Source organism: Zingiber officinale, chromosome 2A, assembly GCF_018446385.1.
Source record: "Zingiber officinale cultivar Zhangliang chromosome 2A, Zo_v1.1, whole genome shotgun sequence".
Lineage (NCBI taxonomy): Eukaryota > Viridiplantae > Streptophyta > Magnoliopsida > Zingiberales > Zingiberaceae > Zingiber > Zingiber officinale.
Genome location: NC_055988.1, coordinates 130,450,840 through 130,595,018, shown reverse-complemented (window position 1 = coordinate 130,595,018; position 144,179 = coordinate 130,450,840). Strand labels below are relative to the sequence as shown.

General features: G+C 36.0%; 5 protein-coding genes and 1 non-coding gene across 9 annotated transcripts in view; 3 read left to right on the top strand and 3 right to left on the bottom strand.

The window, feature by feature from the left end:
* Nucleotides 1-47,928: 47,928 nt before the first annotated feature.
* LOC122042325 (selenium-binding protein 1-like) lies at nucleotides 47,929-54,999 on the bottom strand. The gene is made up of 7 exons (XM_042602370.1): nucleotides 54,764-54,999; nucleotides 52,490-52,685; nucleotides 51,395-51,622; nucleotides 49,108-49,339; nucleotides 48,924-49,031; nucleotides 48,563-48,835; nucleotides 47,929-48,380 (listed from the first exon to the last, which is right to left on the bottom strand). Exons 1-7 carry the CDS (start codon nucleotides 54,906-54,908, stop codon nucleotides 48,096-48,098), a joined length of 1,467 nt encoding a protein of 488 aa, XP_042458304.1. The 5' UTR covers nucleotides 54,909-54,999; the 3' UTR covers nucleotides 47,929-48,095.
* A 2,410-nt stretch (nucleotides 55,000-57,409) lies between these two features.
* On the bottom strand, nucleotides 57,410-61,369 carry LOC122042324 (DNA replication complex GINS protein PSF3-like). 4 transcript variants are annotated; one of them, XM_042602369.1, is made up of 7 exons: nucleotides 60,782-61,369; nucleotides 60,568-60,655; nucleotides 60,412-60,483; nucleotides 60,228-60,328; nucleotides 59,127-59,219; nucleotides 57,935-58,074; nucleotides 57,410-57,845 (listed from the first exon to the last, which is right to left on the bottom strand). In XM_042602369.1, the coding sequence occupies exons 2-7, from the start codon at nucleotides 60,610-60,612 to the stop codon at nucleotides 57,715-57,717; spliced, it is 582 nt and encodes a 193-aa protein (XP_042458303.1). In that variant the 5' UTR covers nucleotides 60,613-60,655; nucleotides 60,782-61,369; the 3' UTR covers nucleotides 57,410-57,714. The 4 variants fall into 4 exon arrangements, with proteins under 4 accessions (XP_042458303.1, XP_042458301.1, XP_042458300.1 ...); XM_042602367.1 differs by having other exon boundaries at nucleotides 60,568-60,652; XM_042602366.1 differs by having other exon boundaries at nucleotides 60,568-61,063; nucleotides 61,142-61,369.
* Nucleotides 61,370-62,626: 1,257 nt separating this feature from the next.
* LOC122042323 (probable UDP-N-acetylglucosamine--peptide N-acetylglucosaminyltransferase SEC) lies at nucleotides 62,627-103,903 on the top strand. The gene is made up of 28 exons (XM_042602365.1): nucleotides 62,627-63,066; nucleotides 63,255-63,400; nucleotides 63,558-63,656; nucleotides 63,801-63,851; nucleotides 67,816-67,932; nucleotides 68,006-68,062; nucleotides 81,049-81,168; nucleotides 84,960-85,022; nucleotides 85,106-85,184; nucleotides 86,383-86,492; nucleotides 86,589-86,642; nucleotides 86,728-86,795; nucleotides 86,871-86,973; nucleotides 87,123-87,325; nucleotides 87,403-87,499; nucleotides 89,481-89,552; nucleotides 89,629-89,705; nucleotides 89,793-89,909; nucleotides 90,324-90,408; nucleotides 90,490-90,657; nucleotides 92,824-92,934; nucleotides 93,035-93,121; nucleotides 93,207-93,334; nucleotides 93,501-93,583; nucleotides 102,395-102,500; nucleotides 102,587-102,733; nucleotides 102,816-102,936; nucleotides 103,478-103,903. Exons 1-28 carry the CDS (start codon nucleotides 62,859-62,861, stop codon nucleotides 103,589-103,591), a joined length of 2,991 nt encoding a protein of 996 aa, XP_042458299.1. The 5' UTR covers nucleotides 62,627-62,858; the 3' UTR covers nucleotides 103,592-103,903.
* A 1,338-nt stretch (nucleotides 103,904-105,241) lies between these two features.
* Nucleotides 105,242-105,797, bottom strand: LOC122040022 (putative lipid-transfer protein DIR1). The gene has a single exon (XM_042599408.1). It carries the CDS (start codon nucleotides 105,726-105,728, stop codon nucleotides 105,420-105,422), a length of 309 nt encoding a protein of 102 aa, XP_042455342.1. The 5' UTR covers nucleotides 105,729-105,797; the 3' UTR covers nucleotides 105,242-105,419.
* Nucleotides 105,798-137,630: 31,833 nt separating this feature from the next.
* LOC122044696 lies at nucleotides 137,631-137,738 on the top strand. Its single transcript, XR_006129716.1, has one exon. It is a non-coding gene; the product is annotated as a small nucleolar RNA R71 (small nucleolar RNA).
* A 5,270-nt stretch (nucleotides 137,739-143,008) lies between these two features.
* Nucleotides 143,009-144,179, top strand: part of LOC122043998 — a 1,483-nt gene continuing 312 nt past the window's right edge. The window contains exons 1-2 of the mRNA XM_042604547.1: nucleotides 143,009-143,971; nucleotides 144,048-144,179. The exon at nucleotides 144,048-144,179 is cut by the window's right edge and continues 312 nt beyond it. Coding sequence (XP_042460481.1) covers nucleotides 143,009-143,971; nucleotides 144,048-144,179 — 1,095 coding nt within the window. The remainder of the gene's footprint in view (nucleotides 143,972-144,047) is intronic.

Here is a 144,179-nt window from a genome sequence, read left to right as displayed (position 1 = left end):
ATGGTCTTTACATATATTTGATGTATTTCTAAATTTCATAGAGTGGTGATAGCCAACAATACTATGATGGAAGTTATTCTTGATATCAAAGAATATGTATCAAAGTAATTAAATCTTCTCGTTATCGATAACCTTTAATTATCAATCTAGCCTTGTACTTATCAATCGTGCCATCTGATTTCCTTTCTTCTTGACCCTTAATGTCCAAGGTTTGAAAGATTTGAACTACGCCCACCGTTGTATGTTCTAAAGATTTGAAAGAATCTAGTCTCCGGATCGCTTCTCTGTAAGCATGAGTTTCAAATTGTGTTTGAGTTAGAGAAGAAAAAATCGTACTTATCAATCTAGCATGAGTTTCAAAGGTTGGCGTAGTACAACCTTGGACATTAAGGGTCAAGGGAAAGTAGTGCTGAAGATGACCTCTGATAAGGATTGATAATTATCAATCTAACCTTTAACTTTTTTTTTCACCCCTAGGGCGAAGCGCAGACGGTGGGCGCATGGTATCTCTGGCGTAATGGCCAGAGGTCGATTCTCAGGAACTGACGACCTGGGGTTTACCCCGCCATGCGCCTATGGCCTATGTACCTGCATGAACCTCCCTCCATATCCGTGAGGCAGGCACTAGGGGGGTCGCTAAGGTAGCGGATCTACCTTTTTTTTTAGAACATACAACACCTTGTTCAAAGTCAACTCCTTATCAGAGGTCATCTTCAGCACTACTTTCCCTTGACCCTTAATGTCCAAGGTTGCTGAATTGCCCATGAACAGCTTATCCCCATCTTTGATTTCTTCAAAGTTGTGGAGTAGTTCCTTGTTGCAGCACCGTATCGATCCACCATTATCGTGGGTTGGACCTATCGGGTTCACTTCAAAGACCATGACACAGAGATCCATGTTTGGTTCCTCATTCAGGTTGGTCTCCTGCTTCTTTTTTGATTTTTTATACTCTGAAGTTTTGTGACCAACTCGATTACAGTTGTAGTATTTTCCAGAGAATTTTTTCTTGAAACTGTTTCCTCTGGATGCCATCTTAGAAGATTTGGGATTCTTTTGTTTTGAGTTGTGACCGTGCTCGATCATGTTGGCTTTTACAGTAGCCTAAGAGAACAGTTTCCTCTCTAAACTCTTGTTGTCTTCCTCAATTTGAATTCTTACAATGAGTTTTTCGATATTCATCTCCTTCCGCTTATGCTTAAGGTAATTGAAGTCATTCCAGCCAGAAGGCAACGTCTCCATGATCGCTACCACCTGAAAGGTTTCATTCAACGTCACGCCTTCTGAGTGAATCTCTTGCAAGATCACCTGAAGCTCTTGTACTTAGTTGATCACTGACTTAGAGTCAACCATCTTATAGTCTAGGAAGCGACCAACAATGAACTTTTTAGCCCCAGCATCCTTCGATTTGTATTTCTTGTCTAAGGACTCCCACGGCTCCTTTGCCGTTTTCTTCTCACATTACACAATGTATAGTGAGCAGCAAGACTGTTGAAAATGTAGTTTTGACATACGAACTCAAACTCATTCCATTTTTCGACTGTAGTGATGGTTTTCACATCATTTACACCCTCAGCAAACTTGGGAGATTCCTTAGTCAAGATCCGTGCCAGGTTCAGCGTGGTGAGGTGGAAGAACATCTTCTGTTGCCACTGTTTGAAGTTTAACCCAGTGAACTTCTTTGGCTTTTCCCCATGATTAATTGGAACATTTCCAATCGGAGCGGAGGAGGTCAACACATGTTAAATTTGTTGCATCTCAACATCTTCTGTCATCATCTCAATTAAACGAATCTGTTTTAAAATTGCTGGATTTTTATCCACAATTTGCCGGAGGTACAATACTTCTTTATCTATCAAGATGACTTGAGCTGATAATCTCAAGTTGTTGGTCCCCAATGTCGTTTGGAGCTACCCAAGTCTGTACCGGAGAGGGAATTTATCGAGACATTGAGTCGCCAAGTTGTCGAGTCGACGAGTGCACCAAGTGTTGAATCAAGGAAGTTGATGCCGAAGGCTCGAGACAGACGTCGAACAAACTCGGACACTGAGTCCGAGTTGCATGAGGAGTGTCACCTGAGGAACAAAGACACTGAGTCCTGTAGCGAGACAGTCTCCTTAAAACAAATTCGTCCCCTCCAGTTGTGCTAAGAGGTCACACTTGGACGTCTGATTTCCAGGATAAAACGGTAAGACCACGACACAACCTAAGACAGGTTGACGTGGCGAACTGAGCATATACATGAACGCTATCACAGATATGTTCCAAACAAAAATTGCTCGGCAGAAAGATGAGGAAGAACTGAGGGGATTCTCATGATGGAAGTTTCTCTTTCTTCTCGCTCTTTGTTCATGCTTGCTTGCTTGCTTTGTGCTTCTCTTCTTCTCTCTTCGCGTTGAGATCAAGGCCTTCTTATACAGTAATGCTCAACCACATGAGCAACCACCATTCAAGGCAAGTGGCACTTTCTGAGCATGTCAAGTGGTCTTTATGCACATCAAGTGCACATGGCGTTCATGCAAAGCAACAGCAAGGTTTGCTTTACACGCAATGTGACATGCATGAAAAGCAACAACATTGTATGCAAGTGACACATGACTTTAAGAATTCAAGAGAAGTATGGGAATTATGGGCTGATGTAGGTGGGCTCATTGTGCCCCAACCACGGCCCGCGGCTCACTTCATACAATAGTATTTACACAAGAACCCTTGGATTTGTTTAATTCAGACCCTGTATTTACATCTCCTTTGCACAATTGATCAGTCATAATGTCTTTCAACCAATGTGAGCCTAATAATTCACAAGTGTTTCCATTCACATTTTTCCAACAAGAAGAAAGTTCTTTTGGAAGAATTTCCATATACAGCAGTGACAATTAGCTATTTAACCTTTAACAGAGCAACGAAACCTTCCATGAGCAGACCTCGTAAACAATGAAACGAACCTAGACTGTTCACTGGATAATGCAGCCCGCTGTTTTCGAACATATTCCTATTCGTTCATCTCCAATCCCTTCATTCTACAAAAACTAATTAAAAAAAAAAGGAACAAGCTCAAAAAGGAGAGAGCAGTGATACCTTAGAATTGATCGTGAGGGAAGGATGGCGAGGGGGCTCGTTGGAGTAATCGGAGGGAGCTGTGAGACCAGGCATCTCCGATCGACGAGACCAAGGCGTCAAGGCGATGCGACTCCTCGTCGAAGTGGTTTTATCGGGTCTCTATTCGAAGTGCGGGGGCCTCGAAGGCTCCGCTCACCCTCAATGGTGGGTTCCCCACAGGCGGAAGTGGGTGAGGTGGGGTAAATTTAACCCTGTCTGTACAGGCACTGTCCTAATCTCTCATAATGAGATGGTGGGACTCACTACTTAAGTGTGAGTCTCACCATCCCAATGTGAGAGGTTGGGACAGTGTCTGTACAGACAGGATCAAATTAACCGTGAGATGGACAACAGGTCGTTAGAGCATCTCCAGACGTGGCTTGAGGGAGGAACCTCCCCCAACGGAGTCAGTCTTTTGTTTTTTTTTTATATTTGTTATTAAAAAAATATATACACAGGTTTTTTTTTCTTTTTTTTTAATTAAAAAAATATATAAATACATGATGAATTTTTTTTTTTTTCATTCATCTCTTTTTTTTTTTCTATTTCGTTCATCATTTCATTCTCTATTTATATTCAAAATAGACAAAAATTTCAATACTTTTTTTACAAATCTTTTGAATTCTTCAAATATAGAAGAAAAAACATCTTCTCAAAATACCAGTGTTCCTCCAAACTATGAGGTCCAGTATCCTCAATTTTTCTCTCATACACAATATCATCCAAAATTTCTAAATTTTTAAAATTCTCAAAATTCTTCACTCCCTCTTAAGAGTAATGCCGCCCCAGCTCCATTTGGTATATATTCACACCCAGATTCGTCTGTCATGAGCAACCAATTTAGGATGTCTTCTATGTCTTTCGTATTTTCACCTCCTCAACCACCAGTCATGTTTTCGAATGAACCAAGAAGGACTACTATCGACTCATCTATCAGCGGCAAAAAAACCTCTAATGTCATCATCTGTTTCAACATTTCAGTGGTCATCATACTTTTCAGTGGTCATCATACTCATCACAAGAAGAGCATGGAGTTGAACCAGAGAAAGATGATTCTAAACGAAGATTTTGATCTCTTGATGAAGACATAGTCCTTGCAAAGTCATCGACAACTATCAGCACTGACGCAGTCATTGATAATAACTAGAAGAATCAAGTTTTTTGGAAACGTATAGCTGATTATTACAACAAACATTGGCCCATTAGAAATATAAAGAGAAATTATCAGGTGCTAAAATCACATTACTATAACTTTGTGTCAATGGTAAACGAATTTTATACTACCTATAATAATTTGTATACTCATCGTCAAAGCGGATGAAGTGACAAAAATATGTTGGAGAACACATTAAATTTGTGGAAAGGCAACAATAAAAACAAGGATTTCAAGTATATGCATGTATAGAGAGTTCTCAAAGAGTATGAGAAATATGCTCTACAATCAGTTGCTCATTCCTCTAACAAGAAGGCAAGGACATATGAATCAGAGGGAACACTTCAGCATTAAATCCAAATCCAGATACGAGTGTTGATGTGGATGATTCTAAAGCTTGCATTTGTTTGATTGGGCCAAAGGCAACGAAAAGGAAGGACAAATCCAAAATCAGAGAGTACGACACAATGAGATAAATTCTCAACAAAGAATAGCAAGATATTAAAGAATATCAAATGGAAAAAATGGCTTTGTGAAAAATTGAGATCTTTTATAAGATTATGAAATTCTTACGAAAGATACTAGTCAGATGACACCTGGACAGCTTCGAATGCATGAGAAAATGTTTGAAAAAAATTAAATAGAGGCATGACCCAACGCGTAGATATGTTTAAGTTTATTTTTATATATTATTATAATTTATATCTTTTTATTTGTTGCATGGTAATATTTATGTAATTTTTTAATTATTAATATTATTCTGGGTGTTAGCAATTTGTAGATTTAAATTTTATAAAATGTTAATTATATATATAGGGTAAAATATGTAGGAGAGATAAGAAATATATATAATGAAAAAATGTGGGACCTCCACAAAAAAAGTTGTTGAAAGGTTTTTTATTATAGTGGAGAGAAAAGGAGAGATTTTTACTTTTTGACGTGGCGTTAACGTAGCATTGAAGGACTCTTTGAGGGTATCCAAACTGTGGATGCTCTTAAGGTTGGGAGGCTATTTCAAAAATTAGTTTCGTAATTAATTTAATATTAATTTAATATTATTTTTAAATAAATTTAATTAATTAAGTGTTAATCAAAATAATCAATTTTTAATTTAATTCAATTAATTCATTTTTAATAAAACTTTGATTCGATTCGATTAGTCAATATTAGTTTTCAATTAATTTATGGATCAAATTAATCGAATGTTCTTCCCTAATTTTGGAGTTCAGATTCTATGTCCCAAGATTCCCATGTCTCCGTATTCCCTCGCTGATCGGACGGATTAGATCACATCTCAAGGATGCAGTACATATCACGAGGATGTCATGACCGTCCGATCAATGAGGGGACATGGGGATATGGAAATCTTGGGAGAGAGGATCTGATTTACTAATTTTGATGTACGGGCAAAAAAAAATAGAAATATTGTTTTATTTAATTCAAATGTTTGAATTTTATGTAATTAATTTTGAAGACAAATAATTTTTTCTTTTGATTTATTTACTAGATAAATGTAAAATATAACTTATATTTTCTTATAGAGCAATGATATATATAGAAATAAAATTTCAAGGAATGCTCAGATATAGATATATATATTTATGATCCATAATTCCATTTTTCATAAGCCTATTATTTTATATATCTATTCCTGAATATTGTGCATGTCATTTTTCTTTCTGATATTAATAATTTATTTTATAAAAGTTATTAAGGCTAACAATGACGCCACTAACTTGCTAGACGCCCATATTAAAAAAAAACTAAAAGAAAATTTAATTTAAGATATTTATAGGTATAAATAGTTGGAATTAATTTGATTCGATGGTATAAATTATTAGTTGAAAGGGTGATAACAAAATTATAAAGAGTTATGGAGTTATCTAGAATTTTATTAGGATAAAATCTTTTTGAAGGGTGGATTAAAAATCTTTGAGTTTGAAATTGGGTGAATTGTGATATTGAGCGGCAGTTGATCTAAGTCAAATCTGATTTTAGATTATTTAATAAAATAATTAAGTTAAACTAAGGTGAACTTAAAATTAATCAAGTTAGTTGTTAAAATGATTGCTCAAGTTTTGTGAGATTGGTTTGAGTTTAATTTGAGTTTGATTTGTTTATATGTTATGGATCTTTTAATTTGTGCTTGTTTGATTACTTGGTTAGTTTAGTTTATGAGTTTGATATTATAAACTTATTTATTTATTTTAAACATTCTTTATTATTTTAAAATTTATTTATAAGTTTGACAAGAGTAGGATTGGTGAGTATGATTTATAAACTTTGTTTATGCATATCATATACAAATAATAACAAGTGAAATGGAATATCAAACTTATTTATAAATTTTGATTCATTTATAATTTTGTTAATAACTCACGACAATCATGCAAACTAAAAAACAACTTAAAATTTATCTTTTAATATTTCATTCTAATTTCATAGTAATCTATTTTCATTTTACTCACTTAGTTTAAAATAATAATAGTTTTTCCAATTTTAGTCAATTAATTTCACCATTTAAATTTGATTTATATGTGATAGAAAATGATTGTTCACACACAAGAGTATAATTCTTTAAAAAAAAAAGCATAGGTATTTTGTTTTTAAATTTATAAATTATTAAAAAATGAGTTCTTATTAAAATAAATTTATTACTTTTATTATGTATTTAATTTAATAATATTGGATTAACTTTTACAGGATCAAATTTTATCTTTTTACTATAGTAAAATATCACTTTCCTTATTTTCCTATTAAATACTCTTTGATAAAAATCAGAACTTTATTTTAGAACAGTCTTCTTTACTCTTTTGTTTTTCTTTTATCTAATTTATTATAAATTTGATTTTTTTTAAAACTTGTTTAATTGATTTATTTCATTGGATCTAACAAAATAACAACTAAAATAAGAGAATTTTTTTATGAGAAAATAGGAAGCTGACAGATGAGTGCTTCTAGTTCTAGTGACATGAGATAATAAAAATAGAATAACAAATAAAAATGAGGATATATATATTATTGACCACTCAACTAGGTGTGACCTAATTGAGTTACGATTTTAAATTCTTCAATAAAATCAATTTCCAGCAATATGACACTATTGAAAAGGACGAGATTAATTTTTTTTCTTCCAAAATAAATTTACAAGTCAAAGTTAAATTGACCGATAAAAGTTAAATTTAATTGGTAATATTAAATTTTTTACTAGTTATATTTAGTTAATAGTATTTAACTATTATTGGTTAAAGTTAAATAATTTTAAATTTTTATATGTTGGTAATTTTATTTTTTTTCACTGGTTAAAGTTAATTTTATTTTTTTATTGGGCAAAATTGAATTTACTTATATTTTATATTTTTTTTAGTTAACATTTGATTTAATCGGTATTTTTTATTGATGATTTACCATTCGAAATTTGGTTTGACTAGTAGATTAAAAATATTTATTAGTAATACTCATTAGAAGTAAAATTGTTCATAAGACAATCAACTAAAGATGATTTAAGCTCGATTAATAATATTTTAGTCTACGCCAATATAGTGATGATTATGAGTTGGTAGAGTACAAGACGGATGACATTATAAAAAATATATATTAAGTACATTAGTCATCAAATATGTCATTTATTTGTGGGTGTTGGTTTCTAGAAGGAAAATGAGACGGTAAAAGTGGGGAATAGAAATGGAGGGATTTCTATTCTTTCATTTTTTTTAAGTAATGATCATTCTTATATTTGAGGGATTGAATTCATAGGATCCACCATCAATTCCCCAAATAAAATATCAATTTTTCACCCTTTCCTATTTTCCACTTCCATATCATCTCACCAAGCACCCCGTAATCTTCATATTAAATGTTTGATGTTGATGTGCATCTAATTAATCACTTAGATATTCTTTAAAAGAAATTGATGACTAGATATGCATGGTAATTTTCTCGAAATATGATAGAGGATCTAATATCCGATATGAATGAATAAATTTTTAAATCCGATTAAATAATTAGATAATCAGGGTAATCATGTGTGGAGACGGGTCTAATAGAATCCTACTCATACCTAACCTGAATACTTGGTTAAATAATGTTGATGCAATCGTCCTCAAATCAAGGTTGATTGGTTTGACTAAGCTCAGGTTGATACGAAATTAAGTTTCAATCTTTGACAATGTGTGAGAGAAAAGTCAAGTAGGTTAAGGGAGGACCAAATACTTGATTGGGAAAGTCTTAACTAAGATTAGACAAGGAAAAACCCTAACTAGAGGTTAGGCAACAAAAAATTATAATTCAGGTTAGACAAGGGAAAACCTTAACTAGATGTTAGACAATGAAAAGTCCTAACGGAAGGTTAAGCAACGGAAAATCCTAATTAGAGGTTAGGCAAGTGAGAAGTTTACCGAGTGACTAGTCCTAATTAGAGATTAGGTAAAGAAAGTTCAACAGGAAGATTGGTAAAAAAATTCCAAGTGAGTCAAGGGTGACCACACTTGGTGATCGGAAGTCCAATGAGAAGTTGACAAAGAAAAGTCCAAGTGGATCAAGGAGGGCAGGACAGTTGGTGAAGAAGTCCTGACAGGTCAAGATTGACCGGATACTAGGCAATGGGAAGTCCCAACAAGTCACGGATGACTGGATGTTGGGTAATGAAATTCCTGGTAGGTTGAGGTCAATCGAATATTAGGTAAGATGTAATTTTAACCTTTGAAAGGCTGAAATTAGGATTAATAATTGATTGTTAGGATTTAAAATCGATTTACAAACCCTAAACGTGAACTTTCTGTTAGGACCAAAAGTAGCTAGAGGGGGGGTGAATAGCTCGTCGCGTTCGCTCGGTGCTTGGCGTTGCTCGGCGTTGCTTGGCGTTGTTTGTTTCTTCAAGAATATGCAGCGGAAAATACAGAAACAAATACAACCACGCTAACACTAGGATTTTACTTGGTATCCACCTCCAAAGGAGATGACTAATCCAAGGATACACACCACACACGCACCCTCCACTATGAAACACTCCTTTTCGGTAACTACCGAGGGCGGAGAAGCCCTACAAGACTCTCGGTACAAGAAGAAGGAAAGGGAAACAAAATACAAGCACAAAGCTTACAATGAATGCAGAAAACCCTAACCCTAGCTTCTCTTCTTGCCTTTGATCCGCCTCTTGACTCGGAGAGCTTCCAAGAACCTTCAAGAACTGGCGATCACGAGCTTTGAGAGTGCTGTGGAGGAGCTGGCGAAGATCTGAGATGAAACGGTGAAAGTATTACTGAAGGAATCGCACGCCAACAGCTATAAACGACGCCAACGGTCAAATCTCAATCGATTGGATTGCTCCCAAACGATCGGGGAGGCTTTGGATCGATCCACAGATCGATCCAGAGCGCCTCTGTGCTCTGGAAAAATGCCTGGATCGATCCACGGATCGATCCAACGCTTATCGCGCGAAACAGCAGCGTCCCAATCGATCCACTGATCGATTGGGACCTCTGGATCGATCCACGGATCGATCCAGAGGGGTTCTGTTCGCGGGGACTCACCGGATCGATCGGCGGATCGATCCAGATCTTCTGGATCGATCCACGGATCAATCCAAACCTGCTGGATCAATCCACGGATCAATCCAAACCTGCTGGTTCAATCCACGGATCAATCCAAACCTTGGTTTTTGTCCAAAACCAAGTCTAAAGCCCCCTAAACCAACATCTAGTCAACCATGACTTGTTGATACATAAGACCTAGCATCCGGTCACCCTTGACCAGCTAGGACTCTCTCACCAAGTGTCTGGTCAATCCCTTTGACCCACTTGGACTTTTCTCTTCTTGCCAAGTATCCGGTCAGTCCCTCTGACCTACTTGGACTTTTCTTTCTCGTGCCAAGTATCCGGTCAATCCCTTTGACCTACTTGGACTCTCACCAAATGTCTGGTCAACCTTGACCCATTTGGATTCCTCTTGCCTGGCTTCACTCACCAGGACTTTCCCAATTGCCTAGCTTCACTCACTAGGTCTTTCACCTGACTTCACTCACTAGGATTTTCCTCTTGCCTAGCTTCACTCACTAGGACTTCCCAATTGCCTAGCTTTACTCACTAGGTCTTTCACCTGGCTTCACTCACCAGGATTTTCCTCCTGCCTAGCTTCACTCACTAGGACTTCCCAGTCAAGTATCCGGTCATCCTTGACCTACTTGACTCTTCTTCAATCAACCTTGCATTGTCAAACATCGAAACTCAAACCAAGACTCAAGCTTGGTCAACCAGGTCAACCTTGACCTAAGGGATGTTGCACCAACAATCTTCCCCTTTTTGATGTTTGACAATACCAACACTATCACTTACAATACCACATGTAAGTTAGGCTAATCCCATAGCCTAAACTTTCTTCATGCCACTAGGTAATGAATACATAAGTTAAGCCCTTCATTCTCCCCCTAAGAGGGCAAACTCCCTCTCGGTAATGAAAGCCTAACTTACTCCCTTTCATTCTCCCCCTATTGGCACACATCAAACCATGCCCCATTTTTGGGCACATATCAACAAATTCACTTGTTGAAAACTCTCCCCCTGAAGAGTTGCTCATCGTTGTTCACAATATCACTCGTTGTAATCAACACGATAATGAAGGTCTCATACCCTTCATTAACCTTAACCCTACATTCTCCCCCTATGTAGGCAAATGCCCATCCTTGAGCATTATCCAGTTGAAGCCACTTGAACAATGAGGATATCCACTCCCCATTAAAGTTCAAACGCTCAACCTTGAGCATATTCTTAACGGAAGGTTGACCACCTTCCAAGGTTCATGAAAAATAGTTTTCATGTCTTTAAAGAGTCCCCCCCCCCTAAAGACATGGTAGTAACTTCTGTCATTGCACCAACAATGACTTGGAATCCCCAAAACTTTAGGAAACCCAATTTTAGAAGTTTTGAGGTTCAAATATTCAAAATTTGAAACAAACCTCAACCGAAACTTCAACTTAGCCTTCCTTAACCAATCCATCCTTGTTTTCCACACGAAAACACCCTTTTTATGTATACAAATGTATTTTCAGGGGTTTGGAATGGTTACCTAGACTAAAATAGGTTCAAAATGCTGAAAATAAGCTTTCCCAGCCAAAATCAGCATCTTCGATCGATTGGAGTTGGGTTCCAATCGATTGAACCCTGCTGAATCGATCCACCGATCGATTCAGTATTCTTGGATCGATCGGCTGATCGATCCAGCGAGCTTCTGCTCGCTAGAATTGCCTTCTGAATCGATCCACTGATCGATTCAGACACTCCAATCGATCCATGGATCGATCGGAGTTCTGATAGTTGCTGAATTTAAAATTCAGCCAACTTCAAAAACCCCTAGAAAATTCTACAAAAATCCAAAAATCATGAAATTTCGTGTAGACATTATTTAGGGTATAATTTATCATGGAAAAATAGTTTTCTATGAAAATACATCATATTTTTCAAAGATTGACACAAACTTGAGAACTTGCAAAAACTTTAGTGTTTTCTTCAAGTTTGTGTCTAACTATTCAATGGTGATTACTATCAAAAGATAGCCTTCACCAAGGTTTTCCAAAATCATTTTAAAAACATTTTCAAAACCAATATCCCACCACGTTCCTTGGGTTTAATGCACATGACTTGTACATTAGCTTTCCCAGTGATGGGAAAACACATAACTATGTGTTTTGATGAACCTAAAACTCAGAAGAATGCACTAAATCAACATCTTGAGTTTTGTTCATCTTCCTAACATCTCACTTGTATCTAATGTGCACTTAAACACATACAAGTCACCTTATAGTCCTTGTGAGATGTGAGATTTTGGTTTTACCCTATTCTAGGGATCATGCATATCTATCTAGGCATTTTAAAGATATTAAACATCCACCTAGGATGTCACTTGTTAATAAGTGATGTTAAATGCCATTTGTCCTTAATTTCAAGGAATTTAAACTTAATGCATGATTATGTTATGGCATACATCAAGATGAAATAATTTTCAAAAGAAAATATCCTATAACTACTTGATGTATGAATGTCATGACATGGTATTTTTGGATTTTTAATAATAAAACATAAATGTAAAAATAGACATGATGTCATGACATATGATGGGCAAATAATCATGGCAAGGTTTAGCATAAATAAAATATACTTAGATTACCTATCTAAGTATCCTTAACCACTTAGCTAACCCAAAATATATAACTTGTTTTAACTTAAAGTGTTAAACCTAGATTGCCCTAAATGCTTCAAAGAAATGCCAAAACCTAAATTGACATTTCTATTTCTCTTGATTTGTTTATGCCACTTAAAAATTAAGCATATCCTCAAATGTTGGCATATTGCATTTTTCCTCAAGAATAATCACATAAATCAAGGCCCGGATTGCCTTAAATTTCTAAGAGAATCCAAAATCTCAACTTGGTATTTCTCTAGGTTTTCCCAATTTATGCCATTTTAAGATAAAATCAATTTTTCACCATTAGGCACATTTTACTCTTTCAAGGAGTAAATAATAATTCAATTTCATTTTCAAAGGTTAACAAAAACCTTGAAAATGCTCCTTGAGTGTCAATTTCTTCATGATTGGGTTAACTACCCTTTCACTTAGAGTTGACACTCTCTAACCCATTTATGGGGTAGAGAAAATGCTCCTAGGAACCCAACACCTATTGGTGCTCCTTGGATGCTCTAGATATTCAGTAGGGATAACTTCCCTAGATACCTTCCTAGTGACCTTGTTGGGCTTCTTAGAAGCCTTGGTCACATTTTCTAGGTCAACTCTAGGGATAGCCTCCCTTGTGACCTTGTTAGTGACTTTCTTAGACTTCTTAGAAGTCTTAGTCACTTTGGTTGCAAAGATACTGTTGGTGCAACATCCCTCAGGTCAAGGTTGACCTGGGTGACCAAGCTGAGTCTTGGTTTGAGTTTAGATGTTTGACAATAAGAAATTGATTGAAGAAGAGTCAAGTAGGTCAAGGTTGACCGGATACTTGACAGGAAAGTCCTAGTGAGTGAAACCAGGTGAAAACCCTAGTGAGTGAAGCTAGGTGAAAGTCCTGGTGAGTGAAGCCAGGCAGAAGGAAAACCCTAGTGAGTGAAGCTAGGTGAAAGTCCTGGTGAGTGAAGCCAGGTGAAAGCCCTAGTGAGTGAAGCTAGGCAGATGGAAAACCCTAGTGAGTGAAGCTAGGTGAAAGTCCTGGTGAGTGAAGCCAGGCAAGGGAAAATCCAGATGGATCAAGGATGATCGGACATCTGGTGTTGGGAAGTCCAAGTAGGTCAAAGGATTGACTGGATACTTGGCACGAGGAAATATAGATAGGTCAAAGGGATTGACCAGACATCTGATGGAAGTCCAAGTAGGTCAAGGGAGTGACCAGATACTTGGCATGAATAGAAAAGTCTAAGTGGGTCAAAGGGATTGACCAGACACTTGGTGGGAAGTCCTAGCAGTCAAAGGAGTGACCGGATGCTAGGCATGATGTACCAACAGTCAAGGTTGACCGGATGTTGGTTTGAGAAGCTTGGAACTTGGTTTTGGGCAAAACCAAGTGTTGGATCGATCGCTGGATCGATTCAGAGCTGATCGATCGGTGGATCGATCCAGGCTTCTGCTAGCAGAGACTCGGATCGATCCGTGGATCGATTCAGATGTTCCAATCGATCGTGGATCGATTGGGACGCGCCTGCTTGACAGCTACCGGATCGATCCGTGGATCGATCCAGCGCTTTCGAGCGGGAGCGCCCGGATCGATCCGTGGATCGATCCAAAGCTTCCCGATCGATTGGGAACATTCGAATCGATCGGGATCCGACCGTCGGGTCGATAGCCGCAGGCGCACATTTTCTTCGCATCTCTTCTCCGATTCACTCCAGATTTCTCGCCAGCTCCTCCACAGCACTCACAAATCTCAGATCGCCAGTTCTTGAAGGATCTTGGAAGTTTTCCAAGTCAAGAGGCGGATCAAAGCCAAGAAGAGAAGCTAGGGTTAGGGTTTATACTCATTGTAAGCTTGTAAGCTTGTATTTCTTGTATCCTTTCCCTCTCTTCTTGTATTGAGTCTTGTAGGGCTTCTCCGCCCTTGGTAGTTACCATAAAGGAGAGTTTTATTTAGTGGAGGGTGTGTGTGTTGGTGTGGATCCTTGGATTAGTCACATCTTGTGAGGTGGATACCAAGTAAACCAACCGTGTTAGCGTTGTGTGATTGTTTCTTTGTATTTCCGCTGCACATCTTTGAAGGAACAAGCAACGCCGAGCAACGAGCGAACGCGACGAGCTATTCACCCCCCCCTCTAGCTACTTTTGTCCTAACAGATACTTCTAGGGATATCTTCCCTTGTATCCTTGACTTGACCTCTAGACCTAGGGTTGGTTCCATAACTATATGGAACCCTATGGTAAGAGATTACATCCTTCTTAGCCTTTGGTTTGTATCCCAAACCCCTATGGCCATTAGATGACCTTTGTGCTCCTAGACCTAGACTATGCTCATTTTGCACTTTTAGGATATTTTTCATCATTTTTAGGGTCTTTTCCATTTTATCAAGCCTTGACCTCAAGACTTGATTTTCTATCACTAAGTCCTTAGTTTTTGGTTTTCCATTAAATTTATGAGCATTTTTATTTCTAGACTTGTAGCTAAGGTCCTTAGTGTGATTGCCTAGATTTTTATCTACCTTCCTAATCCTAGGTGTGGTAGTTTTAGCATGGTAAGCTACATTATTTTCCTTAATTTTACCATGCTCTCTATTCTTATGGTAAATAGCATTAAAATGATAAAAATTTGAACTATCATGCTTTTCACCATAACGTAAAGGGGTAGGCTCAATAAATGTTACCTTCTTCTTTACCTTGGAGGCTCCCCCTTGACTAGTGCCTCCTTGAGCCTTGACCATCTTCTTCCCCTTGGAGCATTGACTTCGGTAATGCCCTTTTTGTTGACACAAGAAGCACACAATGTGCTCCTTGCTCTTCTTTGTCCCGGGGGTGGTCTCCTTGGGCTTTCCTTGCCCATTTGTGTCACTTGACCCTTCTTCTTGGCCAAGTTGGGACACTTGCTCTTGTAGTGCCCACTTTCCCTACACTCAAAACATATTATATGATTTTTATTTTTAATTGAAACATTTATACCTTCTTGTGTAGGGATGGCACTTGCTCCTCCATTTGATATTTCTTGAATTTTGGAGGTGGCACCATCTTCTTCTTCTTCACTTGACCCGGATGTGGAGGCCTCTTCTTGCTCCGGGGTCAAAGAAGATCTCTCCCCCTCAATCCTAGAGGTGGAGGCTTCCTCATCTTCATCTTGTTTATGGAACAAGGAGTATGCTCCCTCCTTGTTCTCTTCATTGCTTTCCCTTGAAGATGAGGCTTCTTCTTGGACTTCATCTTCAGAGGTTGAGTATCTCTCAACCTCGGAGTCCTCCTCTTGATCTTGCTCCAATGAGTCGCCCTCTTTGGATTTTTCTTGATCTTGTACAGTGAAGGGGATCTCTTCATGGAGCTTGATCAATTTGTTCCACAATTCCTTTGCATCTTCAAATTCTCCAATTTTGCAAAGGATGGTGCTTGGCAATAAATTGACCAAAAGCTTGGTCACTTTGTCATTGGCCTCGCACCTTTGGATTTGCTCTTGGCTCCACTTGCTTCTCTTGAGAACATTGCCCTTTGAGTTTGTTGGAGTCTTGAAGCCTTCCATAAGAGCAAACCATTGCTCTATCTCCATCATAAGAAAATTTTCGATTCTTGATTTCCAAGAATCGAAGCTCGTGGAATGTTGGAATGTATACTGAAAGCCTAAGCTTTGTAAACATTTATTATGAATAAAGAATCACATTTGGTCTAATTGTCTACATTTGTTTGTAGTTGTTCATTTAATTTATATTGTAGATAACATAGTATGTGGTGTCACATACAGAAGATGATGTTATCAGTACCTTATAAATTATAAACAGTAGCTCACGACCAAAATGGAAAAGGAACAAACCATTAGAAGGTCGTAGTGTAATTAGGTATTAGTTTATCTTGACTATATAATTACACTAGTACACTCAGAGTGTATTGAGTAGGACCATTTGAGGTCGTTTCTTTTATACTGACTTTATAAAGGAACAAAGACCTCAGTTATTATGGAAGTGTGTGCTCTTAATCCTAATATAATAACAAGCACATATATTTGATATTTATTTCTTTAATTTATCAATGGGAGAGATTTAGTTCGTTGAATCAATAAACCCGATAAGTTGGGAAATGGTATTACTTATAGTGTGTGTTGTTGATTATAGAAGGAAACTGTGTCCTAGAGATACTAGGTTGATAATGTCCTCAAGAGGAGCTCATAAAGATTGTCATGTTAAACCCTGCAGGTGGACTTAGTCCGACATGACAATAAAGTTGAGTGGTACTACTCTTGGACTTAGATATGAATTAAATGAGTTGTCAGTAACTCACTTAATTAGTGGACATTCGATATCTTAAACACAGGGAGACTAACACACTCATAATAAGAAGGAGCCCAAAAATGTAATTTGGGATTGGTGCGGTAGTTCAATGATAGTTCTCTAGTGGAATGAATTATCATTGATAAAATTAAGTTGTGTGTTCGGGGCGAACACGGGATGCTTAATTTTATCGGGAGACCAAAACCAATTCCTCCTCTCGGTCCCTATCGTAGCCTCTTATTTATAGAGTTCTATACCCACCTATACCCACCTTCTATACCCACCAATAAGGGGCCGGTCAAGTTAGCTTGGGAACCAAGCTAGGGCCGGCCTAGGTATATTATTGGGTGGCCGGCCCTAGCTTGAACCCAAGCTAGTAGGGCCGACCAAAATAAATTAAAAAAGAAATTTAATTTTAATTTTTATTATAATGTGGAAGATATAATTTAAAGAGAATTAGAATTAAAATATCTCTCTTGTAAAAGATTTACAAAAGATTAAAGAAATAGATTAGATCTCTTTCCTTATTTGTAGATTGGAGAGATGTTTTATTTTCTTTTTAAAATTATTCACATGTTAATAAAATTAAAATTATAGATATTTCCTTTTATTAACCATGAAGAGATTTTAAAGAGAAATTTTATTTTTTAAAATTTCCGGAAACAAATTAGGAAGTTTTAATTGTTGATTAAAACTTGTCCTCTTTTGTTTTCCAATGATGTGGCCGGCCACTTGAAATTGATTTGGGAAATTTTATTTTATTTCTCTCAATTAAATCAAGTCAAGGAAATTAAGGAAAATTTATTGTAATTAAATTTCCTAATTTGCCTAGGCCAAGGAATATAAAAGAAGGGGTGAGGGTGCCTTCATGTGAGACAACCTCTATTGTTTTCTCTCCCTTTTTCCTTGGTGTTGTGGCCGGCCATTACCCTCTCCCTCTCTTCCTCTTGTGGTGGCCGAATACTTCATCTCTCTTGGAGTTCTTGTGGTGGCCGGATACTACTTGGAGAAGAAAAAGAAGAAGGAGAGAAAGTTAGCATCTCTTGGAGCTTGGTTAGTATTTTGATTTTCTTCTTTGGTAAAGTTCTTCCTTTGTGGCCGAACCTTGCTTGGAGGAGAAGAAGGTGGTTGGTGGTTTCTCATCTTGGTAGATCGTTGCCCACACAACATCCGAGGTTAGAAGAGGAATACGGTAGAAGATCAAGAGGTTTTTCTACAAGGTATAATTAGTAATTTTTATTTCCGCATCATGCTAGTTATTTATGGAAATAATACCAAATACAAGAGGCTTATGATCTAGTATTTCGAATATGTTTTTCGATGTTGTGTTCTTTTGTTTTCTTTCTTTTCCTTGTGATTTGATTGTTCTCTTTGGTTAACCTAAAGTTATTTTAGGAAATTAAATATTAGCTTTCTATTAAAGGTTTTGTCTAGTCGGTGGTGGTTGCTCCCATATCCAAGAAGGCCATGTGCCTCGCCACGTCAGTACTGAGAACCTTTTATGGAAATTAGTATTTAATGGAATTAATAACTTAAGGAGACTTGGGTCGAACGTGTTAAGTTCCGCAGGAGATCCAAGTTAAAACCTAAAAGAACAAATAGATTAAGTTTTGGATCAAACGTGTTAAGTTCCGCAGGCGATCCAAAATTTAATTTAAAAGAACACATGGTAGCTAGGAAAAAGGTTCAGACCTTTGTACAAAATTTTTGTACAGTGGAACCTCTAGGTTTTCCGAGTAGCAACCAACAATTGGTATCAAAGTTAGGGTTTTGCCTCTGTGTATTTGGTATTTAGTTTAATTATGCACATGTCATACATAATTTAGGCAGGATAATAGTAGGATGTGCTAACTTTGTGGATGCAGGATCCAACTATTATGGCTTTTAGTTAATTATGTGTGTGATTGGACCCTTGGACATGTCAAGGGCAATTTATATGTGTGTGCATGATTGTATTAAAATACAGCAGGAGTATTTAGTTTTATTAGGATTTTATTTTGATCTAGATACATGTACATTCCTTTTATGGAATATAGGATCAAAAATGTAAAATTCTATTTATGTCGCGGATCGAATCTTGCAAAGCGTGGAACCTTCTAAGGACCAGAGGCGCAGCGGAACTAGGAGCAAGATGGATGCGACAGCTAGACCCGGTGGCGGTGGCCAAATTTGGCAGCAGCTTGGGATGACAATACACGGAGGACAATTAGAGATAAAAGCCATAATAGTTGAAAATTAAATTTTCTATTTATTGCTTTTATATTGTGCTGTGTGTGCATGTTAGTTTACAAGTTTAAGTAGGCTAGCATAGTTAAAATTCCTCATTTATAAATAACTAAGTGGGAGAGGGATTTTTAAATAAATCCCATGGTCTCCATTACTGGTTTGTAAGTGATGCAAACAAGCTTGCGCGTTGGCTCTGAGTGCCTTCCTCCATAACGGATGAGCTTGTTTGTGGATCACTAGAACAGACTTCCATTTTTGGATGACTATAGGAAGTTAATTAAGAGCGTGTGATCTTCCCCAACGGAAGGGGCATAATCTTATTAATGGACTTAGTGTCAAGTAATGGTATACACTTAGACACATCTAATAGTATCCTCCCTAACGGAGTCACTGCTATTATTTGTGTGACCAAATGATACCAACTATTAATTTTATTTGTAAAAAAGTTAGGTTGACAAGATAATAAAATTAATGGGTTAAAACCCTCCTTTTACAAATGTTGAATTTGTATACGTCCACACTAACGTGACATACAAAATTCACGGTGTTATGAGGTGTTGGTTAATTTAAAATAGTATTGTTTGAGGAATCAATATTATTCTAAATTTAGAGTTCTGACCAAAAGTTATTTGTGATTCTTAGGATGTCTTTCAACCCACTGTCCATCATACTTCAACAGAATAGACTTACTGGACCAAACTACATAGATTGGAAAAGAAACCTGGACATTATTCTTACTGCTGAAAGCTATAAATATGTACTGACTGAGCAGTGCCCTGATGCACCTACTGGTGAATCTACCCAAGAGGAAATTGAATATCATAGGAAATGGGTAAAAGCAGATGAGATGGCGCGGTGTTACATTTTGGCTTCAATGTCAAATGTATTGCAACATCAGCATCAAGATTTACCAACAGCCTATGATATTATGAACAATCTCAAGGAACTCTTTGGTCATCAAGATAGGGCTTCTAGGCAAGAAGCCATGAGAAAGATAATGACAGCCACCATGCAAGAGGGTACTCCTGTAAGGGATCATATCCTAAAGATGATGGCTTATCTGAACGAGATACAGATCCTTGGAGGAGAAATTGATGGGGAAACCCGGATCGATATGATCCTCCAAACGCTACCTAGAAGTTTTGCTGAACTATAATATGAATAAGAGGGTTTATTCATTAGCGGAACTACCGACAAGAAGCAGAAGGATTATTTCGTCACAATGCTCAAATTCACTATGTCGAAAATGGTTCTACTTCTAAACCGAAGGAAAGAAGAAGAAGAAACAAGTGGTTCAAGAAGAAAGTGAATAAATCTCGAGTACTAGATTTAAAGTCGGAATGAAGAAGTCAAGGGCAAGTGCTTCATCCTGTGCAGACATTGAAGGCGGATGCCCTCGTAGGAACCAAAACAAAGGTATATCTCATACTCTAGTTGTTGAAACATGTTTAGCGGTGTTATCTACCACCACCTGGTGTGTAGATACGGGAGCCATGATCATGTCTGCAATTCCTTGCAGGGGTTCCAGGAAACTATCTGAAGGAGAAATTACCATCTACATGGGCAATGCTACTAAGGTGGCAGCTGTTGCAGTGGGAGACGTCTACTTATCTTTTAGTAGAAATAGGAATTTGGTTTTAAGAAATTGTCTTTATGTACCCAGTTTTAGAAAGAATTTAATTTCAGTTTCTAAACTGTTTTTAGATGGATATTCAGTTTCTTTTAGTAACGATGTAGTTATTAAAAGAAATAAAGTGATTATCTGTTCTGGTGCATTAGTTGGCAATTTGTATATTTTAAATCCAATTTCTTCCACAAAGCAAAACATGGAAATTTATAACTCATCTTCTAATTCTAATAAGAGAAAAGAACCTTCGGAAATGAACCAAGCATATCTTTGGCATCTAAGGCTTGGTCATATTAACTTAAGTAGGATTCAGAGGCTTATAGCCGATGGACTTTTAGGTTCATTAAAGTTGGAAAATTTTCCAACTTGTGAATCCTGCTTGGAAGGTAAAATGACCAAGAGGCCGTTCAAGGCCAAGGGGTATAGAGCCAAAGAAGTGTTAGAGTTGGTTCACTCTGATTTGTGTGGGTCTGTCCAGGCAAGAGGAGGTTTTGAATATTTTGTCTCTTTCATAGACGATTATTCAAGATATAGATACATTTACCTAATGCGCCGCAAGTCTGAGTGCTTTGATAAGTTCAAAGAATACAAGGCTGATGTGGAGAAACGACTAGGTAAAAGTATCAAGACACTACGGTCAGATCGTGGTGGCGAATACCTCTTAGGAGAGTTTAGGAATTACTTATCAGAGGCTGGGATTCAATCCCAATTGTCTGCACCTGGAACACCCCAACAGAATGGTGTAGCAGAACGAAGGAATAGGACTCTTATGGAAATGGTTAGATCGATGATGAGTTATTCAGAATTACCAAATTTGTTTTGGGGATATGCTCTGGAAACAGCAGTATACGTTCTGAACTTAGTACCTTCTAAATCAGTTTCTTCTACTCCCATAGAATTGTGGAATGGGCGAAAACCCAGTCTAAGACATATTCGGATTTGGGGTAGTCCAGCACATGTGCTGAAACCAGATGCTGATAAGTTAGAATCTCGTACAGAAGTTCGCGTGTTTGTAGGATATCCCAAAGGAACGAAAGGTGGTTTATTTTATAGTCCTAAAGACCAGAAGGTCATTGTTAGCACCAATGCCCAGTTTTTAGAAGAAGACTATATAATGGATCACAAGCCCAGTAGTAAAGTTGTTTTAGAAGAATTTAGAGAGGACATGTCTACTTCAGTACCAACAGTACAAGATGAAGTACCACAAGAGACTGCAACACGTGTCACACATGATACACAACCACAGACAGTGCCTCGTCGTAGTGGGAGGGTTGTGAGGCAGCCTGAGAGATTCATGTTTTTGGGAGAGTCTTCGGACTTGATCCCGGGTAAACATGAACCTGATCCACGAACGAAGCACTCCAAGATATAGATGCAGTATCTTGGCAAAAGGCAATGAATTCTGAAATAGAGTCTATGTACTCTAATAAGGTCTGGGAGCTTGTAGAACCACCTAATGGTGTAAAAACTGTTGGATGCAAGTGGATCTACAAAATGAAAAGAGGGACGGACGGGAAGGTAGAAACCTTCAAAGCTAGTCTTGTTGCGAAAGGGTACACTCAGAAAGAGGGAATCGATTATGAGGAGACCTTTTCACCGGTGGCCATGCTTAAGTCTATCTGGATACTCTTATCCATTGCTGCTCATATGGATTATGAGATTTGGCAAATAGATGTCAAGACAGCTTTCCTTAATGGAAGTCTTGAAGAGAACATCCATATGAAGCAACTAGAAGGGTTCATTGAAAAAGGCAAAGAGCATCTAGTGTGCAAGCTCAATCGGTCCATTTATGGACTGAAGCAAGCTTCAAGGTCTTGGAACATCCGGTTTAATGAAGTAATCCAGTCATATGGATTTATTCAAAGTCCGGATGAGTCTTGTGTATATAAGAAGTGTAACGGAAACGTGGTGGTATTTCTTGTACTATACGTAGATGATATTTTGTTAATTGGCAACAATGTCAAGGTATTATCAGACGTAAGGGTATGGTTGTCCAAACAATTTGATATGAAGGACTTAGGAGAATGTGCACACATTCTTGGGATCAAAGTTATAAGGGATCGTAAGAAAAGAATGTTGTGTCTATCCCAAGCTTCATATATAGATACAATCCTTGCTCGTTTTAGCATGCAGGATTCCAAGAAAGGTTTCTTACCTTTTAGACATGGAGTAGCTCTATCTAAAGAGATGTCTCCAAAGACATCAAAAGAGATAGAGGACATGAAAGCAGTTCCTTATGCTGTAGGAAGCCTAATGTATGCAATGCTATGTACGAGACCTGATATCTGTTTTGCCGTGGGCATGGTCAGCAGATATCAGAGTAACCCTGGACAAGGACATTGGACTGCGGTAAAGCATATATTGAAGTACCTGAGAAGGACTAGAGATTATATGCTAGTTTACCAAGCAAACGATCTGCTCCCTGTGGGTTACATGGATTCAGATTTCCAATCAGATAGGGATAACAGTAAGTCTACATCAGGCTATGTGTTTACTTTAGGAGGTGGAGCCATTTCATGGAGGAGTGTTAAGCAGAAATGCGTTTCGGACTCAACCATGGAAGCTGAATATGTAGCAGCCTCTGAGGCAGCTAAAGAAGCAGTATGGCTCAGGAGCTTTCTAATGGACTTAGATGTGATTCCTGGTTTGCCCAAAATCATCACAATTTATTGTGATAATAGTGGTGCAGTTGCAAACTCGAAGGAACCACGAGCTCATAAGGCAAGTAAACATATAGAGCGCAAGTACCACCTGATACGAGATATTGTGAAGCGAGGAGAAGTTGTCATCACCAAGATTGCATCAGCGGATAACCTGGCAGATCCTTTCACTAAGGCCCTTCCGGCGAAAGCTTTCGATCGGCATGTGGAGGGAATGTGAATCAGATGTATGGTAGAATATATGGCAGCTTAGTCATTAGTATAAGTGGGAGATTGTTGGAATGTATACTGAAAGCCTAAGCTTTGTAAACATTTATTATGAATAAAGAATCACATTTGGTCTAATTGTCTACATTTGTTTGTAGTTGTTCATTTAATTTATATTGTAGATAACATAGTATGTGGTGTCACATACAGAAGATGATGTTATCAGTACCTTATAAATTATAAACAGTAGCTCACGACCAAAATGGAAAAGGAACAAACCATTAGAAGGTCGTAGTGTAATTAGGTATTAGTTTATCTTGACTATATAATTACACTAGTACACTCAGAGTGTATTGAGTAGGACCATTTGAGGTCGTTTCTTTTATACTGACTTTATAAAGGAACAAAGACCTCAGTTATTATGGAAGTGTGTGCTCTTAATCCTAATATAATAACAAGCACATATATTTGATATTTATTTCTTTAATTTATCAATGGGTGAGATTTAGTTCGTTGAATCAATAAACCCGATAAGTTGGGAAATGATATTACTTATAGTGTGTGTTGTTGATTATAGAAGGAAACTGTGTCCTAGAGATACTAGGTTGATAATGTCCTCAAGAGGAGCTCATAAAGATTGTCATGTTAAACCCTGCAGGTGGACTTAGTCCGACATGACAATAAAGTTGAGTGGTACTACTCTTGGACTAAGATATTAATTAAATGAGTTGTCAGTAACTCACTTAATTAGTGGACATTCGATATCTTAAACACAGGGAGACTAACACACTCATAATAAGAAGGAGCCCAAAAATGTAATTTGGGATTGGTGCGGTAGTTCAATGATAGTTCTCTAGTGGAATGAATTATCATTGATAAAATTAAGTTGTGTGTTCGGGGCGAACACGGGATGCTTAATTTTATCGGGAGACCAAAACCAATTCCTCCTCTCGGTCCCTATCGTAGCCTCTTATTTATAGAGTTCTATACCCACCTATACCCACCTTCTATACCCACCCAATAGGGGCCGGCCAAGCTAGCTTGGGAACAAGCTAGGGCCGGCCTAGGTATAAAATTGGGTGGTCGTCCCTAGCTTGAACCCAAGCTAGTAGGGCCGGCCAAAATTAAATTAAAAAAGAAATTTAATTTTAATTTTTATTATAATGTGGAAGATATAATTTAAAGAGAATTAGAATTAAAATATCTCTCTTGTAAAAGATTTACAAAAGATTAAAGAAAGAGATTAGATCTCTTTCCTTATTTGTAGATTGGAGAGATGTTTTATTTTCTCTTTAAAATTATTCACATGTTAATAAAATTAAAATTATAGATATTTCCTTTTATTAACCATGAAGAGATTTTAAAGAGAAATTTTATTTTTTAAAATTTCCGGAAACAAATTAGGAAGTTTTAATTGTTGATTAAAACTTGTCCTCTTTTGTTTTCCAATGATGTGGCCGGCCACTTGAAATTGATTTGGGAAATTTTATTTTATTTCTCTCAATTAAATCAAGTCAAGGAAATTAAGGAAAATTTATTGTAATTAAATTTCCTAATTTGCCTAGGCCAAGGAATATAAAAGAAGGGGTAGGGGTGCCTTCATGAGAGACAACCTCTATTGTTTTCTCTCCCTTTTTCCTTGGTGTTGTGGCCGGCCATTACCCTCTCCCTCTCTTCCTCTTGTGGTGGCCGAATACTTCATCTCTCTTGGAGTTCTTGTGGTGGCCGGATACTACTTGGAGAAGAAAAAGAAGAAGGAGAGAAAGTTAGCATCTCTTGGAGCTTGGTTAGTATTTTGATTTTCTTCTTTGGTAAAGTTCTTCCTTTGTGGCCGAACCTTGCTTGGAGGAGAAGAAGGTGGTTGGTGGTTTCTCATCTTGGTAGATCGTTGCCCACACAACATCCGAGGTTAGAAGAGGAATACGGTAGAAGATCAAGAGGTTTTTCTACAAGGTATAATTAGTAATTTTTATTTCCGCATCATGCTAGTTATTTATGGAAATAATACCAAATACAAGAGGCTTATGATCTAGTATTTCGAATATGTTTTTCGATGTTGTGTTCTTTTGTTTTCTTTCTTTTCCTTGTGATTTGATTGTTCTCTTTGGTTAACCTAAAGTTATTTTAGGAAATTAAATATTAGCTTTCTATTAAAGGTTTTGTCTAGTCGGTGGTGGTTGCTCCCATATCCAAGAAGGCCATGTGCCTCGCCACGTCAGTACTGGGAACCTTTTATGGAAATTAGTATTTAATGGAATTAATAACTTAAGGAGACTTGGGTCGAACGTGTTAAGTTCCGCAGGAGATCCAAGTTAAAACCTAAAAGAACAAATAGATTAAGTTTTGGATCAAACGTGTTAAGTTCCGCAGGCGATCCAAAATTTAATTTAAAAGAACACATGGTAGCTAGGAAAAAGGTTCAGACCTTTGTACAAAATTTTTGTACAGTGGAACCTCTAGGTTTTCCGAGTAGCAACCAACAGTGGAAGTGTATGGTGGAGCCACCCTTGTGTCGAATCCGAGCCCATCTCGGAATTCCATTGTAGAAGTTGAGCTTTTGAATTTCTTTGACTTGACAACTTTGCTTCAACTTCTTCACCCTCTAGCTCTTCTTGTTATGCTTGACCCTTCCGGCGATGATTCCGGTGAAGAGCGGCCTCGCTCTGATACCACTTGTTAGGACCAAAAGTAGCTAGAGGGGGGTGAATAGCTCGTCGCGTTCGCTCGGTGCTTGGCGTTGCTCGACGTTGCTTGGCGTTGCTTGTTTCTTCAAGAATATGCAGCGGAAAATACAGAAACAAATACAACCACGCTAACACTAGGATTTTACTTGGTATCCACCTCCAAAGGAGATGACTAATCCAAGGATCCACACCACGCACGCACCCTCCACTATGAAACACTCCTTTTCGGTAACTACCGAGGGCGGAGAAGCCCTACAAGACTCTCGGTACAAGAAGAAGGAAAGGGAAACAAAATACAAGCACAAAGCTTACAATGAATGCAGAAAACCCTAACCCTAGCTTCTCTTCTTGCCTTTGATCCGCCTCTTGACTCGGAGAGCTTCCAAGAACCTTCAAGAACTGGCGATCACGAGCTTTGAGAGTGCTGTGGAGGAGCTGGCGAAGATCTGAGATGAAACGGTGAAAGTATTACTGAAGGAATCGCACGCCAACAGCTATAAACGATGCCAACGGTCGAATCTCAATCGATTGGATTGCTCCCAAATGATCGGGGAGGCTTTGGATCGATCCACGGATCGATCCAGAGCGCCTCTGTGCTCTGGAAAAATGCCTGGATCGATCCACGGATCGATCCAGCGCTTATCGCGCGAAACAGCAGCGTCCCAATCGATCCACTGATCGATTGGGACCTCTGGATCGATCCACGGATCGATCCAGAGGGGTTCTGTTCGCGGGGACTCACCGGATCGATCGGCGGATCGATCCAGATCTTCTGGATCGATCCACGGATCAATCCAGATCTGCTGGATCAATCCACGGATCAATCCAAACCTGCTGGATCAATCCACGGATTAATCCAAACCTGCTGGATCAATCAACGGATCAATCCAAACCTTGGTTTTTGTCCAAAACCAAGTCTAAAGCTCCCTAAACCAACATATAGTCAACCATGACTTGTTGGTACATAAGACCTAGCATCCGGTCACCCTTGACCAGCTAGGACTCTCTCACCAAGTGTCTGGTCAATCCCTTTGACCCACTTGGACTTTTCTCTTCTTGCCAAGTATCCGGTCAGTCCCTCTGACCTACTTGGACTTTTCTTTCTCGTGCCAAGTATCCGGTCAATCCCTTTGACCTACTTGGACTCTCACCAAATGTCTGGTCAACCTTGACCCATTTGGATTCCTCTTGCCTGGCTTCACTCACCAGGACTTTCCCAATTGCCTAGCTTCACTCACTAGGTCTTTCACCTGACTTCACTCACCAGGATTTTCCTCTTGCCTAGCTTCACTCACTAGGACTTCCCAATTGCCTAGCTTCACTCACTAGGTCTTTCACCTGGCTTCACTCACCAGGATTTTCCTCCTGCCTAGCTTCACTCACTAGGACTTCCCAGTCAAGTATCCGGTCATCCTTGACCTACTTGACTCTTCTTCAATCAACCTTGCATTGTCAAACATCGAAATTCAAACCAAGACTCAAGCTTGGTCAACCAGGTCAACCTTGACCTAAGGGATGTTGCACCAACACTTTCAAGTTTTGCTACTCGAATTGATTGACTTAATCGATTGAGTAGCTCCAATTGATTAATGTGGATCACCAATCTATTGGGATCCTATTTCATAAAAACAGAACCAACCAGAATCAATTGTAACAATCAATCGACAATTGATTAGGGTAATCAATTAAATACTATTTTCTTCGCAAATAGAAGGTTTCTGAATCGATTCAGGCTTCACTAATTGTTTGGGCTAATCTATTGGAGACATTTTCGTGAGAGATCACAGAAAGCCTCGAAATCGATTAGAGCAATCAATTAAAAGCTAACCAATCGATTGATCAAGCAAAAAAGGGTTGTTATATAGATTTAAACGATCGGATCCTACATGGTAATTGATTGGGGGTAAACCCAATTGATTGTGAGGTGTTTTTCAGCCCGAGAGAAATCCTAGAAAAGAGGGTTTCGCAATGTTTTCGAGTAGCCATTTCTTGGGAGTTTTGGAGCAAAGTGTTGTTGCATTTCTATCCACCAATATGCAATGCAAAGTAAGAAAAGAACAAGCAGCGCAAGGTTCCTCATTATAAATCCTAAAATCACTCTCGATTGTAATTTGTGTTTAAATTATTGTACGAGGTTGATCCGCCTCCGGAAAGTTTCCAAGAATGAGGCATTTATCGTGAAGCTATAAATGTGAGGAGTGGATACTTGGATTAGTTACATCAAGAAGGTAGATACCAAGTAAAATTGAAAGTGCTAATGATTGAGAGTATGGATGAAGCATACAAGTCTCAGTTAGTGGGGATCAGAGTTATTATAATCAATTAAATCCACATCAGAGAATGGTAATTGATGCAGGGGCCATAATTTTATTCCCAAATCGAGCGCTGCAAGGTTTTTGTTTTCCTCCAGCATCTAAACAAATATTTACTAGTTATGCATTACCTTTGGAGGAGGTAGAAGTATTAGGTGTTGATAAAAAATATGAATAATGAATCATATCTTCAATTTCAGGAAGTGTTGAATGTTGCAAATGAACTTGTGTGGACTAGTTGTGGCAGACACTATATTATCTTTAATAGCAACACTGTTGAATGTCAATGTAGAGTATAATATGTTTGAAGATTGTTTTAATGATTTTTTTTCAAGTTATTGGAGAGGTATTGCTGTGTGATCCGGTGGTAAGAGCCCGGGACCCCCTAACGAGGGGTCAATGCCACGTGGAGGTCAGAGGGCTAGGTGGTCCGTCGAAGAAGGGTGAGCCGACCGGACGCATGAAAAAAGGGCAGGCCGATCGGCCTGCCCGTAAACGTCTGATAGTGAAAGACGCCCTGACAGGTGTCGGGGTTCCGACGCTCAATGAAATAGTAAATAATGACCGAGCGGAAGGCCTAAGAGAAGGCAGGACATAATGGGCGCGCCGGCCGGCTGGCGCCGGGAATTAAGGCCGTCCGGACGACGCTCTTCGCGCCGGCCGGCCGGACGGACGTCCCGGCCGGGCGGTGGGTGAAGGATAGGAACATCTTCTGACAGCCGTCAAGTCCTATGGCTAGGCCATACTCTAAGTCTGACAACAAGGTGTTCTGTTGTCCCATCGAAGACGTGATTGAACTGTAGCAGTATGGTGTCAGGTAAGCTCTCTGACATGTACATACCGAGGTATGGGTTGCGGACACGTATGCGCCTCGGTGGACGTGCATTAATTCTTTCACCGCTCTATATAAAGAGCCTCTTACTTCGCCGGAGGTATGCATTCTACAAGCTTTGGAGCCACCTTTTGCTATCCGCTTACCTGACTTGAGCGTCGGAGGGTCACCGCCGGGAACCCCTTCCCGGCCCGACTTCTGTGCAGGTTCGCCGGAGATTCGTGCGACCAGACGGAGGCCTACACCATCGACTAGGAGTGCGCCGCGTGCCCAGCGTCCTTTGGTTCGGCGATTCGGATAGGATCACTGTGTGATCACATAATGCCCAATAATTTATACAGTATGAAAAAACTTATGAAAGAATTAGATCTTTTAATGAAAATAATTGATATTTACAGAGATGGTTGTATGTTATATTGGGGAGATGATAAAAATGTAGATTTTATAAATTCTATAATCAATGTAGGTACAAGAGTATCAAGAGGTTAGGTTATAATCAACGACATAAATCATATAGACAAATATTTTATTTATCATTAACTCCTAGGTTACAAAGGTTTTATGCATCAAAGGTCACTGCTGAACACATGACTTGACATGTAAATTATGAAATAGAAGAGAAGCTAATATGTCATCCATCAGATGTAGAGGCATGAAAATATTTTGATAGAACATATCTTGAGTTTGCGAAAGAGACTCGAAACATTAGGTTAGGTTTTTGTGTTAATGGATTTGCTCCATTTAGCAAATAAGAATGATCTTATTCTTATTAGCCAGTTATCTTAACTCCGCATAATTTTTCACCTGGTGTGTGCATGAAAACACCATATATATATATTAACATTGATCATACTTGTCCCGCAAAATCCAAAGAAGTTAATAGATGTTTACATGCAATCACTGATTGCAAAGTTGAAACAACTATAGGATGAAGGTTTTCCTATATATGATGTTCATACTAATAAGATGTTTGTAATGAAGGTTGCACTTCTTTGGACCATAAATGACTTTTAGCTTAAAATATGTTATCGGGATGAAGTACTACTGGGATCTTAGGATGCCCAATATGTATGGAAAGATCAAAGTCAATTAGATTAAAATATGAGAAATAGCCGAGTTTTTTTAATTGCCATATATAATTTTTACCACCAAATCATAAATTTAGAAAAAATAAATAAGAATTCACTAAGAATAAAATTGAAAGAACACCTCCGCAATTAAAATTGATAAGTGAATAAGTTTGCTATAGAGTACTTAACTTTACATCTATTATTGAAAAATCACATGGTACAACATATGAATATGAAAGTATGTATAAATGAATTAAACAGATTATATTTTAGAATTTACCGTATTGGAAGAGTCATTTAATTTATCATAATCTTGATGTAATGTGTATTGAGAAAAATATTTTTGATAATTTGATAAATATAGTTATGGATATCACTAGAAAAAAGAAAGACAATCTAAATACAAGAAAATATATGCGACTTCTTTATAAAAGACTCACTCTTGATTTCGATAAAAGTAGTAGGAGACCAAGTCAAAGGCAGTTTATAATTAAATAAGGATTAAAGATAGATTATTTGTGAATGGTTGAAATCATTGAGATTTTATGATAATTATGTCTCTAATCTTGGGAGATGTGTTGATATGAATGGATACAAATTAATTGGTTTGAAAAGTCATGACTATCATATATTCATAAAAAAGTTAATTTCTATTCCTTTCAGGAACTTTTATCAAATTTTGTATGAGGTGGTATTACAAAATTAAGCATTGTCCTGCATGATATTTACTCAATAATGTTGAGACATTCACACATAGAGATGTTAGAGAGAGACATTTCAATCATTTTGTTTAATTTAAAAAGGATATTTTCACCATCAATTTTTGATTCTATGGAATATCTTTTGATTCATTTTCCATATGAGGCCAAAGTTGGAGGTCTTGTGATAAAACCTTCATCTTCTATACTTGTTATCAATGTATATAAAATGACTAATTTGATTATATATTATTTTCTAATACATTTTGTTTTATTACAATTAGATTTCTATATCATTTGAAAAAATAAGTTATGTGTTGAAGCATCTATTGTTAATGCATAAATTGTTGAGAACGTAATAACTTTTGCATCATATTATTTTGAACCTCATGTTTAGTGCAAAAGGCGGAGAGTGGGAAGAAATGATGAAGGTCTTATTAAACCCAATTTGAAGTCATTCTTAATTTTTAACTATTTTGATCGACTAAGTGGACCATGTACGCGTAGATACTTAACAGGTCAAGAATAACGAACAACCCACACATATATTTTACTAAACTGTCCAGAAATAATGTCATATTTTGAGTTAGTATAAATTTGTTATTTTATGTATTTCTTATATCTTAAATTATTTGTGTTATAATTTTTTTATATGATAGGATTTTTTTTAAAACTTATATTCTAATCTTTCAACACATGAGCTTGATCACTTCTATGATGAAGAATTTGTACCATGGTTCAAAAAATATGTAAGTAGACTACAGATTTTTTTACGCATATCTTGACTTTTAAACATATTTATTTGATTTTAGGTTCATGATAATCAAGTTCACATTAAGCAAGAATTGCTAATCCAGTCATGGGGTCCAAAATCAATGGTACAAACTTGACTAGCATATTTTATAAATGGATATAATTTTCATACTCAAGAATATGGAATGAGAAAAACTACAAGGAATAATAGTGAGGTTTTTGTGTTTAATCATCCAATGATGGAGGTGCAAGAAATAATTTTTTTTGTTTGCTAGATGAAATTATATAGAGGTAAATTACTCTAGGCCAGAATTGCAAGTTGCTTTATTTATGTGTTACTGATTTGACCCTATTAAAAAGATGAAGGTGCATCCATAATTTAATTTAGTTGAAATAAATTATAAGAAATTGTATAAGAGATATGAACCATTTGTGTTGGCACAACAAGCGATTCAAGTCTTTTATGCTTCATATTTTAATTTGAAATGTGAAAAAATTGATTGGTGGGTTATTTATAAAACAAAAGCATCGAAAAAAATTAAGGAATGTTAGGAAAATATAGCATATCAATAAGAGAAAGTTGCGAACATCTTCTAGACTGAGGAATATAATACTCCAACGTTACGAGATCCTAGCAGCATAGTGATAGATGATGATGCCATTGAAATTCATGAGGATGACGATGAAGAATCTAATTTTGAGACTGATGATGACAACGATGACGACGACAACAACGATGAGGATGAGGATGATAATGAGGACTTTGTTTTTTTGATGATGGGTAAGTTTTCTTATCTTAATATTACAAAAATATGATATTTTATCTTTATATATGGTAATATTTTTTTATGTGGGTAAATTTAGTTTTAATTTGTAAATTTACAAAGCTTGTAACTCAATTAGTTGTCTATTTATTATCTCAATTTTAAATTTATATATTTTATCTGTTAATGTACTATCTTTTTTTTATAAGTCATTATAGATTAGAGGTGATATATTGGTGTCTTGTTTTGCGCATTTAAATATGATAAGTGTTGGTCCATTGGAGGTCGACTAGAGGGGATGAATAGCCCTATAAATAAAAATGAACATTTCTCGAACTTTATAGCTTTATTAAAATAGACACTTGCATAAAAAGAGATAAGAAGTAACTAAAGACAGAAGCACAAAAGGAATTACTTGGTTTGCAATTAGCGGATTGCTAATCCAAGAAAATTAAAGCTCACTAAAGTCTCCTTCAGGCGGAGAAGCCTCTTACAGTAGTCAAAGCTCACAATTACAAAGGTAAACTTAAATGGAATCAATTACAAATGTTTTTGTCTAGCTTTTGGGATCAGGGTTGTATTTTATAACCCTGATCGGGGCACCTGGAAGCGTTCCAGGCGCCTGAAGGGGATAAAATTTTAACCTCGTTACAATGGATCACGACAGCTGGCATTTTGATAACTTTTAGGGTTTGGGCACCCGGACCCAGTCTGAGCGCTCGGATCGGGTTGGTTCAACCCGCTCACAGGGTGCCCTGGGTCTAGGAGGTCTAGGCACCCGGAGCACAGTCAACTTTCAGTTGATTTTTTCTCCGGGTCTTCCTCTCTAGCTCTGCTCGCTTGGGTGATTTCGGTCATCCAGAATAGGACTCACCCGAACTCATTTTCTAGCCTTCTCAACTAAACTTTCGCTCCAACTTCTCGTCCCTCGGAAATGCCCCGCGTCTCCTTCTCATCTGCCAGCGTACTCTTCCGTAGCACCTCATCCCTCAAACACACTGAACCCGTCGACTCTCTCCCATGTCGTCCTTCTCGCTAGTTGCGTTTTTCGCTCGATTTTCTGTGCTCCTAAGTTCATGTATACTTAGACACAGAGCATCAAAACATAACAGGATCTAACTTGACTTGGTTGATTACATCAAAACTATCATGGGGTACTTACAATAAGTTTTGTCATGTTATTCATTATGCATCCGACAAACATGCAATTTTTATTTACTTTATCCTAACAATTATGATTGATTAGTTTCAATGTGGTAGCCATAGACGAAATACTGATGGAAGATCATGCTCATCAGTATCGAAGTTTGCTTCAGCACCTTCCCAATCTCATTCCTTTGTTAGCAATATACCTTGCCCCTAGTTACAAGACCTTCCCATTCTCAACAAATGTTTTTACCAGTACCTTCGTTGTGGAACTCAATTGTTGAGAGGGAAGACAACTGGGAGTTGATAGCCCCTTGCAGAGATTCGTAAATACTAAAGATTAAAATTTAACATGTTTTATTTTTTTTATTTATTATCCATGTTTTATTTTTTTCAACTCTTATTTATTTAACATTATTTGTTTATAACTTTTTGATAGATTTACAAATTATATACATGTTATTAATGAGCTTAATAGAATAGTGAATAACATTGGGGAGGAGATTCGATGGCTTATATAAGCACTCCAAATCAAACAAAAGAGCTATGGTAGAATGAGTTCAAGGTAAGCTATCCTAATCAGTTTATATATAAAATTAAGTGAATATAATCAATTTTTTTCTCATTACAATGGGCATTCACTTGGGACAATATTGAAGAGTTAGAAATAAGGAGGATTTTTAATATAAAATATGGCGATCACATTTGACACATACTAAATCACGCGAAGACCAAAGGAAAAAGTCAAACTGCATCACCAAGGAGAATTGGAGTAAGATTGTGAATTTTTTGGGAAACTAAGGAGAGTAGACTAAGCAATAGAATAAAACAAATCAAACTTATAATTCTAGAGAATCGTCTGTGACACATGCGGGAGGCTCGATCAATATCTGTGAACATAGACAAAGATTGATAATTTTTTTCAAACACTAATTTTTTAATCTAATTCAGACTATTTTATTACTTCTAACAGTATTTTTTTAGCCAAGAAAATGGGGACCGGACCATTATTCATAGATACTTTCACTTGCATATTTCAAAAAAAAAATCAAGGCATGGAGCATGGAGAGAGCTAGAGCAATTAAGGTTTGTAATTTCAAAACTTTCAATTATTTAATGAATATTATCAATGTTGATTTGAATATATTATATTAAATGTACAATAACAGTGTAGTATGATAATTTATTAGGTTAATCTCTCATAAATTTATTTTCATTGCTTATTAGATTGTTTGATTTCTAATGAATCACTTGATAGAGATTCTCTTATTTTTTTCATAAAATTTAACTTATTCAATATTAATATGAATGTTCATAATTTAGATCCTATATAGTCTTATGACCTTATATATCTAATCAAGATTATATGCATTTTCTATTATATTGTTATTATAAATTTATTTTATTTTTTCTCGTGACAATACATGATAGATATGATGAGCTAGCGAAGAGAAGTTTGGATGCTAGTGATGATAATGACATATTTGAGTCATCTGTTGGTAATAATATGAGTCTATGACTTGAAGCGAGTGGTGGACTGAAAAGAGAAAGAATATTTGGATTGAGTTCTTTGAGTAGAAATTATAGAGTTGATGGTACATCTTCTTCCACCCCACTAGTAGTAAGGGCAAAAATAAATCAATTGAATGAAGATGTTAGCTATTTGAAGGAATTACTAGTGCAAAGGCACAATGAACTTCAAGAGGTATGTTCGATACATAGGCAAAGGGATCAGGAAATTAACTAGTGTGCCAACAACAAAACTTAATCATGCAATATCTTCAGTTAGCCTCTGCTCCAAGTCATATTCCTTTCGGTGATGGTGATGATGGTGATGATGATGATATTGGTGGTGATGGTTGTTCTTGAAATTGTTGTAATGAATGTTATTTGACAAATTTAGTATTTTTGAACATTTGTTATTTGATTAAGTTTATGTTTTTTTTTCTTTCAAACTTGTATTTTTGATGGGTGTTAATTTGTTTCAAATAGAGTCGCCAAGGAAGATGGTGAAAAATAGAAATCCATGTCGAAAGAGGTTAGCGTTTACATTAGTTCTGTGTTAGTTTATTGTGTTGGTACGGTTAGCATTGACAGTCTAACTTAGGTTTTGATGAATGACAAAGTAGGTTAAGTTAGTCTCGTTGTGATCTAATACTTTGAATAAGTGTGCAGGAGAAATCTAGCTAGGTCGACGAGCTAACCTGATAGCTAACATGAAGCCCAGCTAGGTCGGCGGACCGACCTGATAGCTGGCATGAAACCCAGCTAGGTCGATGGGCCGACCTGAAAGTTGGCATGAAGTCCAGACTGGTCGACGGGCTGACCTGATGTCTAGCACGAAATTTAGCTAAGTCGATATGGGTCGACGGGCTGACCGGACGTCTGATAGGTAAGTTAAGGTAAGTCACTGGAGGCGAGTGACTTGGTGAGGACACGTTCCCCGTTTGAGGGAACAGTAGGTGTCGATCCAACTTAAAACCATTTCAGAAATCTAAGTTGAGATCGTGACTAGATTCCGGTTTCGGTGAGATGGAATCTAATTACTACTCTTTTATTATATTTGTGCTAACTTTTATTTTGCAGGGTAGTTTAGCTTTTATTTTTGCCTTAGACTAACACTTTCTTATAGGAGGACTTTCTGGAGAAAGGTGGTCCGGGCGCTCGGAATCTGTCCGGGCGGCTGGAAGACAAAAATCTATCCTGTTGTCACGAGGAGCAAGCTGATTGACCGGGCCTACGTCACAGTCCGGGCGCTCGGAGCATCATGTATAAGGAGGTCTTGCCCTGGAGCAAAATAACAACAACGTCTTCCAACGACTGCTCTACTGTGCTGTGCTCCTGCTACGTTGCTTATCCAACAACCTGCTAAAGTTTTCTTTCTTTCATTATTATTAGTATTTTTCTTAATAGTTCCTGTACTCAATATTGTAATTTGATTTTGCGAACTATTAGTGATTGTCCAACGAAAACACTCGATGAGTGTGAGCCTTAGAGTAGGAGTCGACCAATGCTCTGAACCAAGTAAATTGGTTTGTGTTAGCATTGTTTTGCTTTTATTCTTCCGTTGTGCTTACTCTAATTCGATACGATAATTTTTCGATCGCTATTTACCCCCCCTCCCCCCTCTCTCTCCTTTTTAGCGACTTTCACGATCCAACATATTGCTCTTTGTATTTACATCTTAACTATCTTATTTTTTGTTTGTTTATTTTCTGATGCAAGAAAAGAATAGGAAGAAGATCAAGTAGAAGAAGAGGAAGTATGTGAAATCTTAGAAGAGACCGTTTGTTATATTGTCTAGTTTGACTTGAATAATATTATGAGATCTTTTATTGATGATTTCTTAGATTAAGTTTATTTTTAGAATTTGTCTGTGTACGATGAATCAGATTTTGTATGGGATCTTTGGTTTATCATATATGATGTATCATTTTTGTATGAGATCTTTGGTTTATCATATATGATGTATCATATTTATAGGTTTTATATGTATGAATAATGTATTAAATTTACAGATTTTTTGTGTTGAAAAAATTACAAGTTTGTGATAATTTTTTCAACAAAATCTTTTGTTGCAAAATTTACCATTTTGCGATGAAAATGTTTTTCGTCACAAATCACCGACGAACGACTTATAGACGAACACAATTCGAAAACGAGTGCACATCCACCCACCCACCCAATAAGTGGTCATATTTGACCAAAATATTTTAGGTTTATTTGTGTCTTTGGTATGTGTGTTAAGTTGTACAAGGATTTGATTGATGCATACAAAGTTAGAGGATGTGGGCACAATGGCTTGAAGATTTATTGGAGATTGAATAGGATAGTAAGAGACATCCAAGAGATTATAGAATGAAGAGCACCAAGGTGGCAAAACAATTTGAGAAGGTGAACTACATTGGTAAATGAGTAAAGAATGACATGACGAATGAGTCAAGGTTTAGTGCATATGAAGGACTTATAACCTCACATGAGATAGTCTTGCAAGCAAAGGTAAAACTCTTAAGTGAATTATGACAGTCAGGTGATTTATACTTTGAGATTTAGATAAATTTTTACTTACACATAAAACTCGACCAAGAAATAAGGTTGGGATTGTAGTCAATGATCCAATCAATTTTAAATTGATCTTTGTTGATTAGTATGTTTAATCATGTAAGAAGTCGATCAAATTGAATTGCTCATGAATAAAATATTTTTTGCGATAATTGATTGATGTAGATTAAGTCAACTAGATAGTTGATTGATTTAATATTTAAATTTGAAAAGGGCTATTGTTTAGAGGAGTTGATTAACAATGTTATGTTTGAGTCAACTAGAATGGTGGATGATTCATGAGTCAACTAAAGACAATAATTGTAAATAATAATTTGTGATTAATGTTTCAATCTATTGAAAAAGTAATTGAGTGAGTCAGCATGGGTGTCCATTTTCTAGAGAGAGAAGCTCTAACTTCTCTCTAAGATTTTCGACCATCTTCCACATGGTGAGATGAGTTATCCCTAGGGTTTTTCTCCGGTGGCTTTGGAGTGCTCTTCCCCGATTTCCTCTCCTCTTGGTGGCGGTCATTCACTCGTGGTGGACGACTTCCCTCCGATGGGTCTTAGGTGGATTCAGAGGGTGCTAAGGGATATTTCACTAGCTATATCGGGGTGTTCTTCTTCTCCGACATAGGGTTATCTTCTCGTTGGTATTGTCGTTCATCCCATCCTCTCCCCTTCCTTCTTCAGTTTCCTTGGTTTTCTTTGGTTTCCTTGGTCTTCTTTGGTTCCTCTTTCCTCCTCTCACCTGGCTCCAGAAGGAAGAACTTTGCTCAATCAATTTCTGTTGCAATACACGTTATTGAAGTTTTTCCGATGAACTGCATCTCCAATTGTCACATTCCAGGAAAGAAAATATCTTACCAAATCATTCCACATTAAAGGTCATTAATTGGTGCAATTATTGACTTTAATTGGACTATTGTATTTTTGGAAGGCTAATATAGCAAATTTGAATTGGTGATTGGTTGGGACCACAAGTTTTATTTTTTCATGCACACGTTGATTGGTGAAGCATGTTATCTCATCCATATTGGTTTCCAAGCATTGTGGTGGCTGAATTTCTCTTCCATTTCAGTTGTGGTTAACTTTGCATTACTAGTTTTGTAATTCCACGTGGATGCATCACAATGGGAAAGAAGAAGAAAGGTCTCAAATACTCTCCTTTGAACTTAACCAAGGGCCCACATCCTATGCCATTTGAAGAAGATAGATTTGCTACTATGAAAGATACTTCACAATTGGCAAATGAAGATGAGGTGGCAAATGAAGCATCATATGTGGCAAGCGCATGTGGACAAGCGGACAAACCGGACATCGCTGAGTTGGACGAACATGTTGATGCGGTTAAGGAATCTGATGAGGTGGCCACCCCACAACATGTAGAGGCTTCTTCTCAACCACCACAAGCCCAAGGAAGTCCTCCACCACCACCAGTGGAGGAGGGGGAGACCTTGCCGGAGATGCACGAGCAACAAGCTCCGGCGCCTAACACTCTGCTGGACCGAAGGAATGATGCTATGAACAAGGAGAGGACTGATCAGCCACCAAAGAAGTGAGATTGGGCTGGGCTCTTCGAAAACAATCACAAAACTAAGATTGCTATGAATTTAGATCAGTACAAAACAAAAGGAGAAATATTAGCTTTCCGTTTTGAAGACATAGACAATGTGAAGGATGTAATGGGGGTTTGTTTGCTTGGATGCTTCATGGGTCGTCATCTGGTCAAAGATGGAGTCTGATACATTGGTTCTCAATGGAAGACACCTTATAAATTTTTCCTACACAAGGAGGATCATACTTTGCCTTCGGTGTTCCGATATTCTTGAAGATTATGCCCAAATGTTTTCTATTTGATGAAGATGGATGCTTTGTGCCGACGTGGATACAAATCCATGGCCTCCCACCGGATTGTTGGAGCCAAATTTATGTTAAACAAGATTGGATCGGAAATGGGCAAACCGTTGTACACCGATAATTTGACTAGGACAAGGGAACGGTTGGAGTATGTAAGGCTTATGGTGAAAATTCCGACTATTGGTGAACGTGTTCATGAAATCCCCATCACCTACCTACTTGTGTTCAAGTGGAATTGAAAATCATATATGAAATGGTCTTGGATTTTTGCAAAACATGCAATAAATTGGGTCATCGATCGGAGAATTGCTGGGGAAAGGCTACACCGATTGGGCAACAGCAAAACAACCCCCAAATTGATCCAAATGTGCAAGGATATGGAAAGCCAAGATCTCAATCAACTAGAGGTCGCGGGAGGACAAGAACAAGATATAGAAATCATACAAGCCAACAATGGAGGCCAAAGTGACAAGGACCAAATGTTGAGGTGTCGATTGATCAACAAGAGCTTGCAATTGTCATTGTGAACAACCCTATACCGGTGAATATAATTCTTCCCAATTGTGAATATGAAGCTTACCAAGGAAAGGATCAAATGCTACAACAACAACCCCCTCAAGCGGTGGAAACAAATGACGAGGTGCCTAGAGAAACCGAGCGAGTGCAGCCACCAAAAGTTGTCCAGCAGTCGGCAATTTCAAGTGAAGGGAGCTCATCCTTCTCCTCTACTTCTTCCTCCAAGCATCACAAGAAGATAGGGCAGCAAGTGAGATTATTCATACGGTATCGGAGGCATCAACATTTACCTCGTTGTCCACTATTACATCATCTACAAGTGGGGATACAGCTAGTAGTACACCTGCCCCTATGATTGGTACAAGATAACGGATGAGAGCAACCCGTAATAGTCATAAATGAGGGTTGTATCTTAGAATATTAGAGGCTTTCATAATCCCCTAAAGCATGGAGGGGTGTAACATCTCCTTCAGCAAAAAGACATTCAAGTTATGACATTAATAGAAACAAAACTCAATGAAGACTTACTAAGTCCTATATTACAAAGGAGGTTCTCAGGTATGAGACATGCACATAATTTTAACTTATCTAATCATGGTCGCATACTACTTTTTTGGGATTTGTATAAGGTTGATTTGGATATTGTAATGACTACAAATCAATATATACATTGCCATATTCTATGTTGTATCTCTAACAGGAGCTTCTTTGTAACTTTTGTCTATGACCTTCATTCAATTGTCACAAGAAGACCTTTATGAAAGGCACTTGCAGATTTGAGAGATAATATTACTGATACTTAGATGGTTATGGGTGATTTCAACTTATTTTTGTCTATTGATGAAAAGAAAGGTAGTTCTTCTGTCACAAATCATGAGATAAGAGATATGCAGATTTTTACACAAGCTTATGGATTGGTGGATCTTCATTCCATTGTATGCTGCTTTACGATCTAATGGTAACGTTTCTTGCAAGCTAGATAGAGTTTTGGTTAATTCTTTTTGGTTGATGACAAATTTTGATGCATATGCGTAGTTTACGACACTAGAGTGTCTCTCGGACCACTCATGTACTATTGTGCACACCTTGTCCAAAGACCAGCCTCCAAATAGAGCTTTTAAATTTATCAATATGTGTGCATTGCATGAAGACTTTGAGAAGATAGTGAAGGACTCATGGGCAGCCCCTATCCAAGGAAACGATCAATATCTTCTCAAGGCAAAGATGTTCCGCTTGAAAAGGTGCTTGAGGGATCTAAACAAGAATAAATTTAGGCACATCTCGGAGAAGGCAAAAAGAGCAAAAGAAGAATTAGAGGAGGTCCAAAGAAACATTCTAGATGGTGGCCCAACTCCTATAGAGTACACTCACATAAGGAAGAAAGTAAATCTTTTAGTCGAAGCGGAACGACAATTCTACCAACAAAGGGCCAAGAATGTATACTTGAAGAGTGCAGATAAATGCATAAAATTTTTCCATGATGTAGTAAAGAGGAACAATAAGAGGAATGCAATCATCACACTCAAGAAACGAAATGGGGACCATACCACAAGTATAAGTGAAGTTGTGGAAGAGTTTGTCGACTACTTTCATGGCTTACTTGGTAAAAAAGAGGCGTGCACATTTTTGGACAGCAGTGAGATCGCCCGAAGGAAGCTCACCTTGGGGCAAACTGAGAATCTAATCAAGCCAGTAATGCTAGAAGAAATAGAAGCTGCCTTGCATGATATTGGGTGTGGAAAAGTCCCGGGTTCGGATGGCTACAGTTCAAAATTCTTCACCTCATCTTAGGATATTATTGATAATGATTTTATTGCAGCTGTGCAGGAATTTTCCAAAGTGGCAAACTACTAAAGCAATGGAACCACTCCTTGATCTCATTTGTGTTGAAAAGAGATCATGCGGTGGGGGTAGCGAACTATAGACCATTTTCATGCTGCAATGTATTCTACAAAGTTATTTCCAAGATACTTGCTGCCTGGTTATCAGACGTTATGGATTTCTTATTGCATCCGACTCAAGTAGTGTTTATAAAGGGGTGTTCCATAGGTGACAACATATATTTGACTCAAGAATTATTCTGGAAATATGTAAGGAAAAGGATTTCTTCTTGATCAAAGTTGATTTGAAAAAAGCTTTTGACATGGTGGATTGAGATTTACTTATGCCACCACTCGTTGGTTTTAGTTTTCCCCAACGATATTGCAATTGGATCAAGGAATGTGTCACAACAATCTCTTACTCAATCTCTCTTAATGGTGGAGTTTATGATTGTTTTCAGTGGGCAAAGAGGACTTAGGCACGGGGATCCCCTCTCTCCCCTATTGTTTGGATTATGTATTGAAGTGTTATCAAGAAAACTCAAAACCACCTCTAGATTGCCATCATTTCACTTCCATCCAATCCAATGTGCAAGGAGGTGGGCATCACTCACCTTGTTTATGCGGATGATCTTATGTTGTTTTGCCGAGTGGATACATCTTCTACACACCACTTAGTGGATTGCTTGGATTTCTTCGGAAAGGCTTCGAGACTAAAGATAAATCCACAAAAAATGCAGATTTTCATGGCCGGTGTAGAAGCAAGAGTGAAGGCCCAAATTCTTGATCATTTGAGTTTTCAAGAAGGTTCTTTCCCCTTTTGATATTTGGGCTTTCCATTGGCGACGAAAAAATTGAGGATTGCTAATTATGGACCGCTCTTAGAGGCTATCACAAAAAAGATAAATGTTTGGCCCAAACATACTTTGTCATATGTTGGAAGATTGGAATTGATATGTACGATTCTACAAGGAGTGGAATGCTTTTGGCTTTCAATGCTTCCAATTCCTAGTAGAGTCGTAGACAAGATTAAAACACTTTGCCGTATGTTTGTTTGGTCCTCCAATATCTTGGTAAAAAATTTGTCTACCAAAGCAACATGGGGGATATGACTTTAGAGACCTACTTGCCTGGAATGAGGCTTTGTTGAGCAGAATCTTATGGGATATCAAGTCCAAAACAGATTTTTTATGGATAAATTGGGTACACCATCATTATATAAAAGGTACAGAATTTTGTGCATGGGAAAGCAAAGCTTCGGACTCTCCTTTGATCAAGAGGCTCATAGAAATTCGGAACAAGATATTGAGAACCTCAAATGGTGTTGGAAGTGCAAATATGAGGATGATGGATTGGTTTGTTGGGATAGAAAATGAAGTTAAAAATGCATACAATTTCTTCATGCTAAGGGGGCCGGAAATAGTATGGAAATCTATGGTGTGGAAACCAGAAATTATGCCAAAGCACCGCTTCACATTATGGATGCTAGCTCATGGGAGGTTGAGGACCAAGTATATAATGGAGTATGAGACAAACAAAGATTGTGTCATGTGCCAACAACAAGAAGAATCAAACCAACATGTCTTCTTTGAATGCCTGGCAGTTTGTGAACTTTGGTGCAAGGTGAAGCGATGGATGGAGATCAAGCACAAGTTCAAATCCTTTGAGGAGTTACATCAAATTTTTGGGAGATATTATAAGGATAGTGGTAGAAAGATGAAGGTCCAGCATCTAGCCATCTCTAGCTCAATCTATTATATGTGGGAAGCCAAAAATAGGTGTCGGTACCAAGGCATTGCGCCGGATGTGGATTGGCTATTTCAGAAGGTCCAAATACATATCCATCGGTTTGTGGACTTGGAACCTCCTTAGTGCTCATCATTTACAGATTGAATGCCGCTGTTGGTTGGTGTAGAAGGTGTCATGTTGACTGTACACGAAGGAAATGGAGACCACAATGCTGATGTTGCTATTTTTGGAGCTCACTGTGCTTGCTGTCCGAAATTTGAAGCTCACTATTTTTGATGTCCGTGTTTTTGAAGGAGCCTCATCTACTGTACGTGGTTTTGAAGCTTTATGGCTTGTGTGTATATGCAAGTTATGATATGGATGGAGCAAAGTTTAAATCGGTGGCACAAGGGAGAATTGACAACATTTTACATAGGTGGCACATGAAGATTGGTTTGCTATATTTTTGTTGCATGTCTTTGTATCTATCTTTTGGTTTTGCATGTGAGGCATGGGAGAGGATGATGGTGAATAGATTCATCATAATTGGTCTATCTAGTCCACAGCAAATGACTCGCGGTAAAGACAGTGTCAAATCCGTTGATGGCTGAGACTTTGCCAAAAAACCCAAGAGGGTGAATAGATCCACCATAATACTCTATCTAATCCGCAGCAAACGACTTGTGGTAAGGACAATGTTAAATCCGCTGATGGCTGGGGCTTTGCTAAAAGGTCCAAGAGGGTTCATAGATCCACCATAAGGATCTATTTAGTCTGTAGTAAACGGCTCACGGTAAAGACATGGTAAATTCGTTGATAGCTGACCACTTGCTAAAAGTGGGGCGATGATCTATGACGGGATGACAAACTTGGTAATCCAGTTCGTGCTTTTGATGCTCTGCTTGCTATCCGGGCTTTTGATGCTCCACTTACTGTTCGTGCTCTTCATGGTTGAGTATTCAAGCCTACTGCCCGTGTTTGATTGTCACACATCATTTTGTAATGCATGTAATGTGTTAATGTGATGTTGTGTGTGTGATTGGATATTGATTTGACTTTATTTTTACTTGTGGATTGTCCCACGTGTAGCATAATGATGAGAGGAAAGTTAGTGTATGATGATGTAAATGCATTAAGTGATGATAAAGGAGTCTATCTCAGTTACAGAGGATGGACTCTTGACTACCATATATATTTTGACATTCGATTTGAGAGTCTTTATCTCTCAAATCAGTTTTATATAAATATATCTATTTTTGAGAAAAAATAATTGAGTTAACTGACATTAAATAAAATAGTTGGATGAAATTTATCAAGCAGAAGGCTATAAATAGAAAGGAATGAGTAGCTCGAAACACAATAACAAAGTCATACTTCATGTTATTCCATATGTCTATAAAGCCTTGTTTTTATTTTATAATTTTTAATATTTGAACTTAAGGTTATATCTCTATAGTTTTGTACGAGGGTTTTTCACCTCTTATAAGAAGAAAATTAATGGATTTCTTGAGGAGTGCCTCACTTTAAAAGTCCACAAGCTGTGAAGTAAGAACAAGAACAGAAAGTTTCCTACTGCATAAATCTTATTGGTAGCACTTTGTTTTTCTCTTGTTATATATTTCTAAAATATCAATTGCACTTGTCTTTTACAATTGGTTTTTCAAGAGAAACGTTTTGTATTTTGAAGTTAAATTGTGAACAATCTGTTGTGTTCTTAGAGCCCAAAAGCAGTCACAAAACCTTAAAACCAAGGCTCCAATGGCTATCGAAAGTATGTTGCCTACACACTTTTAATTTGATCAAGGAAAGGTTTATATTGGCCAACCAAAGCAGTCAATCTAGCCATTGGGGGCTGATTCTTGAGATTTGGTCTACTAAAAAAATTGTTTAGTGAATTAGAGTATTTTGGTTGATCAAAATAGTTCAAACTACTTTGGTCCAAGTTCTAAGATGAATTAACGTTTCATCTTGATTGGTTTGACCCTCCAACTTTTGAAGGTCAACCTATACACTATCTTTCAAACATCTAAGGCTTCAACAATCAGGCTATAGTTAGCTCATCCATTACTTAGACACAATCAAACATTCACATATACATCCCAAAAAACAAATTCAAGATGATAAGTTATAACAAACCATAACAACACGAGCGGAACCGGACATAAGTTTACTTGGACTGTCATTCGAGAGGCCCAGGTTATGTTAATTGTACTTGTTTATTACATTAATTTTGAATTCCCAAATTAAAAAAAATGGCCTTTAGCCCAGAGACCTATTAGGAGACCATTTTTAACTTGAACGGATTAGAATTCCTAGCTCCGTCATTGCATAGTAATACAATAAAATTCAACATGACTCTTTTTCCCTCGTTAGTTGGACTCGGACCAAACTAATAATTTTATGACAATTATATGGAATTTGTAGATTATCAACTTAACAAACTCAACTAATATTTTATTAAATATAAAAATTAATTTTCAAAAATATTTCATTTATCTAAATTTTTGTGCCTTCAGATAAAATTTACTGGTGCCAATGGCATGCCACCCAAAATTGGAAAAATATTTTAAGGGAAAAAAATTCTAATTGTTCTACCATGTGATTTTGCAAATTTATTTTCCTCACTTCATAAATTATCAAAATAGCACAATTCCATTTGTTTTTTATTTTTGTAAATATTAGGGCTCACCAAGTTGTCACCTACAAGGGCGGAGTTAGGATATTAGTTGAGTGTAGGTCAAATTTGACGAGCTAGCGTAGCGATGCAGCAACATGACAACCTCGCGTGAACACTGCCACGCTAGGTAGCGATGCGACCTCTGCCCTACTAAGAAGTGACGTGGTCGTGCAAGGCAGAGACCACTCGTGAGGCAGTCACGTTGCTACCTTATGGGGCAACGATTGGTTTACGAGCAATCGCGTCATTGTTTGGTGGGCCAGTGGGCACTCGGGAGGTTACCACGTTGTGGCCTCATTGAGTAGCACGAGCGGTCGTATCATTGCATTGCATTTTTTCTGTTGAATAGAAAAAAAAAAAATTAGGATTACCTTTCAGCAGAATTCCTTGCTTGATGCATAGAGGGTGTTGCTTGTTGCGGAGAAGAAGATAGAGGGTGTTGCTTGCTGCAACCTACAGAGAGGGAAGGAGATGAAGGGGTTGCTGGCTGTGAAGAGTCAAGGAGACGAACAATTTTGGTGTTTAGAGTAAAAAGTGTGCAAGACTCGGATGTGCAATGGTGTGTCATGGAGAAAATTGTGTTGAGGCCGTCGGTTTCTCTTTCTTTCATTTTAAAAATTTCTAAGACGGTATCTTATTTGTTGTCGATGTGTAATAGTGGGGCATGGAATTATCGCGATTGGTGCGGTCGGAAGATGGGAGCCCATGCATTGTTCTTTAATAAAATTACTCTACTACTCGACATCCATCCACTCCGCATTAGTTGAACTATTGGGTCCCACAATTAAGAATTACCTTTAAGAAATTTTAGTTGCCCGATATGCAGATGGGAGGCAATCTTTTTAATTTTGTCTGGCAATGTGGGGTCTGTGGGCAACATTTGGTCTGATCCAGTGTAGTCAATTGCCCACACTGGGCCAACATAATCTCCGTCCATGGTCACCTAAGTATCTGTAGTTTAATCCCCAGCTACGATACATTTGTAAAAATTTTTTTCTTTAAATAGAGCACACAACCATAAAATATTCGACTTCTAAGTTATCCGTCGCGAATACTTTCTAATTTATCCTGACATGTTAAAAAACTTCCGTAAGACTGAATCGAATTCTGTGTTACCCGATTCATCATTTTTGTAAATATTATGATTTTACTAACCAAGCATCTAGCACATTTACTTAGATAAATCCACTACTTTAACAACTCCCAAGTCAATTCCACACGTTTGGAGAGAACTTAATACTAAGTACATAGACAAAAAAAGTCAATCCCACTTGTTTAGAGTAGAGGGCAGATCCTCTAGACCGCAAAAAGCGGCCTATGGGATGGTCCCTTGACTTGGATTGGTTCAAAGGATGATTCTCATTCATAAAATAAATGGAGACCATTCATTCCCACTAATCCAGATCAAGGGATCATCCTCTGGATCGCTTTTTGCGGTCCAGAGGATCTGGACTGTTTAGAGTAATACAAGTACATAGACAAAAGACATATAATGAGGTGTGTTAGGTCGTGAGTTTCCAAGAGATTCGACCCCTAACTATTAGGCCAAAAATATTAGATATCCCTGTCTCCGTTACGTCCTGGGACATCAAGCATATTTAATCTAATTACAAATAATCTAAGTAACTTGGTCTGTCTATAGATGTTCCCTTATATGTAAATAATTATTGAAGTACATGAAAGTACCATACTTATCCAAATACAACAAGTACTACCAGATTACAACATTATTCTGCCAATCTTTGCCATTGAGACATCATAATTCAGCCATGCATCTTATACTTCCTCAGATCCAAATATCAGAGGTGCAATCGCCACCGGGATACCTCATCTCATGTGCCAGCGCAGGTCCCTCAGGTTCCAACCCAAAATCAACAAATAAGTTTGGGTTCACGGCCAGACCACCTTGCTCGGTATCCACATCGATCTGTAAGATGTGCGAACCCTTGTGCACCATATCTGGGCCGTAAAATTGGTGATCCCAGGCACTGAATAGAGAGTTGGTCGCATACAGTCGCTTCCCATCCAAGCTAAGCTGAATCATCTGTGGCCCTCCTCGGAGGCGATTACCCTAGGATAAGCAGTCAATTATTAGAGGAGATTGTCTGGTTACGGATGAAATTATTTGAAGATTTTTGGTAGTTAGTTTTAATCTTTATAGCACTTGAATGAATCTTTTTGAGACTTTATAAACATGAGATAACGACATTGTTATTGAATTAAAATGTGATGTTTAAGTTGAAACACACTGACCTGAACCTCAGGAACCTCAAATTGTGATTCTTTTCCATCCTCTCCGACATAAACTACATCACTACCCTTCTGGAGAAGTCCTCCAACCCATACTTGTCCAACCAACACAGGTTTTGATGGATCTTCAATGTTGTACTGTCTAACATCACCGTGTAACCAATTCACGAAATATAGATACCGGTCGTCAAGGGAGATAAGGAAGTCAGTTATCAGCCCTGGCATTTCAGGAAGAATCCAGTTCCGCACCTTAAGTGGAGTTACAGATATTGCAACCTAAGAGGGATCCCATATTTAGTTTAGATCTTCTAACCAGCTGAGAACATGCATGAAAGGAGGCTGAAGAATAAATGATGAAACAAACCTCATGATTCCAGGATCCATCTTCAGTCTTGAAAAATCTTATCATGTTGCTGGACAAAGCAGCACCAACAAAGCCAGTGGTTTTAGATGGGTCATGAAGAAACCTTGTCTGAAAAAAGAAAAGGTAGTTTCAGAAAGTGAATAGATTATGGCATATGCTCCTGAGAGACAAGATAGATAATGACTTCCAAGGGCAAGAGCCCTGTAGTCCCAAGGTCCAATGTCTGCTTTAGTTCACCATCTGGCCAGCTGTAAACATACAGGTGTCTTCCGTATAAACCATCTGAAACATGTTGTAGGTTGAACCCCTTCGAAAATGCTGCAGGAGCTCCCCATGATGAGCTAATCATGGTCTTATGCCGCGGTTGGTACCAGAAATCATAGCCAAACAAAGGGCTATTACCTGGTTTTTCCCACCTGCATAGACAGAAAATAGAGTTAGAGGAAAGGGAAGGATAGACGTCAAAAACAATCTAACAAAATTTAAATGGCTGTAACTCATTACCATGAACATTGGTTTGTTCAGGGATTATTATTTGTGAATAACAGAAATTTAACTGCATGTCGAAGAGTCTGAAATGCAGCAATTGTAAAAATGCATCATATGCATATAAAATGAACACAGTTGAAACAATAGAAACACACTTCAGTTAGATTCCGCACTAAACCCATTTTATTTTCAGATTTTCTGATATTAGAGCATGTTAATTTATAAATTGTATGTTAACATTAAACTACAAGGATAATAGGTGGTTAAATCTTGAAGCTGAAGCGCCTTGTACCACTTCAGATTAAAGGTATTGGTTGAACTTGCACCATTATCAGATATTAGATTGGAAGTCCTTTCTTCGCATGTGTGGCATGCCAGCTATTTTTCTGTGTTATTCTTGTCAAGTTTAATTCACTAGGGATTTTTGTTCATTTTGATAGGAGTGTGAGGATTCTCATGAAAGGCTGATATGACTTCATATGACCATTTTACCTTCTAACATTTTAAAGTGAATTTGAGTGCCTAATGTAAACACAATACCAAATTAAAACTTATATCTCCACATGTATTCTATTCTGATGTTCTCTAATTTTAGAATCAATTCATAGTTCAAGGCTTCAAGCCCCCATCCCACTAAAAGTTGACAATTTCAAAAGCTTGCAACATCAAGACTCGCCAATTGCATGCATTCCACCTCTTTTGTCATCAAATATTCTACTAAGCGAGCAGCAAAGGTGATCGATCACATCCAAGATCATGGAAGGCCGCTAGAAGCATGGTATCTATGATCTCCCTGCTCATGCCAACATCAATGATATCCTCAGTGCACTCACCACTGAGGACAGATGGGTAGTTAAAGCAAATGACACCACCTACCACTATGGTGCCACCCAAAATCCTGTGTCACTAATCTAATCTAGGCTGTCATAGCTCAGGAGCAAATAGGCACCAACAACTAAGGATTAGAGAAGTCGATGGAACCGAAAAACTAAAAACCTCTATGCAAACACTAAGCAATGGCCACTCATCTACTCTCCAACTCCCTCATTGTGAACAAGTCCTTACCAATGACTTTTTCCAAAAGACAATTCCGCACAGAAGATCTCCAAAGCTGCTCTCAAATGATCTCTTTGCCTCTATCTCACATTCTAGATGAAGCATCCCTGCATGAATATCTTTGTCTTCCTCACAACTGGGAGCACCAATGTCTATGAGAACTTTCACCTTTCTTCTAGAATGCCTGTAACCACAATGGTATCATCTCTGCACATAAAATCATCTCATTTCCACTTGTCCCACCTCTTGAGCCCTGTTTTTGACAACCTGAGGGTCTGATTCATGCTTCCTCTTGCTAACCATGCAAATAAAATTTGCTATTTATTTTCCTTCTAGGACCCTCAAGTGCTTTCCCTTTATTTTTGTTTTTTGCATGTTGATGTATCACTGCTTTCGGAAGAAACCCACTTTGGAGATTAGTTTCTAAAGTTCTCTCTCTTTATTTTAGTTTCATTTCATTCTCACTCTTTACCTGCCATTTGATACATGCAGTATTGAGATGGCAGTTTGGTACAACATAGGACATCTAGGTTTAGGATTTTACAAGTCTATATGCACCCATATAATGATTATTTCAGTGAGGAAATAAAATATTTTCCTACCCTGAATTCCAAAGGGACTAACGAGTTGATGATGGCAATGAGTATGTTTTGGAGAATAATGAATAATTTATCCATTTGATAAGATTTTAGTCAAAATCATCATTGTTCATACTAATATTATTGACATCTATGATACTGATACACTCAATTAATTAGCTGGAAGAACCAGATATCTTGTGCATATTTTTATTACTCTACTTTTAATAAGAACATCAGCATGTTTTAATGGTTGATGACAACTCAATTAGCTCTTGACATCATTGCAAGTTTTTGCAAATAAGCCTTACTGTAGAAGTTATATGCCAAGAGAAGAGGAGCACTGACCTCCCCTTTACATTGAAATCTGAATCAAGAAGCAGGAAGCCATTGCCTTTAGCATTTCCATCTTTATCTCCAAGACAAGAAATCATTATATCACCAGATGCAAGGCAATGGGAAGTATGAGGATACGCTAGCCCAGTTTTTTGTGCAATATCTGCAGGCTCAACAACCTTATGCAATGAGGGAGCTTTTGGATCTTTTACAGTGTCAATAACATATACGCGGCTTGATCTGAAAATATACCTAATTAGTTGGATGATAAAGAAGGACAAAAGAGATTACAATGTAATTGCTGTTTCAAATTTACTTTACAGGATATAATGACAACATTAACAACAAAGTCAGTGCTTTATATTATTTACCAAACTATGCAACGTAATTGCATTCAAAATCAACAATCTTTGGTTGACCATGATTCTGCATAGCAATTGCAGTGGGTTTGTACAATTCAGGTAAGGAAACAGGACAAAAAAATGTAATCCAGTATCAGTCCAAATTTTCAATTATGAGCCTTCAGGAACGACCATGCAATAGATGGATCAAACAAAGATATTAATAGATGGAAGTAACCATGAGTCTGTCCCCAAAATCAACCTCATGTTAAAAGTTAGTAAAGAACCTTAAGAAAAAAGCTCAAATATTATTCAAAATGTTTGACATTCATTAACATTTCAGGATACTGACTATTTTGTGATTGAATTAGGAGTTGGAAAAGCATAAGATACATTGACAATTTTAAGCCTGAATTATTATTCTTTTGACATTTTAAATATTTCAAGTACCAAAATTAACTTCATAAATAGTTTATTGAGCCATGCGCCTCACTATTAGAACTATTTAGGATTCTTTTGTAAACTGAACATAAGTATTATCACTCCTAATAGGAAGCGTGAATGAAGTAAACTCAACCTACTAAATTCCTAAATCCCAAGTATGATATGAAAACAACCCAGAAACCGATGTATGACAAAGAAGCTATGATATTATTGAAGTTGTATCGAACTAATCAAAACCAAATATCATATTAACATAACAGCTTGGATATATGATGTCTTCAAACAAGAAAAACTCAGTATAAGATTGTAAAAGATCTATTACAGCAATGAAGGCAGGATCAAGAAACGCCGAACAGCTGTTGAGTCCCCATGACAAGAGCTGCAAGAGTTCCAACCAGAATGATGCAGCTCATCACCAACATAGGGCATAGGAAGTCTATGGATTACTTTAGAATAGGTTGGTGAGCTGGGGTCCACATCAACCGTGGCCAAGTAGTCTGGCTTTTCTATCCCAGTTCCTGAAGTTAAAGGAAACGATTTTTGATGATACATCAAAGATAATTTAGTAATCAATCAACTATTTTTTTATTGTTACACTTTTGTTTCAAAAGATTTGCAGCTCCAAAACAGAGATGAGCACAATAATTTAAATAAAAAATAACCTACCAAACACCGATGAATAATAGGAAACTCTCTCTTTTCTCTGTGTTTAACTACTTTAAAGTAGATACTAGAACCTTAATTTTAATATTCATCCACAACAATTTCATCAATTCTTCACTAATTTTAGTAATACACAATTTTCTCTCAATCTTTGCAAACTTTAAATCCTCCTAGTACCTTCAGTTTGAGGGGAACATTCGCAAAATTATGCTCTTTTAAAGCACAAGTTAAGCAAATTTCAACATTAAGTCTCATGATTGTTATCACTCCATCTTATTGTTCTCTTATATGGTAACCTATTCTTTCTATTTTAGGAACTTTTTCTATATTGTCTAACAAATTTTGTATGGATAAATATCTATCTCCAGCTTAAGGAGGACTAGAATATAGTTCTCACACAAAGTACAAAGTCATTATGTAAGAACGTTGGAAATTATAATATGAATGTTATGTTCTCTTTCTAATTGGATATAACCCTATTACATTCATTGTTTTCAAATACAAGAATCACAATATAAACTTCACTCCTGTCATGAAGATATAAAACAACTCGTCAAGAAATATCTGTATTAGCTCATTTTTGCATTTTCAACTTTCCCCACAATTAGTTCATTCACTATTTTCATAAAAAAGTGACGCTCCATTAGAAGGAAATTACCTAGTAATGTCAGTAGCATTCCTATAATTATCAGCAAATTTAGCATTTGTACAAAAACAAATCTTAAATAAATCTAGCTAAGGGTGGGTGTCCTCATATAACTTGAATCTGAAAACACTAATGTTATATAAGACCCTTTCATCAAATTCATGTAGGATGACTTTAGGAATCCTTTATTCAAATTTACATATGATAAATTTTGGAAATTATTGCTGTCATTATTGACAATTTCAAAGATGCAACACAAGTAGACATCTCTACTCGGCATGTAACAGAATGAACCAGAGGAGAGGGATAGCTGCATATAGTTTGACACAAATCTAGAACCCGTGGGGCAAATTTTAGCTACTTTGGCTAACAAAAGTTGATATCAAAATATTTAGCTGGCAAAAGCTTGCAGGGATATTTATTAATTGATTTAGATAATAAAAGGGGAACACTATAACTGCATGAGAGCATAGTATACCGAGAAATGGGCCCCACCGATTGCCCTTAAGTTAATAAACTAAGCATGCCACAGTGCCTGACATCCCAGTATGTCCATCATTTACTATCGTAAAATAATGAAAAAAAAGTTTCTTCTAGGTGTAGAGGATTCTTGATCGTTCAATAATTTATAAATAGGGGAAGGCAAACTTGATAAAAGGATCAGGTTTCTAGCAGTGATCAACAGTTTTATTAAAATATTTTTTCTTACAAGATCTCTAAAAGGACCAGGTTTCTAGCAATGATCAACAGTTTTATTAAAATATTTTTCTTACAAGAACTCTATATAGGTTAGGACTCCTCATGAAGATCAAAAAGTGGATTCGACAATTATCAAAAAAGAGGGATTCAACAGGAAGCCAAAATTTCTGCTCAGAAAACTGGCAAAGTTGATGACTGAAACTCGGAACAATCAGACCGATCAAATTCCAACCGCAGTTGATGGGAAATTTAGCAGAGAAGACTTTTCCACCAAAAGAAACCTTATCTTCTATGAGAAGATGGTTTATTGACATAAAACTAGCCGATTAAAAGGAACAGCAATTATCCAGATCCTTGCAAAGGCTTCAGAGCACCTTGCGTAGAAGGATATCACAATGAATTCCCTAGAAATGGAGTATATCAACTTCGCTTTCTTCCATATCGTAACACCAGCACTAAATCATAACGAACAAACATATTAAAATGATCCTGACATGCATATACTGCACTAGATTGGAATCGAACCCACATGGCACCGAATCAGGCATAAATTCCAGACAGAATAAAACTAAAAGAGCAATTTCTCACCATTGTAGATGCAAGTGACATAGATCAAAGCCTCCCGCGGTCCCGCCATTGCGTCGAGCGGCGACGCATAGCCCGGTCCCGTGAGGACGCCGCAGCACGATGCCTTGGCGACGGCCACCTGCTCCACCTCCACTGCGCCAGCCATTCGCCCAGTGTTCTCAGATCGCCACACCCTGACGAATGCTCCGAGGAAATCCAAGATCGCGACCTTCGAGACTCCGCTGCTGAAGTCACAGGGAAATAAATATCACCCCTCGTTACAATCATACGCCGCCGCGACTACGAATGCGGATACGAATACGGGCGAATTAGTGGAGCGCATGAAATCGTCCAGGTACGATGAATCACCGCATAAGTGTACCACTTTAATTACTTTCCTTTTTATGGTTTTATAGGATAGATGGACCCACGCGAATAGCGAATGGTAGGTAAGGTAGTCGTTCAAGCCTTGTATGTGAATGCGTTTTTGATAGCACTTATATTATTAATTTTGAGATGATTTTTTTAAAAAAATTTATTAACCTTTTTAAACTATAAATCTCGTTTCAGTTTTTTTTTCCTTCAAAATTTTCATTTCACAGATCTATTTAAAAATCTCTATGACCTTGGATATTCTATTTATATCCTTTCATTTATTTCCTAAAATAAATATAGTTATTTATTTTATTAGCGAAGATGTTGGATGAAAGAGTTAGAAAAATAAAAAATAATGCTTTTTTTTTTGGTTTCGTTGATAATTATCTTTGTTCCAAGAAAAGGAAAAAAAAAAATTAAATTCAGTGTATTAAGTTGTTTGGCCAAACTTTTGATCTAGTTTTTTGTTAAACTAAAATAAACATATTTACATGTAAAATTAAATAAGCATTAATATTTTAAAAAAATATTTTAATTTATTAATTTTATAAAATAATATGTTTAAAGATAAAAAAAATAGTAAAATTTTCTTGTCATTCTCACCTTTTAGAAAAGTGGAGTGTACGTTGTCAAGTTTGTGTGATTGAGCCCGATTAAATTATTTTAATGTGATAGACAAAATTTTAAATTAAATTTTCTTTTGTGATTTTGCTGTATTTGTTAAATTTGCAAGAATAAAAATTTGACAACTATAAGAGTTGTGATGATTCAATAAATAATAGATTGAAAAGGTCCAATTAGATAAAGATTTATCAAACATTTAACATATAAAAAATAAAAAGTATTGATAGATGAAAAAATCTAATTCAAAAAGTCTTAGTAAATAGAGGAGTCCAATGAAATCAAAATTTATTAGATGTTTGACAGATCGATCAAATATTGGGCAAGTGGGGTAGAAGTCCAAAAGATATGCTCGAAAAGTTAAGATCGACCAAAAACATAATTATTATGGGAATTTTAAACAAATGAATGAAGACTAAAAAATGAGGCCTTTAAGCAAATGGATAAAGACTTGAAAGCAAAATCTTTGCACAAATAAATCAAGAATTGAAGGTCAAGCTTTAAAAAAAGAAGACAAGATCTTAGCCAAATGATTTATGAGACACTATAAAGGCACATATTTATATTTATAGATCTACGTAACGTAAGCACATAATCAAATAAAGAAATGTTCTATATAATATTCAACGAACGAGCACAATTTTGATTTAACTCAAGATCCTCGAGCAAACTCAGTGTCCACTAAAAGTTCCTTTTAATTATCATTAAAATGTGGTTCCACTTTGAGCTATTTGTCACGTTTACTCCTCACCCCCATGGTGCCCCACTCGTCCACCTAAAAACAAACTCAGACCTCCACTCTAGAGATAAGGATGAAAATTTCCAATTTGACGAGGCTGGACACTTGGATTGGATTGGACCATTTACTTTTCACGTTTTCCCATGGACCATTCTTGTGTCTATCCGATCCGCTGTCCAGAGAGAGAGAGATAAAAACAAAGACGAAATGTGCAGCCAAATAATGGCAAAGCAAACGGCCAGGCATCGCGGATGGGTCATGATCCATGGAATAATTAAATTTAATGGCGTCAAGAACTTCCGACAAATATATATATATATTAAAACGATGTTCTACTTTACTATTGTATAATTACATAATTAATTTTGAATATTATAAAATATTATTTAGCATTATTATATCTCATCAAAACCTCTTATGTAAATCTTAAATCAATGGGGGTGCATGGTAATAATTATGATTTGATAACCATTAAGATTTCACAATTATTTTATATATATATATATATATCCAACTCTCTAAATCTAATAATCAATCCAACTCCACATAAATTTTCTATCAATCATAAAAAATAAATTATGACATGTAAACAACTTATAGCTCCACAATGAATATTCTAAAATTATTTATACAATGCATACTTAATATATTCAATATTGATAGAAATTTATAGCTATAAAACTGTAATTATTACAATAAGCATAACTACAATTTCCATAATTATTATAATACGGTCGACCCATTAAAAAATTAGATAATAAATTTAGACAACAGATAACAATACTGAATAACACCGAAAGATAATTAGATAATTATACACGGCTAAATAACAGGGTAGAGCACCCTTTTAATAAAAAAAATTAGATCGAGATGCACTTAGAGGATTTGTAAAAAAACAGAGATACCTTTTGTATATTTTGTCAAAAGTCCAATTAAACCACAAAATGCTTCCTGTCAGTCTAAGCTCGCTGGAAGGGCATACCGATATATAAGAAATTAATTGTCTACAAATTCCATCCACTTGTACTTTAATTTTTTACAATCTTAAATTCTTCGTTACTGTTGAAACAACTCCGGATTTCAGACGAATTTAAATGGTTAAACTCTACTTGAAACTGAAAAGCATCATAAACAAATTGTACTTACTGCTCCGAACTTTTAACATCCTTGATCTACAATTTCCTCCAAATCTTCAACATTTGAGGTGGCTACAAATCATTTAATGAGATCCATATCATCATGGCGAGGATGGAAATGTTGGAATAGTCGTCTTCCTTTTCCTCCCTAGGACGGGTGCCTTCTCCAATCTGGAGCCACCCGCCCGCCATTTCTTGAAGGCCATCATGGAAGAGCGGGAAGCCTCAAACACTTGGAGAGGAAAAACAAGAGTCAATGCTAATGAGGAGCAAAAATGAAATGGAAAATCTATATCAGCAAGTTAAGATAGTAGCTCTCACATTGTATCTCTTCTTTCGAGAGACGTGGCAGGAATTTTGGAGCAGTTAAAACTGAAGCACTGTGTGACTTGCTCAGCATCTCCAGGTACCTACTAGTGAATGTTTCATATAGAAATGATCCAATCGTCTTATCACTAACCCTGCAATAAACATAGACCGTTTGACTGGATCTGGAGCATCTGTCACTATGAATTCCACTTACTAAACTTACTAACAGAGATTGTTATAATATCCTTGACAATATAAAGTTTAGAGATACTAAAAGCGTGCAAAAAGATTATTCTAATACTTTAGGACAGGTATTGCAAGATAAAGGATGGTGAACTACTTTACTTTGCCGCCATATTAAACATGGCTACAAATTTTCAATGGTCTCTATCAAATCATCCTGGACTTGGAAGGTTTTTCTCAGTTCCATCCAAATGTCAGTCTGACCTCCAAAACAACAGCAGTATTTGTTTTGTTTTTTTTTTTTTGGCTTATCAACAAGATTGACACTCAAACAAAAACGTCTATACAACTTTTGTTTCCTCTGTTCTGTTTTAATTGGCTCACGTTGTAATGTTTAAAACAAACTACTGAAACTTAAAAAATATATACATACCAAAATGTTTCTGCTAAACTGAAAAGTCAACCGAGATGATAAAATTTTTAATATATTTGACAATTCAATGATTAATAGTTCAGAGTATATGTTTGTCCTCAGTTTTTCCATACTCCAGAATTAGCCTACACAGGTTAAAAGTATAAACTTTTCATGGAAGTCAACAAAAATCTTCCAAGTTAGTTCCAAATTCCCAAGCTCTGTCCTACCTAAAGTAGACAAATTGATGGCAAATAATCAGTGTCTTCTGCACAATGATTTCTGGACCTATACACCAACATTGTTATTTGGCAAGATCATCTCTTTATGAGGAAGCCAAAATCAAGAAACAAAATTATGAAACGTATCACACATGCTAAAAAAAAAATCCCCATATTGAAGCTTTTTTGTGTAAACCGTGAATATTCATTTCTTCATGTATTCTATAATGTAACTGCAAAAAATGCTCAGGAAAAAGGACTTGGTAAAACTTAAACAAATTTATCATGTAAAAAATGGAAAAGGAGAACTTTCAAAACCTTATTCCCCTAGTAATAATGATAGCAATACAAACATTAAGGACGAGTAGGAAATTCTAACAGAACTCACAGTGGAACAATCTTGCAACCCAACTCATAAAAGTAAGGGCAATGAACCTTTAAGTTAACACATGCAGCATCAGCCTTGATTTCATTCCTAGTCCTGTTTCAGCACATGGAAAAGATAATTGCAACAATGGAATGAATACAGATTAAACCGTCATTATATTAGATAGTAGCACAATTTCATAAATCCACATGAGCAAAGAAAAACTATTCAGCATTTGATCAAGCAAAAAACTTCGTAAAGAGTCTTGTATCCATTAACATTATTCATAAAAGCCCAAAATTAAGAAATGATTAGTACATACATCTATATATTAAAGTTGTCTTATAGAACATAAATTCATGATAATTATCTTGCTGAAAAACATCCATAATTCAGCGGCAAGAGTTTTAGAAGTCAGACTTGTCCGGGGATAAATTTGGACTATCCATTGTCAAGAGATTTCAATTTTAGATTTGTAACACATATTGAACAATATAACAAATTTGCACAATCAAATTTGATAAAATACATAATTAAATAAATTAAGAAGGAACTCAAAGCGAGAGTGAAACTCTACTCCCAAAGTGAAGATTGAACCTTTGTGTGGCTTTTACCTACAAACACAACTAGTGCTGCTCCCCTACTGCTTGCATGGCAGTGAGGATAGATGTCTGAGTCTCTTCAATAAACAAGCAGCAAAAGTGCAACATATAAATTTGCAACTCATAATGAGAAAGAAAATAAAATAGGAAAGTAGAGGCTTTCCACTACTATTGATTAAGATTTTTAAATTTTATTTATAGATCCATGACACCAATAAAGAGAATTCTCTTGGGTGAATGCTGCAAGAGAATGGTTGAATCATAACTTGAGAATGGAATCATAACTTATTTCCTTTGATCCAAGATTGGTTTTCTTTAATTTAAAAGTTATTTCAGTAACAAAACAAAGTCAGACTTTTGAAAATTTGGCTTAAAAAAAGGTAAATCAATTTGGGAATTTTAAAAGTTCTCATGATTAAAATCTCCAACAAAACTATTAGAAAATCCTGAACTTCATATCAGCTAAGTCAGTAAGTATCTACTTTAGGCAAACATTATTCAAAAGATTAAAAAAACTTACTTTTGGCTGAAGCAGGCTGGAAGATAGATTGATACTGCTTGCCTCAATTGCAATTCATGAGCAAGCCAAAAAGGAAGTTCTACTTTAGCGCCCTTCTCTACCTAGATAATAAACAGAGAGACACATTTCAGGCATAGAATAAAAAAAATGACCTGCCTTGATCACGGTGAAATAAATGTCATACACTGTTATTTTCTGAACCTGGATCTAGCAAACCAACACCATTAGCTCCAACTTGAAAAATAACTTGAATATGCTGTAAAACCGACATTTCAATACCAAATATTAGCATAGATGACCTTGTGTGTCATGATGAAATCAAGCAATGATAACCGCTAACCTGATCCTCCATGATGATATCGTCCATGTCATAATAATCAGGCATCTTCTATGCTGAGTCTAAGAAACAAAGTTATTGCCTTACTCTGCTACAAACATTGATGAATTGTCAAGCTTATTCCCTAATTAACAAAAAAATGAACTACACTTTCTATGATCCTAACAAATATGTGTGTGTGTGTGGATCATAGATAATCTGAAGGGGCTGCGTCTACCTGTTCATCAAAAGCTGCACGTACGACTACACCTGATCTAAAGAAGAGAGAAGAATCTACGAATTTTTAATTGACAGAACAGCTGCAATTCGACCATACAACACTGATTATGCCGTTAGGGAAGGAGAACAGAACCTCCTTGCTGCCTTCAATGACCCTCGCTCACATAAATCTGCCGGAGAAGAACAGAAACTAAACAATGGGACGCAAGATAAAAAGCAGAATAGGGCTAGGGTAGTTGCTTGCTCTCGAGAAATGGAACAGGGGGAGGAGGAGGAGGTGCTGTCGGAGATGAGTAAATAAGTTAAGATTCCACTAAGGAGGAAGAAGGAAGGAAAGACAAGGTGGTGCTGCGGTTACAGTATTTCCGGAAGAGGGATGCAGGCGATGGCGGCGACAGGCTGGTGCCGGCGATACCACGGGATGAAGGCTGCGCAGTCAGCACGCTGAGGACGAACGGATGGCCCGCGGGTTGCACTTGGTTCGGTGGGATACAACCGAGAGGCGAGCTGCGAGCGGCGGCGACGGATGCGACCTGCGGGAGGGAAAGGGGGAAGAGAGATCGCGCGGGAGAAAACAAAATGCGAATTGCGAAAGCTAGGGATTTAGGTTCTCCATTGAAATCCTTTTTCCTAATTGATCGAACCGGAGCAATTCGCATTGGGTCGAATGGTTCAGCCAAAATTCAACTAGATTGACTCCGGTTTGAGCCACATTAAATCTTTCATTTTTTAATAATCTTTTATTTATATTAAACTTTCTTTTAATTTCTACTTTAACACTTTGTATAAAATTTTCCATATAATTTATTATTATATAAGTTAACTCTTAGTGTATTTTATAAAATTCAATGTATTTGGCACTTTTTTTGCCTCAAAATTTCTCTAATGTGCATTTTAAGTTAATTGTTTTTATTAATTTTTGTTAAGGTAATTCTAGATTATTTTTTTTGAAAAATATTTACTATTTTGAAAAAAAAACTTGTATATTATTTCTAAAAGATCTTTATTCTAAAACGTAAATAGTAAATTTAACCCATTAAATTAACTCTTAAATCAATACCATATATATATTTAAAATAATTAATAGTGACTTTTGAGTTAAATATATTTTAGATTGTAATTAAATATATACACACACAAGTGTGACATATAAATATTGCATATATATATTGTCCCTTTGCTATAGTGTAATTATTATTTATAAATTTTTTAAAAATTATTATAAAAATAAGCCTAATATTGTATTATTTTATGTTTAATAGAAAATTTAAATCATGATCTTAAAAAGACTATAAAAAATTTCATTTTTCCACTACCAATGGCACATAAAAAAAATCTCATTCATTTCTCCAATATTTCACGTGTCCTACTCATTTTTTTCCCCAAAAAAATCAGCTTAAGAAACTCGGATGCTCGTAGAGTATAAATAATATGCAACCGAACAAAATATAGAATAAAATATTCTATCATTGTAAAGATTAATAATTAAATATTAATGCAATCAGGTTCTAATTTAATTTTACATTTTATTTTTAAGTAAAGAATTTAAATTAAATCTTCTATATGTGTTTAATATATTCGAACTAGCATGTTTTAAAAACTCGAGCAATGTTAGTATTTACTTATTTTATTTTATAAGGTTTATAGGTTAGATGTCATTTAAGTTAAAATATAAAATGTTTAAAATTCAGGGCACTTTTAAAATATTTATCATGCGCCTCGCAATGATTGTCCTACTAGACAATTCTCCGCCGTTCATCGTGTCATCCAAGTGACGCGTGGACGGAGGCTATGATCTCTCATAATGCGGCAGTCCCATTAGTAGTACACTGCCACGGAGAACTTGCCCTTTTTAGCAGCGACCGTGGAAGCGCGGAATGGTAAAAGCGAAGGAAGGGAAAGCCCTAGCGCGTCGCAGAGAGGAAGAATCTGGCGTTAGGGTTTTCCCGTCACTCTTAGATTCGATCCGCCTTTCCTTCCCTGATCGCGCTGGGCTCCGTCTGGATCTCCAATCTCCCTCGCTCGGCGTTCCTTTTCCGCGATCGTTGGGCGGATTCTAGGCTCTTGCTGCGCTGATGCTCTCGCTGCAGGGTGACGCGCGGCAGCCCCAGCCGCTGCATAAGCTGCAGTCGCTGCCGCAGCTGCAACAACTGTTTGGGGTGAGCGTGCCTGGCGGATCAGGGTTCCACGCACTAGGGGCCAGCGATGCAGAGACGCCGTTCGCTCTGCAGTTGCTTGATAGTTCGGCCGACATCAAGACCTTGATCACAAAGCCGATCGAAGGTTTGTATTCTCTCCTTTTGTTCTGATCCTGTTTGTAAACTTTTTTTTTGTCAATTAAAACTGACGGAAGTATTTAAATTTATGCCTTTTTAAAGCTCCTTTTCTCTCTCTTTTTTTTTCTATGGTAATGAATTAAAATGCTTGACTAGATCACGACTATTTATTTATGATTCAATCTGATGGTTTAGGCGACGAGGACATCCACTTGAATCTTTCTCACGAGAACTACAAAGCTGGAAACTACAATAAGGCATTGGAGTACAGCAACGACGTTTATATAAAAAATCCAAAACGAACTGACAATCTTCTCCTTCTCGGTGCAATATACTATCAGGTCTTACAGTTCATTCTTCTCAAATACGCATAACTTTTTCCTTATCACACCGTGTTTACTACTTTATACTTGACTTTTTGATCCTTCTCGTAGTTTGTGTCAGAATCTTGTTCTTTGGTTTTATTGTCTGATTATGAGACTTGTTGTCTCACTTTAGTTGCAAGATTTTGATGCATGTATTGCAAAGAATCAAGAGGCTCTTGCAATCGATCCTCATTTTCCAGAATGTTATGGTAACATGGCAAATGCTTGGAAGGTAAAAAATTCTTATTACTGAAACTGACAGTTGGCAAGATTTATTTCTCTATTTTTCTGTAGTATCTGATTCTTGTTGTTCTAGCCTAGATCTATGTGCATGAAATATCTCAACTTAGAAATGATATAGATAATGTTGACACAGGAAAAGGGTGACATTAATCTCGCTATACAACTTTATCAAACTGCCCTCAAGGTTTGTTTCCTCCGCTGAGACTTCTACTATATTCTTACTTGTTGGCTATTTTTCTGGCTTCTGTCTCTTAGCTTGACAGCCTCACAGTATTTTCACTAAATATGTGAGTGTAACTTGTAGCTTCACGGGTCCCAATTCACCTTTTAAAGTCTAGTTGTGTTTCCTTACCTTGTAATTTAGTTAGTGTTGTAAAAAGCGGTAGGCGGTGGCCGGGTGGTGGTTCGTGATCGCCTCGGCGATTGAATTTTTTTAGGGTTCCTACAATAAAAAAGCTTCCTACATGGTCATTTTTTATGATGTTTATGCATAAATAAGTTCCTACAATATAATACAATTTATATAAGATACAAATAAATATATAAATGTTACTAACAAGATAATTAATAAACATTCATCATCGTATTAATAATAAAAAAGTAATATCATTACTTATACCAAAAGTTTAAGTTTAAAATTCAAAGCTTCAATTTAACATGGCAAAAGTCAACTAGTACTAGACTAAACATAACTAATCTTCTAAATCATCTACACATGCACCATCAACTGCATCTATGATCCTCTCATCATCAGACTCAAAATCAACATCTTATTCATTCTCCTCCTCCGATGTATCTAAATCCTCGTCAAGTTCTCTAATGGGGATGTTTCTTGCTCTCCTCCTTGGTTGTAGCATTTTATTTGCGCCCGAGGCCTCTGCCACCATTCTCCAAGTCCTGAACCCAGCTCGATCTCATCTTCATCACCATCATCAACAAGCCAACCTTGAGCTTCACTAGCTTGAGAGGATATAAGCAAGTCTCTATCCATTTCTCTTTTACTCTTTTTCTTCATAAGATTGACGCTAAATTTGACATATAGAAGGTTATTCAATCTTAATGTCTCAAGCCTATTTCTCTTCTTAGTATGTGTCTAAACAATTAGAAAATTATGAAAAAATAATAAAAAGAAAGAATAGATAACATAATTTTTGAATTACAATTTATCCCTTCAAATTGACTCCAATTTATTTCACACCCCAATGAAGAGAAATGACATTGCCATTTTTTGTAAGTTTGGAGTGTCACCACCATAAATAGACCACTGTCCAACTTAAAAAAGTAAAGAAGTAAAAAAATAATAAATCCAAAAATAAGTAAAGAGACATGTATGTTAGTGAATAGAAATAAAGGAAAGAGATGTACCTGGGCCAAAGTCATGGTACACATCCACTTTCTCATATGCCGTGACCACCATTTTTCTTCCAAAGTTTTTGAATTTACTCGTATACTTCAACAATTCATCATTAGAAATGGTAGATTGTATGTCCTCGCTGGTGGAAAAAATTCTCTCAACGCAATTTAAGAACCCATTCATAACATTGGCGTCATTTTGTATGCTTAGATCTTTGAAGTAAAAAATCGGATTCAATAAGTAAGCGGTATAATGCAAAGAACTCAAATATACCCTTAGACTTCTCATCAATAATCTTCAAAATAGGAATGACATTTTCTTCCTTTTTTAAAGTCTTTATAATCTTTTCCTTGGCTTGTTTAAGTGCACCCAATAAAAAAACCATTGAGGGCTTTTTGTCATCGTCAACAAGGTGTAAAACTTTTACTAAAGGGGTGAAAACATTCAAAACCAAAGAAACACCATCCCAAAAAGAGATACTCTTTTTCATCGCCTCCGCCGCTTGCCCCTTCACACTACTTAATTTTGTGTTGCTCTATTCCTCAGATGTAAAATCTTTCTTGTAGACTTTCCAATGTCAAAAATGAAGTAGCAAATCTAGTCACTTCGGGCCTCACAGTATCCCTCATCCCTCTTTTTGGTATATCTCCTCATAATAACCAAAGGTCTATGATATGCATAAATGAATATTGTTAGAGCCTTTGCTTTTCAAGTATTCCACTAAACTTGAGTAGCTTTCCAATTGCTTCAGTATGAGGTTGATTGTATGAGTCACACAAGAGGTTCAAAAAATTTGAGGTTGTGTAACCTTAAATAATTCTGCAGCCGCCATATTTTTATCACATTGTCCGTCTACTTGAACCACATGTTGAGGGCCAATTTCATTGATATATTTTCCCACAAACTCAAAGAGTTAAGTTCTAGTGTGTGCCTTCATGGATTCTTTAATAGAACCAAAGAATGAAGTATTTAGTTTGCAATTAACACATAAATTCATAATGCTTCTCCTCTTGTGATCCGTCCATGTATCGGTCATAATTGAACATCCATTTTTCATCTACTCTTCTTTATGCTTTTTGAGAGATAATTTGATTCTCTCAACTTCCAGTTTCAAAAGTGGCTTGCTTAGAAGATATTGACTTGGAGGTTTGTAGCTCGGATCGAATTGACCAACCACCAACCACCAACCACCAACCACCTCTACAAATTGTCTAAAGCCTTATTGTCAATTGCATAAAAAAGAATCCCCACTGCATAAATCCATATTGCAAGGTACTTATGCAGATCATTTGTAAACTTTAACTTTAATGCATCATTTATGTTTTGTTATCTTGCCCTTGTTGGATTGATTGTAGATGCCCACTTTCAATAGGCCCGAGGCGCTTTGACTTTTTTTAGAAGAACCTCCCTCCACTTATAATTTTCATCCTCTACGTCAATACCTATATTTGCGCTCACCCTCTTCTTTTAATTCTTCCACCATTGTTCGCTTTTTATTCTTGTTATTGTCAAGATAAGCTCTTACTCCTTTATTTTGTTTTCATCAGATGTTTTAGGCTTGTCCTATAGTATCCGCAATATGATGCTTCATCAGATAAACTCCTCCCTTAAAGCCTTTTACATAATTTGCATGTGATACAATCTCCTTTTTCTATGCAATACAATATCCCATAATTCCAAACAATATCACTAGACTTCCGTTTCAATTCCACCTTCGGTTGTTTCTCATTTCTGCTATTAATCTTCAAGAATCAAATAAAAGATTAAAAATTAAGTTAGAACAACAATTTAATCTAAATATTATTTTTTTAAAAAATATAAATATTAATTATTAAATTACAATATAGTTATGTGACCTGATCAAGTGCATTTCATTTTTATGTTTTTGTGATTTTTTTGATTATTTGTTTTGGCCTATTGGTACACTATTTAAGGTTTTGCCTTTAGAGTTTAGGAGTTAAGTTATAATATTAAGCAAAAAAAAAATCTCAAACTGAATTTTTTTAGATGTGGATAGGGTGTGCAGTGTAACTTAGGCTTTAATTATGTCTATTTTAATTATCTCATTCATAGATGGAAGTTATTAAAATTATTAATCTAAAGTTTTCGATTAAATCTTAAGTTAAAAAAAAAAAACCTAAATCACGTTTCTGCTTCCGTCGGAGGCTCGCATGACGGAGTCTCGCACGACGGAGGCTAGCATGATGGGCGCTCACCGACCATTCGCACGTGCACGGATGCTTCCCAAGACCCGGGCGACGTGTGTAGGGAGTAAGAGTTTTGACCATTCTGTAGGGTTGAGAAAAGTACAAGATGTAACTCCCATTTATGGTCTTTCTTGACTCTCAACTAACCATTAAATTGCAAATGTCATAGTCTCACATCTTTTGTTCTGATACCAGTTTATATCATTCCTATCATGATCATAGAAACTGTTAACATCAGAAAAATTTGAAGTCATAGTAGTTTCATATATGAATGAGCAAGAGGATTCTGTATCCTATTATAATGTAGGCTATTTATATATCTCTGTTTTGTTATTCTCTTTTTGAGAAGGCAGATCTTGGCTCTTCAGCTACTATATAAATTAACAATTTTACCTTTTGATACTTGAAGATTGACATCAGATTGTCAGCGTATATGCAGTTTCTAAAATTGAGTCAACACCTGCATCATAGGTGCAGCTAGCTTTCGTAATTAGGGAGCATTTGATTTTTATCCAATAGAAAAATTATTTCTATTTTACATCCATCTGTTTGATGCGATCTATGTGCACTATGATTTCCATTTGCAGTTGCGACCAAATTTCGCTGATGCATGGTCAAACTTAGCTAGTGCATACACCAGAATAGGAAGACTGAACGATGCAGCTCAGTGTTGCCGCCATGCTCTTGCTTTAAATCCTCGATTGGTAACAGATATCTTATAGCTCTGTTCAGATGTTATGTATAATGGAATGAACGTAAGAATTCTTGGCAAATTAGGTTGATGCCCATAGCAATCTGGGAAATTTGATGAAGGCACAAGGCTTGTATCAAGAGGTTAGTTACTTGCATTTACATACCCAATTGATTTGCTATTTCAAGGTACTAGATTATTATATGTTTATTTCGTTAATTCAATAGGTTTTTTCAATTGCAATTCAACTTCTCTTCATTCTACATTCTATCATATGCTTGCTATTACCTATTCTTCACCTCTTTGTCTGAATATAAATGTCCAATGCCATGGCACCTATTTTCTTAGTTGATTTGGAAAATACTGAGATGTTTGTGATCTTAGCTTATACTAAAATAACCTTTGAAGGATCTGTTGTAGCTTTACTGGAATGCCTATCCACATAGGAAGGCATTTGGGGTAGAAAAAAATGCTTTAAGAGATATGGTTATAGTGTTTGATTGGCTGGAATATTAATTGACAATAACAACCATTGGGTCAGTCTGGTATATCTGCAATAGCAATCATGTTGACCAAGTTCTTAACATCCATTGTTTAACTCAATATTTGCATTTTTGTCTCCAGGATCAAGCAAGATAATTTAGTCCCTTAATGTGTATGTACACTTTTTGATATGGTCTGAACTTACTGGATTTGATACATGCACTGGGCTTTCATAGAATTTAACCTAATTGATTGAAGTAAATTAAGCCATGTTATACTCGTTGGCCTACCACAATCTAAACTGGACAAGTAATCAGAAGATTAAGAGATTGTGATGCTGTCATAACAAGTTAATTGATGATTTAGCTCAAATTCTTCGACTCCTGCTCTTTTCATGGAATAATGATGAGCAAATAATTATAAATTTCAGTGATCCAGAAAATGTAAGTCCTGCAGCTCTTGCCCATTTCATGGAATGACGACTTTTAAATCATTGCTAATTTTAGTGATCCAGAAAGTGTAAAGATTCAAAGAGCATTCCTGTCTACAGGAATGCTTGTCCTTGACAATTGGGAGACATTTAGTTATTAATCAGAAGTAGGCTTTGGTTTTCTCAAACCTGAAAAAAAATCAACAAGGGTCAACCTGCATTGTCATGCATTATAAATAACTTTTGTGTAAGAAATGCAATGGGTAGGATTTTGCTAGTGTTAATGGATAACAAGATCCTGGAAACTTAGAACATAAAGGAATTTTGCTAAGGATAATGAGAAGGTATGTGATGAATTGTGTCCTTTGATAGGATTCGGTGAACCATTGGCAATAAAGATTAGTGGCAGGGAGGAAAGGTTAAGAGTGGAAGACATTTGCAATTACCTATGATATTGGAAGATGTATTTAGAATTCCACCCCTGACAAACCAATTATGGTCGGTCCCAAGCCTAGATAAAGGAGGAGGGTTGTGTTAGGTTGTCAGCCAATATTAAACTATGATAAATATTTGTTAAACTATAACAAATATTTAATGAATGAGTCTATTAAACTATAGTGTTAATGCTAGGTCCTTCCCAGGAAGGAACACTTTGCAGGTCCGACTGTAATGTTTCGTTAAGGACCGTTATATCTCCGGAACTCGGGTGTTTGTAGAGTCTGACTGTACTGTCTCGTTAAGGATTGTTACATTTTCAGAACTCGAGTGTAGTGATAAATATGCAAGAGTTCGTGTTGGATGGTCCTACTGGAATATATTGGCAAGGACCGTTACGTCTCCATAAGAACTTGAGTGTAGTGTTAAATATGCAAGAGTTCTCACACCATAGGTGAAGAATAAATATTATAAGAAAACTAATAATTTAAGATTTGGAACATGAAATATAAGAACCCTATAAAACAATGGAGGTAATAGATACGATGATTAGGAGAAAAATTAGTATTTTGTGTGTATAAGAGACAACATGGATAGGCGAGAAGGCAAAGATGATAGAGAACTCGTGTTGTAAGTTATGGTCCACTAGAAAGAGTAAAACAAGAAATGGAGTGAGTATTTTTATAGATAGTTTGTTAAAGGATGTAGGTGTAGCAGTAGTTAGAAAGGAGGATAGAATTATTACTCTCAAAATAGCAGTCATAAAAGTAATTATGAATGTAATTAGCATATATGCACCTCAAGTAGGATTAGATGAAGATACCAAATTAAGGTTTTGGAACAACCTAGATGAAGTATTACAAAACATTTTGTCAAATGAAATGATTTTAATAAGAGATGATATAATGAACACGTCGGAGTGAAAAATGAAGAATATAAGGGTGCATAGCGGTTAAGGGTTTGGAACAAGAAATGAAGAAGGAAAATTATATTGGATTTTGCGATAGTATATGTCCTTATATTTGCTAATATATTTTTTAAGAAAAAAGAACACTTAATTACTTTCAAAAGTGAGAATAATAAATCACAAATTGACTTTCTTATAGTTAGAAAGAGAGATAAGAGATTTGTAAAGATTGTAATATCAACCCTAGAGAAAATTTAACTACCCAACATAGGTTAGTAGTGTTGGATATACGCCCCAATCATAGTATTAATAAAAAGAATATACACGACTCCTAAAATTAAGTGGTGGAAGTTAAACGATGGAAAACAAAATATACTTAAGTGGAAGGTAGGAGTATAAGTATTAGGTAAAATGTATAGTGATTCTAATACTAATACGATATGGGATAAGATGATATCGAAGTTGAAAATAGTAGCCAAGAGTGTACTCGGTGAGTCAAAGGGGCATGCATCACTAAGTAAGGAATCTTGGTGGTGGAAAGAGAAAATACAGGAGAAAGTGAAGGAAACATGAACAACCTATAAGGAATTATATATTTGTAAGACTGAGCAAACTTTAAAAAAATATACAATAGTAAAGAAAGAAGCTAAGAAAATAATTAATGAAACAAATAATGAAACTTTTAAATGGTTAGATCGAAAGTTGGATACAAAAGAAGGGGAAAGAGACATTTATAAAATAGTGAAAGTGAGAGAAAGAGATCTTATCTAAATAAGATGTAGTAAAGATAAATGTAACATGGTACTAGAAAATTATGACGAAATAAAAAAAGTGGTGGAAGAGGTATTTTCATCAATTTTTTAATGAAAATTTAGGTGACCAACTTAACTTAGACAATTTAAGTAGGTTTTAAGTTTTTATTGTAGAATTTAAACTTCAGAAATAGAATAAACTTTAAATTGAATGCAAAATGGAAAAGCTGTTGGATCAGATGCTATGCCGATAGAGGTATGGAACTAGCCAGAGAAATATGTATTTAATGACTTGTAAAATTATTTAACATGATATTAAAAACGAAAAAAAATACCTGATCAATGGAGGGTAAGTACTCTAATTCCTTATATAAACTCATTGAGTCATAAATTATGCAAATTATAGGGGTATTAAACTTATGAGTCATATCATAAATTTTAGTAAAGAATAATAGAAAAAAGATTAAGGAAGGAGATCACGGTGATCAAAAATCAATTTGAGTTCATAAGCAACTAATTGAAAAGTATCGGGAGTAAAAGTAAGATCTACACATGGTATTCATTGACTTAGAAAAAGTTTATAATAGAGTTCCAAGAGAAATTATATAGAGAATTTTCGAAAAAGAGAAGTGTTAGTGTAGTATATTTTGAACTAATTGAGAATATGTATGAGGATGTAACAACCAGACTAAAGACTTCAGATGGATTAATTGTAGGATCGGAGTAAGTGCTAGAAGAGGGTGAATAGCGTGTTTCACTTTTTTACCTTTTCAAAAACACTCGAGAATATGCAAAGGAAATAAAGAGAGAAAAATAAGCTAACACGATTTCTTTTTCTTGGTTCACAGTTCGACAAAAGCTCGTACTCGCTAAGTGCTTTGGTTGGACAATTCACTAAAAACTCGGTGGTTACAAAACTTTGAATAAATGAAAAATAAATAAAAATGCCGATAAATTAGAGTAGTAGCTTGAGGGTTGTCGGAGTAGCGTTTTGGCGTCGTAGAGTTTTCAGAATAACATGCGAGTGTGGAAGTCGTAAAGTTAGGTGTACTGAGCTACTAGTTGAAGCCTTCTCCTATAAGGCATTTCGGGCGATTTGATCCCTTTCGGGCATCCGGAGTCGATTCGATCTGACTCCGTTGGTGATTATCCACCTCCGATTGCATGGATCCCTTTCGGGCGCTTAGACCACTGATGTGGCTGCACCTTGGCGAAGCTTTATCTTAGTCGGCTCTATCCCTTCCAAGCGCTTGGAGTCTGTGCCAGCCAACTAGAGTGACCCAGCTTTGTTGCATGCGTAGTTGGGTTCGGGGTATTCCGTGCATTTGGATCCTTTCTAGTTGCTCGGACGTCGTCTGGAATTCCCTCAGTCCAGTTTCTTATCTACATCACAAAGGTAGCATAGAAAATAATAATATTTAGCGCAAAAGAATTAGTCCAATTTGGACTGTGGCCTTGACTTTTGGGTTTCCAGGGAAATCTTGGTTAGACTGACGCTTATTGTTTTTTCGCGAAGAACACATCCTCACCCACTTATCTCAGGTGAGTTTACCTATTTTTAAACATCTGATTCTCTTGACCTGTTTTGACTTTTGCTCAGCATATTAATCTTCGAGACTTCTTGTTAGACGTACGATTCTCGATCCGCCTAAACTTCTACCTAGTGTCCGTGACCTAGAGCTTCCCACCTAGTGTCCTCGACCCCTAGGACTTTTGCCCAATGTGCTCGATTTGCTAAGACTTCCTTGTCAATTCACTCGACTAGGACTTCCACTCGATTAGGATTCTTTACCTAGTTTCAACTAAGACTTTCCTAAACACTTAGTTAAGCTCATTTAGATCATAATAACGCTTAACTTTGAACCTTTGTCAATTTCAAAACACAGGTTTGATTAGCTGGTGCTTTTGGTACTAAAAATCTCTCCATTTTTGATTTATGACTGTTTGATTTAAAGTTAAGTAAAACACACTATTTTGAAACACACTTAACACACAAAAAATTTAAAAATCTTTTCCAAGTGTTAATAGTATTTTCTAAATTTATTTTCGAAGTATAGAATTTTCAAATATGCTTCCCTTAATAAAAACTCTCCCTTGACGATTTTGAATGCATGCATATTTTGAAAATCCATCTATCTTGAAAATTTACATATTCTTTCTAAAATATTAACTTTTAACCTATTATTTCTCCCTTTTTAACCTATATAAAAAAAACTTTATTAAGGGAAAAAATACATTTTGAAAATCAAGATAGATATTTTTTGAAAGATAATTTTCAATATGCACTTATTTGAAAAACACAGGCATTTTTGGAAAACTTCCTTTTAAAAATTATTTTACTATAGTCATTTCCTTTTTGAAAAATACGGCAAAATAAACACACATTGAAAGAATATTTTTTGAAAGACATTTAAAGATAGACATATTTTGAAGATCTTTTTAAAACATTTTAATCTAGACATTTTTTTAAACATATCATAGGCAAATTGTGAAACACTTTTTTCACAACAACAAAAAAAAATGCATTTGAAAAGTTGTCTAGGTAAAAATAGGACTTTTTTGCAAAATCTTTTCCAAAATGTCAACTTTTTTAAGACTAGTTAATTTAAAAAAAATTCAAGCACCAAAAATTTTCTTTTTCAACATTGTTTAAAAGCCACAATAAAATTTTCAAATTTTCTCAATCTAAAAAGCAAGTTTAAATTTTAACAATCATATGTAAGAAAGATTTAAGCAAAGTTAATTGTCCACTTATGCTCTAAGCATGTGTTATTTTAATAATAAGTTGTCTATTATCTTAAAAAAATGTCTAATTTTTGTTGTTAGTTGATTATCAATTATGATTTAATTTGGTTAATTGAATTTTGAATTATATTTAGTTAGCATTTATATTAATCAAGGTAAAGTTTGAATTGATTTGCATTAATTAAGTAGGTTATTAATTAGTTTAGATTTAATTATTAAATTGGTTTTAATTAGATTAAGTTAGATTAATTAAATGAATTTTATTAATTAAGTTTTAATTGAATTAATTCGATCAATTAATTTTTAAATAAATTAATTGGATTTAGGTTATTTAGATTAGTATTATTAATTATGTTTAAAATTTAAGTTAAATTAAGTTTTAATTAAGTTTAGGCTAAATTAAGACTTTAATTTAAAGTCAAGTTAGTTTAGTTAAGTTTGATTTAGGATTGAATATTTGGATTAATACAATTAATTATTTTTAAATGGATTCAATCAGATTAATTAAATGAATTTTAGGTTAATTAAAATTAAATTTATTAAATTTTGAATTAATTATGATAGATTTTAATTAGTTAGGTTAAGATTAATTAAGTGTGATTAAATAAATGAGTTCGATTAAGTTTTAATTGAATTATATTAATTAAATTTTAATTATAATAGTTAATTTGGTTGAATTAATTAAATTGATTAATTAGGTTGCCTTAATTAAATTTCTTAATTAGGTTTAATTAAATTAATTTGATTAATTAAGTTTATCTTAAGAATTATTTTCACTACTAGAATTTTTAATTAAGTTTGAATTTGGATTTAAGTTGTAATTATTGAGTAAGCTTAATTAGGTTAGATAAGTTTAGGTTCGGTTAAGTTTATTATTAATTTTAATTTAGGTTTAATTAAATTTATGTTTAAGCTTGATTAAGGTTTAATTGATTAAGATTGATTAAGGTTTAATTGATTAAGATTGATTAAGGTTTAATTGATTAAGATTTATTTAAGTTGGATTTTGGATTGATTAAACTCATTTTAAATTAGTTCTTGATATCTCACTCTTTCATAGATGTTAAATGGGGAACCTTATAGGTTTTATGTGATGGTTTTTAATTTTATCTTTATTAATTGACATTTGCGTTAAATTTAGGTTTAGCAATTGGTCAATTAAGTACACATTTCAAGAATTATCTTATAGGATGAGACGAGGCTAGTTATCAGAGCAACGATCACTTTTAGATAAAGCTTTTTTAAGAAATTATACACTTAGCTTTCTTCTTGTGAAACCTTGGTCTAACTAGTCTAGGATGTGTCGAGATAGCTTAGGTTAGTTCTATTTAGCTAAGTAGACCAAGTAGGATACACCGTCTTCCTAGACCAATCTTCCTTAATGTACTTTCATATCGCCCCACCCTGATACTAGTTTGAGCAAGTGTTAAATAAGCCTAAGTCCTTATCTAACCGTTCTAATTTAAGTAGAAAAATAAGCATGCAAGAAAAGCTGTAAATCAAACAAATGTGCAAATTTATCTAATTCTATATGGTCTATCTAGGTAATGTATTTGACCTTTGGGGATCTAATATTGGTTTGGTCAGTTTGATTTAGGAACTCATGTTTGAACTTAGTTTCTAGCATTTCGATTTATAATTGACAAGTAAGATTTAAATTGTGGTTTAGCCTTATCAAGTATTTTCAATAAAGATAGCGTTATATCAAGATCAACTCTAAGTGACTATCTTTTTATATTAATTATCGATCAACTCACTAGGCACATCCAAAATACAGCACCGTGGTGCATGTTTGTAGATCATATTGTTTTAGTAGATGAGACATGTGAAAAAGTAAATGTTAAATTAGAATCTTGACAGACTAGAAGTGAAATGTTTTAGGCTTTGTAGAGTAAAGATAAAATATATGGAATTTAAGTTTAGCAATATTAGACGTAATGAACAAATGTTAAGATAGGAGATGACGAGTTGTCGAGTTGTCTATAATTGAGAGCTTTAAGTATTTATGATCATAAAAGGATTGAGAGATGCCTTGCACAGAATACAAGCAGGATGGTTGAAATAGAGGAGAGCGTCGGGTGTTTTATGTGATCGTAAAGTACTTCTAAAAGTTGGAACTTCTACAAAACGGCGGTTAGACTTGCTGTGTTATATAATGCTGAATGTTGAGTTATAACTCGAGCACATGAGTAGCAGATGAGAGTTTAGAAATAAGGATATTTAGGTGGATGTGTGAACATATGAGGATAGGCAGAATACGAAAAAATGAAAGCATTAGAGAGAAAGTCGGAATTACATCTATTGAAGGAAAACTTTGAGACACGTTTAAGATCGTATAAATATGTAATTGACCAATAAATGCTCCAGTTAGACGATGTGAAATTATGACAAATACGCATAAGATTAAAAAAATTTGGTTAGCAAAAATAAAATAAGATAAAATTTATTTAAGTATAGATGATATTATAGTAGAGGATAGAGCCGAATGGTGTAGAAGGATTCATGTTGTCTATCTTACCTAGTAGGATAAGACTTGGTTGTTATTGTTATATTAGAAAATGCATCCAAATTAAGTAGCTGCATAGTATAATTTTTTTTAAGCAAACATTGATGAAGTGGAGTTTATAGTTATGCCTGAATTTGTCATATTTAGCTAGGTATAGCCGCTGCTACACATGCTTGTGCAGAGACAAAAGATGGTGTGGTGTTGATTTGTGTAGTCACTTGTGACTTAGGTGGTTGTTTAAATTTATCCCAGCAATCATCCAATTGATGGTTGGTGCAACCATACTGAACACCATAGATATGAACTATATCCACACCCTCCACCTCCATGGCCTTGGCAACTGCATGAGCTACTGCTTGATGTTGAGATGGCGAGGTTATAGTTAGCGGTGTTAAAAATAAATCTGACTCGCCAACCTGATCCAAGTCGACTGAAAAATATTGAGTTCGGATTGGGGATTTTTGGGTTCGGGTTGGATTCGGATTGAGGGGTTTTCGGATTGTGTTAGGATTGGGTCGAGTTGATCCGGATTGATTTGGATTTAGGGTTTAGTGGATTTTTTTTGGATTAAATTAAATTTTATTTTGAATATTAAGATGCTTTTACATATATATCAATATCAAAGTTAGTATGATAATGATGAAGTATGTGATAAAAATGAAGAATTATAAAAAAAATAGTTAAAAAAGGACTTTTTTAATCGAGATATTGGTTGGTCGGGTTATCCGGGTTTGGGTTTAGGATTTTGAGTTGTGTTCGGGTTCAGGGCGAGTTCAGATGGGATTTTTTTTATAAAATCTTTGCCTCAACCCGACCGAACCCATAATTAACACCCCTAGTTATAGTTGAGGGTCCAAGGGTAACATGAAGTACTCGAGTTAAGACATTTCATTCAGATGCTGCTGCAACATTTGCAAGTATTTGTGAGTAGATTCTGCGAAGAATTTAGGTCGGACAAGTATTTAGCTACTTAAAATTCTTCACGTTGATGCTTCAGAATGTTGAGGTCATTTCAATTCATCTCATTTGCCTTGGGGACCAGCGAAATATTCTTGCATTGGAAATCATATACTTTATGTAATATGTGGAGTTTTTCTGGTTATGAGTTTACAATTATTGAACAACGTACTATATTTCTTTAGAAGTAGAAAGGTACTGTCGGTTTCATATTGTTTAGGTGCTTTTGAACTTTGCCATGTTAAGTTGTATCTTTGTGAGATGATCGTTCTTTTCCATAATAGGCAACAATAACTCCAAATGTTCATACCTAGAGGAGATAAATGGAACTTTTAAGTTTGTAGTTGTTCCAATATACTATTGGATTTAAGGTCATATGGTTGTGAAGAAAACAAGAATAAATTGATTTTTTGGGTTTTGTTAAACAAAATCCCAGATAAAGAATTTTTCCTGATGCAATTGACATGAGAAGAAGCCAAGAAGGAACTAGGGTGAATATTGCTGCTGTAGTGAAGAGAAGAAAATGAAAGCTCGGCAGTGTTGGAACAAGAGGAGGGACAAAGGAGGCTTGCTGTTGTGTGTTTGTGTGTGGGAAGGGGCCTTGTGTGAGGGGTCTATTAATTTTTATCATTATCTGAAGGGTTCTACCTAAGAGAGAAGCTCTTCATTCGCAACAATATCAATCATAGTATCAACACCACAGGGTAATACAAGCAAGATCTATATAAAAAATAATGAAAGAAATAATTAAATATTGAATTTAATTAATTTGAGTACATGGTAACATAATGTAAATGGACTCATGCAACGGAAATAAAATGAGAATGCATGCCGTTATTGAATGAAGGTGCAAAAACAAAAATGTGACACTCAAACCCATCTCCTGCACTTGTGGATATCTTTAAGCATAGCCTAACTTGAAACATAACCATAACCAACCTCGAGAACTGAGACACCAAAGGAGGTGAGGCATGAAAACAGAAGATCAAAAGGTAGTAAAAATGATTGTACATGATATAATATCTCATACAGGAAAGAAAGTACTCATAATGTCAACTAATTCTTATTTTCTTTGCACTATGTTATATTAGTTGCTCTTTTGTTCCTCTCGAGTATGCTCATCTTATCTCTTAAATGCTCATTTAAGGTCATTTATCATTTTATTGAACATCTCTCATATAAAAAATGGAAGCTCTTTAATCACCAAGTAATAGTATTGTTGTAGCACACATAACATGCAAGGGTGAAATCCCTTGCATTTAGTAGTGCGAGGACATCTATCTATCTTGATGTATAAAATGGATCACAGTCCCTCTTAATGTGCTAATGGATCAATTTCACTTGAGAGCTTGGGGCTAAAGCCTAAGTGACGAGTACATCAACATAATCTTTTTGCTAGTTTTGATATAAGTTGGTACACATTATTCCATTGAGGGTTAATGTAAGTAATAAACGTATTCATTAAGATGCCATTTTATTTAGGCTGCTTTTAATAAAAGATATAAGAAACAATGTACCTCAAAGATAAGTAACCAAAGGCATAATATAAGGGAGACCGGATCCTCTGGTCCACTTTTTGTGGACCAGGGGATGATTCACAATGCAATTGTGGCCGGATCATGGCTGCGATTCAGCTGCAATTGGTCGCGATCTCTCTCTAGGTTCACATTCTCATCTAGGTTATAGTTTGGGTCGGGGTGGACGGCTTGGCTGCCTGCATAACATGCAAGGGCGAAGTTCCTTGCATTGAGTTGTGCAAGGACATCTCTTGATATATAAAATGGATTGTAGTCTCACTTAATGTGCTAATGGATTAATGTCGCTCAGAACACAGGGCTAAAACCTAAGTGATTAGAACATCAACATAATCTTTTTGCTAGTTTTGATATAAGTAACACATTATTTCATTGAGGTCTTATGTAACTTATGCAAATCTATCAAAGTATCATTCTGGGTTTCATCTTGTTTAGTTTGCTGTGAAACAGTGTACCTCAAAGATAAGTAACAAAAGACATAGTATGAGGAGTAATTTTTAAAAACAATTATAGTGTGCCTTGTGTGTATGAATATAACCTCAAGCATGAAACACTCATAAGAAGCAAAAAAAACAAAAAAAAAAAATCATTTGATTCCCCATTTCATCATTAAGCATACTTTTGATATACCCATTTTGAAAACATCTCATGTTTAGCATATCTTGACAAAATTATGGTATCAGGTTAATCATGCACAGCATATGTGAACTACTCAAGCACAAGAACACCCACTTGAAATGAGAACTTGGATTGCACTAGCTTGCTCCGAAAGAATCTAAACTCCTCTAATTGGTGGATTTACAAGGATACACCAATGGGATACATATTGCACAATAAACCAAAAATCAACAATTAAAGGGTGGAAACCTCCTATGCCAACTCTAACCCCCTTATGTGACATCAATCATTCGGACTGCATGGGTCAAACCCTCCTACAAAAGGGATATTTCCTCTCATACAGCATAGTTTAAAACACAATTTAGTTTAAATGAAATCATGCTCAAATGGCTGAACCATACAAAATACAAACATGACATTAATAACTTCCAATTTGCAATATTCCACCACGCCCATTGTATCATATGAAACAATAACACAAAAATCTCTCAAATTAAGGCATAAACAACACCGTAAAAGTTCATACATGAATATTAAGCATGGAGTCATTCTTTACCTTGACGATCTTTTTGATCTATCTACCCAATACTTGGTCAATCTCAGAGGCTTGAAGATACCTGCTGCTCCAAACAAACAGCAAACTCCGATTATGAATTTGAAAACTGAATCAAGAGATAGGTAAGGGGGTCTCATCAACAATGAAGCAGCAATGAAATCATTACAATTCCAAGCGAGACAAGAGATGCCGGAATAGAAGTCTTCCTCATCAATCATATTCAGATTCATAAGATTGATAATGGGCAGCTTCAAGATACGGTCAAAAAGTTCTTGGTCTGAATAAAATGTCAAATTGGTTACTCACCAAATGTGGAAACTCACTAGCTAAGGAAAATATGTGAGTACTCAATGTTGACACAATATGGTTCTGCTATGCTTTTGACAACCAGATAAAGGGCAAAAGATCACACAATGATCAGGTTCATGGGGTGGTGATGCTAGGGCAATACAAATAGAGACGGAGAGAGCTTGAAGAAAAGGAAGGCACATCCTAATCCTTGCACTAGGGATGCTTGAACAAGGGCATGATTAGGGCTTCCAGTGCTCACATGTTTTAGTGGCATTGGTTTGTAGGATTTACATGCGGGACTTAGAGGGATGGCTCGAGATCTAAATAGGGGTTGATAGAGGTTCGGCTGGGGTTGAATAGATCATGGAAAAGTGGATCTCAACTAGGATAGAGGGAAGACGGGGGCTTCTGTAGGAGGTTATATGAAGAAGGCAACATGGCTAGGGCTTGGGAATTTTGGCTCTTGTGAGAAAAAAAAGTTCTTAGCCTTGAGGGTTAAGCAAGGATATGATGTGGGGTTCATGTGAGGGTGGGGATTTTGTGAGGGGTTACGGAGATTGTGTGAGGGTTTCATGAGGGGTTATGCAAAGGAATTCAAGGGTCAGATAGGAGGAGAGAGATAAGGGGGTTAAGTCAAAACTAGGCCAGAATAAACAAATTATATTGTCAACTAATTATATTGACTACACTCAAATAAACTTGATTCCAAAGCAACCCAAAACCACATCTCAGTCAAGGCAAATTAACATATGCTGTCTGACTAGAAAATTTCAAATTACCCCTTGATTTTTATATAATTATGCCTAAAGTCTACAATGGAAAAATAAAAAATTGGTGACTATAACATTTATAATTAAGCATCTGTCTTTTATGTTTTCTGGATGGTTGCATAATTTTTTCTCGGGCATATGCAGGCTTATAATTGTTATTTGGAGGCTTTGCGAGTACAACCTACATTTGCAATTGCTTGGTCCAACCTTGCTGGCCTTTTGATGGAGGTAGGAGATCTTGACAGGGCACTTCTGTATTACAAGGTAAGTGGCCTATATTTTTGCATTAGCATTATGTATTCTTGTTTATTGTTGGATGGTTTCTTAATGGTTCATTACAGTGTGTTGTTAGTGTTGTTTTATCATTGAAGCTGTGAAATTTAGGCTTTCCCACTATGAAAGCCTTTTTCATTGTGTTTTTTGGGCACACTTATGTCTTGAACTAATTGGTGCTTACATGGTTTCCTGATAAATTCGAATTATTGGTCTGAAGAATGACCTAAAATCCAACTTTCTGTAGAATAATTATTCATTTCTGTTTCTGCTTAATTATTCTTCTTATCAAACCACACTAAATTGCTATTTAATTCAATTTAGTTATTCCTTTCATCAACCTAAGTAATAGTTATTTTGACATCAGATTAGTTCTCTCTAAAAATATTAGAAATTTTCTCTTTGTTGTAGGAATATTTTGTTCTTATGGGGTCTCTTTTCTTCTCTATTATTACATAATCTCTGCAAATCAAACTTAGAAATATAAAATATGAATGAAACATCTTCCATTAAAAACCATTCCATAAACCAAACTATCAAATACATATTCTTGCTCCATACTCATTCCATTTCTCTTGCTTACTTTATATTCCATTTTTCTTCAATTTCGCTCTATGTGTTAATGTTATTTCAACATCAACTAAGTTTTGATTGTAATTATAATTCTTGCAACAACTTTTTGTCTAATTGTTTTATAATTCATGCCACCAATTTTTGGTATATTTGTTCTTTTTGTTTTTTTTCCTATTGCGGTCCTTCAAGGTAGACAATCTTTTTTCTACATGAAAACTATCATTTTGTTAAAGGAAAAAATGTAATATTGGAACCTTTAGGCAGTATGCTTAGTTTTTTGGGAAAATGCATATTTTGACAAACCAAAGATTTGTTTTCAGACAAATAGCTTTCAACTTTAGTATGTTGTAAGTAAAACACTCACTATTCCTTAAAAAAAATGATAATTTTTATCCCGGCATGCATGATCTTTTCTGTCAGGATTTATTTAGACTTGTGATCATTAACAATCACATTGTGTTGTTTTTTTTTTATCATGTTCCTTCATCATTTTTTTTTGGAAATATGGGGATTTTAATTCGTTTTCCTGTTGCCTTATAAGGTTTTTCTTATTTTCTTGCTTGATCATGTGGTTCTCTACCATGTCAATGATCAATTGAGGCCCCATATGGGCTATAAAAAGAACAAATAATATTTAATTTTATCTCAACCATAGTTTAGCTTTTCTTCAAAGAAATCTGCCATTATTCTAATTAGTTTTATATTTAATTGGTCCACCATGAACTAATAAATTAGAAACAATTTATTTTCACTAGAACTAGACCAAACAAAAAGTCTGGTACACCAAGTTGTTATGAGTTAGATCAAGTTATAAGAGTTGGTTATGTATATGTATATGTGTGTATAATATATAAGTATATATAATGAAATCAAGCAAATTCAATTACCAAGTTTTAAAAGCGTGTATAAGCAATATCCAGTTGACTCACTGTATATTGCATATGTGGTATGTGGGCGAAGATGTGGTCAACACTAAGAAAATAAAATTATTATTTGTATTGATAAACATGACAGACTTATACATGATAAATATATTAATCAACCCCATCCAATTTATGCTTCCACATAGAAAAATATTTCATGTAAAACACATGAAATATAACGTTGACATGCCTATACTTAATATCTAAGTGTATGTCACTTGCCAAACTTGTGTTTAAGTTAATATTTACAAGTTATTAAGTACTGAATAGAGTAACTTAAGGTTTAACTCAATTTGGTTAGGTAAAACGGTTTGAATCAACTAAATAGAATTATTTTAACCATATATGTATGCATATGTAAGGCCCATAAAATTTCGACCTGTGCCGAGGTCTTGGACTGGAACGATACGGTTTCAGTATCGTATCGTGCCGTGTCGATATAGTTTCAGTATTTTTTAAATATAAAATATATTAATTAAAAAATAAATTATTTAACATAAATATTTAAAAAACAAACAAAATAAACAATATAAAAAATAATCTTTTTAAAAAAGGAAAGATATGGAAATAGATAAATAAATAAATAAAAATTTTATTATAATTTTTAAATTAAAATAAATGAAATATAAAATTAATTAGATAATTTTATTAGGGTTTAATAAAGTCTCTTTAGATTATCTCTATCATAGTTAGGAGTTAGATTAAAATAATTAACCTAAGTTTAATTAAAAAAATTTGAAATCTGACACCACTCCCGAGCTCGCGCGACTTCGGTGCTGCCGCGGGCCGCGGGGATCGCATGACTCCTCTAGCATGACCGCGGTGGTTGTGCGACCCCTCTGCAGCAGCCACAGGGTCGCACGACGCCTCCACGACGGCAGCGGAAGCTGCTGTTGTGGGGTTGAGCGACCCCTCTGCTGCGGTCACAGGGTCGCACAACACATCACAGCTGTCGTGGGTCTGGTGCCGAGGTCGTGCCAGTGCCTCGCCGGGCGAAACGAGATGTTTCGACGTCTCGTTTCGCCCGTCTCGGCACGACACTTTAAACCATGGTCACATAATCACTCAAGCAGTCTCTTTTATGAACTATGTTAACTATAGATGTTTCCTTTATTTTTTTTTCTTCTCTTTTATTCCTCCTAAGAACATGAGTGCTCTCTTGTCAAATAACATTATTTATCATTTCACATGGCTCTAATAATTGTTGCTCCTAACAACATGGTATCAAAGAGTCTTGAGTGATTATACCATTTTGTTTGGAACATCAAAGATCAGAATCATACACAATCAACTTGGGAAGAAGTGAATGCTATCTTCTTATAACAGCATAAAAGACGAGAGAATAAAGAGAAAATTGATCACGATCAAATTTGCTTTATTTATTTATTTTTTTGATGTAACACATCACTTACAATTCTTATAACTTCATTTGATTCCTAAATATTTGGTCTACAAGACTATTTATTTGGATCAAACACATGTAATAAAAATAAATTTAAATACAAAATAACTGTTGCTAATACCTTGGTCAACAGTGAACCGATTTCATGTTAACACTAGACAGTAATGAACAAAAATACTTGCAATAAAATTAGCTAATCTTCATCTTCACTGTTGGCATGGAGCCTCAATTGGCCACTGTGGTAGAGAAGTACGTAACATTGTGGTTATGGTATCATGAACAGGCAAATTTATTTGGAAGAATGCTTCCTTCTATTTCCTCAATTATCTCTCAGGAGCTTGTGTAGGATTCTTTTGGTGTACTAGTTATTTTTTTGTTTTTTTTTGAAAATTACACACATCAGGGAATCATCCTTTTATACAGATGGATTTTTCTGGCTTAGCTGGTAATGCCTTCATTAGAAAAATTTGGAGCTTGAGGGCTTCCATGACCATATACGTCTAAAAAAAATATGGGATTCATTCGTTTTTATCTTCTTTAACCAACAAAGTAAAGGATTACTTCATGTTTGATATGTATAAAACTCAAAATTTCAAGGATAATAATTGGTGAAGTTTTTATAGAGATTGAACTGGATTCTGAAAGGTATTAACGTGCATTCCTTGTATAAATGTTCACGTGCATCAGGAATGTAAATTATAAAGTTTGGAATAATAATCATTCATGCAGCTCTAGATTTTGCATGTTACTCCTAAATCAAGGGGAAAGGCTGGCCGATAATCTTTCTGATATGTTCTACTGTTATGTGAATTAAATCAAGGAACATTTGGTTTCTAATTCACGGTGTCTTGTATCTAGATCTTTAAGGTTCTATTCTTTGTCAGGAAGCAGTTAAGCTTAAACCAAAATTTGCAGATGCCTACTTGAATCTAGGGAATGTTTACAAGGTAAGTCCTTGTTAGTTGTTCATACAATTTTACATTCTGGTGTTGGAGATAGACTTTATTGGTCTTTCTGTTTACTTTTCCAGTCCTTGAGAATGCCACAAGATGCTATTTTGTGCTATCAACATGCTATACAGGAACGCCCAACTTATGCGATGGCATATGGTTAGTATCTTCTTCATAGTGCAAAGTATGCTAGTTATATGAAACAAGCTAATTTATTTTCCTAGCTCCTCTTAATTTGTTGATGGCATGTTTATTTGCAGTGGAAAAAATTATAGACTCTGTTTCTTGGAGACCAGAAAGGATACATAGATTTATTTCTTGTGTATTTTTGCCAGGGGCATCATAAACGAATCTCAGTTGCTTGTTATGAAGGAAAAAGCAAATGCCTTCTCCTATGCCGGATAGAAAATCCTGCCAATCAATCATTCTTATTTTCTTTTACTGACTTTTGATCAAGGGATAAATGTTTTATGTGAAACAAGTGAAGACACTAGCAAGGAGGAAACAGCTATTCTTGTGATTATGCTGTGAACATAAACTATTACAACCTCATGTTCAGTTCATTTCTAATTTCCTAGATAAAGCTGGTCTTAGCAGTTCTTGTTGAGGTCATGGTGGTTATCAAGGTAATATTATCTGATGAGCATTTATCTCAACAAGATTAGTAGTTGCACTTTGAACATTACTAAAAATACTGCATGAGAACTTTCTTGATTGTTGTTCTTGAAGGGTGCTGGACAGGAACACCTTATGGACCTATTTACCCATTATCTACTAATTCCCCCACCCCACCCTACCCATCCCACTCCACCACACCCCACCCCCATTTTGTATGTTCAGGGAGCAAAATTTTTACCACCGTCTCTTTTTCTCCATTCTGTAGTATCATTGTCTATTTCCGATGATTATTCAGTCAGGTGTTCCTGAACCATTAGCAGTTTACTGCATGTGCCGGCATGTTGCCCTTGGAGAAGTCATTTCCTTAGTTGCTACTGTTGCATAGGAAAAGAATAATTCCGAGAGTGCTAATTCTTTTTTCTTATTGGCAACTTGACAATGTGTACGCCAAGCGCAAGCTAAAAGTATAAGTTAGCATATCATCATTTATCAGTGTGAGCTCCTTAGACCATACAAAAATTTGCTGTGACAATTATCTTGTGCAACTGACACCTTTCTATAAATGCCTCCCCCAGGTGTATTATAGAGGTAAATTGAAATGTGCCATTTGTTGTCATAGCTCCTAATTTTTGCATTGTGAACTGTTGATCTCTTTTGATTTTGTGGATAACATTGCTGCAAACTATATCTGAAGAGAGTTTATTATGCCAACTATGCATTGGGGATATACTCGATGCAGGAAATCTTGCTGGCATCTACTACGAACAAGGTCAACTTGACTTGGCAATCCTGCATTACAAGCAAGCTATCAATTGTGATTCTACTTTTGTTGAAGCTTATAATAATCTGGTAAGTTGCTTATGTTCCAATATGTGAAAATGTGGTGGCACTTCTACCTGGTGTTCCAGGTTAATATTAGTGATTGACTTTGTTGCACCTTAAAAGGGAAATGCTCTCAAAGATACTGGGCATGTGGAAGAGGCTATCAACTGCTATAGGGTAACTGTTTGATATGATTTTTACTCTTTTAAGATAGTTAATGCCTTGTTGAGCAACTTGTTTATAATATTTTTTTTTTGTCAAGTCATGCCTTGCTTTCCAACCCAGCCATCCACAAGCTCTGACAAATCTTGGCAACATATACATGGAATGGTAAGCTCTAGAAATGTTAGATGGCATTCTGCTGATAGTTCTGGTTGTCCCTCAATGAAACTTTTCTTCATGCAGCAACTGTATGGGCATTGCTGCATCATTCTATAAGGCAACTTTGTCAGTTACTACAGGACTCTCTGCACCCTTCAGCAACTTGGCTATGATATATAAGCAACAGGTAGAGTACTATGGCGGGCTTTTGCATCTCTAAATTGAGTTATTACATATTCCCTTATTTCATGGGAGACTGTCATATAATTTGTCTACCTTTTTGTTTATTTTCTTTGCCTCTAAATGGAAATTGATAGTTCTCTTGTATTAAACCAGGGAAATTATGCAGAAACAATAGCCTGTTATAATGAAGTTCTTCGAATTGATCCTTCTGCTGCTGATGGCCTTGTCAATAGAGGGAACACATTTAAGGAGATTGGTAGAGTTTCTGAAGCAATTCAAGATTATATACGAGCTGTGAATATCAGACCCACTATGCCTGAAGCTCATGCAAATTTGGCTTCGGCTTACAAAGATAGGTGATTTTTTCTTTGAATTTGGTTTGCTGTTGGATTATTTCGCTATCTTACATCTTTGCTTCATTCTCCTTGTGTAGTGGACTTGCAGAAGCAGCTATAAAGAGTTATAGACAGGCTTTGATGTTACGCCCAGATTTTCCTGAAGCGACTTGTAATCTTCTGCATACTTTACAGGTAAAAATATGCAGTTCTTCAAGCCTTGGGAATTATGCTCATTTAACTCTTTGTTTGTTTTAACAGTCTGTATTTTTCCTGTGAATTTTTATCTAGTCTTCTAATTACTAATTTATCATTTGTTTCTGACTAGTCTGTTCCTTTGCCTGAAAAATTTTGTTTAGTATGTGTTACATTGTACTGTGCTTTCCAAAGAGCAACTCTTCAAATTTCAAAATGCGTTGGAATCCCATTCTAAGGATTCTTGTGATTCTGGAGGATCCAGCTATAGGAGAATCAGGAACCGAGAGCTCTCTCCCTTTTTCTGTCGAACTTTTGGTCTTAAAAATGCTGGTTTACAATAAGTAGTCCCATGCTTCCACATAGCTTTTTTTTGTGTTTACTTTTGTGTTTGAGACTAGTACATAACTGGCGTATTTTGTGGCTTTCTAATTTGTTCAATTAGACTGATCAGTATCAGAGTTTATTTTTATCACTCCCCACTCTCTCTCTCTCTCTCTCTCTCTCTCTCTCTCTCTCATTGTTTGTTTCAGTTTCCTCCTTTTCTTTATACTGCCACATCAAGTCCTCTTCCTGCTCCATCATCCCTTCTCTCTCTCTCTGCCAGCTCCCTCTCTTCTCTCTTTCTTCCAATCACCCATTTACCTTTTCTTCTCTTCTCTTGCAAACATTTTCACCTCTACCCTTTCTGCCACCTTCACTTGACCCATCTCTCTCACCACCCTTCTCTCACCATTGTTTGCTTTTCCTTCCTTTAATCCCTTTACTCCCTCATAAAAGTAGGGCATTTGTATTCCTAACTCTAGGTTATTCTCTCTCTTTCTCTTAAGAATTCTCTCTTCATGTTCATCTAACCCTATGCCTCATTTTATTCTTTTCTTGTCTTCTCATTGTCATGGAATCCTAGACCTATGGGTCCAAATCTAATATTGGCTTATGAAATAGTATCACCATTTAACCTCTCCACCTCTTGACGAGAAGGATAAGATAATCTACTCTGCATGTTAAAATTTAGAAAGACACATTTACTTTGGTGTTAAGTAGCAGGTTATGTTTATATAGTATCACCATAAGAAAGTGGTGATTTTGAAGATTACTCATGCTATCTTAGATTTGTGGGAAAATTGTTTTGGAATGACCAGATATGTTCTCTGCATTTGGTATCATAAACAAATATCCATGTGAGAACCAAAAACCTAATGTTGGGAGCAGTGTTGACAGAGAAATTCTTGAAAATAACTTTTATAAGAAGTTAAACATTTGACTGTCTTATATCTGCTATTGACAAGAGATCCACTTCAAAACATTCTTTTGTTCCAAGTTATTTTATATTCTGTAACGAACAGTTCTCATGTAAAAAATATTAATGCCTTCATCATATCTATTACAAGATATAATTAATTTGTTTCTTGAGACAAGCTAGGCATGATTGATGTATATGTTAGCAATCACATAATGCCATCACTTTATCTCTGGTTATTTTTGTCTTTTCGACTTTTATATCTGTGATTCACTTGTACCTTTACTCCCTACTATGCAATCTTTTATATATGTCCCCGGGGTCATGATGCCGCGGTAGGACATCAAGGTTATCACCTAGGTATCTGCAGTTCGAATCCCAGCTACGGTGTATTTGCAGGAATTTTTCCTCCAAATGGGGGGCGTAACTAAAGGATGCTGGGCTTCTGAGCTGACCGTCGCGTGCGCTTCTCGATTTATCCTGGTGGCCGGTGGGAAACTTCCGTGGGGCCTGGCCTGGCCGGGCCGGTCGCCCCAGGGATAGTCAATGAGGCTAACTGAGATTATCAATTTTATATATGAGCCAAACTACTTATATATGATATCGTACATTTGAAGTTTCTAATATAGCAAACTGTGCAAACCGAGTTCATTCTGAGAGTAAACAACTATGGTTTTGTGTAAGTCACTCTTATCAATTTATGCTGCTTCTGACTATTCTTTCCATGTATTCATTTTACAGTGTGTTTGTGACTGGGACGACAGGGAGAAGAGGTTTTCAGAAGTTGAAAGCATCCTTAGAAGGCAGATAAAGGTTTTGAATTTTTTTTATTGATTCTCTTATACATATACGTCTGTACTAGATGGTCCCGATGAGTGTACAATTTCAGATGTCTGTTCTTCCAAGTGTGCAACCATTTCATGCTATTGCATACCCAATTGATAAAATGCTTGCATTGGAGATAAGGTGACTATTTACTGAATGCGACAGTAATATTATTGCCAATTTTTTTCCTTTCAATCTCTTCTGCTTATTGTTTTCATTTCTGTCCAGTCGAAGATATGCAGCGCACTGCTCAATAATTGCTTCACGTTATGGGCTTCCTGCTTTTGCCCATCCACTTCGTGTTCCTGTGAAGGCTGACAGTAAAAGTGGCAGACTAAGGGTGGGGTACGTTCCATCTGTTGTTTTGTGTATGCTGCATACTATAATTATTTATGATATTTAAGAACCTGGAACCTAAAAGTGATCCAGTTGGCTTTAGGCCGAGATGTGGATCTGACTGATGTGTTAACTACAAGGACAATTCTTTTATTTTAAGAGTATTCAAATGTATGATATATAAAAGGATTTTAAAAATTGATAGATACAGATGATTAAAACCGATAGAGAACTGATTGGACCAACCTAGTTCAACCTAGCATGTTAACTGTCTCAGCATGGATCAATTTATTCAATCCATGATTTGTTGCAGTTCTGCTCCATTAAACAGGCCTAGGGTGTGATTCTCAAATTCTCCAATTGAACTGACTGGTCTGGTCTTTGTAATTATTTTATCGACTCATTGTTTGGACAATCTTTCAGGTATATGAGTAGTGACTTTGGAAATCACCCACTGTCACATCTTATGGGCTCTGTCTTTGGAATGCACAATCAAGAGAACATTGAGGTTTGATTGGCCACATATTGGAATTATATTGTTGCCTGCTTTATTGTTTTGGTTCTCTTTTTTAGAAATTTTCATCTACAGGTTTTCTGTTATGCGTTGAGTCAAAACGATGGCAGTGAGTGGAGACAGCGCATCCAGTCTGAAGCAGAACATTTCATTGACGTGTCTTCAATGTCATCTGATTTGATTGCTAGAAAGATTAATGAGGATGGGATAAATATCCTAGTAAACCTCAATGGTTACACTAAGGTATTTTTATTTGGTTGAAGTTTTCAAGTTATGCTTCTATGGCAATTGCACAAATGGTTGCACAAGCTTTTATGTTTTATTACCAAAATCCTAGAAAAACACAGGTGAAATGTCAATTTAACTAGAACCTTAGTTTCAATACTGGAAAGATGTACTTTTTGCTTTAATGTTAGCGACAATACATATACATTTGGAGTGCTAAAAGCAGTCATCTTGAGGCTTAAAAGGTTGTTTGGCCAAAACAGTAAAAGGGCGGGCAGGGAAAGGTTTTTTTGGTTTACAGAAGATGATTATTTAAGATACATGCTTTAAGATACATGCTTATGATATATTGAACTTAAATTCTCCGTTGTTTGAAGCGAATTAACATTTGGCAGCTGATAACTATGATAATTCTTTCTCACTTGTCAGTACATATATGTGCTTTGGTAGCTGATAACTATGATAATCCTTTCTCACTTGTCAGTACATATACGTGCTTAATTTCTGTGTAGGTAGATGAATAAGATATAAGATACGAAGGGGAGGGTAAGGAGTGAAAAAAGTACCAAGTGAAATGGCCTTTTTTGTGTTTGTTTCTCATGCTTTCTCACCGATCCTATTTATTCATTCTAGTGAAGGGAGCAAATTTTTTTTAATGATTGATGGAATACACTCGAGTCGAATTTTAAGTAACTAGGAACAGGAAGGTACTAAGAACCCATATGGGCTAGGCACAATACATGGGTTCATGATGAGAAGTGAATCATACAAATAACAACAACAACAACCAAGTCTTTATCCCACTAAGTGAGCCGGCTATATGAATTCTTCTATACTATTGGACTTGATTCCATATTATATCTTTATTTATATTTAAATGAAATTGATTCTTTTTTATTATTGTTGACAAAGTCTTTTTGTTTTTTCTTGTCTTCCATTAATGTGCGTATTTGCTAATTGGGGTATCTATCGGTTGCTTAAATACCAGCCCATGCCAACTTAAACGTATCTCTTGCATGTCTATATCATCTTAAATGCATCTCTTACCGTCTTCTCTCAATACAAATGTTCTTATTTATTATCCTGTCCATTTTTGTATGTCCATACATTTACCTTATCATCCTCATCTATGTGACTCTTATTTTTGCTCGTGTGCTTGATTCATAGCTCAACATTCAGTTCATATAACATAACAAGTTTAACCATCATTTTGTAAAATTTTCATCTAAGCTTTAGAGGCTCAACACTTTGTCATCTCCTATCTTACTACATCTACTACTAATAAACTTAAATTCAATGTCTTTACTTTACTAAGCCTAAAACTTTTTATTTTCAGTATTTACCGTCAGGATTTGAGCTTAGTATTTACTCCATTTGTCTCATTGACAAAAAATAATGTCATGTGCAAACAACATATACCAAGGTAACATGTGTCCAATGTTCATCCATGACTAGCGTAAAATGATATGGACTTATAGTTGAATGTTGATGTGCATACCACAATGTAAGAATTCGTGTCTATAACATAATCTACATACAAATCAACCATGCCTATGAAAAGTATTAGATAATGTCGTGTTTAGTGACCTTGGATGTTTGAGCTTCTTTTTCCTATAGTTTTGCATAGGATCATAGAGGAAACAACAGAATGCAATTGGTCACTGAAAACATTACATATAAGGACAATGAACGATACATATACATGCCAAGGTTTTAGTGCCTCAACATGCCTTGAATAATACTGCAGTTGAGAATTGCAGTTGAGAATGATGTTTGAAACTGTTATTGAATTCAGTTTTCTTGATTGCAATACTGTTCCACACTGAAACTTTACATCAAATTCTTTAGCTTAACTAGAGCCATACAAATACTATGGCAAAGTTAAAACAAATTAAAATGAATACTAGTGTTTTGGTACAATATTCAGTATTACATGTGTTTCAGTCTTGTCTATCGACTAGCTTGACTAACAGAAAACAAAACACTCTGTACTTGCAGTCTAGTTCTTTAATTCTAAACATCATCTTAATATCCCACAGCTAGTCGTTGGCATCCAAAAAATCCTTCAAAGTAAATCAATCTTTATTAATAATGTTGGCATACTCCAATGACCAAGCTATTATAATATTAAATCTGATTATGGTTTCATATTTGTACAATTTTTAACCTAGTTCCATTATTTAGGGTGCCAGGAATGAAATTTTTGCAATGCAACCGGCACCGATCCAGGTTTCTTATATGGGGTTTCCGGGAACAACTGGTGCAAGTTATATTGATTACTTGGTAACTGATGAGGTAACCTGAAGTCACTTTCCATCTTTATTTGTTTAGCTACTAAAATTTAATTACACGTTATGTTGAAAATTTACTTCTGATATCCTGTTTTCTTTTGCAGTTTGTTTCTCCTACACGTTTATCACATATTTATTCAGAAAAGCTAGTTCATCTTCCTCATTGTTATTTTGTGAATGACTATAAACAGGTTACTTAGATTTGAAATCTATTTTTGTCATTATGTTATTGGCGGTGAAACATTTTGATAATGCTGTTAAAGTTGCACGTGACAGAAAAATCGTGATGTTCTGGTTCCTATCAGTCGGCATAAACGCGCAGACTATGGTTTACCAGAAGATAAATTTGTTTTTGCATGTTTCAACCAGCTGTACAAGATGGACCCAGATATATTCAATACCTGGTAATTCACAAAATGCAATAATTTATTGTTAAATGCCATCAATCTCCAGTTGTTGGATGTATTTAGTTATGTCACTATAGACACTTCTTGCTAGCAGTAAATAATTGGGGTTGTCCTCTGTCTCTTAGTATGCTTAGAAGTTTTTTTTTTTCACTACGGATTGCAGGTGCAATATTCTGAACCGTGTTCCCAGTAGTGCATTGTGGCTGCTACGATTTCCAGCAGCTGGTGAGACAAGATTGCGTGCATGTGAGTATGTTATACTAGTTGAATTTGATTTTTGATCTGGTTGGATTAGGTTCTTTGTTAGAATAAAACCTGTATAAAATTACATTTATTGAATTTGGTTTTGATCTGGTTCATCGGGTTAATTGTTTTTAAATAACCATCTTAATTTTTGAGCTCTTCAACTCTGAGATGCAAGGCTGAAAATTGTCACTGTAGGTGGATGCAATATGTATCCATTAATGAAGTATGAAATGTCATAAACACTGGATGCTATGTGTGGCCATACTATGTTGTGACTATTTAGGCAGATCAAGTAAATTGTTACATAGAGGGCTACAATAACTAAAGTGGACTATATATTATTTTTTACCCAAATGGTATTTCTTATTAGTTGGAGTATCTCTATTAATGTATTATCAGTCCTTAGGCTCCTCAACTTTAGTTGGAGTCTATTAATGTATTACAATAACTAAAGTGTGCCTTAAGGCAGCATGGTTTCTTGAAGCATTTGACATCCAAACCATATAATTATTTATACATTTTATTGTTACTATCACACTTAAACCTTTCATTAATATAAATTGTATGTTCAATTGAGTGATTGTTTGTAACTGAATCTAACCTATGTTTGACTTAAATCTAGGTTTTGCCTGTTCGCTTAATGAAAAATGAGAAGTTGCTACTGTAGTAGTGAGTTTTCATACGATAACCTTTAGTGTACTCAATTTTATAATTATACTTTTGAAGAGTACACTCATTATTCTAATTATATTTTAAAACAGTTTGATTAACAGTGAATTCTATTGTCCTGTAAAAAGTTTGAAGGTTTGCTATAGAAGCTATGTGATTTGATGTTTATACATTTTGGTTTAACTATGAATTCTAAACTGGACCACTACCTATGGGCTTTCTTCCCAGATTATGCACCCACTTGCTCCTTGAGTCCTTGTCCCTAATTCACTTAAATGTTGCAATGATTTTAGGCTCCTCAACTTTCTTCTGTCAAATCGTAAGCTTGATTCCTAAAAAGGAGAAAGGAAAGAAGCACCAAAGAAAGAACGTAGAAAAAAATTTCATATGAAAAAGATTGTGAAATATTTTTCAGCTAGTTGTTTCCTTTGATGGGAGAGAGGAGGGGTTAAATAATAAATACATTTGAAAGGATTTAAGCTGCATTCTATGTGAAAGTGAGTTATTCCACCAAAATCAGATGAAAGCAATATAGAGGGAAAATGGAGAAAGTTTTTTGATTGAATTTTCTTTCCTTTTTCTTTTTTCATCAAAGCAAACAGAGAAAACGTGCAATTGGGAAAAAAAATTCTGACACCTTATTTCTTTCCTAGTTTTCTTCTCTAGGAAACACACCTTTAATATTTAATTCATCAAGATGATTGAGTAACGTTGGTTTTTCTAGTTATTATTGAGGACGGATTTGTGATTATGTAAATGCACTTGATCCTAGATATATAATTAATCCAATATATATATATATATATATATATATAGGTAGAAGGACTACCTAGGATTTTTTTTATTTGCCTCATTAATTCACGTAGTTTCAAGTCCCGATTCTTTTCAAAGCCAACTTCTTTGTGCACGGTCTTACCACCTCTAGCCAAGTTGTTGTCACCCACATTTAATTACTCTTTTAACAATCAACAACTCACTAACCCACGTAGGTGGTCTCCTTCAAGTTGGGGTTGCTTGCTCTATAGCGTAGATTGGTGGGGATGATATGAAAAATTATAACTTGAATACAAGGTGAGTGAGGTTAGAATAGGTGCAAGAAATTTATGTTCCACTCTTTCCTTTTTGCCCTGCATAAATTGGATATGAAATAAGTATATTTATAATTTTTTTTATATAGTTTAGTTTGACATTTGATATCTCCAAGCTTTCATCGCTTGACAGAGTTGAGGTGGTGTCAATCAAGGTTTAAAATTTCGACCCGTGTTGAGATTTCGGTCTTAGACCGGAACGATACAGGTTCGGTATAGTATCGTGTCGTGCCAGTACAGTTTCAATATTTTTTTTATTTATATATAGTAATTATAAGATAAATATTTTTGTATAATTCTTCAATTATTGAATAATTTAATATTGTTAGAAAAAATAATTAAAAATATTTTTATTTAAATAAAATTGATATATCAATAACTCTAAATAAATGGATCTATCTATAATAATAAGTATATAAATTAATACAAGATATTACTTTATATAATAATAATAATTATATAAATTAACTATTTATTCATTTATTTAATTATTAATTAAATAATATAAATTATAAAGAGTAACAAATATCAAGTAAAAAATAAAAACTAATAAAAAAAATATCAGAATATAAATATAATTTATTAGAATTTTTTAATTTTTTTTAGATTTTTTTAAAGAATTCAGAATATTAATTAATAAAATTTATTTAATTTATTTTAATTTTAAATATATTATATTAGGATAATTTAATTATGATTTATAAAAGTATGTTCGTAATATCACACATCCTTAGGAATTGTTTAAATTAATTAAATAAAATAATTATTTATCAGGAAAAAAGAAACGCATCTGCGATCGATTGCTTGTGATCGTTTCGAGAGGCGTCCGACGATGCCGGAAGTGTCGTCGGATTCGTCCGACAGCGCCGACAGGTCGTCCGGCAACTCCTTCGGAGATGCCAAAGTCGTTGCGGGACACTTCTGGTGCCGTCAGAGGCGTCGCCGGAGGCGTCCTGCGTCTCCTCCAGTGCAGCCGAGACGGGGACACCTCCTGTGCTAGTTTCGACTCCCAATAATAAAAACCGTCAGTGCCGGGTGGCAGGGAACGACATTTCATTCCTTGGTGTCAACAATGCCGACATTTGTGCCAAAGGAAAAGGGGCTTTGGTGGTGGAAGAATAGGAAGAAGCATAGGAGTGTCAAAGGTGTGACGAAGGAGAAGTTGGTGACCGCTTATCCGTATCGAAGATTTCGCATGCTCGCCAATGAGCGGAATGAAATGTTTCTCCAACTTGAGATTTTAAATGATGATTTTTTGGATTTTTGTTACCTTCCCTAATAACTTGAGTGGGGATATTGAGGTAAGTCATCCATGATTTACCTCTCCATGTTGATCCTGGGACGGGTTGGCGGGGGCGTTGGAGGCGAGCAGTCGCCTTTTGCCACCTTGAGTGGGGATATTGAATAAGTGTGGTTTACTTCATATCTGCCTCATTCCAAGTTTTATCTAGGGGAGGGCATGGAGTTACATCCTCTCCCCTGCCACCCCCTCCTTGTTATGCCTAGTTGGGTTAGTCTACATCAGGACATCGTCCCCCAAAGCAGAGCTTTCTTTCTTCATCTGCTCACAAAATGCTGTCGGTATTCTGATTTTCACGTCTTGTGATGGTGTGATCTACCTTACAAATCACATTGCCGATCCTTTCTGGGCAGGCTTCATTCTTTCCCTTCATCAGGTCTTGTATCCTCTGGAAAACCTCCATCAGAGATTACTCATGAAGCAGACTGGTACTGATCCATTCCCAAATTGATGAGAAGCAGCGTTGATTTTGTCTTCTTGCATTAAATTGGTCCACATGATCCACATAGGTGTTATTTAACACAATGTCTATACTGCTATCATAGTTCTTCCCTGTCGATCAACCACAACCCAATGGAACATATCTCTTGTCAGCATATTGGTAGATATGGACTCATGTTTGCTTATGATTTGGTTCTAGGCCATTGTGGCCAAAATCATCTCATTCTTGGAAGGATTATGAGCTCTTTACAAAGACATATTATAGGATCGAGATAATCATTGATCACATATATGCAGCGGATTAAACTGTTCTAATTTTCAAGGTTGAAATTAACTTTGAAATCAATCAGGAGTTTTTAAATGATAAACTAAAGTTAGAAGTAGGAATGAAAATAACATAGTGATTTAATGTGGGTCGATAGCTTTTAGGTTCCTGTTCCACGATTTAGTGATTCGTTAGGTGAATCACTCGTCAAAATTCCCAGTATATTTTCTCCTTTTTGAAAATACTTCAGAGGCGGGGAAACTTTTACATTGGTTTTTGCTGACTTGACTTCTGAATGATCACCTGTCATCATTTGGGCGATCAACTCTAAATAAATTAGAATTGCTAGGTTTCTATCTAAGAATTGTACGGCCTCCCTTTTTGTGGTCGACTAATTCTTGCAATCTGATCGACCAATATTCTATTTTTTGAAATATTAAATGACAAGTATAACATAACATTGATTAGTAATGAGAAAGAGTTGAATTGTTGTTCAACTATGATTATGGCTTAGGAAGCTAGGTCCAATGGAGCATTTTTTTTTCATAGCTCAAATGACTTGTCAACTGCATGTTTCACTTTGACTTAGAAGCTCGTATTAGTTTCTTGGTTAAGTCAATCGCCCAGGTTGCAAAAGACTACTCTTGTCACTAGATTTAGAGGCGTTCCCTCATAACCTTCCTTGCTAGAAGGTCCTTTATTGTCTGTGCCTGGTATTCAGTTATCCTTGACTTGTTGGGACTTCTTACCTTTCTGGTATTCGGTCCTCTTGACTTATCAGGACTTCTTGCATTTGTTAAATGCCAGTTTACTAGGCCCATTTGCACTTCTCCTGGTTTGTACTTGATCTATTTTTCATTGTTTGCCAATGTCTAATCCACTTTTCATTTGGATTTTACTCTTGCTAACTCCTGTTGGTCTTTCCCATTGCTTTCGCAATGTTTCTTTTAAGTTTTCCTTCACCTTCACATTGTACACTAATTAGATTACACGATAGTTAAACTTTAAACCCTTTGTCATTAATTAAAACACTTGTTTGATTATTTGATACTGCGTACACCAAAACATTCTTGTTCCCTAGCACGAATGATTCCCATGCCACACGGTGGCTTTTTTTCCACTTTCAACTTTACTTCCACCTATGGAGACAATAAGATCTGGCCAACAGCTTCCTCCAAGATATAGAAGCCCAAATGCTTTTACAACAATTGCTTGCAATCCAAAACCTTTTAGTACTTCACCACTCATCTATCCTAAGACTTCTCATGATGGTGTCTTCTTGGCTATAAAGTTAGACTTTAACCAGGATGTCAAACCATAACACTGGTAGTCATTCTAGATTTAGTTTAGTTCCTTATGTGAAGTAATCGGTTATTGTTTAGGTTTTATATCACATTTATGAGTCTGAACTTAGCATTTTGATCAATGGATGAATTAATCAAGCTAATAGTTCAATTCTCTTTGTTATAATTCAAACCATATACTCTCACATATACATTTTCTTGCTTAGTCGGACAATTCTATGGGACATGATTTGAAATCTCGTTCTGTGTCAATGACATGATCGAAATGTATTGTATTGTTAAGTTATCAAAACTCAAAACTACTCGACAAGGGGAATTTATGTTGTGTTGTGTCAATCATGTCGATCAGTATCATGTCATACTGTATTCGACACCCTTTGAAATGCTACAAAATGCATCAAGATGATGTGAAATAATGTTTCTTATTCTTTTTAGTTTTTGTTCATAATGTCAAAATTATAACATTTCACATGGGATTTAGGAATACAAATGTGTTCTCTTCTTATTCTACTATTTCATTGCCTCCCTCCTCTCCCATCCAATTCTCTACCGGCTATATGTCAAACCAGTGATACCGTGCTGAAATAGTATTGTCCTATTTAAAATTTGAAACTCTGACTTGATTTTGAACCTTGCTATGGGCCATTTAGGGATTTAATTTGATGTTACCTAAATGGACAATCCTAGGACATCTCACTTAGGGATTTTGTTTCAATTACCCACTAGGTGGATCCATTTATTAAACATTTGCCTGAAAGTCCATACTACCTAGCAATCTAATGCGCAACTCTTGTCCTTTTTCATCCGGGTTTGGGACCGACATTGGTGTTGACCCACCTTGTGAGATAAGCCTGTGCAGTTGTTGTTGTATCGGCTAGGTGGACGAGACTCGAGAGGGTCAAGTGGTGGAAGCCCAATAGTCTATTGGATGCAAACTAGGAATTAGATTAAAATTTTGAATTTTGGTTGTTTGGTAATCATCCTATTTTGCTAGCCACCCAGTGAAGGTAATAGTATTTTTTGATTTTCTTATTCTTTCATAGTTTCGATTAGGATGGAACTATCATATGTAGATCTAACCACGGTTTGGAACCGAATATTTGACGATTCGGAATCGACAATTTGATGGTTTGGAACTGTCAGTGGTTACGGTTCACGGTTCATAACCACCAGTTCACGATTCAAGATTAGTATTATTTTTTTTAAAAAAAAGCTCGGTGCACGAAGCTCTTGCCAATGCGGGGTCCTAGGAAGTGTTTAATTACGTAGCCCTAGGACGTGAACCCGTGACCTCCAGGTTATATATTAACAACTTTACCGTTGTGCCAAGGTTTTCCTTCATTATTTTTTTTAAATAAAAATTATAAATTTATATCAAAATATAGAAAATGGTTTACACTTACGTAAGTTGTCTACGTATCCTTGATGATTTTAAAGGAGTATTTAAACCTTAGAAGTATGGTCATTAGTACTTCTTTGTATCTCAAGTGTCGAAATTTCCTCGGGCTTATCATCGAAAAATTGAATATCGTGATCTTTATTTGGATTTCCTTGTCCCTTCGAAATCGAGATGATGAATCTCCTCCTCCCACTATAATTAGAGAATTGAAATCGAAAGCGATTAAGATTTCAGATTAAAAGATAATAGTGGAGAAGATGGTATGAAAATGATGAAATGAGTTCCTTATTTATATAATTTGGAGAATAACAAATACTAAATCGTAGTTATTGATAAAAAACGATCAAATAATTTGAACCTTTTAAAAAATAAAAAAATTCTCCCTCTCTCCCAACTGTTAGAACCATCAGTCTAATGGTTGGAATTACTTTTACTCATTCCCTCTAAGTTTTAAATCGCACTAGTATAAACGAACGGTTACAGAGAGAAATTATTTACTCTCTTACTCTTCTTTTTATATATCAAAAGATAACTATTGATTAGTTATTAAATAATTAACTATCATATATGGATATCAATATGCTCTAGTATAATTGGTTAGGATACTTGGTTGTCACCCAAAAGACCGGGTTCAAATCCCGGCAACGCAATTTTTTTTTTAATAAATTTTCATTAAAAAAAACATATATAAAAAAAAAAAAATCAGTTGAACTGTCGGTTCCGGTTATTGGGCCATTGAACTGTAACCGGCTTGGCTAGGGCCCGGGGCCAGGCTGGTTACGGTTCAGGCCTAGTAATCGGGTCAACGGCCCAGTCGGGCCGATTACGGTTCACGCCCGGTAATCGGGTCAACGGGTAATCGGTCTGTACAGACCCAATCCATGGTAGGGTCTAATCATATGTAGTAAAGAACTTTCGATTAATAATGGGATATTTCTCCTCCCTGTTTGAGGATCTTTTTCTCTGTATGAGATAGTTTCCCCTTCCTTGCCAATTTATCCTAATTTTCTATGTGATTCAAGTGACCAATTTTGGTGCTATATCAATCATAATGTTCTTCTGTTACACTATTTATTTACATTTAACATTGAATTTATTATTATTTTGATCCTTATGTTGTAGATGGGATCTCAAACTGCCAAACACAAGAAGTATATTAGTTTATTGATATCGAATTTATGTTGACGGCAATCCTTAGATTGTTTAGTAAAAAGTGCTCAAGGGTCAAATTGTCCAAAAAATAAGAAAACGATTTGTGAATTTTTTTGCATTGATCTCAGTTTGTCATCTATGTTCCATTTTTCAAGTAAACCAAGACACAACTTGTGATATAAAATTTATTCTTCACAATCTTTGATTTACAATTTATTGATTTATGATATACTGAGTGTACAGAGATGCATTATGTATTGAATGAATAATCAAGCTGCTAACTATATTGCAAAGAACCATTTTTTTCCCAACGAATACACTAAGCACATTAATGTTGATGATTTCTTTACTAGACACTCTGTATATATATAAAAAAGCACATAATACACATCTTTTGATTAATATATTGACAATATTTTCAAAAATCTTTTTGTTAGGAATCAATTTTTTTATTTTTTATCCATCTGAACATGTTTGATATTTATGCTCCAGCCTCTAGGTAGTTTGAATTCCATATTAGTCCCACATGTTTTTATTAAGATTTTTAATTTGTAAATTTTTATTTAGTGTGGTTTATATGTGCCATAATAAGTTAAAGTTTCCACTATTTTGGCTTCAACTTTATATAAGACTATTTGACTCCTAATGTTTTGATTGATTTTGATCAAATTTTAATTATTTCTTACTATATTAGTTCATTTTGGAGTTGTATTACAATTTTACTCCTTTTGATTGCTCCAGCTAAACCCTCCTTGTGAACTGGCTGTATTAGGGATAGAATAAAAAAAAAATGTTTTTGAATATTCCTAATGTTGTAATAGGGATAGAATTACAGAAAAGAAACGAGTGGAAAAGATCTGACAGATGCACTTAGCTGGTGATGTACAAATAAATGAAGCTTAGGGCTGTCAGTTTTGTGTTGTGAAGTCCATAAGATGCCATGACCTAATGCCTTGGGATGAAGAGACCGAACCTTTCATGTATTATTTGTGATGTAGGGACAGAAGGAATCAAATTTTCATGCTGGTTCAATTAGTCTGTCTGGGGGTCATTAGTCCTGTTAGTTTCTGGTGATTGATGTGTGCGCATACTGTTTCATGGACACAAAATACATGTTACACTTGCATCCATGCATGAACCTATGCAACCAATCTAATTTTTATTCTTGGTTTCTTACGAATATGGATGTGCAGATGCTGCTGCTCAGGGTGTTAAGCCAGATCAGATCATATTCACAGATGTTGCTGCAAAGAATGAGCACATCAGACGCAGTGCTCTGGCTGACCTATTTCTTGATACGTGTGTGATTATTCTCATTCTCCTGCTAAATCTGTTCTCTATATGTTCCTCAGACATTATTCATTGGATAAAACATTAAATTTCAGGCCTCTGTGTAATGGACATACGACTGGCACAGATGTGCTGTGGGCTGGTTTGCCAATGGTAACACTTCCGTTGGATAAAATGGCTACCAGGGTGGCCGGATCTCTTTGTCTTGCCACTGGAGTAGGGGAGGAGATGATTGTTTACAGGTAATTCCATGCAGTCCTATGTTTTGCTTGTTCTAGTAGTTGACACAGAATCACAATTTACTTTGATTTTGTTGTATATTAGCTTAAAAGAGTATGAAGAAAGAGCAGTAGGTTTGGCAGAAAATCCTGTAAGGCTTCAGGCGCTTTCTAGTAGGCTAAAGGCGGCTCGGATGACTTGTCCACTATTTGACACCAAGAGATGGGTAAAGTTAAATCCAATCAAGCTCGTTTTATAGCTTCCCATCTTTTCTTTCCTCCCATGTACGCTGCATGCTCGTATGGATGATTATATGCACAAATATATAAAAAGACCTTGATAAATCAAAATAGCTCCAAATCACAAGATGATATCATGTTTGGGCTTCCATACTCCCTCGAATACAAATTTGGTGTTAGTTTGAATTTAGAACTCTTCTGGTCCACGAAAGTGTTTCAGTCAAAACATTTTGATGACCAAAATAGCTCTAAATCACAAACCAGGACCATATTTAATGTCCTCACTTGCTCATGAATCCAAGTGTAATGTCAGTTTGTGGTTTATTGCTGTATTTGTCTATCAAATACGAGGGAAGAGGTGTGCCTTTTGGGATCTAAATTGGTGTGCGTCATTAGTGTGTGATTTGGGATCAACTTGAAAGTGAGGTTCATAATTTGGTCAATTTCCCACAAAGTTATGTACCTTTTAGGCTTGCAACATTGGCTCAAGTGTTATAACAATGTAGGGTTACTATGGAAAAATTGCAGGTTAGGAATCTGGAGAGGGCATACTTCAAGATGTGGAACTTGTACTGTGTTGGCAATCATCCTCAGCCCTTCAAAGTGACAGAAAATGATGATGAGTTCCCATTCGACAGATAGACCAAGAAGGGAGTTGCTTAATTCCATTGGATTTGCTTTCCAAATCCTGCACTGTAACATTTTCCTACACACGATATCCATTTAGGTAGAGATGGTTTTATGAAGAGGCTAGTTTGCTGTTGCTGAGGCCCGTGTATGTAGCAAAAGTATACACGTTGTGTTGTTGGACACTGGTGTGTCATACTCGTTTCTTTTAGTTATTTCGATGATGTATTTGTACAAATATATCGTAATTAAGATGCATAAGCTGGGGCTGCCAGTGGAGGTGCGTGTCAAGACCCAAACCCCTAATTCAAATTATGTTTTTCCAAAGTGTTCAATGCATCAGTTAAATCAGCCTTTATTTGTAAACGACGATGCAAAAGGTGCATTTATTGTAATTAGTACATGATTTTATACAAACATATTTACAACTGAACAAGAGTGAATTTTTTAAAAACTTGAGTGCATTTTTGACCAACCAGAATTTAAAATTTATTATGTTTTTTTTTAAAAAAATAAAATTCATAAGAACATACGTTCCTTCATACTCCAACGCCTATAATTTTTAGATTTGATCAATCCAGTTTCTCTCTCTCTCTCTCTATATATATATATATATTTATATATAATGTTTTTATTATCTTAATTATTGTTTAGTCATTTGTATGTTCACTTACTCAATTATTCTACTGAAATCCTTAGAATGAGTTGATTTCTCAAGTTGGACCTCTATTGTTGAATGAGTTCAGGTAATTTGGTGGTTTGTTGAGAATAACGGAGCTTATTTCGTGGACCCACTTGAATACAGTAGAGAGAATTTCTCCTCATTTGGTCTGTGCACTTTTAAATTACTAGAATTTAGAAATTAAAATAAAGTCATGACTCAATAAGACTATTAATGTCGCTTTTATTTTCATGCTCTGTAATTTATGATATATTATTGTGCTATACTTAATATTAGTATACAACAACAATAATCAAATTTTATCCCATTAAAACCATTAAAAAGGGTTGGCTATATAGATTTTTTTTACATTAGCTTTTATACCCTATTAAATTATTTTATATATTTAAATAAATGTAATATTATTATATTTTTTCATCCATAAAATTTAGGAGCAGAGATTTTCTAATCTAGAATCCTTGGATCAGAACCCCTGCACATGTATTGATGGGATAAATTGAACTCCACCTATTAAACAGATGGAGTCTAACTCATCCGTCAATGAATTTAGGGTTCTCTTACTCCAACCGATCTTGAACATATTATCTTATCTTAAAATTTAGTGAAACTACAATTATGCTTTGAATTCCTCATTTATTTTCTTATAGTTTCCTTTTTCAAATTATATATACAATATGATCAGCTGATGGGCTATATATGCCATCAGGAAGGAGATTTTTTTTTGTTCTCTATTATAAAAAAGTTTTTATAAAAAAATTCAGTATCAGATGTATTACATATTCATTCTTTTTTTAAAAAAAAAAAAAGTTTTTTACTTGGTCCAATTCTTTCGTATCAAAGTCCAGCGCATCTTTCTTTTCTTGGATCCATCGTCCGTCACACGAGAAGATTCTTGTTTCGTTATTAGTTTAACTAATTGTTAATTTCTTAGCAAAACCAAGATTACTTCTCGACTATACAAAAAAATTAAAGAAAACAGAAGATAACCAAACTGACACATTATTATATTACCGCTAACAAACCAAATTGACTTACAACGACTTCGCCACACAGTCACCTAATTAGCCAACACAGGAAGTAGAAAACACGATCGCATGCAAACCCAATCAGTAGCACCAAATTAGTTAAAACTACTAGACTCAGCAGGCTTAATTTCCGTAGCTAATTACATGTTTGGGGCGGGGCAATGCTGCACTTGGCAGGAAGCTGCATGGCCAGATCGGGGTTGATGCCGAGGTACGGCAGCAGGTTGGAGTTCCTGAAGCTGCAGAGGCACGTCAGGTTGGCCTGCTTCAACGCCGAGCAGCATGCCTCGCTCGGGTTGGCCTCCGCCTTCACCGTGCTGATGCTCGGCTTGCACGCGGTCAGCCCCTCCTGGGTCATCTTGCACAGTCCTTGCCCCGCCGCCACATCCACATTGATGCACACAGTCAACGCCACCATCACCATCACCATAACCGCAGCGGCCATAGCGGAAATTGGCTTCTACTACTAATTCTAACAATTGCTAGCTCACTTGGTGCCGGCTTCAAGGGACTGATGCATTTATATAGTGAAGAAACAGGGGAGCCCGTGACAGTGCCTTTGTCTGGAGTGGCAGTCACGGGAGGCCTCAAACACAAATTAGTGGAGTTTGTGTATGCATGTGCATGGATTGGTGGATGAGGATGCATGCCAATGAGCAAGTACTCTTTGTTTGTAGTAAGAGATGCTCTGTTAAAGTTTACGTAGCAAACTGTTTGGGTGGGGGACAAAAGAGTAGCCAACCAGCAGACGGAGGGAGCATGTGGTCGAGGTGCAAGGTGTTAGCGCATTTGCCGAGTAGATAAGTTTTCTTAATAGTGCTTGTGAGTTTGAGGGTTGTAAGTGTTGGGATCTTTGTATTGATACAACCTGAGCGTGGGTAGAATAACGATATATCATCATTTTGGTTGAGTCGAGATTAGAGTTAGGTTTTATCTCTTTAAGACGAATTTGCCCTGCATATGATACTCACGGAATGCGGTAATCGTCTCCCAAGATACGACTTTATCTTGCGATAGCAGCACTGTAAATCGCAAGACCTCTGAACCGAAGAATGCTTCTCGAACTCTCTAATACAAGTATGGAATGCAATGCTTGCTTTGTTGGGATCTTTGTATTGGTGTAATCTAAGCGCGAGCAGAATGACCGTATACCACCGTTTTGGTTGTGTCAAGGTTAGAGTTAGACTCTATCTATTTAAGATGAATTTGCCCCGCACACGGTGCTCACGAAACACGACAATCGTCTCCCAAGATACAACGACTTTATCTTGCGATAGCAGCACTGCAAATCGCAAGACCTCCGAACCGAAGAAGACTTCTCGAACTCTCCAATGCAAGTATGGAATGCAATGCTTGCTTTGTTTGGAAGGAATTGAGTGAGTGAAATGAGAATGTGAGGGACTCTATTTATACTAAATGAAGGGGTATAAGAACCTCTTGGTTCAATTAGATCTCATCCATCCATTTTGAATTGGTTGATGTAGATCGCATCCTTTCTTAAGAGGCACACTACCTCTTCATAAGATGTCACCCTTTAACTATCCAAAAGGCACTTAAACATTTTAATTTCTCATTTATAATTTCTATCAATCCCCCACATAAATAAAAATTAATAAATGCATGTTATCACCTAAGGAGAGTTCAATCTATAGGTTAATGCATCGGGAGAGGTAGCTTGTGACTTTGAACCTTCCGTAGTGGAATGCTATCAAACATACTAGGTTGTGCAGTGAACGTGATGTCTTGAACTGCTGAGCTGTTTGTGTATACTAAGACAATAATATCCACACGGAGACTTATCTCACCTACTTTTGGTTCTCATGGTTGGTTCCATTTTAGCCATGGGCACCATCTTGGATTCATGAGTGTTTCATTGAAGCGGCAAGTCTTCATACTCACATAGGTGATACTTCTATCAAGAGTTTCCTACCATACTCCACCTTATAAAGGTATAGAAGTCATTAAAAGCATACACTTAACCTCACTACATGTGGTAGGATATCACAAGTTCATCCTAGGATTGAGATAGAGATAATATATCTCATGTGCTATAACACAACTTCTGTAACTTCATTGTCCCATTGAACCAAGATCTTGGGATCTCCAGTTAATAAGGTTGGGTTACCGCTATAGTCGTTTTATTTGTAGATTTTTAGTCTCATTCCTCTCAATGAGCAGTATACTTGATCTCGACTTAGCCCCTTCGTAAGAGGGTCTGCCAAGTTATCTTTTGACTTGACATAGTTGATTGCAATCACTCCGTTCGAGATCAACTGCCTAATGGTATTGTGTCTGCGACGTATATATCGAGACTTACCATTATACATACTACTTTGTGTCATTCCAATCGCCGATTGACTATCACAGTGTATAAGTACGGCGGGCACAGGTTTCGTCTAGCTCGGAATATATTTCAAGAAATTTCTCAGTCATTCAACTTCTTGTGCTACTTTGTCTAGTGCTATAAACTCGGATTCCATAGTTGACCGAGCAATGCATGTCTGCTTTGTGGATTTCCAAGATATCGCTCCTTTACCGATTATGAATACATACCCACTAGTGGATTTGGAATATTTTGTATCTGATATCCAATTAGCATCACAATATCCCTCTAAGACAGCGGGATATGTTCTGTAATATAATCCGTAGTTCATAGTATATTTCAAATATCTAAAAATTCGCATCAGTGCTTTCCAATGGGTGTCGTTTGGATTACTCGTAAAATCACTCAGCTTGTTTACCACAGAAGCAATATCTGGACATGTGCAGTTTGCGAGATACATTAAACTGTCTATTAACCGAGAATATTCCAATTACGAAATGGGCTCACCATGATTTTTCGCTAAGTGTTGAGTTAGATCCATAGGTGTTTTTACTGTAGAAAGATTGTACGCATTGAACTTTTTCAACACTGACTCTACATAATGGGACTATGTCAAAACTATTCTATCGGATGTCTTGAGAATTTTAATTTCCAATATAACATCTGATAGACCTATATCTTTCATATCAAAATTCTTGATCAACATTTTCTTTGTACTCATGATTGCTTCATGATTACTATCCATTATAAGCATGTCGTCTACATATAGACAAATGATTACATGACCTTTAGGCGTGTGTTTGACATAAATGCATTTGTCACATTCATTTATTTTGAATTCGTTTTACAGCATTGTTTTGTCAAATTTTTCGTGTCATTGTTTAGGCGCTTGTTTAAGTCCGTACAATGACTTAACAAGTTGGCACACCTTTACCTCTTTTCCTGGAGCTACGAACTCCTCGGGTTGCTCCATATATATTTCTTCTTCCAACTCACCATTAAAGAACGCAGTTTTAACATCCATTTGATGTATTTCAAGATTAACCAGTGCTGCGATGACTATTAGCACTCATATGGACAATCCTTGTCACCGGTGAGTAGGTATCAAAGTAATAAATGTTTTCCTTTTGCTTGTATCCTTTGTCTACAAGTCTGACTTTATACTTGTCAATCGATCCATCAGCTTTATACTTGTGTTTTAGTATCAACTTACAACCTAATGGTTTAGTACCAGAAGGAAGGTCCACTAATTCCTAAGTATGATTATTCATGATGGACTCGATTTCATTATTGACAGCTTCTTTCCATAATGGAGCGTCGGGACTAGAGAGAGCTTCACTTAATGTTCTTGGATCCATTTCTAACATAAAAGTCATGAAGTCCTGCCCGAATGATTTCTCAACTCTAGCCCGTTTGCTTCGATATGGCTCTTCACTTTGATAGTCAATAGTCCTTTTATGACAACTAAGTTCAGAAATATCATTTTCGTTAGAACTTCCGTTGTTATTACTTTGAATGTTTCCGTTCTTATTCGGAAATATGTTTTCAAAGAATATCGCATTCCGAGATTCTATGGTTGTTCCTACATGAATATTAGGAATGTCTGACCTGTGAACTATGAAACGATATGCATTATTATTATGGGCATATCTAATAAATATCACATTAAATGTTTTAGGTATGATTTTTGCTTATTTTGGCTCGAGTACTTCGACCTTTGCTAACACCTCCACACCTTAAGGTATTTGTACGATGACTCGTAGTTTTTCCATAACTCATATGGTGTTTATCATTTTTCTTGTGAGGGATTTTGTTGAGAATGTGGTTTGCTGATAATATAACTTCCCCCCACAAGTTTTGGGGTAAGCCTGAATTTATCAACAAGGCATTTATCATTTCCTTTAATGTCCGATTTTTTATGTTCGGCAACACCATTTGATTGAGGCGAGTAAGGCGTCGTTGTCTGATGGATAATGCCAGATTTTGAACAAAACTTATCAAACGGTGCACCATATTCTCCACCTCTATAGCTACAAATTATTTTAATTCGTTTATCAATTTAATTCTCAACTTTTGTTTTATAGGTTCTGAAAGCTTCTAAAGCTTCGTCTTTACTTCTTAAAAGAAAGACATAACAAAACCTCGTGCAATTATCGATAAAAGTAATAAAATACTTTTTTTACCTCCTCTAGTTTGTACGAATTTTAAGTCACATAGATAACTATGTATTTTGTCCATATTTGTGTGTTGATAGATAACTCTAGAGGAGTTGTTGACCTTTCCACTGAATGAAAAGGTAGTCTTGTCATTTTTTGCTTCCACGCAGACTTCATATTTGTGTGTTTTGTCCATATTGACATTTGGTAATAAATTTAACTTGACGAGACGTTTAAGAGTATTATTATTGACATGCCCAAGTCGATCATGCCATAAATTAAAACACTCAACAACGTAGCTGGAAGCTTTTATTTTATTACTATCAAAGTCACGATGTACAGTCATTACAATCATTTTGAACAGACTTTGTTCTAAGTACCCCTTACCTATGAATACACCATTCTTCGTAAGTGCAAAGTTGTTTGACTGGAACATTAGTCTGAAATCGGCTTTAACAAGTGCCGATCTAGAAACTAGGTTCTTCTTGATGTCGGGAGCATGGAGCACATCAATGAGCGTTAGCTCTTTCTCAAACGTCATTTTCAGAACAACCTTCCCAAGTCCGACAATTGGAGATGTCGTGGAATTGCCCATATAGAGATTTCTTCCACTTATCGGAGTATACTTGGAGAACATCGCCTTATCAGAACAGATATGGCATGTTGCTCCAGTATTGATCCACCACTACTTCGGGTTATCCGTCACCGTGTTAGCTTCAAACACGACCGCAGTGAGATCCAATTCCATGTCATCAGAAGTTATGACCTGATTCATAGTATCCTTCTGACTCTTGGTTGGTTTCTTTGAGCGACTGCAGTCTTTGCACATGTGTCCTGGCTTTCCGCAGTTGTAGCATGTGCCCTTGAATTTCTTGCATTGAGCCTTCTTTTTGGATTGGTTCAGCTTTTTGGCTTTTGGCTTAGCCAGGTTCGACATCTCGTCGACTGCCCGTTTTGTTCCTCTGGAGTCGGGCATCTTTCGATTATCTTCCTAAATTCATAGCCTTAGGATTAGCTCTTCAAGTCCAATCTTTTTTTACTTGTGCTTTAGGTAATTTTTGAAATTCTTCCATGACGGAGGGAGTTTCTCGATTATCATGGCTACTTTGAATGACTCGTTCAGCTTCATGCCTTTGGCATCTAGATCATGCATTATCAGTTGCATGTCTTGGATTTAAGATGTCACGCTCTTGGAATCCATCATCTTGAAACCCAAAAACTGTTCGACGATGAATTTCTTCAATCTAGCGTTTTCGCTTTTGTATTTTTTTTCAAGTGATTCTTATATAGATTTTGTCGTTTCCATTGAACAATACACGTTATACAATGTGTTGTCTAATGCGTTGAGAACGTAGTTGTGGCACAGGAAATCTCCGTGCGTCCACGTATCGTATGCAGCCTTATTATCGGACTTGCCTTCCGTAGCAGTCGGTGGGTCTTCATACAAAAATCGTACGAGGTTTAGCGTTGTCAAGTAGAACAACATCTTTTGCTGCCATTGTTTGAAGTCAATTCTGTTGAACTTCTCAAGCTTTTTTTTGTGTGGAATGGAGGTCGAACCGTCATTGATCCCAACCATCAGTTGCACAATTAAAAAAAATCATCTTAAAAGTGTTGGGATCTTTGTATTGGTGCAATCTGAGCGCGGGCAGAATGACGGTATACCACCGTTTTGGTTGAGTCGAGACTAGAGTTAGACTCTATATCTTTAAGACGAATTTACCCCATACACGGTGCTCACGGAACACGATAATCGTCTCCCAAGATACAACGACTTTATCTTGCGATAGCAGCACTTTAAATCGCAAGACCTCCGAACCGCATAAGGCTTCTCGAACTCTCCAATACAAGTATGGAATGCAATACTTGCTTTGCTTGGAAGGAACTGAGTGAGTGAAATGAGGATGTGAGGGACTCTATTTATATTAAATGAAGGGATATAAGAACCTCTTGGTTCAATTAAATGTCATCCATCCATTTTGAATTGGATGATGTAGATTGCATCCTTTCCTAAAAGGCACACTACCTTTTTATAAGATATCACCTTTTAACTATCCAAAAGGTACTTAAATATTTTAATTTCTTATTTATAATGTCTAACAGTAAGGGAGTAAGGGAGGGAGAGAGAGACATGAGGGCACTGCCGGTACAGGCAACAACGAACGAACCGAGTTTGAGATGGATTGTTTCAGGGAGTTAATTTGGAGTGGCCTAACACAGCAGCAGCATGTGACGAGGCAAGTGCATATATTAGACATCCTTTCGCTATTGTAATCCATCGTATTCTCCGACCATACTATTAGACATCCTTTCGCTGCCCACAAGTCGCCAGTTGGACACGCACGACCTTTGACCTTATGTATACAACTTGTTAATTGTTAACATACAACTCGTTGTTAGTTGATTTGAACTAGAATTCGAAATCGACGGTTCTACAGTTCACAAATCTCGATTCTTAATCTTAACAAAGACAATTAGTTCACGTTCAAAATGGTTAAGGTTATAATATATATAAATCTGAAAAAAAAAAGTCATGCATTTATTTCCATTGTCTATCTATCCACATAGGCATAAGAGAATTAAAATCACAATTAATTCCTTCGATATTAAAATCTTATACTTTATCCTTTAAAAATTGTATTCTTTTTATTGTTTCTTTGTAACTTTTATTCAATTATTAAGTGGTGCTTGAGCTTTCAAAAGGTCAGGAGCTAAAGTAGATCAGCAAAGAATATTATGTTAAATCTTACATTAATATTATTATATTTTAGTCTGATAAAATATATATCACATAAGTTATATCTTTTAATTACTTTTGTATGTTCGATGATAATTAAAATTAATACCCATTAATAAATTTATTATTGGATATATTATACTAGTCAAATAGTAAGTAATCTATTAATAGAGTTAGATTAATAAATTTAATGGGTTAAATATATAATAATTCTGCATTAGAAAATTTAAACAAACAAATTGAAAAATTGACCTCAATAAAAAAACGTAAAATAGTCTCCTATTGAAAAAATTAGGATGGTAAATTAATTGGGTAGGATCGAAAGTACTAGTTAGAGGGAGAGGTGAATAGTACTCATGACTTTTTCACTAATTCGTTTAAAACTCAGATTAAAATGCAGCGTGATAAATAAAGAACGGAAGTAAAAACAACGCTAACAAGTTTATTTTTACTTGATTTGGAGCATTTGGCAACTCCTACTCCAAAGTCTGTGATCGTCGATCACTTTCGTTGGGAAATCTACTATCAGTTCGAATATTACAAGAATATTAAGATACAAATTTGCATTAAATAAAATATACCGACAAAGAAATAGATTTGGTGTTGAGCGTAGTTGTCGGAGCAACGTGTACAGCTTAGTAGAGTCGTCTTTGAAGTAACACGTAAGAGAGAGATTGTCAAAATGAGTTGTCTTCAAGGAGCTGCTCGAACACAACTTTTATAAGCTGTCAAAGGTGCCTCCCATTGCATCCAAGGCACCTCCAGGTGTAAAACTTTATCCTCCCAAAGGTGCCTCCCATTGCATCCAAGGCACCTCCAGGTGTAAAACTTTATCCTGTAAGCCCCCGGTCTCGAAAAACTCCACTACCTGCGATTTTTATCCCTTTGAAGGAGCCTTCAAAACTCTCCAAGGCTCTGCGATAGTCTTCAGGGCGCCTCCAACAACCTGGAAGGCACCTCTGAGCCTCTCCACATGGGGCTTCAGACAAGGCACCTCCAACAGCACCGGAGGCGCCTCGAACATTGTTCATCCGAGCTATTCTTTGTGCATTTCACTTCCTGTAAGGCATATTAGTCCAAATACCAAAGATACCTTGCAAAATAACGTTAACACAACAAAATATGATTAATTTAACGGTCTTTGGAATGTCTGATTTTGACTTTCAAATTTTCCATGAAACCCTAGGTCGAATCGACGCTTACTATTCCCTCTTCGGTGAATATGTTCTCACCTACTCCTTTTAGGAGAGATTACATTTTTGCCAAACTAGTCCTTTAGACCGTTTGGACTTTTGCTCAGCATCCAAAACTTCTAGACTTTCACCTAGTGTTCTCAACCCTTGCATTTCCCGTCTGGTGTCTGTGACTTCCAAGACTTTCATCTAGTGTCCTCAATCCTAGAAGTTCAATCGACATCCTCGACCTGTTAAGATTTTACTCAGTCCCACGGACTAGAACTTCATTGCCTAGCTGTAGCTAAGACTTTTCACCTGCCTAGTGCCCATTAGAAATTATTTTCCTAGCCTCGACTAGAACTTTCCTGCACACTCAGTTAGACTTATTAGATCACAATTAACCATAACTTTGAACCTTTGCCAATCATCAAAACCATGTTCGATTATCTGGTGCTCCATGCACCAACAAACTGAATGTTCGTAAATAAACTTAGTGTTTGATTTGATATGATCTTGTTTGTATTCGTTTAATATACACAAGATCAATTAAATGAACAAGCTTGAACAACTCATTTAACTAAACGAACAAATTTGGACACATATGTGTTTAGCTTGTTACATTTGTAAACAATATTAGTGTATAATATTTGTGAACAACGTTCGTGAATCATGTTAATAAATAAAACTCTTATCAACTTAATAAATAAATAAACAAAAACTTTTAAAATGAACAAATAAATTTATATTATAAAGCTTAATAACTAATCAAACAAGCTTAAAATGTAAAAGTTTCAAACAATTAAATAAACTTGAATTAAGAGCTTGATAACATCTAAATAAACCAAGCTCAAGCTAAGCTCAAACCAAACTCAATCTCATAAAAAATAAACCAAGCAAATCTTGAACAATCATTTTAACAACTTGGTTCATTTTACGCTCGGCTTGATTTGGCTTAGTTACCTTATCAAACAAGCTTGAACACCACAAACCTTGACTCGACTCGACTTGTTTACTGTCTTAGAAAAAATTTAAGCAAATGAATTAATTTATATTGAACTACACTATTAATTTAATATGACTAAAATATTATTAGATGATTTTAAAAAATATAAAACAAAATCTAAAAAAAATATTTAAAAATATTAATAAATTGGCAGATCAATCAACTCTACTTATGACGAACTAGTCATGGTTGGTCCCAAGCCCGGATAAAGGAGGAGGGTTGTGTTAGGCTGTTAGCCAACATTAAACTACGATAAATGTTCGATAAATGGATCCATTAAATTATTATATTAATGCTAGGTCGTTCTTGGAAGGAACACATTACAGGGTCTGACTGTAACGTCTAAGCAAGGATCGCTACATCTTCATAACTTGGGTGTAGTGCTAAATATGCAAGAGTTTGTATTGCAGGTCCGATTGTAACGTATTGGTAAGGACTGCTATACCTTCATGAGAACTTGTGTATAGTGTTAAATAGGTAAAATTTCTCATACCATAGGTTGGATAAGAACAAATATTATAAGAAAATTAATAGTCTAAGATTTGAAACATAGAACATAGGAACTCTCACTAATAAAGCAATGAAGATAGTAGATGTGATGATAAGGAGAAAAATTAGAATTATGAATATATAAAAGATAAAATGAGTAGGCGAGAAGAAAAAGATGATAGAAAATTTGGATTTAAGTTATTGTATACAGAAAAGAGTAAAATAAGAAAGAATGGAGTAACATTGTTGTAGATAGTTCATTAAAAGATAAAGTTATAGGAGTAGTTAGAAAAGAGGATAGAATTATAGCTCTAAAGATAATATTGACAAAAAAAACCATGAACATAATTAGCATATATGCACCTCAAGTAGGATTAGATGAAGCTACCATATCAAGATTTTAGAATGATTTAAATGAAGTATTACAAAATATTTCATCAAATGAAATGATTTTAATAGGAAGCGATATAAATGGACATGTCGAGTAAAAAATGAGGAATATGAGAGGGTGCATGGGAGTTTATGAGTTTGGAAAAAGAAATGAAATAAGGAAAAACTATATTTGATTTTACAATAGTATATGACCTTATATTAGCTAATATATTTTTTAAGAAAAGAGAAGAACACTTAGTCACATTCAAAAGTGGAAATAATAAATTATAAATTAACTTTATTATTGTTAGGAATAAGGATAGAAATATTTATAAAGATTGAAAGGTCATCCTTGGAGAAAACTTAACCACCTAACATAGGTTAGTAGTATTGGATATATACCTCAATTATAATATCAATAGAAGGAAAATATACACGACTCCTTGAATTAAGTAGTGGAAGTTAAATGATGGGAAACAAAACATATTTAAGAAGAAGGTAGTAGTACAAGCATTGTATGAAATATACGGTAACTCTAATACGACATAGGATAAGATGATATCAAAGTTGAAAATAGTAGCCAAGATTGTACTCGATATGTAAAAGGAGTATGCACCACTAAGTAGGAATCTTGGGGATGGAATGAGAAAGTATAAGAGAAAGTGAATGAAAAATGAATAACCTATATATCTTTGTAAAATGAGAAAAACTTTAAAAAATATATAATAGTAAAAAAAAAAGAGGCTTAAAATAGTTAATGAAACAAAGAATGAAATTTTTGAATGGTTATATTAAAAATTTTATAAAAAAAAAGGGAAAGAGACATTTATAGAATAGCTAAAGTGAGAGAAAGGAAGACAAGAGATCTTATCCAAACATAATTATTAAAGATGAATGCAATAGAGTACTAGTAAATGATGGAAAAATAAAAGAGTGATGAAATATATTTTCCATCAACTTTTTAATGAAGGTTTAGGTGACCAACTTAACTTAAGTAATTTAAGTAAGTTAAATGAGTTTAGAAATATAAATTTTTATCGTAGAATTTGAACTTCAGAAGTATAATATGTTTTAAATGAGATGCACAATGAAAATCTGTTGGACAAAATGATATTTCGATAGAGATATGAAAGTGCATAAGGAAATAAGCTATTGAATGACTTATAAAATTATTTAATATGATATTAAAAATGAAAAAATACCTGATCAATGGAGGGTAAGTATTCTAGTTCCCTTATACAAGAACAAGGGAGACACGCAAAATTGTATAAACTATAGGAGTATTAAATTAATGAGTCATACCATAAAACTTTAAGAAAAAGTAATAGAAAAAAATTAAGAAAGGAGAGCATGATGACCGAAAATCAATTTGAATTTATGTTTGTAAGGTCGACAATATAACTTATATATCTTCTTAGACAACTAATTAAAAAGTATCATGAGCAAAAATAAGATTTACATATCATATTCATTGACCTCAAAACCCTTATGATAGAGTCCAAAGAGAAATTATATTGAGAATTCTAGCAATGAGAAGTGTTAGCGTAACATATATTGAATTAATTAAAGATATGTATGAGGATGTAATGATCAGAGTGAAAATTTTAGGTGGATTTACTAAAACATTTCCAATAAAGATAGAGTTACATCAAGGATTAGCTCTAAGTCTTTATTTTTTTATATTAATCATGGATGAACTCACTGGGCATATTCAAGACACAGTAGTATGATGCATGTTATTTGCAGATAATATTATTGTAGTAGATGAAACACGTGAAGGAATAAATGCTAAATTAGAATCTTGGTAGGAAATACTAGAAGTGAAAGATTTTAGGTTTAATAGAGTAAAGACAAAATATATGGAACTTGAATTTAGTAATATTAGACATAATGAGGCAATTATTAAGATAGGAGATGATGAGTTGTTTGGAATAGAGAGTTTTAAGTATTTAAGATCATTTTTACAAAATGATGAAGAAATTGAGAGAGATGACTTACATAGAATACGAATAGGATGGTCAAAATGGAGGAGAGCGTCGGGTGTTTTATGTGATCATAAAATACCTCTAAAACTTAAAGGAAAATACTACAAAATGGTAGTTAGACTTTATATGTTATTTGGAACTGAATGTTGGGCTATGATTCAAGCACATGAACAGAAGATGAAATTGTAGAGATGATGATGTTAAGGTGGATGTGTGGATATATGAGGATGGACATGATAAGAAATGAGAGTATTAGAGAGAAAGTCAAAGTTGTATCTATTGAAAAAAAACTCCGAGCGATATGTTTAAAATTGTATGAGTATATACTTAGACGACCAATAAATGCTCTAGTTAGGCGATATAAAACTATGACAAATACGCATATCAAACAATGAAGAGGAAGACAAAAAAGGCATAGTTAGTAACAATAAAAAATAAGATAAAATTTATTTAAATATAGGTGATGATATATTAGGAGATAGAGTTCAATGACGTAAAAGATCCATATAGCCAACCTCACTTAGTGAAATAATATTTGATTATTGTTATTGTGGCTCATCAATATGTCGATTTGTCGATTTACTTGGGATCAGTAGAGACAGGTTGGTTATGGGTGCACTTGTTGAACTAGGTTAATGAGTAATCGACTCGTTGACTAGGTTCTAGTTCCAGGCCCGATCCAACTCGGACCTAGATCGTGGTCAACTCTAACTTGGATCATGGTCAACTCTAACTTGAACACTATGACATTCAATTAAAAGTTGTTTTTTTTTTCTTTATCTAAAAGAGGTTTTCACGTGAGTTGCAATCGACTACAATTGTGTCCTGAATAGATATGGAAGCTTATCCAGTTGATGCGGAGATTGATTTTTAGATAATATAACGGTTGGAGTCCAATGTTTGCATTTGAGGGTTCAATGAACTACACTTGTATTCTAGTTAATGGGAGGTATCCAAATCAAATTTGTAACTGCTTAAGTCTCAGATAAACTCTTAAAGGGATTTGGCGACACTAGAAACTCATGAAAAAAAACTCTAAAAACATCAATGTGTTCTAGTTAATTAAGTGTCCAAATTAAAGAAATCAAACTGCTTAAAACTAAGGTTGAATGTCTCAACATTTCAAGCTCTTGATAATTTACATCTTGTTCATTCTCATAATTAGGAAGAGGTGGGATATTATTATTAGTGAAATTCTTGTTAAAGCCAAGCTCGGAGCAATGTTGATGATGATGCACTAGAGGCCTTAGAATATGAGCAAGGCTTTGAGCAATGTTGTATTCTTTGGCACCGTTAGTAACTACATGAATTGTTGCTCCAATAGATCTTAGGGTCAATTTTGAACAAGTGCAAAATGACCAGTTGGGTGTCTGATCTCCCCGATATAAAGGGCCGTTGTATTAGGATAAAAATATCCCCTATGATTTACCTACATGTATCTAGTCAGGAGACGATAATACTGGACTGTTTGAAATGAGTGCTTCGATCCTATAATTATTATAAAAGGCTAGGGCTCCAAGATTATAGCAAAAACGGATTTTATTAGATTCAATGCCAACCTATAATTGATATTAGAGCAAAACTCTAAAAGGCTTAAATTAACACTTAGGGAGATTACTATGCAACCGAGACAACGCACTCTGAGATCGTCAGTATTTGATAAAGTAAATTTTGTCTATTGGAAGAATGAAATGGAGTATTATTTTATGGTGGATTTTGATATTTGTACGATGGTCGCAAATTTTTTTAAAGTTTTGGTGAATAAAAAAGCTGAAGAAATTGGCATGGATAGATTGAATAGAGGGGCGAACAAAGAAATATCAAGTACTTGATGCTAATGCAATCATCACTATGTAATGTTGATTTCCATTAAAGGAGGTCAACAAAATGGAACACTTCTGAAATGCTAGAGTCATGAGAGAAATCGACTGCATTACACAGACAATTATGACTTTAAGATTGCAAGGAGGGATTTTTTTTAAAATACAAGATGGAGAGATCGCTAATCATATGTTTGGGAGGTTTAAAGAAATTAACAATGGGTTCGTTCTAAATGGAGAAAAAGTTGGGAACTATGGCTTGGTACGCATTGTCTTAAAAGTTTTCCCCCGCATAGTTTTATGGATATTTACGGTAATTGCATAGAAGGTGTCAAGAGACTTGAAGACCCTTTTCCTTTAATTTGGATGAGATTTTTTATTTGTTTGTCAATCAAGCTCCCAAACCATAATTCAAAGGAAATAAAAGACGGATAACACTTGTGACACAAGAAGAAGATGAAGAGGATAATTCATCACTATCATCTTTATCATTGGATATGAGTGTGAGTGGCGATACATGTTGGATATTTGGACTTCCAAAAATAAATAAATAAATAGAGAGAATGGAGATACACACATAGCACACATGGTGAAGAAAGAAATGAAAACCAACTAGAAGTTGAGAACAAGTGACATTAAAAAAGTGATGTAGGGCAAGAAAAGAAATATAAGAAAGAAAAAGATCATCACTTGCATTAACTCGCAATGAGTAGAGACTTAAAGATAAATTGACCCAAGTTGAAGAAGGAGAAATCATATTGAGGCAATATGAATGTTATGGCATCCTCAATAAAGAGTTATAGCCAAGTAGATGCGTATTTTCAGGAGTGTAGGGGTTGAGATATGAGATGTTATCATATTATGGGGTCAAAATTCGGTGTGTCCAAACATGTCTTCCCCTATGTCTAGACCACTGTAATAATGGCTTGTAGTCATCTGTGATTTATCTCTCGCGTATTAATCTAGGGACGGGTTGACGGAAACGCTGAGAGCTAAGTACAAATGAATCATCTTTTACCATATAAAATAGATGTAATGACTCTGATAATGATTGATGATCAAGTGATGAGTTCTGGATGATGAAGATGAGATTAGCACTGGTCAAGAGGTAAATCATGCAAAATTAATAATAATAATGAGGTAAATTTTCCTCTGAAGATAAAATTGTTGATGCTATTTCTAGTTTATCTAAATTGTTATCTAAGGTTAAAATAAAGCACTTAGGAATGACGGGAGTGTCGAGTGGTTAGATCTGATGATGGGGGTGCATGCACGGGTTGCCAACGTGCCGAGAGAAGAGAGGTGACGTGTGGAATACCGGCGTGCCCATGAGGAGACGACAATAGTGCCTGAGGCCACATGGAAGTTGCGGCGTTGTGCGGTGAGAGGTGGATGCGGCATTGCGGGTTATCGACGGTGTGGGGGTCTGCCGAAGGCAGCGCGTGGGCTGTCGGACGCATGGCGGGAGGCGACGCTTGGCCGTTGAAGGAGAGGCGATCGGTGTGGGAGGCGGCTGGCGTTAGAGATCGGCGAGAGGGAGGCAGCTACGTGATGAAGGTAGTGTCGAGTCTGTTCGATGGCAGCGGTAGCCTGAGGAGGAGAAGGGGAGTGGCGGCTAGCGTCCTCGCGAAGGTGGCGTCGATATGCCTGGCAGAGGCGGCGGCTAGAGGCATTTGCTGGCGAGAGGAGAATGAGAGAGAAGAGGAGAGGAGTGGTGAATCGTCCGCGACAAGGGAGAAGACGACGCCGGCGGCGATGTCATCTATCTTGGGTCGCGGTGGCCTGGAGCGGGGAAGAGATGGAGGCTGCCCAAAAATGCAGCAGCCGCCCTTCCTTATGGTGGTGGCGGCGAAACCCAACGAAGAAGGGCACCCACCCAAAAACACACCCCCAGTGGAGATGGCGACGGGAGGCAGGAAGAGTGGGGAGAGGCAGCCGATGTCGACAAGGAGAGAGGAGCGGGAGAAGGAGCCCGTTCGCCATCCCCTTAGCAGCGGCTCCAAAACCATGAAGAGAACTTCATCAACAGTACCTTTTCCTCCTTGAAGCTCTGCATGGTGAGAAGATAAAAATGCCCCTTCTCCCCCTCCCCCTCCCCCTCCCCCTCCCCCTCCCTCTGCCTCTCTTAATTCCTTCTAAGCCCTTAAGATATATCCATATCAATAGATTGCTCAATCCTTTCAAAGAGAACACTGATAATTCAAAGTTGTCATGGCGCTTAGTTTGGATTTAGGCTTAAGTTTGAACAGGAAACTACCGAGATGCACTGTCATTATCTAATATTAACAATGCACACCGTGCACTGTTAAAATTCTATTTAATAGCGTATCATTTTTCCAAGCTGTTATAATTCACACTAAGATGTTCATTTGAATAATTTTGAACCATACTAATATTATGTTACCAAAATCATAGGATATGATAAGTTCATATAAAAAATTATTTTTCCTTGGTTTAGAATATTAAAATTTACTTGGCTATAAAATTTAAGGACGTCTATATTTTTTAGAACCTTTTGAAGATTTTTAAATTTTAACCTTCGAAATATAAATTCAACCCTATGATCTAGTCAACTAGATTGAGGTCAGTCAACGAGCATGCATGACTATTTTAGTAGACTAGAATTATTATATCATTAATTACAGTATGAATTTTTCTTTATATATAATATAATGAATATTTGTTGATCATGTATATTGATTTTATACATTGAAATATAACTTTGATTTGATAAATCCGAGGGCTTAAAAAACTTGTGATGCTGGGATAGATATGCACTTTCTGATTCATCTTAATAGTTAGATGAAAAATTTTTATCCACCGAGTCAGTCACCTTTAAGATTATTAGGATAAGTAAGAGTTAGGTTCCCACTATGTAGCATACACCATTGTGTGGGTATATATATACATACATAGCGTTATACCAGGCGTGATTCATCTTTGTGCCCCCTTGCGAGATGCCTGGAATGAATTTAGACACCTCGATGTGTGTATGTTAACCTTTTTTCTATTTTTTAAATCAAAATTTCATTAAATCCTAAATCTAAATATATATATTATACCTGTGATGAGTATCTAATTTTTTTTTATTTTTAATTTTTTTAGTTTGAACATTATAAATCAATCATTAAATTCTAAGGGTCTATTTGGAGGATATCCTTGATAACTTTGGTTATCTATTTATCAACGAAAATCTTGTTTGATTTAGGTAATCGATGATTCTCGAGTAATGTGACAAAAGGCGATTCGCTCGCTCCCAGCGCCCTCGCCAACCCATCCCTAGGTCAACACGGAGGAGGTAAATCACGGGTGACTACTAGCCATTAGTGCAAATGACCAAGACATGGGGGAGGTTATGCTCGGTCACGCCGAGTTTTGACCCCAAGACCTCATGTGGAAACACCCCATGCCTTAACCATTGCACCGCCCCGAGGGGACGATGATTCTCGAGTAATGTTTCATGCCTGACAAGTCAATAAAAGGGACATGCAATCCAGAATTGGAAAACTGGGTGCATTTGGTTTGCACTTTTTCACTTTCATTTTCTAAAAAACGCGTGTTTTCTAGAAAACAGAAAATGACATTTTATCGTTCTCTATTTTTCTAGAAAACGCTAGCTATTTTTTTTAGAAAACAGACACAAAAAATGCAAACCAAACACCATTTTTCAGAAACTTGTATTTTTCAGGAAATAAAAATAAAAAACACACTCTAAGATTTTTCTTGATTCCGGGGTTAATGAATTTTTTTTATCCAAAATACTCTCGGATATTAGAAAAATGTGCTAAAAAATAAAAATGTAAAAGAAAAAAAATAAAAAACTTAAACAAAAAAGGAAAAAAGGGAAAAAAGATGTAAAAAAATAAAAAAATTAATAAAATAATTTAAAAATGTAAAAAACATAAAAATAAAAAAATGTAAATAATAAAATAATTTAAAATGTAAAAAACATAAAAATAAAAAATGTAAACAAATAATAAAACATTGGGAAAAAAATAAAAAAATAAAACAATAGAAAAATAGAAAAACGTAAAAAAATTAAAAAAAATGTAAAAAACATAAAAAAAATTAAAAATAAAAAAACTTTAAAATATATAAATAATAATAATAATAATAATATATGGTTGGTTTTGTATCTGAGGGTAATATAGTAAAATATTAAATTAGGTTATTCATTAAAACCTTTAAACAAACAAAATTTTGTTGTATTATCTAAGTTGAACCAAATAACATTTAGTTATGTTTTATTCCCCATAATCTTGGTTATATGATTATTTGATAATCACATAACTAAGGTTATACATGATAACTTGAACCAAACACACACTAAAGGTAAAATCTAATTGACTTAACTCTGGAGCTATAAATAAATAAAAAAAAAACTATTAGACATCCTAAATATACATCTTATGAGCATCTAAAATTATTTTTATTTTATTTTATTTTTTACTTAAACATTATAACTCAATCCTTAAATTCTAAAACTAAAATTTAATTAGTTTAATTCCAGATTTAAAAAAATAGAATTTGTAGATGTATCCAGTAACCTCAGTAAAAAAAAATATTACTTTACAATTGAGACGGCTGTATATATTTTCAGGCGCCTTAGTTGTGCACCGGCGTGCAGAGAGAAGCGAGGTAGTATCGTGTATGTATATGTACACTTTCTGTATCTAGATTATCTAAAATTATATATAATTTGATACATAAAATATGACTTTGATATGTTGCATACTACGTGAGTATCTAAAAAGTATTTTCATTTATTTTTTTAATTCTTCATATTATAACTTAAATCCTAAAGATAAAATTAGATTGGCATAATCGATTGATTTTTTTGTTTATTTTTTTTTTAGCTCCGGAGTTGAGTTAATTAGATTTTTTTTATTTAGGGTTTAAGGATTGAGTTATAGTGTTTAAATTTAAAAAAAAAAAAAATGAAAAAAAATTTAGTTGTTTACAGGATATATATAGTTAAGGTGTTTAATAGTATTTTTTTATTTATTTTTTTTAACTTCAGGATTAAGTTAATTAGAATTTTCTTTATAGTTTAGGGCTTAGATTATAATGGTCAAGTTAAAAAAAAATTAAAGGTAAAAAATTTTTAAATGCTTATAAGTATAATATATGGATTTAGGATTTAAAGAAATTTTAATTTTAAAAAATAAAAAATAATTAATTAACGAGTCCTTTCAAATTATAACCGACCCATCTCAACAAATAATTAACCCAATAAACCAAATCAATGGAAAACTGACTTATTAACCCAGTTACAATTTCAGGCCGGGCCCAATTAACCCGTGAGCAAGACTAGCAGTCCACTTAGGTGGTCCAAGTGGGTCTAAAGAAGAAGTATTTTTTTTTTTTAATTCCTTGTTAGTTCGGTTATCTATATTTTAATATGGTATATTAAATCACAAATTTTAATCTATGCTTTCTTGTAATTTTGGGTTGTATAACTGTGTTTTGTTGAATTTTAAATTTTATTATGATTTTTATTTTTTTATTGTAATGTGAAATATAAACTATTTTATTATTTTATAATTATTATATATAAATACATATACATTAGTCCATTGTCTTTTTTTTTTTCAATTTTATTATTATCTATATACCGACCACTCTTATAAGTTATCATTAGAATAATCTTTTAACAAACATCTCACCATTTCTATGATCAATCTAATATTTTGTTACACATTACACTAATTATAATGTGTTTAACTAAGGCGGAGAGAAGCAATCTATTAGCTTTATTGGTTAGTTACCATTTGACAGTAGGCTCAAAATTAATGCATAACCCAAGTTAAGATTAATGTTCATTTATCTAAGACTATAAACAACCCTTCATTATTTGTCCATTTCATCAAAACATATTAATCTAACACAATCACTCAAGGCATGATTATGCCAATAGACTTCTTAATCGACGCATACTAAAACTAATTACCTTATGTTGATTGGCCAATTATAAAGCTAAGTCTTCCGCAAAATAAAACTTCTTCCTAATACACAAATTGCATATTCACTCGACTCTATCAATTCACTGGACGTTACCTACCAAGACACCTATTTATGTGATAATAAGTCTTTTACATCTTTCATGCTAAGAGGCCTCACCTCTAGGTCTCTCTTGTTTATCAAGTATCCAATTAGTCCTGGCCTACTAATACTTTCATTCGCCAAACATCATCTCACTCTTAATATATTTGGAATTTTATTTGTCAAACATTCGATCACCAATCTACTTATACTTCTCTTGTTAGTTGTCAAGCGTTTGGTTACCTTTGATTCACTTGAAATTAATATATTGCACATGTAATATTTCTAAATAAAATTTAGAAATATTAGAGTATTTTAAATTCAAATTAACTTCCTTAATTAGTAGACCTATAAGTTAGAAAATATTCTTACCAATAAGATGGATGTGAAGGCGTCGTCATCATCTACACAGGTATAAAGTGATGAATCTCCCGTTACCATATACTTATGCCGAGTGCAAGGAAAATATGCATATCTATACAAATTTAATTGTTAATAATTTAAATTATGAATACAAAATATTATTCAAATAATTAAGAAAATACCTCTTAATGAGAACGAGATTTCATTGATCATGTGGCCAAACTCGTGAGGTATCATCCAAAATTAACACGCCGAACTCAAAAGTAATCATTTGATCCAAATTTTTAATCAATGAATCATGATCATCTATATTCACATCCTCTCTAGAGATGTTCTTGCTAAAGAATAAAGTACTGGTGGGATCGAGTAGTTTGTCCATTGTAGTTGCATACGGTTGAGTCCCCATGGTGACGATGTGTAAGTCAAACAATTCTCTTGCTAGCAATGCAAAATAAAAGAAATGATTAGTGAAATTAAATAGAGTAGAGTAAATTACAGATTAAAAGACAGACTTGCAAGCAGTTAATGCCAAACATATATCATAATAAATTAATTGGTTCATTGAATGAATTGCAGAAAAGGTAGCGTAATTAAGAAAAAGCATGTAATTAAGAAAAAGCATGCATTGCAATATAATTAAGAAAACTAAAAGTAGAGTAAATTAGTGCATGTAGTTAACATAATATTAAGAAACTAAGAGCAAAAAAGAAATAACAGATCAAAGAAATTGCTTTTTAAACGACAAGCTTAAGAAATAGCAGAAATGCAGTTATTGACTGAGAAGAAATCTTAACAAATTATAAATTAATATAAATACTAGAAACGAAGGAATTAATTTAACATTAAATTATCAAATAGCCGGAGAGAAGAAAAGTAGAATAAAATTAATGATAATATACATAGAGATGGGAGCAAATTAAAAATAAAAATTCTAGCTACCAGTAGAATACAAATAGCTAAATAAATAAAATCACTACAGAATTATTTAATATTTAATGATAACGATAAACAAAAGAAACTAAAATAGCATTATAATTATCTACCAGCAAGTAATTAATGATATTAAATAAACAAAGAGTAAATAGAATATGAAAAATAAAAAAAATAATATAGGCGTTAGTTATATACCCTATGGAGGAATCCTTTAACCCCGGATCTGAGTTTCATCCAAACTCCAAGACGATTGACGCAGAAAAGATCACAATTTCCCTTCTCTTACTGTATTTTTAGTTTTCTCCTCAGAAGTCGATTATCAGCCAGATCCACTCAATCAAACTGATGCGAAACCATTAAATAAATTTGCATTTAATATAATTATTTAAATAAAATAAATAAATAAATAAATACAGTGCAAGTGAGTGCAGATGGATTATCTCGACCGAGTTTAAGAGAGTGAGATCCAAATCTAAAACCAACGCCAGTTTAGGCGTAGAAATAATCAGCAATTCTATTATTGGTTTTTCACAACGACCATGTCTCCGGCGGGCTCATCATCGTCGATGCATAGCTCATGCTTGCGTTGTTGAGAATTAAACTTTATTTTTAGAGATAAAAGTTGTTGATAAAAGTTTATGAAGATAAAATAATGAGATGATAATTATTGATGAGAGTTTGTGATAGGATAGAATTTGATGAGGTGTCATGATAAGGATAAGAGTCTCATGGAGATAGAATTAAAAAAAATCTAGATTATTAGTGCTTATCCAATAAGCCTATAAATACGTACCTTTTTTAATGAATGAGGCAAGTTGAGTTTTTATTTTATTCTCCTCGTCGTTTAGAGATTCTCCTCCTCTTCCATATTTTTCTTCCATAATTTCTTTTATTTCTTCTCCAATAATTTTTTTCCCAACAAAGTGATATCAGAGCCATGTCGATGTTTCCTATCCCTCATCTTAATGATTTGAAGTATGGTAATTGGAGTATCCAAATGAGTGTCTTACTGGAGAACGAAGACTTGTGAGACATTGTTAAAAGAAGCTATAAAGCGCCTCAAGAAGGAGTCGATCAAACGGAGGCACAGAGGACGACAATGGCTGAACAAAAGAGAAAAAGATAAGAAAACTCTTTTCTTTATCTATAAAACTCTTGATGAAGCTACTTTTGAGAAAGTAGCCGAAGCTACAACTTCCAAAAAGGCATGGGAGATTCTACAAGTAGCATACAAAGGTGATAAAAGAGCAAAAAGTATTCGCCTTCAAATCCTGAGAGGGGAATTTGAATCGTTGGAGATGAAAGAATTCGAAAGTGTATCGGACTACTTTACAAGGGTATTGGTTATTGTCAATCAATTGAGAAGAAATGGTGATGACATTGAAGATAGTCATGTCGTAGAGAAAATTCTATGATCGTTGGAGCCAAGGTATGACTATGTAGTTGCGGCCATAGAAGAATCAAAAGATGTGAAAGAAATGAAGGTGCAAGAACTATTAAGTTTTCTACAAGCTCATAAAGCAATAATGCAAAGAAGACGGAGAGAGCTCAACCTATGGAGCAGACTCTACAAACCAAGCTCACAATTATTGACCGAAAAAAAGAGTCAAAGACCGAAGGTTCACAAGAAAATGACAGTGGCCGTGGGTGACTTCCGTGGACGTGGTCGAGGTAGAGGCTGTGGCAGGGGCTTTGCTCGAGGCCGAGGAAGAAGTAAAGACAACAATCAAGATAGAGACCAAAGGTATGACAAAAGAAATATAAGATGTTATACTTGCAATAAATTTGGACATTATGCAATGGAATGCCACTCTAACAATGTGCAAGGGAATGCTAATTACACATCAAAAGAAGACAATGACTATGATGTAGTTTTACTAGCAAGAAAGGATGGAGATTCCACAAACAAGAATTTGTGGTACTTAGACTCCAGGGCAAGCAATCATATGTGCGGGCATAAAGATATACTTGCCGAGTTGGATGAAACGGTGAATGGACAAGTCTCGTTTAAAGATGCGTCCAAAATCCAAGTAAGAGGCGTTGGTAAGATTCTCATCAAACTTAAAGATGGAGCTCACACATACATTACTAATGTTTATCATTTGCCCGACATGAAAACAAATATTATTAGTCTTGGATAATTGCTTGAGAAAGGTTTCAATATACAACTAAAAGATGGTAGTCTTCGTTTGAGAAAACAAAGTAAACTTATTGCTCATATTCCTATGTCTAAAAATAGGATATTTTCTCTTGATATTAAGCATGTTACTGTAAACTATTTAAGTGCATGCATAAAGAATAGTACATGGCTATGACATATGAGGTACGAGCATGTGAATTTCAGAGCTCTAAAGCTTCTCTCAAGCAAAGGAATGGTGAATGATCTTCCTCATATTAATGCTCAAGATGATATTTGTGAAGGATGTGTTCTTGGCAAACACCCTAGAGCAAGTTTTCCGAATGAATCATACAACCGAGCTAAGAAGCCTCTTGAACTCATTCATATAGACATATGTGGGTCAATCACTCCGACCTCCTTTAGAGGTCGTCGATATTTTCTAACCTTTATTGATTATTTCAACATAAAAACTTGGGTCTATCGTTTGATGAATAAAGACGATGCTTTTGAGAAGTTTAAGGAATTCAAAGGATTGGTAGAAAATCAATCTGACTATACTATCAAGGCAATGTGGTTAGATCGTGGTGGTGAATTCACTTCAAAAGAATTTGAAAAATTCTGCAAAAATCATGACATCTGGAGGCCTTTAACCGTACCTTACTCTCCTCAACAAAATGGAGTTGCTAAAAGGAAGAACCAAACTATTCTTGACATGGTTAAAAACGAAAGAAGTGCCTAAATAATTTTGGGTCGAAGCCATAAATTGTGTTGTGTATTTGCTAAATAGATCTCCTACAAGGAATCTAGAAGGAATTACACCTCAAGAAGTATAGACCGGATACAAGCCATGCGTATCTCATTTGAAGATTTTCGGGTGTATTGCCTATGCACACATTCTGGATCAAAGAAGAACGAAGCTTGATGACAAAAGCTTACCTTGCATTTTCATTGGCTACGATACAAGGTCGAAGGCTTATAGACTCTATAATCTAGTGAATAAAATGATTATCATAAGTAGAGATGTTGAATTTCAAGAAGATGGTGCTTGGAATTGGAGCACTAATATGGTGATGATTCAAGAAGAAGAACAAGTGAAGGAGAAAGAACCAACCACCATGGTCGCCTACTTCTTCATCATCCTCGGATGAAGAAAATCCTCCACCACAAAAGACAAGGAGTCTTCAAGAATTATATGAGGTGACAACTCTACTTAATCTGATTTGTCTTTATGCTAATGAAGAGATTGTATCTTTTGAAGTAGTTATTAAAGATAGCAAATGGAAAAAAGCCATGAATGAAGAGATGAAGGCAATTGAGAAGAATGAAACTTGACATCTTACTATTTTACCCGATGGCTACACACCCATTGGTGTGAAGTGGATTTATAAAGTGAAGAAAAATGCTCAAGGAGAAATAGAAAAGTACAAAGTGCGACTTGTGGCAAAATGCTACAAACAAAAGGTCGCCATTGACTACGAAGAAGTGTTTGCTCCCGTTGCCCAAATGGAGACTATAAGGTTGATAATCTCTTTAGCCGCTCAACTAAAGTGGTAAATATTTCAGCTTAATGTCATATCGGCATTTCTTAATGGCTACTTAGAAGAAGAAGTTTATGTTGAACAATTGGCTGACTACATCAAGAGGGGGTAAGAAAGAAAGGTGTTGAAATTAAAGAAAGCTCTCTATGGCTTGAAGCAAGCACCGAGAGCATGGAATTCAAGAATTTATGCATACTTCAAAGAAAATGGCTTTATGCAATGCCCCTATGAGCATGCTCTTTATGTAAGAGAAGATAATGATAACATCTTATTGGTATCATTATATGTAGATGATCTAATTTTGACAGGAGTTCACCTCAAATGATAAAACTTTTTAAGGAAGTTATGGCAAAAGCATTTGATATGACCGATATGGGACTTATGTCCTACTTTCTCGGCTTGGAGGTGAAACAAGGAGTTGATGTCATATTTATGATTCAAGAACAATATGCAAAGGAGGTTCTCAAGAGATTTAGAATGGATGATTGTAATTCAATTAACACACCGGTGAACTACGGAACAAAACTATCTAAGAGTGACGAAGGAAAGACGATTGATCCCACACATTTCAAAAGCTTGGTGGGAAGCTTGCTGTACCTAACTTGCACTCGACCAGATATATGGAGTCGGTCTTGTAAGCAGGTTCGTGGAGGAGCCTAAAGAGACTCATTGGAAGGTGGCCAAGCGAATCCTTCATTATATCTGAGGTACTCTGAATCACGGACTATTTTATTCTCACTCTAACAATTCTCAACTTGTTGGATATTCGGATAGTGATTGGGGTGGAGACTGTGATGACCGGAGAAACACTTCCGGCTTTGCATTCTTCGTAGGAGATACGACATTTTCTTGGATGTCAAGAAAATAACCTATTGTTACTCTTTCCACTTGTGAAGCAGAGTACATTGCGGCATCCTCATGTGTAGTCATGCTATATAGCTAAGAAGCTTGCTAAAGGAGATAAAATTTGAACAAAATGAAGCAACTCAAATTTACATTGATAACAAATCGACAATTGTATTGGGGAAGAATCTTGTATATCATCAAAGAAGTAAGTATATTGATGTTCGCTTTCATTCTATTCGCGAACATGTAAAAAATAAAGATGTGGAGCTAGTCTATGTGAAAACTAAAGATCAAGTTGCTGACATCTTTACAAAACCATTCAAATTTGTAGACTTCATCAAAATACGATATTTGCTTGGAGTCACTAAATCAAGTTTAAGAGAAGTGTTGAGAATTAAACTTTATTTTTAAAGATAAAAATTGTTGATAAAAGTTTATTAAGATAGAATGATGAAGTGACAATTATTGATGAGAGTTTGTGATAAGATAAAATTTGATGAGGTGTCATGATAAAGATAAGAGTCTCATAGAGATAGAATTTTTTAAAAAAATCTAGATACATATTTATCCAATAAACTTATAAATATGTATCTTTTTCAATGAATGAGGAAGTTGAGTTTTTATTTTATTTTCCTCCACTTCTATAGTTCTATGTAGAGATTCTCCTTCTCTTCCATAATTTCCTTTATTTCTTCTCCAAAACTTTTTTTCCCAACATGCGTTGCATCTGATTCCTCTAGTCTCATGCGACCCACCCTGGACTCGATGGTTGAGCCCATGAACGGTGCCGGGTGGTTTCGCGTTGGACGCAAGCATGCAGCATCATGATGGAGGAGAAATTGGGGGCGGAGGGAATAGAATGGAATTGGCGGCTGAAGCTGCTTGAAGAACAAGAAAATGAGCGATCGGCTATATTTATTTTATTATTTTGAATTTTATTAAAACAAAGAAATCCCGCCGCCTTCATTTAAGAAATTTTAAGATATCAGAAAAATGGATAAGATATTATTTGTAAAAGATATCATAAAAATTTTAAGAAAGAAAATTAAAAAGACATATTAGGGTAATAATAAATAAATATTTAGACAGGTCAAATTAAGTTGATAAGATCGTCAAATCGCCATTTATTTAGATCATAAAAAATCGAACCTAATTATAAATATTGTACTTAATTTAAAAATATATAATTAATATATTTAAATATAAAATGAATCGATAAAATATAATAAATCAAATAATAATAACTTACTCTTAATTTGTAAAGTGTAAGATAGAAATTAATTATTTTTTAACTGATAACATGGATGATAGGGCATTATCATCTACCACTGTTATGTGTTTAGCCAAAACAAACGCATGTGTACAATTTAAATTATTAATAATTTAATTATAAATAAGTAAAATATAATTTGAAAAATATTATTTTATTTATTTATCCGTATTTTTAATAAGAATGCGGTTCCATTGATTATATGGCTCAACTTGTAAGGTGTCGTCCAAAATTAATCGGACTCACAGTCATATAATCTAAATTTTTAATCAATAAATTATGATTTTCACAGTCACATATAGCTGAGTCCGAGTCCCCATGACGGAAGTGCAAGTTAAACAATTAGTTAGCTGCAATAAAAAAACACAAGAAAAATATAATTAACATTAAAAATTAATTAATTCACTATTTAAATTATATAAAAGGCAAGAACAGCCAATTACAAAACTATAATTACATTAACGATTAGTGCACGTAGTTAATGCAAAAAATGCAGCTAGCATCAATGCAACAAGTTAAAACCCCATGACTACTGAAATTTAAAAATGGATTAGTCCTCTTTCATTTCCCTTTCAGCTCATTCTAAATATTCTTTTAACTATTAATTATTTATTAATCATCATTATTTGTGCATAATTATTTAAAAATATCATAATATTTTATTTTTTATTAAATTAAAATATTTTAAAATATTTAAATAGATATCTATAGAATTTTAAATATTAATTCAGACTTGAACCTGTCAAACATAATAGAATATTTCATGCATAATAGAATGTTCATATAAAATGTTTCAAATTAATATTCGGTCAGACGTAATAGAATGTTAAAAAAAAAAAAAAATTGTAGAACCGTCACATTAACGACTCCTCTAGAGTCCATCTTATTGATATGGAGGGAGGTAAATATAGGTACACAGGTAGAAAGTGCATGATGGAGACGTTAACCCCAGATAGTGACACCTCGAAGATCGATCCCCGAACTTTTCGGTCACAGAACCATGCACTCCTCATCTGTAGTACGCCCTAGGGACAAACATAATAGAATGTTTAAGACTTGACAGTTTGTTGATCTCTTTTTGACTTATATAAATTTTTTCCCTTTTTTTCTTTTAGTTTTTAAAATAGAAAAGAAAAGAAAATTGTGGCTGGATTACTTTATTTTAATAAAAATTCTTATTTTATGGGAAATGATGGCACGATTTCTTCATTTTAATAAAATTTAAAATTCAAAATGATAAAATAAATACAAGTCAAAGTTCATTAATTCTTATTGTTCAAGCGTAGGGCTGTAAACGAATCGAGTCGAGTTGAGTTTTAGCATGTTCAAATTTATTTAATAAGGTAATCGAACCGAACTGAGTCGAGCTTAAAATAAATCAAACTTTTGAAATGATTGTTCAAGTTTAGCTTGATTTATTGTTTATAAGTTTGAGCTTGTTAGAAACTTGACTTGAGTTTGACTTATTTAGATATTATAGAGTTCTCAATTCAAGCTTGCCTTGAGCTTGGTTCGAGCTTGATTTCTTTAGATGTTATCGAACACTCAATTTAAGCTTGTTTGATTGTTTGAAAACTTTATTTCTTTGATTGGTTATTGAGCTTGATAATTTAAATTTATTTGTTTGTTTTATTCTATTTTATTATTTATTTAGTATATTGAAAAGAGTCTTGTTAATGAATATGGTTTATGAATATTGTTCATGAATGTTGTTCATGAACATTGTTCACGAACGTTAACGAGCTGAGTACATGTGTTCAAGTTTGTTTATTTAGTTTAATGAATTGTTCAAGCTTGTTTATTTAATTAATCTTGTATATATTAAACGATCATAAACAAATTCTTACCAAACCGAATACCAAATTTGTTCACGAACACTTGATTCATTTACAACACTATTCAAGCACCCTCTGTTCGATTTGGAGTTTTGATTCTATTCCTCTGCGCCTTCGATTTCTCCTCCTTTTGGTACCTATTCATGTTGCTGCTTGGGTCCGAAATGTAACCAAGAGAAGGGAAATTATGATCTTTCCCGTGTCGATCGTCTTGATATTAGATAAAATTTAGATTCGGAATCAGAGTAATTCCTCCATAAGGTAATACCTAAGTTCCTAGTGTTCATATAAATTTATTCGTTAGCATATCTATTGTAACGGCTCAGCTAAACGTAGTTGCTCCTTAGTTTCTTAATTTTTCTTTAATTGCATATTTGCATGCACTAACCTAGTCTAGTTTTAGTTTTCTTAAATGAGCCGCCTTTTATATAGTTTAAACAGTAAACCAATTAATTTATTGTGTTACATGTGATTGCATTAATTAATTACGTGTGTACTTTTAATTTTGTATTTGCACTACCGCCTGCTTGTGTTCTGTAATCTACTCGCTCTATTTAATGTATGATCCCGTCCGGAAGCTGAGTCGGATGAAGACGGGTCTTGTTGTGTGAAAAGTTGATGGAGAGTCGTTGAAAGGCTGAATCTGTGAGGTACCCCCTGGAGAGACTCACACGAGCGGCCTACGGAGAGTAATGATCAGGATGATGGTGCTATTGCCCTGCACACACGCAGACGAATCCACCCGTCGTCAGAGACCCAAAAACCAGAGAAAAAGTTCCTGGGTCAGGCCCTCCGACGCTCAAGTCAGGTACTTTTTCCCTCAGAAATCGCAGAAAAAGGACGAAAAGTAGAAAACTAGTGAGAAATGACGAGTGAGTGTACCTGCATAAGGGACAAGGCATCCCTTTTTATACTGCAACGAAGATTCCTGGGTCTGACGGGTGTCAGGGAATGTCGATTGTCAGGCTTTGTCTGTCAGTGATTGACACATGGCTCTTCCTAATAGGCTGGCGGCAAAACCAAAGGTGTGTTGAGCCCCGACTATTGACATATTCCCTGACACCTTGATTATTCCCTTTGACAAGCGGTTGCGATTCCTTGCCTAATTTGTCCTATAGCCCCCGACTGATCCGGGATCTGGACTTGCCCTATTTTTATATACTGTTGCCCTCGACTTGTATGTCCCGATCTGTGTTAAGCTCGTGTCCGGATCTGCCATTGTCGTCTGCTATCTCGATCTGCCTTCCGGGTCTATGTCCAGACTGGTGATCTTTGGCTTGGGTCTCCCGGCCTATATCCTGGATCTGATTCCTGACCTGCCTGTCTGCTGCTGTCTGCTATTATCCAAAGCATGTACGCCCCGACCTACACGCTGGATCGGCTTCCCGACCCCCCTCTGCTTACTGCTATCCAAGGCATGTTCGTCCCGACCTGCACGCTGGGTCGGCTTCCCGACCCTCATCTGCTTGACTATCCAAGGCATGTACGTCCTGACTTGCACGCTGGGTCGGCTTCCCGACCCTCATCTGCTTGACTATCCAAGGCATGTATGTCCCGACTTGCACGCTGGGTCGGCTTCCCGACCCTCATCTGCTTATTGCTATCCAAGGCATGTACGTCCCGACCTGCACGCTGGGTCGGCTTCCCGACCCTCATCTGCTTATTGCTATCCAAGACATATACGCCCCGACCTGCACGCTGGGTCTGATAGCAGACCTGCTGGTAGTTTCCATCCCTAGCTATACATGACCCCTGAGCCCATTTATTACTTACTATCAGGGCCGGGTCTCATAATTCTCTTTTTTGACTTTGGCCACGTAAGTTGAACTTTTGACCTCCCTGCTGTCCATATCAGCTCGACTACTGACCGACCACGTTGGCTTGACTTTTGACCCCCCTGACTTCCCCGTCAGCTGGACTGTTGACCGGCCATGGAGGCTTGACTTCTGACCTTCATATCCTACAGGTCAGCTTGTTTTCTGACCCTCCTGCGGCCTTGATTCCAAGCCACATCATCTTATCGACCCCACGAAACACGCACCGTATCACAAGCCTCCCCCTCAAGTCTAGTCGAAGGAGGCTCTAGTCCGACTGATTAGACCCCAATGTCCTGAATACCTGATCTGGCTCTTAACTCCTTTTATGGCTCTTCATTTCTCCTTGATTTGCAAGTATCTTCTCAAGGAGTTTCCCTATTCTTGATGGTTGATTACTTTGTTGATATCTTACTGGTTGCCCTTGTTCTAAGTTGTTTCTATACGAGAAGTTTAAGTGATTCCTCCATCTAGGGTTATAGGTGTTGGAATACGGATTATTTTTATTGGGGTTGCAAGGTAGCAAACATAGTCCCACATTGAAAATACATGGGAAAGATCATGAGTTTATAAGAGAAAGATATCTCCATGGTATGAGGGCTTTTGGGTAGAGCACAAAAATAAAATCATGAGGGCTTAGACCCAAAGTAGACAATATCATACTATTGTAGAGATATCTTAATTCTTTTGGTTATAACAATTGGTATCATACCTCAGACTGCCAGAATGTCTAACCGTCAACTGTGCACAAGAGCTATGGTCTAATCAAGTCATATGAGTAGAATATTAATATCGAATAAAGAAAGTGGAGGCTTGTATATCCAGATCAAGAGTCCAGACATTAGGCAAGAAGTCCTAGTTGCACTATTGGAAGTCCTAGTAGGTTGGTTGGACAGAGGGACAGGAAGTCCTAATTGCGGCTAGACAAGGAAGTCGTAATTGTGGTTAGGGAAGGAAGTCCTAGTAGGTAAGTTGAATAGAGGGGCAGGAAGACCTGGTGGATCAAGAATTAGACGTCAAATGGATAGATTTTCTGCTTGAGGGGGACAGACCCAAAATGGATAATATCATATCATTATGGAGATATCTTAATTATTTTGATCATAACAGTTTTTTCTTTGTTGAAAGTTACCTATGCCATCAATTTGTTTAATATGAGCTAATTGTGCAGTAATGACTCCAAGTGGGCAACATTCTTTATTATGTTCAGTACTTTCACATCCTTCACAAGTAGTCGACATAGCGTTCACTAGGTTGACTTTCATGGTATCAAACTTTTTTATGAGGGCATCAAGCTTTGTAGAGATTTGATTTATTGCATTAACCTCATACTTTCTAGCAACTTTAACTGGGTTCTCACTTCTCTCAGAAGCCCATTGATGATGATTTAGTGCTACACTTTCAATAATCTCTTTGGCTTCATCTAATCCCTTGTTCATCAGTGATCCACCTACTGCGGAGTCTAAAGAGACCTCAGTTTGGTAGTTGATACCGTTATAAAAAGTGTGTATCACCAACCATTTCTCTAAACCGTGATGGGAGCATAGCCCGAGCATCCCTTTAAACCTATCCCAAGCTTCATACAAAGATTCAGTCTCATTTTGTTGGAAGCTGGCAATCAAATTCTTCATGTGCACTGTTTTACTTGGAGGGAAGAACTTCTCCAAAAATATATGCTCGCATTGCTCTTAGGAGGCTATGCTATTTGTGATAGATCGATTTAGAGCGATAGAGGGGGTGAATATCACGTCTTTTTAAAATTTTTCTTTATCTTTTAAATCAAAGTCGTGCACAGCGGAAAGTAAAAGGGAGATAGATTGTTTACTTCGTTCAGAGCCTAGCTCGACTCCTACTCGAAGGCCCGCGGTCCTTGACCACACCGATGGGCAAAACACTAAAACCCTTCTTTCTGAAATCCTTCGGAAAGAAGCAGATCGTACAGATACAAAGATATAAGATAGTAACAACCCTACTATCTTATATGAATTTAAGTGCAATACAAAATATACCGACAATAGTAAATGAAGGTTGAGGCTCGGTCGGTGTTTTTGGACGAAGTAGCTTGCTGAGCTGATGAAGACTTGTAACACGAGTAGCAAGGCAGAAACGAACTTGAGTCAATCAGAATTATCCTACTGAGCTTCTGACTTCGAGCACTTTTTATAGGTGTACTGGAGGTTCGGTCGACCGATCCCACTGTTTGGTCGATCGAACCCGCTCCCTTCCTTCCTGGCTGAAGTCCGAAGCTGGCTCGATCTTTTGCATTTACTGGTCTTTAATGGTTGGGTCAACCGAACTATCTTTTCGGTCGACCGAACAAACCTTTTCCTTGTTCGTCGAAATCTGCAAGAGATCTTCTTTTAATGTTGTTTAATGCTGATTGGATCGGTCGACCGATCAAGCTTCGATTGGATTGTGCTTCGCTTTGGTCTGAACTGATCTCTGGTCTGAGTCAAGCTGGTTCGGTCAACCGATCCTCCTGTTCGGTCGACCGATCAGGCCGAATCTGCAAAACAGAGTTAAACAATATTCTTGCAAAACAAAGGTTAGCACAGTAATATAATGCATGAGTAATATAGACAGTAGAACTATCTTGATCTCAATTTGGAAACCTTCCCGGTTTCTTCAGTTGGATCAGCGACCTAAGGTTGTTCCCTTTAGGAACCCGACCTCACTTTCGCTCCTCCAGTTGCATACCTCAACTTACCTGCCACATATTGGTCCTCCAGACCTGTTTGGACTTTTTGTCTGCTCAGTGTCTGATTGCCCGATCCACTAAGACTTTTCCTGTAATACTACATTAGCCAACGACAATAATAGTAATACAGAATACAATAGTAAACCTAAACCTAGATTTACCGAGATCCGCTGGTCTGGTCGACCGCACGCGGTCGACCGGAAACCATCCGATCAACCTTGCTTGGAGTTCACTCCTCCAAGTCTTCTCGTTACCTAAGGTTACCATCTCCTAAGATTTTCTCCACTTGGCTTCACTCACCAAGACTCAATATTCGGCTACCCAGGGATCAAGTCCTCCAGACATATCCACCTGGCTTCCACGATATACTGAGATTTCCCTTACCTAGCCTACAACTAGGACTTAGTATTCGACTACCCATGGATCAAGTTCTCCAGACCTATCCACCTGGCTTCCACGATATACCGAGATTTCTCTCCTTACCTAGCCTCCAACTAGGACTTTCCTTGCCTAGCCTACAACTAGCACTTCCCTAGATCAAGCTCCATATTTAAACATACTTAAACATATCTGTCTAACATTAAAACCTTGAAGGTCGATTGCACGAACAATTTGTTGGTAGGGAATTCAGCCATGCCTTTGCTCTACATCTAAGGGAAAATCCAAATAGCAAAAGTCTAATAGACTCAGGAGGGACTCCATTTATTTTCATGGTGTTGCATATCTCATAAAAAACTTTTAAGTGCTGATTTAGATCCTCATTGGGGCCTCCCCCAAATTGGTTCTACTGTACCGTGGAAATGGATGTCAGTTTAATTTTAAAATTGTTGCCCTCAATTGTTTGCCTGATAATGCTCGATCTGATCGCTCTAACATATGATACGGTATAATCCTTCAAAGATTTATCCTCCATGGCTCTTTGAATTTGTTCTTCTTGTACTTGTCTTTGTAGATTACTCCTTCTTCTATGATCCGGCAGTAAGGATGGGGGACCCCATTTAGCAGTCAACGCCGCGAGGAGGGCCAAAGGCCTTGGCCGAGCGGATAAGGAGGGCGACGACCAGCTGAAGCTTCCGAGCGGAAGCAATACACCCCGCCGGAGTCGGGGTTCCAACGCTCATGATGAACAGTAGGAAAGGCCGAGCAGAGGGCCTGCTCGGCCGAAGGAATAAAACATCAACGCTGCGAACAGTCCAGAGAGCACATGACCAGGAAGCTCCCGCGCGGATCAGAACACCCGATCGGCCGGACGCGAGGAAATTGCCGACCGGTCGGACGATCGACGGGGAGTAAGAAAAGGCAAGGATAGAAACATCTTCTGACAGCAGATGATATGCAGGATCTTAGGACATGCGCTCACTGTCACATCAAAGACGTGCTCACTGTCCCATCAAAGACGTGCTCGTACTGTAGCAGTAAGGAGTCAGGCAAGCTCCTCTGACAAGCCCATACTGGGTATGGGTTGAGGACACGTGTGTGTGCCTCGGTATATGTACATCAGCCTCCTCAGAAGTCTATATAAGGCCTCCACTTCTTCAACCGGAGGTACGCGAGTCTTCATCCGGCAACCACTTTCATCTATTCCTTCGCCTGACTTGAGCGTCGGAGGGCCGTCGCCGGGACACCCCTCCCGGCTCAGTTTTGTTGCAGGTTCGCCGTAGCACTCGAGGATCCAGCAGGGAGCGTCACGTCCCCAGCGTTCGTTGACCCCTGGTTCGGAAAGGATCATTCTATAAGTCTGATCAATCTCAGGATTAATGGGTAATAAATTCCCTACAGTTGTCGATCTTCTCATAAAAGTTTGCAAGTGAAATCGGTGTGCATTATATAAAAAAATAAAATGCAGAAATAGAGGAAAGAAAATGTAGAAAATATTCACTAAAAGAAAAGGAAAAGGGCATCTAAAGAAACTCAAATGCTAATCTCGTAATGTTATTCAATACCAGTCTCCGATAATGGTGTCAAAAATTTATTGACAATCTGCAAGTGCATAGAATAGTCACAAGTAATAAAATTAATAATTCTCAGAGACTGATGATAAACACTAGAGATGTTGCAAAGCGGATTGTTTGGACTAATGAAAGGTTAATGGTTCATAAACTAGAAGAAGAGAGGCTAGAGAGAGAGAGAGAGAGAGATCTAAGGAAGAATTATTTGAGAAAATCTATCATGGGAAGGAAGTTCTAGGATGTCAGTTTCGGTATGATGCTCCTTAATGAAATATGAATTGCCAATTCCTTTTTCCTCCAATTTATGCTTCATAGGGAACGTAAATATTTATCAATGCTACCCAATGACGATTTCATCAGAGTGCTTTCCTATTGATATCCAATGCTAATAAGAAGGGTAACGTAGAAAGTTCAATTTAATGGTTACCTTATTGTCACGTAGGGACTCCTGACCATACAATCTAAAGCACTCCCATCACCTATTAGCATGAATTTGGGGAAACCCTTTAAGCACAAATTAAATTGTTCCTTGCATGAATTTAATCTCCGTTTCAAGGGAATCCATAAGATGCTCTGTTTGAATTGAGAGTTACCTTTGTCAGATAGAGACCATCGGACATATAATCTTGAGTATTCTCGCTACGCGACAACTAATCTATGCATCAATTAAACAACACATATTAGCAATAAGATTCACACATCCGTTTAATCAAATAAGAACCAAACATAAACATGTCATTGAAGCAAAGAAAGAGTATATCTATAGAGTTTTACATCAAGTCACATCACAACTACTCCCTTTGTCTTAGAACTAGGAGAATCTACTCCATAACCAAAGGAATAAGACTCGAAAATATTATTAAAAGCATTCTATAACCAAATCAAGGAATAAGAAAGAGAAATGCTTAGCCAAGATGAGAGTGGAGTCTTCAAGATCAAATCCTTTGCATGTAGAAGAGATCAGACAATGAAAATGGCTCCAGATCATCTAAAATCTCCCGAGAATTATAATGGCTGCTCCTCGACAAGTCTCCTTTTGAGAGAAAACTTCCTCCCCTTTTATAGGCATAGGGTTATGTTGCCTCTGCCCTAGATGCACACGACCATGTCGATTGATACAGTCGCCTCGTGCATACGACGGAACAAAAGGCATGACCATGCCTGGTTGGCATGGCCAGGCCATGTACATTTCTCAACTCGATGACACAGTCGTGCCATTTGGCACGACCAATCCGTGTAACTTCCTGAGATGGGAGGCACGGCCGTGCTATTTGCGAGTAAACTCTCTGGCACTAAAAGACGAGCATCAATTGGACCTGTTTTTAGAACCATCTTAGCAGGCTTGTCAACCTTCTAACCACGTGGCATCCTAGTGATCCTTACACGGATCAATATATATGATAAATAAGGCATTGCAAGCTTCTCCTTCTCGTGTAAGCTAATTCGCCACAGTAGCATTGAGGCTCTTGTCGATTTCTTAAAGATGAGTATTGTTCTCCTAAATGCTTTTCACCATTGTTGCTGGCCTGATAAAAAAATAGTAGCTTCCTTATGAAACCGCAAAAACTCTTTCCTTTCTTACAATGTGTTTCCTGAACTTGTTAATGTTTTGAATTCTGATCATGTTTGTCGTCAAAGAACTGTATGTGTATATTGTATATATCACATTTGTTGTGTTTATCATATCCAAAATCTTTATACAAGAACTTAGAGTATTAAGAATATATATATGTTTAAAGGATTGACTAAATGCGAAAGACTTTTTGTGAAATCAAGATAGAATTTCAACATCGGACTCGATCCCAACAAAGTGATCCAAGTGATACAACAAGACTAAATCAACCATGATCAGGCTAGAGCTCGAGAAGGTTGCGACGAGAAAGAGAAGAATGTTGATGACCATCATCATAATATGAATAAATCAATCGCTTGTCATGATCCCGTATGCATTATTAATTTATTAAAAGATAGAAAGACTATATGAAATAAGAAAGAGTAAGAGAAAGATAACTAATTCTCTTAATTAGTTTATCGAACTTATAAATATATTATCAATAATATTAATTTTTAATTGATATTAAACTACGTTTATAAATGCGATAACAAAAAAACAATAATCATTGATGATTATTATTATTATTATTATTTACTTGGTCGGTTATAAAAAATTATAGACTTTAATTATCATCGTTTTCCCTCAATCAATACTGAACGAGAGGCGGCGATACTTGGATCCCGACGCCTTCGCCCGTCTCCTGATGGCAGACCATGACAAGAGCCCGCGTGAGCCGCCGGCGGTCCACCGCCATGGCAACCCAATCGGACGCCGCGATGTGCAGCAGCAGCAGCAGGATGGCGCGGCGGAGGACCTCCTCACTTCCCTCCACGACAACCTCCTCTCCTCCGTCCTCTCCTTCCTCTCCATCAAGCAGTGCGTCGCCCTCTCCGCCCTCTGCTCCGACTTCCGCAGACGCATCCCCTCCCTCATCCCCCGCGTCGACGCCTTCCGCTGCTACGTAGGGATTCTCTCCTTCGACGATGCCCTACCCCTAAACCGCATCTTCCCCAGCGCCCTACTCCGCCAATGCCGCATCGTCTTCCACTACGTCGCCGATTCACCCAAACGCCTCAGACATATGCTCGTCGACGGCCTCGCCGAGACGGGAGTCCAAGATCTCATCGTCGAATCCTCCTACTGCGGATGGCTCAACCTCGGCGGTAGGGACTCCGGCTTCTTGAGCATCAGGTCCCTGCGGAGTCTCTGCTTGCGCAGGATCCGGCTATGGAGACGCCCCTCCTCCTCCTTCTCCTGCCCCCTCCTCACCTCCCTCCGAATCGAAAACTGCCTCCTTCGCGATTCTTTCCTGCGCCTCCTCCTCGCCTCCTACCCCTTCCTCGAGACCCTGCAACTCATATTTTGCTACGGTATCAATCGCAGCATAGACAAACTAACCATCCACTCCGCCTCCCTCAAGCATCTAGTCCTGATCTACTTGATCCCCAGCGTCCGCGCCATCGACGTCCGCGGCCCAAAGCTCGAGTCCCTCCTAGTCGACGTCGTCAATGACCTGCGCATCGAAGCGCCAAAGGCCCAGACCGCGTCGTTCCATCTCGCCTTCCTGCCGCCGAAAGATCCTTCGGTTGCACTGATGAATCTTTTCAGAACTCCTTTCCCAAGGGGACTCGCTTGCCTCGTGCTGAATTCTAGCAGAGCCCCAAACGTGATGGAAAATCCTGACCTAGCCTTCTTTAATATTTATGCACGCATAACCTAATTTAATTTGCTTTGATCGACAGGGATTAGCAGGAATCAATGAATTTATTTCTCCGGAATACAAAGAGGAGGGCATGATCTTCAACCTCGACTTCAATCTGAAAGATGAGTCATCGACTACGATATTGAATGAGTTGCTCAAGAAGTGCAATGAC

What these genes read in the sequence shown, in the direction of transcription:
- LOC122042325 (XM_042602370.1), bottom strand. Translation starts at nt 54,908, where the DNA reads ATGGCTGGCGCAGTGGAGGTGGAGCAGGTGGCCGTCGCCAAGGCATCG. An exon ending in TGTCACTTGCATCTACAATG is followed by an intron (nt 52,686 to 54,763) that starts GTGAGAAATTGC and finishes CTTTAACTTCAG; the next exon opens with GAACTGGGATAGAAAAGCCA. An exon ending in GATTTCAATGTAAAGGGGAG is followed by an intron (nt 49,340 to 51,394) that starts GTCAGTGCTCCT and finishes CTGTCTATGCAG; the next exon opens with GTGGGAAAAACCAGGTAATA.
- LOC122042324 (XM_042602369.1), bottom strand. Translation starts at nt 60,612, where the DNA reads ATGCCTGATTATTATGACATGGACGATATCATCATGGAGGATCAG. An exon ending in ATATCATCATGGAGGATCAG is followed by an intron (nt 60,484 to 60,567) that starts GTTAGCGGTTAT and finishes TCGGTTTTACAG; the next exon opens with CATATTCAAGTTATTTTTCA. An exon ending in CTCGAAAGAAGAGATACAAT is followed by an intron (nt 57,846 to 57,934) that starts GTGAGAGCTACT and finishes TTCCTCTCCAAG; the next exon opens with TGTTTGAGGCTTCCCGCTCT.
- LOC122042323 (XM_042602365.1), top strand. Translation starts at nt 62,859, where the DNA reads ATGCTCTCGCTGCAGGGTGACGCGCGGCAGCCCCAGCCGCTGCATAAG. An exon ending in TTGTGAATGACTATAAACAG is followed by an intron (nt 93,122 to 93,206) that starts GTTACTTAGATT and finishes TGCACGTGACAG; the next exon opens with AAAAATCGTGATGTTCTGGT. An exon ending in TGAGACAAGATTGCGTGCAT is followed by an intron (nt 93,584 to 102,394) that starts GTGAGTATGTTA and finishes ATGGATGTGCAG; the next exon opens with ATGCTGCTGCTCAGGGTGTT.
- LOC122040022 (XM_042599408.1), bottom strand. Translation starts at nt 105,728, where the DNA reads ATGGCCGCTGCGGTTATGGTGATGGTGATGGTGGCGTTGACTGTGTGC.